Below are 144,179 nucleotides of genomic sequence, written 5' to 3' on the forward strand. Positions count from 1 at the left end.
AAGCTTAACTGAAACATAGATAACTTGTGCAGAGGCAGTTTTGGGGGGCTCTAGAGTGGCCCATATTACACTGCTGTTCTGCGAGCTGCCTGGCTGCCAGTTTTGCTTTCAGGTAGCAATTCAAGCCTCTGTAGCATGGGTCCAGGCTACTTGAAGAATCATTTCACCCCACTGGGACTGGCCTGCTTAAAATGGCACATCAGTTGTCAAAACAAGTATTGTCTGAGCTGATTTGAAGATGTTTGTCTAATTTTCTAATACTGCACTGCTTTATATCTTTTTACATTTACACTGAAATTCTTTGTGTTAGCACAATCTGATCTTGTCCCAAGACTAATAAGGCCCTTGAGGAGAAACATTGTTTATCTTTAATATCCTGCCTCCAGTCAAAATTGCCTTTAAATGTAAGTGGAGCTAACCCCTGCATTCAAAATGTTAACTTTAGCGAGTAGCTTAAACCATTCCCACCCTCCATCTCCTAGTCTCAATTTTTATTAATCCAATTCTTTCTAGAATGCTACATTAGAAACATTATCGGCTCCTGAAATAATTTCTTTAGAAAAGCAGATTCAACTTTCTGTAATTTCTCAAGATGGACACCAGGGTTTAACTAAGATCATAAAGAAGTGCCAACTGTTTGGTTGCAAGTAGTTTTACTGTTACTACCGAGCTGAAATCTGCTTTCTATTGTGGGAAAAAAAGATAAGATCTTTCAGCACTCAAAATAGATAAAATAATACAAATATTTCATTTGACAGAAGACTGAAGTAGAAATCCCAATCTAAATGTAGTCCTCGAATTATGACTGAAATTGGGATTAGAATTTCTGTTGCTAAGTAATGTGGTCATAAACACATGTCCTGGGAATATATCACTTAGCAATGACAGTCTCTGAAGTCCCTGTTGCCAGTAAACATGGGACATGGATTGTGAGGCAAACACCTCTTTGCAACTTCCTGCCAGCTTCCAAGAACCAAAGTCAGTGAGAAAAGTTGCAGGAAATAGGAAGTCACAGCCATCTTGCAAAGCAGGCCAATAGTCAAGTAAGTGGCTGCTCTTGGACTGTAGCAAGTGGTGCATAGCTGACCAGGAAAACACAGCACAAAAATGGTGGGATTTGAAGTGGCTGCCACTGGGTGGGGAAGGGTGGCAGGAGAGGCATAGCACAGTACAAGCAATGCTTAGGATGGCTGCTGCTGGGTGGGGCAGAATGCATGAGTGGCCAGTGCAAGCACAATAACGTTTAAAAAGAGTGCACAAGGGTATTTAAGTGAAGGCTAAGTGTGAAAGCACAGCACAAACAAAAAGGGACTGAGGAAGGATGTGCAAGTGAAGGAAACTTATTCAAACAACTTGCACCTTCTCTGCTGGCTTCCCCCGTTGACTTTGCTTATGAAGGGAAGGTTGCAAATTGATATTGGTTGAATGCAAGATGCTGCAACCATTATAAGTATGAGCCATTTGCCAAGGGTTGCATAATTGTAGGGTGTTGGGACAGATAGAACATCAAGGACCCCAACACCACTTGTTCAGCGCTACTGTTAAGCCCAATGGTAATGAGGACAAAATTATTATATCATTGCATAGGCAAAGACTGGCCTGTTGGTCAATTTTGGTGGGTGATGTTCATCTTTATTAAGGAATTTCATTATATCAATATAATGAAATAAATGTGGAACAAGAATGCATCTGTTTCATTCTTTTTGTGATAAGGACTGGTTCTATATTTTATCCTACCTTTATGCTAGTGGTATTAATGCTTATTTAAGAGTAAACTACTGGTGATCGATAGTATAAAAGTGAAGGTTTCCCTTGTCATTTCTAACTCTAGAGCAAGGATGCATCGTCACAATGGAGTCATGTGACATATTGCAACTTTCCCTTTGTTAAACCGGGTTGGGCGTGGACAGTGTGACGACAGCCCTGCTCTAGAGATGGTGCTCTTTTTTTCTTAGCTGAGGGAGCCAGCACTGTCCGAAGACATTTCTGTGGTCATGTGGCATGACTATATGCCAAGGAGCACAGAACAGTGTTACCTTATCAAAGTGGTACCTATTTGCATGCTTTCAAATTGCTAGGTGAGCAAGAGCTGGGCAAATAATGGGAGCAAACCCCATTGCATGGCTTTGGTCTCAAACTCGGGCTTTCCAGCATGTTTAATCATTGAGACATCATGCCCCCTTTAAAATGATAGAGACCTTTAATTTGTGTTATAGTGTTTCTTATAGTATTGAGTCAGAAGCCTGCTTAAAACCAATGGACATGCCATAAGTGTATTTGTATATTTTTCAATTTGATGTAATAACACTAAGCCTTGCTCTAAAATTCAACATTTTGTTCTAACACCTGACTGCCCAGGAGCTGTAAGACATAGAAGCTGGATGGATGGATGATGGACGGATGGATAAATATTATTTTTCTTGAGTCAGTCCACAAATTTCCAAATATTTATGCCAGGGGAGGCTCAAGATGATAATTTGCTGGATCTTGCTTTTTTGTTTAAGATCCATTATAACCACTTCCCAATCTTTTGGACCATGAGTTTTATCAATATATGTAAAAAGGAAGACTAAAATTGGTATCTACTAATCAATCCTCTAGTGCAGGGTCCCCAACCACTGGATCGTGGTCCACTATTGGGCCTTGACTGTAAGGAATTGGGCTGCGAAAGCGGTGGTTGAGCGTTGCATGGTGCTGCTCTACTTGTGTAAGCAGTGAGTGTGCACGCACAGCTCCATTTGAGCAAGTGACAGACATGTGTACCTGCCACTCATGCAAATAAAGCTGCGCACGCTGGTCCACCGCTCACACATAACCATTCCCTTTCTCTCTCCCCCTACTGCCAGTTCTTAAAGCCAGAAAGGATGGTGGGAGGGTCACTTCTCTAGTTACCTGCTGTATACTATACTATAACTATACTATAACTATATACTGTATAAATCTCCCACTGAGGCTGTTCCGGCTTTTGTGAATTTCTAAAACTGATTGGAGGCTATTCAGGAGCCTTGGTAGAATCTCAAGTTGAAAAAACAGGAATTGTGTCACATAAAAATGATGGAAGTGAATTCTTAAACTATTATTGAGAAGGGGCAGCAAATTATAGTGTACAATATGGAAGTATATTGTAGCATATTGTTACTGGGATGTGGTAGCTACAAGAAGATTGTTAGTCTTGAAGTGACTGAACTTCAAAATTTGGATGAATTTTTGTGTCTCACTGCTGCAAATAACTATTACCAGGTTACTCTTTTCCTTCTGAGCCTTATGCAATCTCAGTGTAACATTTATCTTGATGTAGTTTGTAGGGCATTGTCATTGTATGCATGAGGAGTGCTTGTCCACAAGTATGAATTAAATTTTGATAATGACTGAATATTTTCTTAGTATTCTTAACAATTTTTGAGTGAGCATGAATCAGTTGATGAGTGGCCAGAGTTAGACTCACTTTAAACAAGCGCTTATCACTGCCAGTTTTATATAGAAATGTTGTACAAATCTTTTTTTAAAAAACAAGAAACAGATATAGGCCTAAAGATAAATGATCACTATCACATTTACCACACAACCCATTCTTTCGGAAGGCTAACATGCCCCTTATTTGACCATAGAATAATCTGTGGCTTTTCCTTTTGTTTCCTCCCATATATCATCATCATGTGTTCACAGATGTGATATTAAAGAGATTTGATAGACAGTTTGTGGCTTACCAAGAATGGCAGAAAAAAGGATGGAGAAGCCTTCCCAGTGAATTACTCATACGTTGAAGTACTAATCTATCTAATCTTGTACCCCGCCTTTCTCGTGTATTTCCATTGCCAAAAAGTTTACTGTAATTAAAAAGAACCTTGTAAAAGGAAAAAAATAAAAACAGAAAGTTTCAAAACAAAACATGTCCAAAAATAGAAAGCTGTTATAATCTACCCTGATCTGGATGCAACCCTGTCTTCAAATGTGAGGGTTCATCTCCCAGTATTCTGTAAAGACTACACTTTGTGGTGTGCCAATGCCGGCTGATTTAACAGATATACATTTTCTGCCTGGCAAGAAGAATGTTTGTCAGTCCAGGAAAACTAAATAGGTGTGACCCCCAAGAATGTTCTCATATTTACCCTAACCAATTGTGTCTGAGTTACTATCCTAGTATAGCCTTCAATATAATGCTAATCCATTTTATGTAGGCCAAGGCTGGGAAAATATAATTTGCAGCAATCTCAACCAACACAGACAGTGGTAAGGGATGCTAGGAGCTGTGTTCCAGAGCTCCTAGGTTAGCTATCCCACCTATAAGTAGTCGCAGTGGCTGGTGAACACATTTTGCGAAGCTAACATTAGACATATTATGGTATACTGTAATATTTGAACCAGCAGTATCACTGAAACACAATATGGCAGACATAGCATCAAGTTACTTACCTTTGTGAGTGCAATTCTGGCTTACAAAAAAGCTTTAAGTAGAGTTTCAATTTTATTCCCATACCTGCCACATTACCAATTTTTACTCAGCAGCCACTGCTGTTGTGTATCCAATTAAAATCCTAAGAAATATGTTTTTTGTATACATCAGCTGCTGCTTTATATATATTGTGTAATAGTGGAGAAGCAATCAGTCATATAAATAGACCCTACACTACAAATATTTCAAAATAGTTCATTGACCTAATCATTCATTAAAAGTTTAGATTTAAACAAAAAATAAATCTTGTTATGTTATGTTAATTACCTTACCCAAGTCATGGCAGCATAATTTACTGATCCCTTGTTATACCTTAGGCATACTATATATGGACCACTAACAACTGGCAAACTATTATTAGATGGAGCAAAAAGATAAAGAAAACTAAAATTCAGATTCCAAGTAATGATCATTGGATTTTTGTAGCCTAGTCATTATACACCTAACAATTCACCAAAAGGGAGTGGCATAAAAGTCCTGGGAGAGTCTTGGGAGCTACTGCACACTCCGCTCCAATCTCCATTGGCTGTAGGGCAAACACAGGTAATCCATCCAATGGATTAGTGATTTATTTCTTTTAAACACAAGTAGCAATAAAGCCAAATATATAAGCACTCTTAGCAGAGTCTGTTGAGACTGAAAGAATTTCACACATTCCCCAAAGTAAACAAACAGTAACAATTTAAAGCCAGGGGCTCCCAAGCACTAATGTGATCCAGGTATATGTGAGAATCATAGCTTAATTGGGATGATCACTCCATTTACAGTTCCAAATAGATGAGACAAGGGAAGGCTGCTAGCAACCAGCTTTCCATTAATTTGGCATCTCTTTGGAGCCCTGGTCTTGGAGGTGTTCTTCCATGACTTCCCTACAAGGCAGAGAATTTCTGAACAGAATGAATTATCAAATTCATGAACTCATGAATGCTAAATTATATTACATCATCTGAAATAGGATCTCACCATGAATAATACAACAAAACCTGCAAAAATATAAGATTGATGTTTCACCTGATATCTCCCTGATCAATTGGCAGGATCGGGTCCAGCAGCTGCTTGCTCACCTAGAAAGCCTCATAAACATCACTCCTACCGATGGTGTTGTATGTTTGTACTTGTCTAATATCTCTCTGTGGTATGTTGGGGGGGGGGGGTCCTTGATGCTAATGTCTGTTGTATGTTTCAGTGTACAAAACTTCTCCTTTTAAATCCATCCCACTGCTATCTGTATGACCAATGAAAAGGGACATCATGAAACCATGCTATGATGTGACGAATTCAAATTTGGTAACATCTAAAATAGGGGTGTCAAACTGGTGGCCTGGGACCGGGATGCGTCACATGCAGGCCAAGCCCACCCTAGCTCTGCGAATGGGAAAAATGTCATGAAACATCACATGTTGGCAACATGACGTGGTGAGGTTTCATACCCATGATCTAAAACAAAGCACTTAACATTTGTAAGCGAATAAGATTTTTTTGTAGAAGTTCTTCTAAGCCAATGTTTTGCTGGTGAATTCTGGGAGGTGAAGTCTACACATCTTAATGTTGCCAAATTTAAAAAACACTGTTCTAAATATAGTGAAGTAAGAATAGAGACAGAGAAAGTAAAATTGAAAAGCTGCAGCAAAATATTACAATAAAACAAATTTTAAATTTGGGAGGAATTCAATCTTTCAATCATTTCCATCCAGAAATTCCCCAGCCCCCCTCCAGTACCTTGTTTTTTGCAATGTGTAGTGGTTATAAAGGATTATAGTTAAATTGTAGATTAGAAAAACTATATGGAAAACAGGACAAAGCTCAATCTTTAAGAGCATGCAAACGTGATTTTTCAGATGATAATCCTTCATCACACAATCATTAAATTTTTCAGGAGCATTATCCTATTTTGATTCTGGAAGTTTTACACATTGTTGAAGCTGAAATAGTTTCAGAAGAGGGCCAAAAGAGACATTAAACTAATTACCTTTATTACCTTTAAAATGAAGACTTAGCTACATCCAGACAAAATTCTGTTGCAGTGGTATTTTCTGAATACAATTGGTGATAAGATGGAATTCACTGTTCTTAATCCTTTTCCTCTCATCTAGCCTACTTATAACAGAATGCCATGGGAGCAGATCTATTGCATAAGCTGCCAAGAACAGATTCCAAAGCACCATTTCCTAGCACTCTGTGTTTATTATTTTGCCATAATTCCTAGTCAATTCCTTTGACAAGATAGGATTCATTCAGAAATGAATTTACATTTAAAGGTATGTTAAAAAAAGCAAATAGAATTAAGCATTGCACACTTTTAAAGGACATGCACAATTCATAATCTCAATACAAGATGTTCCTTTTTATTTTCACTCATACCATTTTCTTAGCATTGAAGAGAGAACTACCTAGGAATCCTTTGGCAAAAAAAAGACCAAAAAAATTTCCCCCAAACATTTTCAAAATCTCAGAACCCCAACAAGAAAAATCACAACTGGAATATATTATTTTAACTTTCTTATTATGTTCTTATTCTGATTTTATGTTAGTGTGTGTGTATAAATATATGCATACACAAACATGCACACCCACACATACAAACACAAAATTTAACTCATCATGAAAGAAAGCACGCTGCCAAAGTGGCTGTGGGAGTAGAGTTGAAAAGACCACACACTGATTTCACATGTCTTTGGAACCAGACAGAAAAGGATGTCCGCTTTCTCCATTTAGCCAAACTTCATTTGTAGTTCCATGAGCTATTTCTTCATGTTTCACATATTCAAATAGTAATACAGGCAAAAAAAAAAAAAATCACAAGATGGATAGTCTTTTAAATTATCTTTTAGGCCTATCTAAGTCATCAATTGCTGCTAGTAGTTTCTGCTTAGCTTTTTTGTTGATGTGAGATCCCAGACAAACATTCACCAAATTGGTCAGTTGCTTGGTGGAATATTCCTGTACAAAGGAAACAAATCAGTTTAGTTACCAGCAATATAGGTGCCCGGGGAAAAAAAATGTTATAGCAAAATTTTTCAGCCCAAACTGCCATTTTGGAAGAAATGCTGAACAAGGGCTAAGGTGGGTATTGTTTATGGTACAAACTTCTGAAGAAAATACTGGTACAAGGGTAGCAGCTTAATAGGAGCTGCTTAGAATTTTAGTGAGATGTTGGACAACATGAAATTCTATGAATAGTTTAACATCCCATAGCACTTAAAATTTATTTTCCACTCCTCAGGAAAAAACATGTCAGATTGGCTTAAGATTCAGAGATACTATAAAAACAATGTTTCAAGAAATCTTCTGTTCACATTTCCAATGTAGTTCTGCCAAAGGGACTAGAGAACAAATTATCAATGCTGAATCTGATCAAAAGAAATAGATTCTGATGCGTACAATGAATTATTTCAATCTTATAACCCTTAAATATGTGCCAGGACACAACTACTTATTTAAAGAGCACTGTCTTGCTCTTAAATATTGTCTTAAATATTGCCAGATCATTTGATTATTTGAAGCAGAATTTTTGAGGTACAACAGCAAAGGAAAGCAGTCCATCTACTTATCCCCAAGAAAAGTAAATGTCTAGCTAGACTGAAAACAATCCAGAATTCACACTTGGGTCTGCTCAACTGCAATCATAAGCAGCTGCAACTCTGCTGATAAAAGCAGGTAAGACTTTAACTTTATTGTTTACAAATTCAAGTATGTCAAAATTATTCAAAAACAACAAATGAAAAAGAAGAACAATTTTTAATAGAACTAGTCAAGTTCTGATATATTGATTACTTGTTTGGAAAAAGGCTGAAGGATTTGTGGATAACATGTGGGGGGAAACAAAGCTTCTAAGGGTTTTAAATTGCCAACGTTATCACTAAAATTTAAAGCTTATTTTTTTGCTTAGATGATTAATTGATGTGTGTTTGCACAAAGTTTCCTTTGGATATCTTGTAAATGAGAAAAACAGAATACATTTCTGGCTCAAAGAATGTATTTTGTTTCTAGAACGTCCTAGTTTCATCAACTAATCACCCAGAAACTTTCATAAACTCACAGCTGTAGTGCTCCAGTTTTAGCACATTAAAGCAAGGTTAACATTTCATTTCTTGTGATTATTGTTCATTCTGATGTATCTTTTTACTGGAGTTACTACACTGGAACATTTGTCCTGTCCTGTCCTGTCCTGTCCTGTCTATCTATCTTTCTGTTGACCATATACCAAAATGTGGAGACTACATATTAATGTTTCTAAATGTAAGATCATGCACTTGAGGAAAAAGAATTCTCTGGCAGGGTATGGTATTAAGATACCATGTTAGACAGAACAAGAGAGGAAAAGGGTTTAGTATGTGCTGATAGCAGATGACTGCACAATGAATGTAGCCAGGCAGCTGTGAAGGCAAACAAAATTATGTGACGCATCACTAGAGGAATCATCCACAGGAAAAAGGAGGTTCTAATCATGCTATGTAGGGCTTTAGCCCTCATTTGTAATAATGTCCAATTCTGGAGACTTCACTTAACAAAAGATATTGATACAGTTGAATGAGTTCAGAGACAAGCAATAGAGACAGGTAACAAAGATGGTGCAAAGTGGGAGGGGAACAAAACCTATCAGGAAAGATTGAAGAAACTGATGTACAGCTTGGAAGACAAAAGAGAAATGGAGGACATGACTGAAACCTTTAAATATATTAAGAATGTGAATAAGGTTCTAGAAGGCAGTATTTTCAATATTAAACAAAGATCAAGAACAAGGGGACGTAATCTCAAACTGACAGAAGGAAAGTTCAAAAGTAATGTTAGAAAGTATTTGCTTCACAGAAAGGGTAGTGGAATTTTGGAACCAACTTCCAGAAGAGATAGTAGATCAATCCTCAGCAACTGAATTTAAACTTGGGATAAAGTCATCCCATCACCTGACAAAAATTAAAACATACAATAAAATAAGAAAATAACGTAAGAAAAAAAAAGTTCAGGCTTGATGAACTACTTGGTCTTTTTAAATTAATTTAGCAGCTGTAGAACTTACCTTATGTCCAATAAGTTCAACCCAGAAAATCAAATTGAAAAGGCTGCCAAACAGGCAATGGATGCACCACATCAGTGCAGAGTAGGATTTTTTTTTAGTTTACAAAGTAAAATGAACATGAATATTTAATGAATATTTAAACATTAGCAAATAACCAATTATTTGGGTTCACCAGCAATATATCAATATAAACTCCCCTCTCACTAGATCCAATCCAACAAGAAAACCTAAAAATTAGTTCTTACTCTGTGTTCCTTGATCCAACGTTCCATGTCATTTTCAGTCAAATAATAAGCTTTAATATAGGTCTCCACAAATTCTTTGTCTGGAATAGGCCTAATATCTGTAAGTTTCTCCAGCTTCATTAAAAACTGTTGAAAATCCAATTGCATCAGAGCACGACCTTCATTGCTACACTTCTTGACGTTGGCATAACTAGATACATAAGTAAACAAGAGATAAGAAGTCTGGTTTGGTGCTTTAATTTTCTGAAGACTGTGGTTGAATTTTGAAGTTCTGACAGCTGCCCCCACTTGGAGTCAGGAGATAGCATTTTGGATAGTTGGCAACCAACTTGCACGTGACCACAATTTTTGGCATTTTTCCAGGGCGTACTTCTGATTTCCAGCAAAAAATACCCACTGGGGAAAACGGGTAAACAACTTCCATGTCTTGACAGCCAACAAGGTTATATAATTAGGAATGGTCACACAGTGATCTATGAGCATCGTGACTTATGACCGCATTTCCGGGCTCAGTTACAATGGCAAATCAAGGACTAGTTTACTTGGAATCGCATTGGAATAGGAGCTATTGCTTCTGAACATACACGTAAGGAAGTGATTTTGGAATGCATCTAAACATTTTAATCAACGCGCATTATAAAATATATTATTATTCACTAATAAGTAAAACCCTTACGCTTATATCCAAGTTATATGCTCAGCTGAATCCAGCAATTTAACTTCTCATAAGACAAATGGCAGTCAGTTTACAAGTATATTATAATTTTTAAATGAACAAAATTCTAAGATCTCTTATCTCAAGACTACTAATTAAGTCTGAAATGCCACATTTTTTTTTTATCAAGGATGGGCAATATTAGATAGCTGGGGGTTATGGTTATAAGACTAGAAGAGAAAGAGAAATAGGACTTGGGGGAGGAATATGAATAAAAAACTTTATGAGTCCAACCATGAGTTTAATATTCATTTCAAAAACAACAGCACTTACCCTTCTACAATTGTTCTATTGGCTAGCCGTATGCAGTGTTCCCAAAGAATATTTGAAACTGGCAATGGAATACGAACTCTCTTTGACACTTCATTCATCCGCTTGTTAAACTGTTCAAATTCCTAAATTATATAAAATTTATATAATGAATAAAATTATTAAATGATGAACTATAAATGCCAATAAATATGCAGCTAAGCAGACAACAAGCGAACACACAAATAAAAAATACACAAACTGTCAGACAGTTGGTGAGCATTCCAGAGCAGCTTTTCCCAACTGGCTCCTCTTCTTATTTATTTAGAACTAAAATCTCCTGTATTCCTAACAGCCATACTTTAGACCAGGGGTGACAAACTCAAGGCCTGCAGGCTGTATCCGGCCTGGAAATAGCAAAAGACCAGCCCCAGTGTCCCTACCAGCAAAAACAGGGTGAAGGGGGGCTGCACCCCCCTGTACCGCATGGACGGCCTCCTTTAGCACCCTGCCGGCCAAAACAGCATGTGGGAGGGCCTCACCTTGCTCCATTTTGGCCAGCAAAGTGCTGCAGGAGGTGTCCGTCCTGTCTCCCCCCACCATCAAGCCAGCTTGCAGAGCAGAACTATAACGCTGATCCAGTCCTCGAAGAAATCCACGTTGACACCCCTGCTTTAGATTCAAGAATTGAACTTACAACACATCTCAAGACTAAGTTTGAAAAGGCTGACTCCTACCATCTCTTTGTGTACCACAGTTCTCATTGAATGAATCTGTTTCTAGATAAGAAGGTTAATAAGGGTCATGAAGAAAACCTGTTTTAAGATATATTATCTGCTGATTATTTATGTATGGAAACATTCTGGTCATATAACTGATGAAATTGATTACTGACTGCACCAACTGCATCAAAGCTATTAAGTGCACATTCTACTGACCTAGAGTAGTTTATCTATTTATTTACTACAATGTATAGAGTTTAATCCAACAAGGCCCAAAGCTTCTTGCTGAAGATACAGTATTAAAATATGAATGACAAAAAAATTTCAGCCTGAAAAATACCTAGAACATCCAAGCCTATTGCAGAAGGCTTTGATTATTATAGGACAGATCCTGAAAATTCCAGGATCTAATGGCTTTTGAAGAGACCAATAAGGTAAAATCCAATCTGATCACAAGAAAGCTACTGTTCCATATTAAATTTTACAAAATGTACATTTATATTTGCTAATTATTTTTATATTATAAATAGGAATCCAATAGAATAAAATATTTGTAGTTCAGTGTTGAATTGTGGGGTCCTTGGTTTGATTCTTTTCATGCAGATGTTTTATTACTAAACTAGGTAACATTATCAGTGCTAGTAGGGAGTGGGTTTGTTCTCATTTTGTATTCTAATGGTTTGCCCTGTCAATGTTGGTGGGAGTCATCTTGGTATTTCCTTGATTTGGGTTGTTGTTTACTACTTGTCAGTTCCTTGAATGAAGTATTTTTGTTTGTTGATTATTGGATTAATGTTAACCTTGGTGTTAATCTCTGCTTATCTGAATGTTGATTGCTGATGAGGATCTGTTACAGATTTTTTGTTTCTTTTCTGGCTCTTTTTATTGTTTCTTTTGAATGGTACATAGATGTTTATGTCTATGTGCCTGTTGATGGCCAATTTGTCAGAGTGTCAGGTTTCCAGGAATACTCTAGTGTTTTTGGACTTGGCTTGGTATAAGATGCTCACAATTTCCCAGTTGAAACTATGGTTGAATCTGTTCATATGTTGTAAAATTAAGGCGTTTTCATCAGGTCTTCTGCTAGGCTAAAACATACAACGAACGGTTGCAGGAACTGGGCTTGGCTAGTCTAGTAAAGAGAAGGACCAGGGGAGACATGATGGCACTCTTCCAATATTTGAGGGGCTGCCACAGAGAGGAAGGGGTCAAGCTATTTCTAAAGCACTTGTAGGCCAGACAAGGAATAATGGATGGAAACTGAATAAGGAGAGATTAAACTTTCTGACAGTGAGAACAATCAACCTATGAAACAAAAGTTGCCCTCGGAAGTTGTGGGAGCGCCCTCACTTGAGACTTTCAAGAAGAGATTGGACTACCATTTGTCAGAAATGGTGTAGGGTCTCCCACTTGGGTGGGGGGGTTGGACTAGATGACCTACAAGGTCCCTTCCAACTCTGATTATCTGTTAAATCTGTTAAATCTGTTAGTTGGTATTAAGGGATACGCTCTGCTAGCATTCTGTCTGTTTGCCCTATACAATGGCTATTACAAATGTACACTGTATGTTGTTAGATGATTCCTGTTTTTTCTCTCTGGGGCTAATAGATCTTTGATTTACTTATGAAGGACTTTGGATGGTTTGTATGCTATGGTGCCAGGTGGTTGTAATAGGAATCCAAATAATATTGTAGCTACTCTCACCTGGTGTTTTTTTATTACTATTATTTTTGCTTGGTGTGCAATCCTCCTCAAGGATTTGTCTAAATGCATAGAAGACTTCACACATGATGGAAACTAGACGTGCCTATAACTTTTTTCTCTACTCTCTCCAATCTTTCAGCTGAAAGATTTAAAAGACAGCTGAACCTGTGATTCATACAAGTACATATCCCTAGAATCCTCCTTTATTCATGTTCCAGATTATGTAAAAAAACAGTACTTATATTCATGTTAACGTAGCTACAACTTTCCTTCAAAACTCCAGCTGAATACAGAAGTGAATTAAATACATGCAGCATTCTCCATTCTAGTGTGAAGTGCTCAGAACATTCATGCAAACAGCAATGGTATTTTTTAACCATTAAAATGGGAAACATTCACCGGGAATAAAAGCTTATTTGGTACTATAAATTATGAATGGAGGAACATGTGGCAGACAGAATGACAAGACTTCACTGATTATTTGGCAAATCAAAGTCCATGCCTTTTAGCCAAGCAATGCAAACAGGTACAGAAACACCACAGAACCATGCATATCTATTTTTCAGCAATCAAAATCACCGAGTCTTATTCCAGAATATATTACTCATGATTTCACTCTTAAAGTATTAAGACTTTTAAGTAAGCATGCAAATAATTCTTTAGCAGGCGCATAGAAACCCATGCTGAAATAGACAGGCAAAAAGGAAATTGCAGTAGATTGAACCATGGTGGTAGGTAGAATGCAGTACTGCAGGCTACTTCTGCTGACTGCTGGCTGGCTGCAGTTTGGCAGTTCAAATCTCACCAAGCTCAAGGCTGACTCAGCTTTCCATTCTTCCGAGGTTGGTAAAATGAGGACCCAAATTGTTGGGGGGCAATATGCTGACTCTGTAAACGGCTTAGAGACGGCTGTAAAGCACTGTGAAGCGGCATATAAGTCTAACTGCTATTGTATTGACTTCAGTAGTAATTGGATCTGATCTTCTCAGGACTGATTAAATTATACCTGGTATGGTATGATTTTTTTCTATAAATTATTAAGTGGAACCACATCTTGCTACTTCTAATTAAAAGAATCATTAAGATTCAGACTGAACATTGGTGAGAATCTTTCCTTATGATGGCATATTATTTAAACATGGATAGACAAAAATGAAGCAAACTGAAGGAATCAAATTACTGAAGGAAGAATTTATTGCTTTCAACATGGAACAAAACTTTTATATTAATAAATTACCTCTTAGTTAGGAACATTTAAGTGTGAAACAATTAAAAATAAACTTACTTTTAAGAGTGAATCGACATAAATATTGTGTTGTGACATGATTTCTTTCACATCCCACTTCATATTTGCCATCAGAAGTAACATCTGTTCATAATCAATTGCTTTAGCAGCTACAATCCAGTATATAGGTTTACGTAGTTCACTAGCTGTTGAAACTGTCTGAAACATGAAGTTTTTTCAAATGCTATTGTAATAATTACATTAAGAACCAGAATGTATTAAGTAAATGGCACTAATTATTGTTAGGCATTTGAAGGTGTTTCTTTACAAAAGCAATAAACAACACACTCAAAATTACCATAATAAATAAATAAATGTATTCAGAATCCTGACCTGTGAGTAGAACTGTTGAAGAAAAGGCTTTTTGGCTGGAGGCATTACAGCATCAAGATGGGACTGGAGGAACTCAAATTGTTCAGCCAAAAATACTCTTAAAAACAAAACAGATAGGGTGGGATTTTTAATTGGGATTTATTATTTGATAAGATTTTTGTAAAATGCTGTAAGTCACCTCAAATCACCTATGTGTGAGTTGGGTAGCTGTATAAATGTGTTTAATTAATTAATAAATACAGAAAATTTACTAAGATCAAAATCTGACTGTTTTGCACCTGGCAAAATAATGGGCCTGTTTAAAATGGGTGCTGTATCTGTATCTGCAGTTACTTATTTATTCATAGCATTTATATCAGGGGTCGCCAAGTTTTTGGACCTCAGGGACCACCAAACCCATAATTTTAGATCCCAGGGACCACTAACCAGTTCTGTGGGCATGGCTGAATTTATGGGTGCGGCTTGGTGGTCATGTGACTGGCTGAGCATGGCTTGTATGTAAATATTATAAATATTTATATCGATATTGAATTTTTTATAAAAAAAGAGCAACTTTTACCCAAAATCAGGCAAAGCAGGCAGGCAGATTGAGTTGCTCACAGAATCACAGATTCATTCAGAGATCTATCTATCTGCCATTGGCTAGCTCAGTCTGTTACATAAAATTTGCTAGCAAGCAAACTCACAAATTAACTCACAACACACCATGCATGTAAATATTGATTTTTTTATAAAAAAGAGCAACTTTTACCCCAAATCAGGCAAAGCAGGCAGATTGAGTTGCTCACAGAATCATTCAGTGATCTATCTATCTGCCATCAGCTAGCTCAGTCTCTCATATTTGCTTGACGTGAGTCTGCACTGAATTTGCTTGCAAGCAAACCTTCAGTCCTAAGGGAGGTTTGGCTGTGCTGAGCCGAAGATCTAAAGACTAGCTAGAAAGCTTTCCACGATTATTACCCCCCCCCCCCCACATCACAATCTTGAATCATGTGGGCGGCGCAGCCTTGTATTTCTGCGCAGCCTAGATTAATTGCTTTGTGGGGGTGCTCTAGGGGTGAGATTCTCTGTGGCCCACCAAAATTTTCTCACGGCCCATCTGTGGGCCGCGGCCGACCGGTTGGCGACCGCTGATTTATATGGCTGCCCATCTTAAGCAACTCTGGGCAGTTTACAAAAACCCGAACACCAATAAATAAAACAATCATAAAATCAATAAAGCTAAAAAGAAAAACCCTGTGCTGTACTCATCCCACTTGGGATGTCTCACAGCAGACTCTGCTACCTTCCTTCCAATTCCAGCACCTCAGTAAAAAAAAAGCTACATCTTAACACCCTCTGAAAGGCTAAAAGGGTAGCATCTCTGGCAAAAACAGTGTAGGAGCTGCCATTGAAAAAGCAGATTTCTTAAGCTCACTAGATGGCAAGCCTTCAGGGAGGGGTCCAGGAGCATGCCCATCCTATCTGATCTAGTGGAACTAGTGGATATTCTTAGAGAAAGGCAGTCCTGAAAATAACTGGGTTCCATACCATATAGGCCTTCAAAGGCAATAACCAGCACCTTGAATTCCGCACACTAGAAAACCAGGAACCAGTGAACCTTGCACAACAAAGATTTATCATGGTAAATCTATGCATACCCAATATTTTGTGTGCTATTGTGCTCTGGACCAACTGTAACTTTTAAATAGTGTTGAAGGGTAGTGCCATGCCTTTGTTGGCTATAAGGAGGAAGTGGCTGTATGCTAACATTCCCCATCTCTGGTATCTTTCAGGTTAAGGAACATTTTCTGAGGTGGGCCAGGAAAATGTTGGCAGACTTTTCTTTGTCCTGCCGCAGTTTTACTTATTAATAGATGCCTGTTACTTTATAATATCTCTTGCAGTTGATTTTAAGAAGCAGAAAGAAACACTGTTGAGGATTCTTAACATACAAGGATTCTGTGGCTACCACTCTCTCTGCCAAGCCATAAAGACTGTTGCTGGATGTCAAGACTACAAGATGACTTAGATGTGGCATTGGAACTTTTTCCTTTCTTTCTTCAACAGCAGTCAGTGTTCCAGCAACATCAGAGGACACATCCTACAAAAGAAGTAGGGATAGGAGAGGATGGGAAATAAATTATATTGACTGGAAATATAATCAAACTTAATTAAGGCAATCTATATATATATAAAAGCGAAATATCACTCATGCATCATCACAAAATCTCCAGAATTGTAAAGCCTACAAACTTGAAATTTGGCACATGTGTTCCTCTTGGCTTCTAGGAGCTCATGAAGAAAGGATTTTTCGAAATGACCATCAGACATTACTATTTTGTATATTATTATTAACATGCTCTGATGCTAAGACATTCTACTCCCCCTCCCCAACTAAAAAGAAATCTGTTCCAAATGCAGAACATAAGCAGAGGAGCTTCAGTTTCAGTTTCAGAGCACCAAGCAGCTTTAGTACAGAACAGTTGAGCTAAGCCACGCTCAGGCTCCTTGCTGTCTCCTTCTTGCTCACACAGCAAATACAATTTCATATTCCAAACAGCCCTCAACTCTCACACTGACAGGATGCTAGCCAATGAATGCCGATGGATGCTGGTAGACAGAGGCACAATTCCCCCCCCCTTTATTTTCCTCCCCCCAAATTAAGCCTGATTATATAATTTTGTTGCGAAGCATGGGTATCGAGATAGTATTCAGATAATATGAAGACAATCATCAATTCTCTTCAGAGAAGAGATTAATTAATAATAAACACTGCATTTCCAGGGCATACATTAGCATGTTTATTTCTTTTGACAGAAAGTTCACATTACATACAGTATCTTCGGCTCTGAAAGTTCTTTTATGAATAACAATGATATCTTTTAACCCATGATTCTGATGCATTTTATGAGCATAGTATATAGAAATTTTGTTTCTAGTCTTAACAATCCAGTTTTGTCGAGTAGGACATTCCTATTTCCTCTGAGGCCATACTTCTATTGTATTTCAGTGAGGGTCACGAGAACCTAATTAGAATTTATACATCACGTTCCTTGGGAACTCCTTTATTGCTCTAAAAAATAAATGCACTTTTAGGGATGAATCAATTCCTATGCTCAAATTAAGATTGCACAAAGAAAACCTTCAGGAAAAATAATGATTTCTCATAAAATATTCCAGATAATTGAAAACATAACCTATACTATATGCAATATAGGAAGATTCTGAGAATCATTATATATATTGACAATTAAATGGAAATACAGTTCATATTTAGTACTATGTTAGGCTGCAATAGGAAACTGGTGCACTCTCTTTCACTGAACATGTTTAAATGGAGGCTAGATATTCATCTATGGGAGATATTTAAGTCTGACAGCCTGCAGTGAAGAAGAGATTGGATTTGATGGTCTAAATTACCCTTCTAACTTTACAATTCTGAGGTTTTAATGGTTTTTTTTCCATTGCGCTGTTGGGAAAGCCTCTCTCTCATCTCATTGCATAGAACAAGGGTTGTTTTAAACAAAGTACCTTGGAAGATGGCCAAATTATTAATTGGGTAATTCCTCACTAATGGCATTTATCATTTGGAATTATTTGAAACCATAGACATGCCGTAAATAAACCATTATATACTTTAATTCAAATCACAAGCAGTATAAAATGTTGTAACTCATAGGTTACATGGTAGTTCAGAAGAACTTTCATCCTTTTATCAAAACTGAAACACTCTCCTATGTGCTTGTTTTGTTGTTGTTTGTTTTATAATGTCATTGAAAAAGCCAAAATTGTTCACTTATTTGCAGAGAGGACAATGATTTCTGAACTGGCACCAATTGTCTTCGGGAAAATCATCACAGGCACAAAGATCACTAGTTTGTACTACAACAAAACCATTCCATACTTTGTGATTCATAATCAGTCAAGAATCCTCATGTGACCAATCGAAGAGGGTGAAGCCACAAAATTTGGAAGAAGAAAATTAAGAAGAAATCTGTTATTGGGGCACAAAAAAAGAGAAGGAAAACATCTATCAATAAAAGAAAAATGATCACATCTCAAACTCTTTTTGATCCAACATGCTAGCCGTCAGAAAGTCCTGCATTTGATCCAAATATCTGAGCAGAAGGGTATGTCCTGCCATCCTAGCTATGAAGTTGGAAGTCGGCATAGGGCAGGATACAAATGAAGAAAAGTGAATTAAATGTTCTTGGGTTCCCATCGAAACATGATAATCCTTTGATCTAGCACAAGGGTCGCCAACCTTTTGGACCTCAGGGACCACCAAACTCATAATTTTAAATCCCGCAGACCACTAATATGAATTTTGACTGACAGTGGTTTACTGACGTTGGTGGGAAAGTCAGTCCCATATTCAAGAGCTGCAGTAGTCATAGGACTGGCCCTTTGGTCATCCAAAGCAGCTGCTCCTCCACCCGGGTGCAGCAGCCTGCCATGGTCTGGAGGAGCTGCTCCGAGATGACCAAAGAGCCAGTCTTGTGACTACTGAAGCTTTGGAATATGGGACCGACTTTCCCACCAACATCAGCAAGCCACCCCAGGGCGGATTTCCCTCCCGCGCCGTTGGTGTTATTTTCCAGTTCCAGCCCACGTGGCTCTACTCAAGGTAAGATTTGCGCTTGCCCAAAGGATGGGGGCCAGTGGGTGGGCAAGCCATGTGGGCAGTGCAGCCTTGTGTTCCCACGCAGCCTGGATGGAGTGCTTTGGGGAGGACGTTTCTCTGCGGATCCCCAAAATTTTCTTGGGGATCACCAGTGGTCCCCGGCCCACTGGTTGGTGACCACTGATCTAGCATACTGATCATATCCAACAAACACTTCTGACCCTTGAAGACATTTTGCTTCTTTTAAAGAATTATAGGTCTGTAATTTCCATCTACTGATGAAAGTCTTGTTTAAGATGTTTAAAAAAGTCTTGTTTAAGATTGTTTAAAAAAGCAAGTAGACAAAAAAAAGTCTTAAAGATCAAAAAAGAAACAGATTGTTTTCTGGTTAATTAATCCCTGTATTCAAAAGAGTGAAACTTTTTTCTTGCATTTTCTTCTTATTGCTTAGGGGGGGGGATTTTTCTGAGCTACTGCCAGTGCACATTCACAAAGACGTATCAGTTCTCAACAGATTTTGCACATTAGTGTTTCCTATATTTAGGTTCCTATGTAAGAGGAAGATATCATGGACCATTCTATTAAAACATGCAATCTTTTCTACTGGATCCACAAATGGACTTGTTGAAGAGCTTCTTTTCCTCAAATCTTCAAATTTCTCATGGTCTTAATAGGCGGACATACACATTCACACACAGACACACAGACACACAGACACACCACTGAAAATACAATACGATTCTTTTCTTCAGCAACAAAAGATGAGAGACAAACAAACAGCAGCTTTGCTAAAGTGGTTAAGATACTGGCCCAGAAACCAGGAGACCGAGAATTCTAGTCTCTTCTTACGCATGAAAGCTAGTTAAATTCCTTGGGCCACTTCTCTTAGCCCAACCCACTTAAATGGACTGTTGTTGTGGAAAAAATAGGAGGAAGAAGTATTATGCATGTTGGATTACTTATTAAAAAAAAGTAAAGAAAGATAAACATTTAATAAAATAAATATGCAAATAAATTTATTCCATTCTACTCCTACACCTTAATCTAGCAAAACCTGCCCTTGCAACTTACTGGGCTCACCAAGAGACAGATTATTTTCCTAGTTTTCCATATGGAAAAATTAACCTATTTCACAATATTCCCATTCCTGGAGAGAAAAATCTGTCTTCAAAGGCAAATAACACAAAGGAATTAATATATAATTTGGCCCTCCATTTCTGCAACAATTTAAATTATATAACAGGCCATGGTTCTGGTTTTTACAGGAAGAGGTAACAAGGTATTATAACCTTCTCTAAATCTTTCTGTCAAATATGAAAAGAAGGCAACCCATTACCTTGCAAAATCCTAATTATATTCAATCAAGATATATTCTCAATTCCAACATTTTGTAGAAAATACCTTCTCTTCTCTACACATACAAGACATGATAGGCTGATCAAATACCCTGGACCACAAAGATAGCTTTTCAGATCCAGAAGTACAGTTAAAAAGCTAATACCCAAGAGCAGATTTAATTTCTTTAGCTATCTGTAAAATGCTCACTGATAGATTTATGTGCTTATCCTTATTATTGCCGAGAAGTAAATGCTGAACCTTTCAGCTGCACACATGATCTTCATGTTTGTTTTAATTAATTCTAAAGCAATAATTTTAAAACAATAATATAAAGCAATGTCAAACTCTTAAATTATAACTGAAAAGGGGGAAATATTGTTGTTTGATGCAACTGATTACTTTTTTTTGCTTCTTACACAACGCCTTAAGAACTTGCCTTATTTAAAGCAAAATTACCTACATTAAACTTAATAGAACCATTCAAAGTCAGCACGGTGCAGGAAATCATCTAAAATGCAGTTGGTCAAAAAGGTAACAGCTAGACGTCAATACCAAAGAAAGATTTCTCAGAAATTAAGGAATAGAATGGATAAAGAAGATTGCTTGAAGTCTTAGACCTTTCATATAAACAAATCATCTTTAAAAGCCTGAAAAGTAGTTGAGACTATTTTCTGATTATTAAAACTGCTACAGTACACAGATTAGAAACTGAGAACTCATGTAAACCCTAGCTGATGGTTATTTATTAAAGCTTTTAACAACTTTGGGTGACATTTCTGGATTGTGCTTTGATTTTTTTTGAGATGTACTTCTTTGTGTAGAGTTCTCAGGTGAAAATATGATGAATACAAAAATTATCTCTACGCAACCTTCTTGTAGAGCAGGGATGTCAAACTCAATTTCATTGAGAGTCGCATCAAGGTTGCATTTGACCTTGGGGGGAACATGGCTAGGGGGCAAGGGTAGCTTGACATCACTTGTGTTGGGGGCGCCTGAGCACTCTGCAAGCGAAAACAGAGCACATGGCCCTCCCAAGGTCTGCTTTTGCTGACAGAAGAACCATGGGCTGGTCCTCCACTATTCCCAGGGCTGCTGCGTGGGCCAGATCTAAGCACCCCATGGGGAAGATCTGGCCCATGGGCCTTGGGTTTGATACCCCTGTTGCAGAGTATCTTTTTCAAATAATAAAAAGTTATACATTTTAAGCCTGAATGTGTTAAATTCCTAACAATTACTTGATTCGGTTTAAGTAGGTAAACTTAAATCAGTCCTGGGCAACAATGATTTATATTCACCCATCCATTTACAGGGGTAAGTAACTTGTTTTACAAGGATGAAAGTTGTTCTGCAACCTGTCAACCATGACACTACTTCTGCTCCCTTTTAAACTAAGACTCAAAAGGCCTTTATGCTCAAATGGTTCTATACATAATTATCATCAAAGAATTGTTTCTGAGCTGCTGAAGAAAACTGTTCTCCAATGACACCAGTCCTAATAACCCCACCCAGAAAAAGGAGCAGGGATGAGATCACCAGCTTTCATTCAATGTCCACTAATTCAGGAGATTCTTAAGGGAAGTTATACCTATGGCTATAACAGCAAAGACTTTCCTTCCCAGTAGAGATATAACAGTGCAGATATACAGCTGCAAATTAAAGGTGACTTATGGGATAGTTTTTCACTAATGTAAGTTTATTTAAAGTTTTCTCTACTTTCCGCCCTTCAGAGGTTTTGAAATATAAATTCCAGAATCCTAGACATATGGGCATAATTAAGTTTTCTAGGACCTGTGTCTATACTCAACACATGTAGACTCAAAACAATATAAGATTAGTTTATAAAGGTTAGCATACTAAGGTTAGTATAAAACATTTCCTCTAGATTTTTGCAAAGCATTCAAATTTCTACCTTGTATGAATAATTTTCTCCTGTAAATATAAATGATGTAAGTCCATATTAGTAAGCACAAATTAAATGACAAGAAGATTTTACATCATATGTGTGAAAGCCAGAGCCAATATTTTTTTCTCTTGGGAAGTCTACTTTTCTCTCTTAGCTAGTCCAATTAACTCCTTTCATCTTTATATGGGCTTAGAAATAAACTGTACGTGAGCAGCATGACTTTGTGTATTTAGCACAAACACACTCTGAAAATATCTTATGGAGATTTATCATTTAGATGGCTTTAAAAAAGAAGAGGATATAAAGAATACAAACTTAAGCAGCTTCTGAATGAAACACTGACCAGTTTAAAACGTTAAACTTTCTTTTAGGAAACCTTTCCTAAGGAAAGCAAATAGAGATTTAGAAAGAATTCTACTTCATCTTCCCTGAAAATATTTGTGCAACTAACCTGAGGAAAAGATTGTGATGGTGAACATATATGTTTCTGTGCCGTTTTTGTGACAGCCCAAGGCCTTTAGGCCCTCCGGAAGTCATGCGTGAACGAACTCCAGAGCTTCCAAAAGCATCTGAGAATGGGGCTTGCTTTCCCACTCTTTTTGGAGGCTGCAAGGCCACACAAGAACATTCTCCAAAGTTTCCAGGCCAGAGCTGCTTAGATAGGCATTTTGAAAAATATTTATGTATTTATTAGATAATAAATGTGATTTATTTATTACCATTTGTTATGAATTGTTTTTCGTGTGTTGGGGGAGAGATGGCAGATTTTTTCTTCATTTTTGACATGCCAACTTTAAGAGGTTTACCATTATTATTGGGGGATCTCAGGGAGAAAACAGTCATTCCCTTAGCTAACTCTTTATGAGACCGGGGGGAGGTGGGATTATGCAGGGCTTAATTTTAGTTTGCAAGGAACATGATGGCCTATCCTGCTGCACTCTTCTAATCCTTAACCTAGAATAGCTTAATGAAGAGCAAAGACATGGGGTGTTACCATGTTTTATACTGCAATCTGAAATACGTGGATTTTATAACAGCATATTTTTTGGTCTGTTAGCAATTGCTGTCAAAAGTGTAACATATTTATCTTCTCTAAAATTTTCCTCTGGATTTCAAGTCCAATTTATTTTCAATTGATGTTTATCTACATATATGATTCCAAAAGCTCTCCTGGTTTTGGAGAAAGGAAAAAAGGGGAGACAGTTGTTAATCAATCCTACACAATGGCTACAATCTCAAAACTGCAGTTACATTATCATGGTTGGACTTGAAAGCACACCAGGTGTTTCTCCCTCAGGGATGGGACCTGCAACATTCCCTGGCTCCCCACTCTAATGGGTCAGGTAGATGTGACTGGCAAGAGACATTCCCTCAGATAACCTGGTCCCAAGCCATGAAGGGCTTTAAAGGTGACAATCAGCACCATGAATTGCACCCAGAAGCAAACTGGCAACCAATGCAGCTCCTGCAGGAGAGGTGACACATGTGCACACCGGGGTCTGCACAAAACCATGCGGGCCGCTGCATTTTGTACCAACTGGAGCTTCTGGATGCTCTTTAAGGGCAGCCCCATGTAGAGCGCATTGCAATAATCAAGACGGGAAGTGACCAGGGCATGAGTGACTGTGAGTAGGGACCGTTGGTTCAAGAAAGGGTATAATTGGTGCACAACCCACAGTTGTGCAAAGGCCCTCCTGGCCAAGATCGCCACGTGCTCTTTGAGCAGGAGTCGTGAGTCCAGGAAAACCCCTAGATTATGCACAGAGTCTGTTTAGGGTAGTGTCACCCCATCCAAGACCAAAGGTGGCAATTCTCCCTGAGCCAACGAACCCCAAATCCAGAGCCACTCGGTCTTGCAAAAGTTGTTTCAACCTGTTGCTCCCCATTCAGCCCCTAACAGCCTTCAAGCACTGTGAGAGGGAGGATACAGCAACACTTAACTCACCACGTGCTGAGACATACAGCTGTGTATCATCAGCATATTGGTGATATCTCAGTCCATGGTGACGGATGATCTCACCCAGCGGCTTCATATAAATGTTGAACAGGAGCGGAGAAAATACGAAGCCCTGCAGAACCCCATAACACAGTGGGCAAGGACTGGATCTCTCCCCTCCTATCAACATTGACTGAGAGCGGCTGCAGAGGAAGGAAGTGAAGCAAGACAGCACAAAGCCTCCCACTCCCATCCCCTAAAGCTGCCCCAGGAGAATCCCATGGTCAATGGTATCAAAAGCCGCCGAGAGGTCAAGTAGAGCAAGGATGGATGCACTACCCACATTCCACTCCCGCCTGCCATCTTTGTTACAAGTTTATTTTGTTCATGACAGAGAAAGAATTAAATTAATTCTACTTGACCAAGTAGAATGCAGGGGAAGGTAACATACATTTTCAGCAATCCTTAAAATTGTTCTGATAGATACAAAATACATCTTAAATCCCCATATTTTCTCAAGATAAATTTGAGGATACATCAATCTTCCCATTTTAATCCTCTTGCAAAAATTCTAGCAAAATTCTTTGACTTACCAGATCAATCAAGCTTTCCTGGATTCTATTCAAGGTGGTACGAAGCCTACTGCTGCTAAGTCCAAGTCCTGTTGATTCAAACTAGAAAAGGGAGGGAATTTTAAGCAACAAGCCTTTGGGTGAAAGATAAATAAATACAAGACACTTTACAATTTGTTCATACCTACTGCCACAGACACACACACACATGCTCTTCATAACCACCACCACCCAATGAAATTACAGAAACATAAAATTAATTTATTCACCAATCCTATCCATAAATAAATAGATAAATTAATCTTGGTACTATAAAATATACAATTAATATTGACATAAGAATTATCTACTGATTTGGAAGATAGTAATCGGTGTTGTTTATAATGCTTCAGTATGGTTATACTTTGAGACATAGAAAAACCATGTGAAAACCCAAGTAAATGCAAATCAGAAGGAAGAATTACTACTTAGCAACATCTCGTCATATCTGTGATCACCAACTTTTATAATGCAGATTTTCAAGAGACCTAATGACCACAGCCAACTCTATGCTCTCTGAAGACCATGGAACAAACAAAAAAATATTTTCTCTATAAACTAGAACCATATCACTGAGGTTATATAGCTAGTACCATGAACTTCATGGTATCATATTGAGATAACTGCACAAATAACTACTTTAATAGTAACTACTTTAATCTATTTCCATATGCTAATAATTAAGTCAGACTTTTTTCGGGTGTAATGATCAATATTAGCATAATACAAAGCAGGATCTTCGCAACAAAGTCAGTGACATATGGGAGGGATGAAAATTCAACCTGAAGTTTTCCATCTTTTGACTGAATTTTTCATTATATTTGGAATTGATGAACATGTGACACCATTCACCTCTTATTTTTATTCTTCCAGGAATTTTTTTTTCAAAGCATAACAATATAATATCAATCCCAAATAAAATATTTCCATTGGTGTGAAAGCGTTGCCTTTCATAAGCAATACATTACATTGTATTTATCATTGTCAGTATCTTCCATCATTTTTATTAAGAGGCATCAGGTTTAAAGCTCGTAAGATTTGAAAAATAATTAAACCAAAAATCTATTTCAGAGTACCTTATAATGTCTCTTCTTCATCAATGCTCAAATTACAAAAGCCTTATTTTTTTGATTACATAGACTGCATAGAAACATTTGGGGGAGGGGGAAATACTCTTAACAAGCAAAGTAACAAAAACACTTCCGCGGTCTTTGTAATATTTCACAGGCAATATACCATGCCAGCTACAACTAATTTCATTATTTTCCATTTATATTGAGCTGAAAATTACTAACTGTATATTTATATTTACTTACTGTGTTATTTCGGCCAAAAAATGTATATATTGCATACATATAGTAGTCAAAAAGCTGCGACATAAAGTGAATCACATCAAATGCAATGGGCTTCAAAATATTCATCATTTGCATGTATTTACCTTGGAGAAAAAAACAAAAACAACTCAACTTTCTGACTCAAGAATATCCATATATAATGCCTATCTACAAAATTAAAACCAGATCTTAAACCTTATTATAGTTTTCCCCAAATGAGAATGACAAATGCATCCAGCAGATCTAAGGCAGCCAGTTGGCACCATGGTTAAGGTATTGAATGACAGCATTATAAATTTAACAAATCAAACTAAATAATTATTAAAAATCTTGAATACTAGACATCAATAAAATATCCATAATTTACATGATTGCTGGGCACCATCATATATTCGAAGGTTATATGAATTAAGATCTAGGGTGAACTAAGATCTAGTTAGCTACTAAAATAAGTGAGATAGCAGTTTTACTCAATTGTGCTTTTCCTCTGAAGCCCTCATTTCCATTCAAGTGCGTACATCCAACAGTTTCTCAAACTTCTAGAGTAAGGTTTTTTTTAAGATTCAGAGATTGTAAATGACCCCCAGGAATGGTATAAAAATAATGTTCCCCCTTCTTTTTATGACAGAATAGATCTGATTCTGAATAGTGTACCACATAACTAAAATCCAACACATTCTACTACCTGTGCTAGTAATACTGAATGTAGGATTTTGTTCTTGCTGCAATAATTGAAATGCTCAGGTGATTGTCAGTATTCTTTCAAATATATCTTCATTTTTACTTCTGCTTTACTGAGAAAGGCAACTCTGGAAAGAGATAAGGAGGTCCATGTATAGCATAGGCTATCTATTCATATTTTTCCTAACTATGAGACAAAAGCTATGATGAATGGATTCTTCCCTTTCTTGCCTTCATTAAATTCATTAATTAAATTCTGCATTATTTTTAGCTCTGTGACCTTACTTTTTATGCGACTCCTCCATTTTGATGTCGCCTCTATTCAGACAATATACAACAAACCTTCCAGTTAAGACTATTGGGATGGGTAGGTTTTTGGGGGCAATTACAATAGAATAAATATGTACCAGAAAACAGAAAAGTACACTTTACTTTGCCACACAGAATGAAATAAATCATCTTCTCCTGATGGACTGAGCTATTAAGTTCAAGCTTATTCCCTTATTAAGGTATCATTAAGTTCCCATTTGTGGCGCAAATTATGTAGGATGTAATGCTAGAATTTGGCAGAGATATATATGTCCAATGGGATGTGTTAAAAATGCTGCACAGAAGACATTTTTCCTTTCCAAGATTCCCAAATACATCTTCTATTCTTTATTCAGTGCCATATCTTCTACCACAAATGTCAGCTAATATTTCATGCAAAAAGTGGCTTCTTGGTTAAAAGTAAGTAATTATACAATATGGACATCATAAATCATGGAAATAATCAGGAAATTATAAATTATTTATGCTGAATTTTCCAATGAAAATCATATCTTAAAGAAACATACCATAATTATAAAATATTTTATAGGCCTCAGTGTAAGAGATGCACAGTGTATTTTTTAACTCAAATGAAACCAAGAATAGAACTCTTCAGTCATATGAATGAACACTGATCTCTAAAGCTTCTGGGTGCATTGCAAGGAGTTGTTTATTACTTACAAAACTCTTCATGGCAAAGAGCCAAGCTACTTGCAGGATTGGTTATCTCCAATTCTTTTTGCCTTTTCCTGACAAGAATGGCATATGATGTGTCTTTCTATTAAGCAATCTTATCTAATGAGTCATGCCTTCTAAACCATTGTGCATACTGAGTAGAATAACACACACACCCCAAAAAAATCATTCTGGGCTTCTGTAAAGCATTGAAAATGTGGGTTATACCTATAGGCATTTGACCAGGATACAAGGTAAACCAATTTTTATCAGGACAACTAAAGCCAGACAACTAAAGCTCATATAACTATCACTACTGGGACCAGCAACTCAGTCATTAAGTAAAGTGGTCACTAAATGAACTCTGCTTACAATCTTGCTTTCAACTTGTCTTTGTTTTCATCTTATATGTATTTACACTAACTTGTAAGACACATACAGTATACAAGAGAGTGCACAAGTGAAAATATATAGGTGATACTCAACTTATGACAATATTTAGCAACCATTCAAAGTTACAACAGGCCCTGAAAAAACTACTTATAACCCAGATTCAAAGTTCTAATGCCTGACCCTCTCCCCAACAGTCATGTGAATACATTTTAGGTGCTAGACAACCAGCCTACATTTACAACTGTTTGTGCCACTTCCTGTGGTTGGTCACACGACTATGATTTTGTTGGAAATTGGGTGTTACTTCCAGTTTCCGGCAATAAACTGCTGAAAAAAGGTCATAAAATTGGGTACAGTCATTTGATGACACACTCAACTACTGTCACAATTTACAACCATAATTGCTGGCTCAATTATGGTCATAAATGGAGAACTACCTCTATGTGTATTGCCAGATATTTTTCTTTATCTTTTTCAGGTTGCTTTGATTGTTTAATCAACTTCTTCAAATATTCTATACTTGCTCTGGCTTCGGCTATTCTGTTATACAAACATAAAGAAAGGAAGTAACCATCAGAGAGAAAATAATTCAAGATAAGATTATCCCAAATGGCTTATGAAGAAGCTGTCTGAGATTTGTCCTTTACAGTCTAGCAAGGTGATAGCAGGAAAATATTTTTGAATTATATTTTGAGAAAGAAATTAAGTAGCAGGATATACCATGGGCCATATCATATTATATATATATATGAGATATCTTGTAAATTCATCATGGCTTCAAAAATGTGTGTGAACCTAACTGGTGAAAGCTGAAATTCTAAATAAAAATTAAAAAATCCTAATTTTGGAAGCCTCTGTTCGCACACTTTCCAAGATTCCTTTGGGACATCCCTGCTTTTTACTCTTCCAAGGCTTTCATCAAGCTGTTGATGCTGGAGTTGGTTAATACATGAAAGCACAATTTTGCCGTTTTTCATCTTTATTTGCTTTAGGCTATTACTATGAGAATGAAAACAAAAGTTTCACAAATTCAAATTCAAACACAGTTGCAGGCATGCCAATTAGCAATTTCTGAATACAGAACAGTAAAATCTATCCAGAATGCCACCACAGAAATAATTGATACTACAGGATTAATTGTAATAAACATTCTATTAACCCATATATTCTACTTTGAGAAACGTTTTTTTTTAAATTTCTTCATTAAAATGGGCAAACAACTTTTTCTTAGCTGAATCCCATCTTCAGCCTTTGGTAACATGTTATAAACTGCACTCCAAAATACTGGCAGAGCAAAGACAAAATAGTGGGTACTGCTAGGCTAAATGTGAAATATGATTATTTTTAACTTAATTACATTTATATTAAGAACCAGTTTGGAGTAATAACTAAGGAATCGGGCTACAAACCAGGAGACCCTGCATTCTAGTTTAATCTTAGGCACAAAGCCAGCTTGAACCAGTCACTTTCTTTTAGCCCTAAGAATATGATAATGGAAAACCATTTTTGAAAAAACCTTGCCAAGAAAATTGCAGCAACTTATCCAGGCAGTTTCTGAGAATCAGATACGATTGATTGGAAGAAAAAAGTTAAATTCAGTTCACTGAACTGAATGTCTTTCCTCTCTATGAATTTAATTATTTTCCCCACCGTCAGGTTAAAAGTTACAGTTTGACTACAATTTGAGAAAGGTTCTGGAAGCCTCACACAAAGTCTGGGGAATTACTACCGTGTTTCTCCAACAATACGGCCTCCACCAATAGGAAGGCCCAGCATGTTTTTTGGGCATAAAATCAAATTAAGCCCCTCCCCCAAATTTAGGCCTATCTTAAAATATGCAAAATAAGGGGAAGGGCGGAGACTTGCCGTTAGGAGCGCCCGCGGGCAGGAATTCCTCGCCACCAGCCGCTCCTAACGGGCGATCATGGCGAGCGTGAGAGCTCCCTACTCCCACCAAACACCTTTGCTGCAGACACCTTTGGCACCCGCCGCTGTTGCTTTCCCTTCTGCCCATTCCGCTGCCATGTTTGGAGCTGCCGCTTCCGTGTTTGGAGTGCCGCCGCCATTTGGAGCTCCAACGCGGAAGTGGCAGCTCCAAACATGACGGCGGAGCGATCTTTTATTTTGGTCCACGCGAAGTTCAGAGCGAGCAAGAGAGGAGACTGCGATGCTTCCATCCGAGATGGCAGCCTCACTAGTGGATCACAACGTGGCTGGAAGCCCAGTCGCCGGGATACGATGGCAATCTTTTTGGAGAGAGAGGAAGGGAGAGAAGAGTTGCGAGGAGTAATTTGCAGGAGGAAGTGCTCAGCACGTGAGGAGCGCACGCGGGGGAGAGATGGATGGGATGCTGGACGCGCTGGGTTGAGAGGGCGCGCCCCTCCCCCTCTCCGGAAAGGTGGGATCGTAACTCTCGGGGGAAAAAAAAAAAAACAGTGCACGGGCTCCTGAAGCTGAAAGGCACGATGGGGCATGGCCAGAATCCTCCGGCTCCGGGCAAAGGGTCGGGCAATGAAATGCACGGACGAGTGGAGGAGACGAAGCCATTTCCGGCAAACATCCCCATTGGGAGCGCGCGAAGCTTTGGAAGTTGTGGATTGGTTGGAGCTCATGGCGGGGGCGGGCTCAAAGGAGGTCCGCGGCAGCAGGGTTGCCTCACCCACCCCTCCCTTCCCATGTCAACAAGCGGGCGCCTGTGCCGGGGTTTTGCGCGTCTTTTCCTCTCATGCGCGGTATTTGCTTTCCAGCGACGCCCGGGTTTGGCCTAGAGCCGGTGGTGCGGCGGCGGCGGCGTGATAAAAAGCGGGCGGCCTCTTTCCCCCCTCTCTCTATGTATGAAAGAGCTCGCCTCGCTCAGAGCGTTTGGCGAAGCACACGAGTTTCGCAGTCAGAGAGGGAGGCGGCGGCGAAAAGGACGCGGCGGCAACGGCAGGATGCTGCAAGTCAGGACCTTGCATTGAAGCAGCCCGGGGGCACATAGCCACCTTCCTCCAGCCCACCTTGAGGATTTGCCTTTTGTTGTTGGTATACTTGGCTTCAGGCTCCTGTCGCCGCCTTCCCTTTGCCTTTGAAGGTAAAGTGAATTATTTTAAAACCTCCGCTCATCCCACCAGGGCCGCAGCAGAGCCGTGCGGGCTGGGCAGAACCAGGAAACATCCGCGGCTCGCTTTCCGGCTCTGACCAGCTCGCAAGGCTCCGGCGCGACCCTGATGGGATGAGCGGAGGTTTTTAAATAATTCGCTTTACCTTGAAGGCAAAGGAAGCGCGACAGGAGCGCCTGAAGCGAAAGTGTCTCTCTGGGCTCCGGTTGCAGGGAGGAGCCCTGACTGGCCGCACATGGCTGCGCCAAATGCCGCGGCGTTAGCAGCAGCAAGGGAGAAGGAAAAGCAACGGTGATGGAAGGTCTTCCGAACATCCAAGCTGTCGCCGCCCGCTCACCCGAGGATGCAAGGGGGAATTAAGTCACCCCGAAAAGACGGCCTAGCCGGTTTTTCGGGATCAAAAAAAATAAGGCCCGGCCTTATTATGTGAGAAACACGGTAGTTCAGCCTACCCATGTAACTCCAATAATTCCAATCCTTCCTAAATGGACAGAACTACAGTAATGGAGAATAGTTCAAAAGTCATTCCCTTATAAAGTCTTGCTGAGATTGATTCTCTCCCCTCTGATATCTGTGTAAGCCTGATGAGGGAAGTTACCAACTGTGTTGGGATGAGGCATCATTAGCATACCAAGCTAAATACCATTATGCTGGGCTAGGCTAGGCTGGGCTGGAAATATCATGGAAAACTAGACTCAGAAGCCGGATGAAATAGAACAAGATGAAGCTGAATCCTAATTAAACAGGACTGTTATTGGTTCAAAGACCATCTAATTCTTTGCTGGCTCCAAATATATCTCAGGTTGGGGATATTTCCCACAAAGGAACAAGTTGTATCTCATTTGTACCCCTAGATTCGCAGCTACAGCTGGATACACATATGGAATCTGTGTCTTAAGGACTTTTCCCTAGTTGTGACTCAAGGTACTAGTTGCAGTCCCATCGGGAATAAGGAGTAAGAGTGATTCATGCCGATAGAGGAGAATATTTGTAATGCAGGGTTGAATTGTGGGGTACTTGGTGCTCTGGGCTAACAGTAAACAGGCCAACCAAAGAACCATCAAAACCACTCTCACCAACCCTGACAGAACAAGCCACTAGAATATAAAATGAGAGGAAATCCAATACTCTACCAGGACTGATGATGTCACTTAGTTTGGATAATGAAATGTCTACATGAAAACAACCAAGCTCAGAAAGCATCAAGGACCCCACAGTGATTCTTGCCCTGGTCACCATTAAAGTTTATAGCAATGCTCTCTCTATGGTGTTAACCTCTGAAAATTACCTGGAAACTGCAACTGTAGTTGGCAAGAGAAAACTAACAGCCATTCACTGTATTGTTTCCTTGAGGGATATAATTGATAGTGTGTGTTTAAACTTGAAAGTCCACGATGGCTTGTCTTTTAAGAACCTTAGTCAGGATGAACTGTCCCATCCAATACATTGATCCCAACTGAGGATATCATTTTTTCCCTAGTGCTATGAGGACAAATCACCCAGAGGCACTGATTTTCAATTTCAGTTCCACTTAACAGAATAATCTCTCCCCCTGCATCCCACTCAAAATGAGGTCAGCACCAATTTGGCGTCGTGCTACAAAGCTGTTAGAGCATTCAGTGTAGCTTTTGAATATCAATATCATATAAAGTAGGTGCAATATATAATCCTCATTATAGGGTTATAGGCCCAAAATGAACATACAAAAGTATAAGATGGATTCAAATCTTATATTATTATTCATATAAATCAGGTTTTTTTTTATGATTTCCATATTTCATATCCAATTTTATTCTGGAGAAGGTATCAACATTCATACGTAGCTTTTCAAAAATGATGTGCATCTCTATTTTGTGCTGTGCCTAGATTATTATAGCCCATGATGGGCTATAATCACACCAGATGTGGCATGCAGAGCTCTTTCTCTCTGAGCATGCGAGCCATCGCCCCAGCTCAGTTCTGCGCACATGCACACGTGTTTCCCGCCAGCCAACTGATTTTTGGGTCTCTGCCACGCATGCGCGGGGGCTAGGTGGATACACACTGGGGTCACACATGCATGTGGGGGGAGCACGGGCATGCATGGCAACAGGGCACACATGCAGAAGTTACACGCATATGTGCTTTGGACACTTGATGCCGAAAAGGTTAGCATCACTAATTATAGCCAACTAATATTTAAAAGAAGTGCTGAAAACTTCTGCAACATACTTGCCAGGCTATCTAGTGATACTTTTTTTTTCCAATTTTAATTCTCTGTACCTACGTAGAGATTAATTTATTCTATTCATCTGTTTTGATGATTCAGATATCCATTCATTCTAATTTCCCCTTGCCAAATAGTATGTACATACATACATACATACATACATTCTTAAGTTTTCGCGGGTAGTTACATGTATGGTATTCAGCTTTGTTCGGGTAGACGAACACAATACAGAAGCCTGATGATGGCAGATGAGATTCTGCTGAAACGTTGCTACAACTTTAAAAGCACAACTATAATGACGTGGGAAAATACCCAAACAAAGCTGAATATCATATATATATATATATATATATATACGATAAAAGAGACCCTTGAAATCATCAAAAATAAATACCAACCAGCCAAACACCTCATGGAACTAACAGAACACTGCTTAACCAACACATATTTCATATACAAAGGACAAAGATACAAACAAATAGAAGGAGCCCCCATGGGATCACCACTGTCACCTGTCATTGCTAACCTGTTCATGGAAGAATTCGAATCCAGAGCCCTGGCCAATGCCATCCTCAAACCCAAACTATGGTTAAGATACATCGATGACACATTCGTGATTTGGCCCCATGGACAAGAAAACCTAAACAATTTCCTAACACACCTAAACAGCGCACACCCCAAAATCAAGTTCACCATGGAAACAGAAACAAACAAACAACTACCATTCCTAGATGTACTAATCTACAAAAAAACAGATGGCACACTAGGACACACCATATACCAGAAGAAAACACACACCAACCGCTACCTCAACGCCCAATCCCACCACCACCCAGCACAGATAAACTCCGTGGCTAAAACACTAATTACCAGAACCAAACGCCTGGCAGACAAGACACACATTAAGGCTGAACTATGCACCCTGACTAAAGTACTGACAGCCAACGGCTTCCACAAAAGCAAAATCACCAGCTTGATCCACAAAAACACACTGAAACATAATAGAGACCCAGAAGATGAACAGACCTATGGAACAGCTGTCCTGCCCTACATAAGAGGTACTACAGACAAAATTAGTAAGGTACTACACAGACATCACATCAGGACTGCCTTCAAAACAGACAGAAAAATAGCAGCCATCCTTAGCAACCCCAAAGATAAAATTGACCTGGAAAACCAAGGCGTATCTACGAAGTCCCCTGTGCATCATGCCCGGCCACATACATTGGACAGACCAATAGAAGAATAAGTACCGCCTGGATGAACACAAAAATGCAGTCAAAAAGCTGGAACACACTTCCTCACTAGTCCAACACATGGAAGCTACAGGTCATAGCATCAACTTCAATGGCACCAAAACCCTGGCCACTATGGAAAACCCTAGCCACAGAGTCATCAGAGAAGCCATAGAGATTGAAAAAAGACCAGAAAGCATGAACAGAAGAGATGATTCCACCAGGCTGTCAATCATTTGGAAGCCTGCACTCACAAACAAAAAAATCTCCACACCACAAGCCAGGCAAACACCTGGGCACAAACAGATCCCCCTGATACCTCCAGCTCAAACACACCCCAACCAGGCACCCAGATGAAACCCAGCTTCCTAACTAATGATAGCCGTCCATTTACCCGAAGCCAAGCTGCACTAAAGACCTCCATTAAAGTAACACAATGCTGCCAGCCAAATCAAGATACAAAAAGAGCCAAAAAACAGACAGAAGATATTAGAGACACCAATCAAGCAGAACACAGCAAACTCCGAGACCAATAAACACAGACCAAGACTCCCAACCAATCAGGATGAAGAAAAACCATTCTGGCACAGCAATAGGCTGCCCCAAATTTAAATCTGAAACCACTGTAAAAGTCTGACTCACAGATGAACACTATACAGAAGCCTGATGATGGCAGATGAGATTCTGCTGAAACGTTGCTACAACTTTAAAAGAACTACAATGACGTGGGAAAATACCCAACCAAGCCGAACACCATACATGTAAGTACCGCAAAACTTAAGAAAACATATATATATATATATATATATATATATATATATATATATATATATATATATATATATATATATATATATATATATATATATATATACACACACACACACACACACACACACACACACACACACACACGCACACACTTTATTATTTATTTATTTTTTTAAGTTTTAAAATATTTTATTTACAAGAAAAAATTAAAAACAAACACAAACATACAATTATACAAAAACAAAAAACAAAATACCTTAACAAAAAAATAGAAGATTTGGAAAACAGACAAATGGAAACCCGGGAGATGAGCTAATTAGAAACGAGTTGCCACTAGCTAAGCATGAAATGAACATCTTAGATCAGGAGGAACTAAATGGAAGCTACAATATACAGAACAAAATTATTTTGAACACCCAAATAAGCCTGGTAGGTGGCTAGCGTACAAATTGAAAAAAGAAAACCAAAAAAGAACAATATACCAATTAGAGGATAAAAATGGAATAATAGAGACTGATTTGGAAAAAAAGAAGGTAAGGGAGTACTTTGAGAAACTTATATAAGCAAGATACAGTTGACCTAAATAAAATAGAAGAATATTTGAAAGAAGGAGCTTTATACCCGCTACCAGAAGATAAAAAAAAATTACTAAACAAAGAAATAATTCCAAGTGAATTAAAAGAGGCGATCAAGAAACAAAAAAGCAATAAGGCACCAGGTCCAGATGGATTCCCAAGTGAGCGATACAAAGAGATAGGAGAAATATTAGAAAATGTGTTGCTAGAGATTTGCAATGAGGTATTACTGGAAGCTAAAATTCCAGAATCATGGAAGGAAGCTTATATAACACTGATACCTAAAGAGGGTGCAGATGCCAATCAAATAAAGAATTATAGACCAATATCCCTTCTAAATTCAGATTATAAAATTTTTATGACTATAATGGCAGAAAAATTAAAGTGCTTAATGACAAAATCCACCCTGATCAAAATGGATTCCTTCCTATGAGGCAGATTAGGTATAACACAAAAACGATAATAGATATTCTAGAATTTTATGAATTGGACCCAGGAAACCAAGTGGCCCTTGTTTTCCTGAACGTACAAAAGGCCTTTGATAATCTAAATTGCAATTTTATGAAACATCAGATTAATTTGGTGGAATTTGGTGGTAATTTTGCAAAAATGCTAAATTCAATTTACGCTACACAAAAGACAACTGTATTGATAAATGGAGAAGCCACTAAACCATTCGAGATAAAGAAGGGTGTCAGACAGAGATGACCAATGTCACCCCTGCTTTTTATAACAACCTTAGAAACATTACTGGACAGAATTAGATCGAATAAAGAAATTAAGGGAACAAAAATTAAAAATTAGGAGTATAAATTACAAGCTTTCGCTGACGACATGGTATTTGTCATAGAAGAACCAATAGATTCGGGACCAGTACTATTAAATGAAATAGATAAATTTGGCAAATTGGCAGGATTAAAAATTAATAAGGAAAAGACCAAAATGCTAGTTAAAAACCTAACAAACAGTAAACAAAACAAAAAAAACCTAGAGGAAACAATGGGATTACAAATTGTGAATAAGATTAAATATTTAGGCATTTGGTTAAGACCTAGAACACTAACTTTGAGGGAGGACAACTATACCAAATTATTACAACAAATTGGAAAGGATTTGGAAAACTGGAATAAAATGCAAATTTCACTATTAGGCAGAATAGCAATGATTAATTTCACTATTAGGCAGAATAGCAACGATTAAGATGAATGTCCTACTCAAAATCTTATACTTATTTCAAACAATTCTGGTATCATTAGACAATTTTTTTAAAGAATTAGATAAAATTATTATGCAATTCATTTGGGCAGGGGAAAAAATGAGGATTAAAAAAAAACTATTTACAAGACAATAAAAGCAGGGGTGGCTTTGGACTCCCTGCCTGGGAGACCTATTATAAAGTGTTGGCATTAGTATGGATAAAGGATTGGATTGAATTGAGAAACAAACGAATGTTAACACTTGAGGGCCATGATTTACAGATAGGATGGCACATATTTTTATGGAATTCAAATAATAAAAATCATTCATATTTCTCCAGACACACTTTACGTAAATCTCTGATTAAAGTTTAGACAGATATCAGAAGGAATCATTACACTAAAATTCCAAGGTGGTTCTCAACGATGAAGGCGATGTTCCATACTAACATGATGGATATTAGTAAAAAGCTCAAATACCACCAAATTCTAGATAATGAGGGGAAACTTAAATCGGTTCAGGAATTAGAAACCCAAGAAATAACTATTGACAATTGGTCCTACTTAAAATGAGATACAATAAGGATGTAAAAGAATATGGATTTGAAATAAAAAATACTCAATTAGATGAAATACTCCCGGAAAAAAATATGATATCTAAACTATACAATTACCTATTAGAATACGAATTGGCTGAGGAAATCGTAAAAGGACCAATGCTAGCCTGGGCAAAAAACTTCGGCTATAATATAGATTTGGATGACTGGGAGGAAATCTGGCAAAGAAATCTTACATTAACAAAATCAGTATCATACAAGGAAAATTTATATAAAATGATATATAGATGGCATCTGGCACCCTCTAGATTAGCTAAAATATATCCAACAGCAAATCCAAGCTGTTGGAAATGTAAAGAGAAATTTGGTACTTATTTTCATCTTTGGTGGACATGCCCTGAGATTAAGAAATATTGGACAAGGATAAAAATATGGATAGAAGAAATTACTGAATGCGCACTGGAGTGGAAACCGGAACTGTACCTCCTGGGAATGATTAAAGGGGATTATCCCCCTAAAGTGAGATACCTGACCATCCACCTATTAACAGCAGCGCGAATTTCTTTAGCGCAATATTGGAAAAGGCCTAGCGTACCACCAATACACATTATTATTCAAAAAAGCTATGAATGTGCCAAAATGGAGAGGCTCACACTTAAATTAAATGGGAAGGAAGAATCAGAATATTACTTGGCTTGGGAGAAATGGTACAGTTGGGTAGAACGTAAGAAAAAAAGCGTATAGTATAAATGAATCTAAGAAATACATTGTCTATAGTTGTATATATTTGAATGTATAATAATAGCGATCTCAAGCTTCTCTTCTATTATATAAACACTATGAAGGTTTCATCGATTAAATGATACAGTTATAATCCAATAGGAATAATATAGTGATACTTTTTATACATGTTATAATGCAAATAATTAAAAAATGATTAATTTGTGGGCTGGATTTAGGATTTTTTTCTTATTTTTCTGATTTCAAACTCCTGAATTATTTTATATATAAAATCCACTAAAGTGGAGTGTTTAAACAAGCAAGTATAACAACAGCTTATTAGTCCAAAGATAAATACTAAGAGTTTGGCCATGAGTATTGGCAAAATTTATTAACCTATTATGGCAGAATCCCAGAAGATTCTGAAGAATTACACTCATGCTTTTAGATGAAGCTAAGCAATGTAGATTTTCTCCAAGCATAATGAAATATCAAAAAAGAGCTCAGGGAAAACAGCACTAGAGGCAAAAAATGCATAAAAATAAGGTTCTGTGGAAAACAATTTAATTACATTCCCTTATGTCCATATGATAAAAAATCATTTAAATTATAAACTAATTAGTCAGTAGGATCATTTGATTGGGAATTGTTATGAAAAACCTCCCTAAATACTGAAGCAAATTTTGCTACATTAGGGATTATAAAAACACATATATTGACGCACATCCAGAAGTAGCAAATTCTCCAAGGGCCACCTCTTACATCTTAACAAAGATTAAGTAGCAAGCAGAGAAACCGAACTATTTAAAGCTTCCTTGCAACACATAGCTGTTTAACAGCTCATTGATTCTGTTAAAATATTGCAATAAGATATTGCCATATTAAGCTTCCCTGACCGGAACTCCATGTAGCATAAAATGCAGTTCTAAAACGTTTATAGATATTTTCCTACACGTAAGAATATTCCTTGCAGACAGAAACTATCTGTTGTGAACTTACTTCCAATTCAGCTCTGATACAAATAAGTATTTGTTTGTAAAACAAAAAGAACGGAAAAGAAAATTATGGCTCCTTAACCTTTTATTGATAGCTGTGGAAGATCAAGTACGTTTACTATACATGTATATAGAAATAAGAGCCTTTATTTCTCTTTTGTCTTTAGTCCAAATCATAACATACAAGTTACCCATAGTGATTGTTGGGGGGGGGGGAGCTATTTTGACCATTTACCCAGCAAATGTATATTATATGTGTTCATTCAAAAGAATCCATACATTCTCAAAAACAGACACCCAAAATTCACACAAGGTCAAATAAAGGTGAAAATAACATTTGCCTTTGCATTCAATATTAGGTTCCCTCTGCCCTGGGCATAAGCTGCATAGTACTGCGATGGAGGGGAGGAGAGAGGGGAGTACAGACTGCAACACCACAAACTCAGCCAGGTATATAAAAAGCACAAAAAAGACAGCAGAAACAGGAGTGCTGCAACAGACACCTGACTTGATAATATATTATCACTGCTCTTAGAATTTGTGAGTGGCTACAAGGAGACTTGATTTAGAAATATGCCTGTTCTTCCAAAGCAATAGTGCCATCAGCTGGAAGGTGAGACAGAGGCAAGATTCAATGCCCAGGAAAAGCAGGTAATTTTTTCTCGCCAGTCAGCACTTCCCTTTACTAGCCTGGGTTGAGGGTGAATGTCAGAAGACAGAGTGATTGTTCTGTTTCCTAATTCCCAACTTAAAGCTTCAGAGACCCATAGGAGTCAACAACCACCAAGAGGCTGGCCACACTGTGGCTCTAAAACAATAAAAATTGGGAGTACTTCAAACCTGAGCTTGAAGAACCATGATTTTTTTAAACAAACACACAAACATAATCTTTGTTATGTATGCCAGATATAAACATATACACCTAAAACCTATCAATAAAAATAAGCAAAAACAAAAACAAAAACAGAACAACAATACCAATTACTAAGATTAATCAGTCATAAATGAGACAATAGAAAAAACAGAGGCAGACTCAAGCAGACTGGAATGATACATTGGTGTCCTGATCGCATGGAAGAAGCAACAAATAAGCTTGGAACTGCTGCCAAGTAATTTCCTGAGAACGGGATAGATCACTATATTTCAACCTTGGCAATTTCAAGATATGTGGACTTCCGCTCGCAAAATTTCGCAGATGGAAGACTCCACAGAGCATCCCCACATATACTGATAGATATTTTTATAATGCTACCGTAAGATTGTGGATGGATCATCCCAGGTTGCTTGATTCTGTGCCTCTATTGCATTGTATTCTTGGACTCTGTAAACCGCTTACAGAGGGCTGTATAAAGCACTGTAAAGTGGTAGATAAGTCTAAAAGCTATTGCTATTATATGCTAACTTTTTATTTATATTTATAGATTTTAGATGCATGTGTTTTTCTATATATCTAGTATTCCACATATATCTGGTATGTTTTCAGGCTATAATGCGATAATGAAGATTAAGAAAATACAACACACACACACACAGAAATGTTATATGTGCATACATATCTTTTGTGATTTTATTATACAATTGAAATGAACCATCCTTGTATTTTTGCAGTGTGTGTTCTGTTGCCCAAAAAATACTTGATATATTTTCATGAGAGTATGGAGACCTCTGATAAAACCTGTTTTATAATAAGGCTTAAGTTCCAGTCTTATAGAAATATATAAGATAAATCACACAGTGCACATTTGAAAATAAAAATCCCAAAAATCCACTTACCAACAAGTCTAATTACATTAAGTGTAGTATTGGTTAAAATTGGAGCATTCACCTTGTTGAGGCAATAATCTGATCTCTTCCTGCTCCTCAGAGTTTCTCGAGAAACACTAGGTTAAAGATATTAATTGTTAAGTACACAAATATCCAGAAAAATGGTCAGAAGTGTCAGAAAAACAAATATTCTTTCATTTTATGTCAGCAAACAGTATTATATATGTGTGTGTATGTATATTCTATATCAAACTAGCAACCTGTGACTATATTGGGAACAACTCTCATTATCTCCAATCAGTGTCATGATGCAACTTGCGTATTAAAAAATCTTAAAACAGAGATACCTAATAAATATTGTGTTGAAAAAAAAATTACGTGTGTGTGAAAAGGAAAAACTCCCAAAATATTTTTCTTTTTTCTCATACATTTCAGCAATTCATTTATTTTTTCTTCCTTTTTTTGGTTGTTTTTTTCTTTCTCCTTTCCTTTTTCAATCTGTTTCTATTGCAGGTTAATAAACAGTAGATATTCAAGTTTATTCAAGTTTAAAGTTTTAGTTATTAGTTTTAATTTAGTTTTTATTATTTTAGGTATGTAATTTTCTTAACAGCAGTTAAATGAAATGTAATGTATTGTTCTTTGAATATTATCATTTATATTATTACTTAACTACTTGTATGATTAATTTTACTGGGTTAAAAATTTAATAGTCTTTACAATATAAAATGAAGTTGAAGATGTTATGTTCATATTTTAATATATTTTAATTGGTTTTGTTCTGACATCTTGGAAATTTAATTTCAGTCACTTAATTTTATCAAACATGAGAAAATTGTAAAACGTTCCCCATTTTATTATCACATTCAAATGAAAACAATAGCTGGGTAACAGCAGTTCCTTAAAACTGCTTTTAGAATCTTTTCAATGTCGTCCTCTCTCACTTTACTCTTTGGATTAGAAAATCCAATTGTTATCTGATAACAATTTAATTTTATAGGCAATTTATAGTGTTTTATTATTCTATGTAAATATTATTAGGACTAGAAAGAACAGACTTATTGGTTTTCACAGTAAAGGTTGTGTGTTGACCTTGGGTCCAAATCAATAATGCCTTCGAATTAAAGTATGACTAATTTTGGAAGCAATGAGAAACAAGAAAAATAAATATTTACACAGGGGGGATTGAGTGTTATAGATGCTTAAATAGTTATGTAGCTTCTTTCCAATTATACTACCTAATGCTAAAGTCAAGATATTTTGGCTGCCTAAGACAACACAACATATGCTCATCCTCATTAGAACTCAAGTACCTAAGGATCCAAGGCAGCTTGCAATAATATGGTGATGGCCATTAGTTTTAACAATCCTAAGACAGAAGTCTACTTAACTACGCTCTACCTAACCAGGACCGACTGATTTCAAATAGTTAATCAGACTGGCTTGGATTTGATTTGGGAGATCACAGAAAATCACAGGCTTACAACTCAAAACATATCCCAGGAAATGGCAAAAGCTTGTTGTTGCCAAGAAAACTACATGGATGTGTCCATAATTATAGATGTGTCCATAATCTCAGCAGGGGAACTCAGCACAATTCAAAAAGAGACTTTAAGCAGGTCATGGAAAATAAGTGATCATAATTAATAACCTTGTTATATTATCTCCTGAATCAAAGACAGCATTTCTTAAATAGAATAGTCTTCATTTAGTGATAACAATTGAAACCAACAACTAAGCACTATGGTCACTAAGTGAAAAATTATGTCAGCCCAATGAGTTTATAACTTCACTTCTCTTCTGGTTGTTAAGCAAAGCACTGCAATAGTTAAGTATAACATCACATGACCACACCTTAAAAGTTTCCTTCCGTCTTCTCTATTAACTGCTTATCATAAGCCAGTTAAAAAGCTCAAAAAATGGTGATCATGTGATTGAAGGACCCTGAAACTGTTAGAAATATGAGGTTTGGTTGCATAGCTTTTTTAAAACACTCTGTAATTTAGAACAGTCCCTAAACACAGCAGAAGCAAGGACTACCTGAAATACTATTTGAAGAATAATGGTATAAGGCATGGGTGTCAAACTGGCGGCCCGCGGTCTGGAATTGTCACGCGCAGGCCATGCCCACCCTGTCTCCGCAAAGGCAAAAAACATAACGATATGTTACATGATGCAATCGAGTTTGACACTCATGATATAGGGGTATCATACTCCTGTCCATGTTTATGAACTATAGGAAATACTTACCAGACCACTACATGCCATAAAATTCTAGGCAAGTGAAATCTTTTGACCATTTAGCAGGGATCTTCAGTTACTCTGGCAAATGAACGAAATATCTTAAATAGGCTCCTGCTCTTTCATGCTGGCTCAGCACACTGGGCTTGTCAGCTGGAAAGGTAACAGCCCAGGTTTGAGACCCGAGCATCATGCAACAGGGAAAAAAGTTGTTCTTCCTTTCAGAATTTTAGCAATGTTGAAGTGATTAACAAATTCTCAAGAATAAAACAAATTGTAATTGCAGGAACTGGGCTTGGCTAGTCTAGTAAAGAGAAGGACCAGGGGAGACATGATATCGGTCTTCCAATATTTGAGGGGCTGCCACAGAGAGGAAGGGGTCAAGCTATTTTCTAAAGCTCCTGTAGGCCAGACAAGGAATAATAGAAGGAAACTGAACAAGGAGAGATTTAACCTGGAAACAAGGAGAAACTTTCTGACAGTGAAAACAATCAACCAATGGAACAGCTTGCCCTTGGAAGTTGTGGGAGCGCCATCACTTGAGACTTTCAAAGAAGAGATTGGACTACCATTTGTCAGAAATGGTGTAGGGTCTCCCGCTTGAGCGGGGGGTTGGACTAGATGACCTACAAGGTCCCTTCCAACTCTGATTATCTGTATTATCTGTTTTATCTGTATGCTCAAAGTACCTTTTTACTGGGGCATCTCCAGTCTGTTCATCAACATAGTCCCTTTTCAGTTCTTCAGGAACATCACTATCACTGTCATACTCTTGATAGGCGCTCTTCTCTTGTTCATCCGATTCATACTATCAATGACAGATTGGAAGAGGTTCTTTGTGACAATCAAGAATGCACATTAATCTTTCAGTGGCCCTTAGAATATAAATGTATACACAGGGCAATATTGCCTCAAGTAATATATATTATGGCAACTTATTTTACTGTTTTCTACTATTTTACAGCATTGTATTTATTTTCATTCTTTTTAGAAAATGTATTGTAATTCAGCCGGAATATCCTGTCAAAACAATTTAAAAATTTCAAAAAGAAATAAGGGTTGATTAAAAATCATTTTCTTATTTTAACTCCCACAAATCTGGCTTCCACAACTTCTTTTAACTAGCATTAAATATTACCTTAGGAGAAACTTTATATTGCCATCCAAATTGCAAGAGAGAACAGAATTGCAAACATTATACTCAGCATTTTTTTAAAATAAGTTTCATCGATCTTACATTTGGAATCATACTTATTATTTTAAATCATAATTTTTGACAAATTGTTACCTCATCTTTTGAATGCTGAATGTGAGCTTTTAGGAAAGTGAGAGAAACAATGAATGATAAGCAAAATGGAAAAAGAGCCAAGAGAAGTTCTCACACCCAATATGGGATGTGGCTCATTGCATTTGAAACTTGAGATCTAAATAAGATGAGGTAACAAGTTGTCAAAAATTATGATTTAAAATAATAAGTGCGTTTCCAAATAAATGAATTCCAAATGTAAGATCGATGAAACTTATTTATATTGTAAATTAATAAACATCCAATCAAGTTTAAGAAAAATATGCACACTCATTTTTCCATTTTTATAATTCTTTGCATAACATTGTTTATTGCAAAAGTTAAAGGAAGTCAAAAGATTGTCCATTGGAGACTCCTTCTTGTATCACTCTGAGGATTAACTCATTCTAATTATTTTAAATTGGGAAGCCCTGTAAGCTATAATAAATGCAAAATGTATGTAAAATAGCACACATCTCCATCCAACTATAAGCAATCCAAAATCTGGTTAAAGAAAAACACATTACTGTATGAAATATATGTAATTAATGTACCTCCTAGTGATTGGTTGTTCTGATCTCATATTTAAACAAAAGAAAGATTAACTACAAATATGAATATTATTATCCAAAAATTGTAGGAGCAAAAAAACAGGCTTATATCACGATTAATTTGTTTAAGTTCTCAACAGTTTTGGAAGCATCATATATAAAGCAGGCATGATACCCCTCTGGGTATTTCTACTGTTTTACTTCAATAAACAAATAGGAAGCATAATGGCTCAAATGGTTAGGATGCTGAGATGGAGGTTAGCAAGCAGCGTTCGAGACCCAAATGCTACTGAGAAGGGATGAACATTCATCAATGCTTGCTGGTGCATGAAAGGAGCCCTCTACTGAGTGTGTCCGGGCAACAGTGACGTCACTGGCTAATTCTTTCAACTCCTAAGAGCCTTGGTGCTTCTGACACAAGTGTGATGTGACTTCAACAAATTTAGGCTTTGTTTTTTTACCATATTAAAAGTGAACAATTTGCTATGACATAAACTAGCTTCGAACTTCAAGAGTTAGGATTATAATTTTCCTTAACTAGGATGGCTGGAAATTTTGGAACTTATAGTCCAAACATATTTGGTGACAACTATAAAACGTGTATACAAAATGTTTTATGAGTTGACAATTAATTAATTGGAGTAACTGCCGGAATCCTGACATCTGGAGCATATAGAGAAGACTGGCATAAGCTAACTAAAAGTCAACTGTTATAATGAGTGCATATACTTAGGTGATATAATGTATGTGTGCATTCATATGTGCACTCATGCACATAAAGCAAAAAAAGGCAAATTCAGATCTAGCAAAGAAAGAATTGTATCAAGTGAGGCAGTAGTTTAAAACTTTATTTATATAAATAGCACTATTCACTGAAGCTACAGCGCACTCCAAATCAGCAATCATTAGATGGACAGGTAACATAAAATAAAAAGTATTGAAATATTCCCAAAACAAGAGTAATTTACTTCTCAGAGCGAACTATGGATTCTTTCAATTTGTTATACCCAAGTTAAAAATGTTGCTCACTAATTCCAAGTGGGCAGCTTTGAGTCTTCTTTTAACATTTTTTTATTATAATATAACTTTCAAAATCTAAAGAAATGGTAAATGGTCTCCCATTATTGTTACCAATTATAAAAGTCCAGTTATTTCCCTTTTGTTCTGTATGAAGTTAGTCATCTCTTTGGACGATATATATGGGAGAAGAGTTTGTCAGCAGATGTCTAAGCACAATTTAACATTCTGTCTGGCAAATGAATTCAATTCTTGCTGGTAAGGATAATATTGTCATTTGGCCTTATAACAGCATCAATTGCCAATATGCATGACCAATTACAACCTTGTTAAAAAGTCAAGTTTTGAGATGTAAAAAAATCAGATCAAGATAAAATACATCATAATTTTTTGCATTTTTAATATAACATATAAGCTATACAATGTAACATGAATGTCCAAACAAGCTTCATATCACCCTTTGACTCCTAATTATTTTGCCGTATTTCTTTTGAATATCTATGCACTACAAGTTATAGGATTTTTTTAAACTTACCCCATTAGAAGCCAACACATCTTCTGTCTCATCATCCTTGTTGTTGGCTTGGATTTCAAAGGGATTTCCTCCATTACAATATTGCTCAAAAAGAGTTAGATCTTCTGTTTCTAATGCAGGCTGCTTGCTTGGTGACACAGTAGGGGAACGTGATTGTGCTATGAACTTAAATTCCTATTACCAAAAGAAAATTATTTATACACTGGTTGTGAAGTCTAAATATTTATTAACATTATTACATGTTGATACAACACTTTCTGGACAAATCCTGCAATATTAACTTTTTAGCCAGGAATGCTTCCATTCCTGCATTTTTAAAAACTACATAATTAATGGTTATTCGAATGCCTGTGTAATTTTAACAGATCTGTCAAATTCCTTCACAGGATATATAATACATCTTACAACTGAAAAACTTTTTAAACAGTTTAATTAATGCATTGCAATGAATTATGCAAAGAGAGACTTAACATGTGTACAACTATGAGAATTCAAATGCAGCCTGTAACACTAAGCTGATAATGGAGAAGGTCTATAGCTCTTTTTCCCAGAAGAAATGCCTCATGGGTTCTCCTTCACTCATGGGAGTCTGACAGTATATTTCCTCCTTTTTTCAGAGTTCTTGAAAGTTAGAGCCATCACCAGCTAGGAAGAGTGGGCACCTCCATAGTTCCCTTCAGCAGAAGATACAACCAGTTTGTTAATGCTGAACATGGTTTGGGCTTGGTTAGTTCCACAAACTTTCTCTTAGCTATTTTGGTGAGAATTTAGAGATCCATGGAAACCATTATAGTGATGCCTGAAGAGTTAATGAGTGAAGATGTACATCAAGGGGTCTTCAAACTTGACAGCTTTAAGACTTGTGGACTTCAACTCCCAGAATTCCTCCTCCAGTCATGTTAGCTCTGGAATTCTGGGTATTGAAGTCCACAACTCTTAAGCTTGCCAAGCTTGAAGACCCTTGATGTACATGATACAAGATTTCAGTACTACTATTTAGCAAATTTGATCAAAGCAGCCATCATCCTTCCTGTGTTTGAAATGGTCTAGACTTACATGAAGTTGCAATATGCTGAAACTTGATTTAACAGGACAAAGTTCCCAAGTCTCATTCTCTAAGAACATTCGCAGTTCTTCAAGACGAGTTCTGAAATGAATAATTAGTGTCAGCAAATTTACACAGAGTAGCTTTTTATTTTAAAAAATAGCAAAGACGAAGCAAAGTTTTCACCAGGGCCATATGGTTATTATACATAACATGGGAAAGATGGATGGAGGTTGGTTTCTGTTTTCACTAGGATCATTCAGTGAAACTAACCTATGTAATTTAGATAAAGAAATATTGTTTCATAATGCACATAACATTATTATATAATTTCTAAAACAGGCATCACACCGTGCATACATTCTAACTTCCCAATTAGAAGCACCAAGTCTTTGAATAACACTCACCAGGAAACGAAATGGGAGTAACATTTGATTAGCCTTATCATCTCTCCTAGTTAGCTTTCCTTATAGAATTTTCCCAACAAGTATATGTAAGATTTTCTAAAAACTACAATCTTTACTCCCAAAAAGAAATGCAACAATTTTCTAACTAGAAGACAGCAGAAGCAAAATTATAGAAATATAATTAATGTATGTATCACTCTTAGCATAAAAACAATTAGCAACGGTAAAAAGATATTGGAAAAACTCTATAATGAATAATTATATTATTGTTTATTAAATTAGATGGCATTTTATTTCTTTATGAAAATTTATACAGTGACCCAAATGACTCTCAGTGACTCCAGGTGGCTTACAAAAACATTTACTGAGTTATTTCTTCTTGAGATTGCTCACCAAGATAAAACATACAGTTGAAACACTTTTCAAAATATCCAGCAAATAATGTATTTTTTTTAAATTTCCCTTCAGAAACTATAAAAACTGAATAGTTTTGCCGAATAAAAACTGAACAATTATCTGTAAAAGACTCAGATCAATCAATAACCTAATAACCAGAAATAGTAATGTAAATGAATTTTTAAGCTTAAAGTGAGAGCCAATTTGGTGTTCTGGTTAAAAGTGCCAGATTAGAAACAAAAAAAAATCATGATTTTTAGCTGTCCTAGGCACAAAGCCAACTGTGTAACATTGGATCAGTCACTGTCTCCCCATGACAAACCACTTCCAAAAATCTTGCCAAGAAAACTGCAGGGATTTGTCCAACAGTCATTATTATTAAGGTTGACCTAAAGGTCTGTGCACAAAGTTTAGAGTAAAATGTAGGATTAATGATCCAGTAGTTTAAAACTCTTCGTTGCTAGAAAAAGAAACTTGTTGTTTTGATAGCAAGAACAGTCTATATTGTGGTTATTTTATTTTTGACTTAGTCTAATGTACAAATGGAATTAGGGATTAGACTATGTTCTATGCATTATTGAAATTATGTAGGAATACATTCTTAAATTAGCAGCTAGATAGTCAAAGGTTGTTACTCAAAGTCTATGATTTAGTTTCTGCCATTTATGATGATGGGAAAAAGCTTGGCAAGAATTCCTGAGAGTTACTACTAACTAGATTTGGCAATACTGATCTAGACAAATAAAGAACTTATATTAATAGACATCAGTTCTCATATCTCTTCATTATGGAAAAAAATGACTTCCTTTTTAGAGAAAATTTTATGTTAATTTACATATTTTATATGAAGCATTCACTTTGCTTTTTCTTATTATATGGACACCACATAATGTGGGATGCATGAGCGTGTGCTTTGTAATTTGTTTCCACTATATTATTAAATCTCCACAGCTGAAAATTGTAAAACTTACCTATGATAATTCTTGAAATAATTAACACTTTGTTTTCTAATGGAATCTTGCAACACTTCTGACTTGCTGCCACAAAATTCTTCTCCAACCTGCACCAGCCTAGTACAAATAATATCCCAATTAAACACTACACCATGTAATTGTACATATGATTTTTTAAAACTCTTATCTTTTATGGGTCTCTAATCTCTGCAGATCTAGAACAATCTCTTTAAAGTTTTGAAATAGCTTTCCCAGAAGGCTTCTAATTAAAGGGATACTGCAAAATGTTGCAATATTAACTTGCCTACAACAGCAGCATAGATAAAACTTAATTTAGTGAGAACCTGGATCTGACTTGAATAAAATTTGTAAGAACCTCATTTATAAAACCTGAAAATCAGAATATCTGGACTCACAACAATCTTTTTGGATCATTCATACATTACATCAATGGTGGGCAATAATGACATAGTTGCTGATAGTTTCAATGCTTGATTACTGCAGTACAAAAATTGTAACTAATTGAATTGAACTAATTGGCTGCAGAGGTAGTAAATTGTGTTTCTGGGAGATATCACATCACTTCAAAGTGAAAACAGGTGAACCTATCACCAGTTGTTTCCCAAGCAATTCATTATAGCATATAAAGCTTTATATTTCTTGAATCCAAATTACTAGCAGAATCATCTATGCCTGTGTGCGTCTTCCACATAAGATATCCAAAAGAAAATCTTGCAGACCTACAGTGGATGTACAAACTTTTCTATGGAGCAAGTGGAAACGGAGGCTGGTTCCTATTCACTACACTTAGACTTTATAATTTTTTTGTTTATAATTTATAAAATGTGTTTTGGTCTCATTTTCTTTTGCACATTTTTATAGCTTGAAAATATCGGAACATTACCTAAGGCAGCATATCACATTTATATGAGTCAATTGCTCTTCTTTGCAGGCTAAAGGTTTGTAGCAGAGCAGCAACGTGGAGGAAATTAATCTATTATATAACTAAGAGCTTTGGAAGATAGTCCTATTTAGAGCCAAATGTGCCAAGTAATGAACAGTAATTTTATCTCCTATACAGTATTATATACATAACCTTATCAATTTATTCTGCATAATTGTTGTAATAACATTTCCTTAAAAAAGATGCTATCCAAATTACCTGCTGATAATATCCAGTACAAATATAAAGTCATCATATTTGAAGTTAGACATATCGGTGCCCAGCAAATAGGTCTTCACTTTCAATTGGACATCCTATATAAAAACAAAAAGGCTAGAATACTAGAGAAACAATAATTTACTGTATTAACTATTTATAATTAAGCAATCACAAAGCATAAAGAAGGGAAAATCTTGGGGTGACATCATTGTTTGCCCTTCAAGTAAAATTCATCAAAGATCCCCATATTTGCAGGATAGTTTAGTTAAAATCAGTTTTAAATTTAAAATTAATATTAACATAGTTCATTGTCTGTCCCTTGCTGGTTACTTGTTGAGAAGCATCCAATCTTGCAGGGAGGAATCAAGCATGGAGCTAGCCTGGAATCACTGTGCAATCTCAAAAGTATATAGACAGAACATATTTTTTTTGTTTTATTTATTAAATTTTATCTCGTTCACACCTCACATTACTATTGTATTTTATTCAGAAATTCAAGCAATAAAGTTTTTTTTTAATTTAAAGGTAGGATCAATAACATTGTGGAAATTCAACTTGATTTCAGCAGTTTAGGGCTATTCTGCAGATACTAAATAAATATTTACAACCAACTGTTAGTACAAGGACAGAAGAGATTAAAATAACCAGATGTTAACCATAAAAAATAATGCCCTTTAATGTTATAAATCATAAAAACATCATAGATGCAGTAGATCTTGTGTTTTTTAGCATCTGCTCTTCCCCTTTAGTTGGGGAAAATTGCTATGAGAAAAGACCGTGTTGCTATTGTTCATGAAATGAGAGTTCTGGGAATACTTATGAGTGTACTCTAAGCAATGCAGTGATTATATTTTTCACTACCAAAGCAGTTCCTCCAAATGGAATTCACCACCAGATAATGATCGTTCATGGTGATAGCTGTGTTGACACGAGTTAGTATGCATTGCTGGATCAAAAAATAGAAAATATGGTAAACTGGGAAGAGCTATTTGAGGATCAAGAATTAGGTGGATGACCTATGACAACAAGCAACTAGTTTCATGTGAGAAAGGTTGATGAACTGCTTAAAGACAATAAGTGAATCACCGAAGGGAGATTGCTGTCAAGGTTGGCATTTCACAGGAATGGGTTTCTGCCCTTCAACAATGGAAGATGCGTCCTTTAAATTGCTGGTGGCAGGATGAAAGTTTCAAGAGCTGGAATTTGCTAGCAATTGTTATCAGACTACAAAAATGAAGTTGAGGATTTTTTTTCACAGCAACTTGATGGCCAACAAAATCTAGGGTCACCAGCATGATCTAGAAAGAAGGCCTCAATCTGGGAACTTCAAGACTGCAAAAATCAAAGATTCAAAATCCAAAATTTGGAAGGAAAGCTCATGATTATAGTCTTCAGTGATGTTATTTACATCAATTTCCTTGAATCTGGCACACAGCTCAGGACCACTGCACTGCAATAATTACAATTTCAAAACAACATTAAGTACAGTTTGGATGCATAAGACAAAAATGTTGCTGCAGTATGACGATGCTAGGCCTCACCCTTCACAAAGAATTCAGTATAAAAACAAGATCAAGATTAATCACCTTGCACTCAATACAAAGGCTTGAATATGATCAAAACAACATAAAATACATAGAAAACAAAGCCTTTCAACTGATACTCATTCCCCAGGGAACATCTATCATGTTAAGATAAATCAATAATCCTTTTTCAGTTTTTTAACCATGTCATTTAAAATCATGCACAGAAATTGATCTTATTTTGATGGATCAAATTTCAAACAAACCTGCCATATTCGTGAAAGCCCATGCTCCAATTTTTTTTTCACATAGCTGCGGTCAAAATTTGTTTCCTCGGTATCCAGGATGTTATTTCCATCTAAAATATAATTTAACTGTAATTTCAGGCACCAGTAATGAGGAGAAAATTGAGTTTTACAAAATAGCAAAGATTTCATGCATTGTAGATTCATTTTATTTCTTTTGAATCTTCAACATTTCTAAATAGAAAATAAACGCTATAAACAAAGTCTTGTATTTTATAACATAGAACAGAGAATCTATTAGTAGATACAGCTAGAATACATCTCACATTGTCCTTGACTAATCTGCTGGCTGGCAGTGATGAGTCCTGATGATAAGGAGTCCAACTACAAGTAACAATAAACTAGCTGTTTTAATGAGCTTACAGATCTGTTCCAATATGCTACTGAATGTGGCCCAATGCTCAATGCCTCACTGCTTCACTTAAAAAACAACCAGTCAGTCACACAGATCTAATTTGATAAGGGATGTAATAGAGATGCCCCCAAATCCAATGATTCTGTCAAACTGACAAATTGTACCAAAGCAGCACAGCCTGCATAACAAGAGCATAATGGTCATTTAATCATTTGTCTCCTCTCACTTGTAGAAGTGAAATAAAATACTTTACTATGGTCAACAAAGATAACCTCAGTAAATGTGTTCTAGAGTCTAGACTTCAGCCTTACAGTGTATATGAGACCTGAGATACAACACATTTTCCAGCTAAGGATTACATTTAGCCTATGAAGAGTTGGTGGGACCAGGACAATTAATTAAACTAAATATAACTAATCTCACCTCTCTTCCAGGAACTTATGTGTGATGTACATAGCACCTCCTCCTTAAATTTCACTATTTAAGTAAAGACTTAAGTAAATAGCTCTGTGAGAAAATGAACTGGCTCAAAGCCTTCCAGTGAGTTTATATCAGAGGGTAGATCTGAAGCTCCTAATATTTATATTGCATTTTTGAGTTTGTGAACCCATTTCTTTCAGAGTAGAAGTAGATTCTGGGACCACAAGTTGTGCATTTGTTGCATTAGGCAAGCATGCTAAATATAATTAAGACCCTAAATCTATGACTGAATAAAAGTTCATGGTTTCTAGCAAGTGCTGTAAGAAATGTTTAGATGTTCCAAATAAAATGTTAATTAATCACAAAAGGAGTTGAATATAAAATACAACAACCATTTGGTACATGTTCCTTAAACTAAGACATACAGCATCCCACTGAAACAATGGACACACATTAACCATGTTGTTCAAACAGTTCAGATGGGCTCCATTCCAATTTTTATGCTTGGAAACTGAAAATAGCAAGAGGCATTTCCTACCAGAAGATGAAGGAGATTCCCCATGGTCATATTTTTCATGCCAGTCCATTGTCCGATAATAACTCAGCATCACCTCCCATAGAGCTTTGCACAAATCAGCAAGGCATGGAATGTAACTGTCCGATGTAATGTGCTGTGCAATATACAAAATAGGTCTGTGAAAGTATCTTGCTTTCTTAATTCAAAAATGCCAAAATTTATATAAAAGTTAACTATTAGCACAAAACAACAATTAAAAATGACTGTTTAACTTGTGCATGTTTTAATTTGCATTTTAAATTTTATGTCACTTAGTATGCCTTAATTTTAACTGTGATGCTTCTGAGATGAATAAAACATTAAAAGTGATAAGCTGCATATATACTTCTGTAATTTAATAATATATATGTCTAGCTTATAGATGGAATAGTTAATAATTTTTTCCTAAGAGGGCACTCAACCTCCTCACTTTTTTTTAAACCATGAACATTTTATCTCTTGTTCATAAGGCCTTAAGTTCTAAAATGGACTGTCCCAAAGGTGTTTTTTCAAGAGGCAAATGGACTTTCTTTTTTCTTTTTTTGAAGATGTTTTTGAAGAGCTGAAGAAGCTTCTTGGAGAAGAAGCAAAACATGTTCAAAGAAAAACCAGGAAGTCCATTTGCCTCTTGAAAAAGCACCTTTGGGACATGATCGAAAATCTCCATAGACTTCTAAAATGGATTGCAATTTTTTTTAAAAAAAAAAAAACTTCTTTTCCTATAATAAAACAGGCCATTTTCCACTTAATATAAAATATTTGTAACTCTTGTGCTTACTAGATGGCATAAATTTCCAAAAAACCATTCATGGATTCTTGCTACTGCAGTAATTAGCAGGCTTTAAATATACCATTAGTCCGAAAAGTCAACAGGTACTAGCACTTAAAATCTGAAGGATTCTTCCTACCTTGTCAATTAGCCTGCTTAAATTAAGAACATTGGATATTTATGTGTTCTTTTGAAGAAAAATATATATTTTAAATGCTCCAAACACACTAGGTACAATACATATAATTTTCTCTAGCTTTTCAAAATAAATGCTGTTAAGAATTCAATTCCTAAAAGTCACTTCCCATTAAATCTTAATTGCTTAATTAATTAATTGCTTAATTAAATGAAAAATCCCAGGATCCGTATGCAAACACTTCTAAAATTTAAAGACTACCTGGTATTAAATGTCCCAATGTTGCTTTTTTTTTTTTTTTTTTGGGGTTATTTTTCAGCTTCCCAGTCTAACCTATCGTCTAGAGCAGTGGTTCCCAAAGTGGGTGGTATCACCCCTGGGGGGGCGGTGGGATGTCTTGGGGGACGCTAAGAGGCAAGAGGAATGGCAGAGAAGTGCTGGAGGTGGGCCCCTGGCAGGGCGCAATTAAGGGGTGGGATTCTACCGGTTCATTACCATTCCCGGTAGTTTGGAGAACCAGTAAAACTGGCTGGCCCTGCTCCTTTCCGCCCACTCCTCCATTCCCTGCCCAGGCAGTCCTTATTGTGTATGCGTGACAGTTGCTGACGGCCAAAGTAGCACGTTGGGAAAGCAGAGCAAGCAAAGCCGGAAGTCGGTAATTTTCACTGCAAAAAGCATTCAGCTGCTGTGTCTTTTTTTCAGTGAGGCTGCACTCCAGCCACACCGAAAAAAACATGTGGTGGCTGCAGACTTTTGTGACAAGGGCGATATGGGCTGGCGGGGAGCCCAGTGACAACAATGGCTCAGCCCTGGCTTGCCTTCCCTGGCAGCCAGCCGTGGGAGGAAGGTAAAGTCAGGGTCGTGGGATGACGAAAGAGGCGGTCGTGGGGGAAGGAAACGGGGAGATTAAGGGCTCTGAAAGGGAAAACGGGGTGATGCAGGATTAGCCCAGGCGTTTGACAGATTAGGCCATGCCTGCCTGGGCAAGAAATAAGTAGATAGGTTAAGGAAGGGATAGACAGGGAAAGAGAGACAGGAAAGAGAGACAGGGAAAGAGAGAAGAGAGAGAGAGAGAGAGAGAGAGAGAGAGAGAGAGAGAGAGAGAGAGAGAGAAGGAAGAAAGAGAGAAGGAACAGACAAGAAAGTAAAGAAAGAAAAGGGAGAGAGAAAGGAAGAGAAGGGATGGAAGGAAGGGACAGAAAGAAAGAGAGGGAAAGAGAGAGAGAGAAGGGACAGACAAGAAAGTAAAGAAAGAAAAGGGGAGAAAGGAAGAGAAATGAAGAAAAGGGATAGGGGACAGCAAGAAAGCCAGAGAGAAAGGGAAAGAGAGAGAGAAAGAAAGAGGGAGGGAGGAGAAAGTGAATGGGATATGGAGGGAGGGAGGGAGAAAGAGAAAGAGAAGGGAAAGAGAGAGAGAAGAGACAAAAGAAAGAAAAGGGAAAGGAGAAAGGAAGATAAGGGATAGACAGAGGGGGGATGGAAGGAAGGGACAGAAAGAAAAAGAAAGAAAGAAAGAAAGAAAGAAAGAAAGAAAGAAAGAAAGAAAGAAAGAAAGAAAGAAAGAAAGAAAGAAAGAAAGAAAGAGGGAGGGAGGGGAAAGTGAAGGGGCATTGGTCCTACCTGAATGCTTCTTCTCGGGGAGCCGAACGGAGAATCCAGGATGGGTCGTCTCTAGTCTCCTAGCTCTGCAGACCGAATTGAAAAACTGAGGACACACCCCCTGGTAACAGTCCCCAGTTCTGAACGACGTTTAAGAGAATTCAGCTGCTCCTTGTCTTCAAATAGATAGTTCATTGATACTGCGAAAAAAAGGGACATTTCCTCCCTATTCCGACCAGACAGAATACAGGGTGGGACTGGATTCTCCCTTCGGCTCCCTGAGAAGAAGCATTCAGGTAGGACCAACGCCCCTTCTCCACTGAGCCAAAGGGAGAATCCAGGATGGGACATACCAAAGCTGGCTGATGGCTGTCCTACGGGTGGGAGCTGGATTGGTCAGAGGTCCCCACCACTACATGCACACCCTGCAGGACTCGTCTTCCAAAGGACGCCTCCGCTGAGGCAAAGGAGTCAATTTTGTAATGTCTTATGAATGGGGTCACTGATGACCAGGTCGCAGCTCTACAAATGTCCAGAATCGATGCCTGCGTTGCCCAGGCTGCGGTGGTCGCTGCACTTCTGGTTGAGTGCGCTGTGATCCTCCTGGGCACAGGAAGGCTCTGTAACTCATAGGCCCTTGCAATGCAGGCTTTGAGCCAACGACCTACTGTGGAAGGTGTCACCCTGCGACCTAAAGTTGACGGCTGAAAGGAAACAAACAAGGCTTCCGTCCTTCTAAAAGAAGAAGTTCTTTTAATGTAAATACGGAGGGCCCTCCTAACGTCCAAGGTGTGCCATTTTTTCTCTAGTGCATGGGTAGGCTCAGGGCAGAAATTAGGCAAAATCAACGATGGAATAAGGAGTTCACCTTGGGGAGGAAGGTAGGGTCCAACCGCAGAACCACCTTGTCTGCATGGAATACGCACAGATCCTTCCTGATGGATAAGGCCAACTCCAAAATACGCCTGGCCGAGGTAATGGCCACCAAGAATGACACCTTGCACGTGAGAAGGTGAAGGCAGACTTCACGTAAGGGTTCAAATGGGGGAATAGTTAGTGCCTGCAGGACCTTAGGCAAATCCCAGGTGGGGTAGCAGTAGACCACCGGTGGCCTCAGATTTGTGCCCCCCCCCCCAAGGAAGGCTTTCACCCTAGGATGTTGGGCCAGAGAAGTAGAGCCCTTGACCGAAATCACCAAGGCCAAGGCAGCCACCTGTCTCTTCAAGGTATTGGGGGCGAGACCCTTATCCAACCTGTCCTGCAGGAACTCTTAATCCTTTGCAACAGAAACCCCAGTGTGTTCCAATTGGTGACAAGCGCACCAACTGCAGAAAATCTTCCATGTTGCGTTATATATCCTGGTCATGGAAGGTCTTCTGGCTGCCCTAATGGTCTGAATGACCTTTGTGGAAAACTTCTCCTATTTCAGGATCCCCCGCTCAAGCGCCAGACAGTCAACCTAAACCAGGCTGGATCTGGGTGCTTGATCAGGCCCTGGCTGAGGGAGATCTTGTGCAGGGGAATTCTCCAGGGTCTGGCGACTGACAGGCCCATCAGGTCGGTGAACCAAGGACGCCTGGGCCAGTAAGGGGCTACCAACAGAAGTTCCGCCCTTTCTATCAGTACTTTCCTGATTGTCCCCGGAATCAGGGGAAGGGGGGGAAGGCATACAATAGTCCCTGGCGCCACCTGCAACTGAGAGCATTGACCCCTTCTGCTCCTCGGGCAGGGAATCGAGCAAAGAACCTCGGGAGGTGTGTGTTCTCTGGTGATGCAAAGAGATCCAGAATCGGGTGGCCGAAGCATTCCATCACCTCCTGGAATAGACTGGGATACAGTCGCCATTCTGACTGGTCGACTGTGGCCCTGCTCAACCAGTCTGCCTGCACGTTGGATACTCCCGAGATACGTTCTGCTCGTAGCGACAGCAGGTTTCTCTCCGCCCACCTGCGCAATTGAGTTGCTTCCTGCATTAGAGATATGGAGCATGTGCCCCCCTTGCCAGTTTATGTGGGCCTTGGTAGCCACATTGTCCGTGAGGAGAAGCACATGTCTCCCCACCACCTCTTGCCTTAGATCCTTGAGCGCTAAGCGGACAGCCCTGAGCTCTAGCCAATTTATGTTGTGGGTGAGCTCCTCTCGTGACCACCTCCCCTGGGTGACCTGGGCTCCCAAGCGGGCCTCCCAACCATAGAGACTGGCGTCGGTGGTGATGGTAATCTTCTGGGGTTCCCTGTACAAGCATTCCTGATCCATGGCTCGGGACTGCCACCAATGGAGGGAACGAAGAACTGGCAAGGGGACGTGAACCCTCCTTGGAGAGTCGCCCCTGCTCTCCCTCTGGTAAGGGAGCAGGAACCACTGAAGGGTTCAGGCGTGGAAGCAGGCCCATGGGACAATCCCGATGCACGATATCATCTTGCCGAGAAGTTGAGACAGCAAGATAATAGGTGCCTCTCTGGAAGACAGGATCAGCGACGTGACTTCCCTGATACTGTCTCGACGCTCCTGTGAGAAAAAACCTGTCTGGCCAAGGTGTCTATAATGGCCCCCAAATGCAAGATCCGAGTCGATGGTACTAGATGGCATTTGTCCAGGTTTATCAAAAACCCATGCTCTTGAAGCATCCTGATTGTCAACATCAGATCCTCCTCTGCCTGGGGTCTGGAAGAGGATGCTATCAGGATGTCGTCCAAATAGCATTGGATCCTTATGGGTAAGGTTCTGAGGTGTGCCGCTACCACTGCCAAGAACTTGGTGAAAGTCCGAGGCGCTGATGACAGGCCGAATGGAAGAGCCCTGTATTGAAAATGGCAACCGCCATAGCAAAACCTCAGGAACTGACGGTGGTTGGGGTGTATGGGCACATAGAGGTAGGCCTCCGTCAAGTCTACCGAGGCCAAAAAATCTCCCTCCCGCAGTCTCTCTAGAATGGAGTGGAGGGAGTGCATCTTGAACCTTTGGTAGATTAGATGTCTGTTGAGTCCTTTCAGGTTGAGGATTGCTCCCCCCCCCATCCCCCAAGGCCTTTGGAATCACAAACAACATTGAATAGAAACCCTGTCTCTCCTGGTCCACCGGAACCGGCTGGATGGCCCAAATGTCCAGCAGATGGTGGATCACTGATTCCATGAGATCCCTCTTTGAGGGGTCCCTGGAGATGGTGCAGCACACAAAGGCTCTTGGGGGGGGAGAGAAACTCTAGAGAGAGACCCGACCGTAAGGTTGACAGGATCCAAACGTCCGTTGTGGTCTGTTCCCACCTCTGCCAGAACAGTTCCAGGCGGCCTCCTATGAGGGATGAGGCTCGGGCGTCACTTGTTGCTTCTGAAGTGTCTACTGGAACCCCTAAAGGACCTTCTGCCCTCTTGCCTCTGACACCCTCTGGCAGCAAAGGCCTGTCTATCAGCATGAGAGGAGGATCTCTGGAAAAAGGGCCTACTTTGATGGGGAAAGCCTTCCCCAGCTTCCCCATTTAAAGGAGGGCTTCCTGTAGTAGGGATGAGACCTTTAATCAAAGTGCCTCTCCTGGGAGGGTAGGATCTTTCGCTTGTCCCTGGTTTCTGTCAAAAAGGGATCCAGGGCTTCCCCCAAAAGCTGCTCTCCCTTAAAGGGAGCCGACACCAGTTTCCATTTGGTTCTGACGTCCATCTGTCAATTTCTTAGCCAGAGAAGCCTGTGTGCTCTTATGGAAGAGGCCATGGCTCTGGAATTTGGCTGACCTGAGGGTGGCATCAGCAGTCAATTGAGCTGCAGCTATAATCTTATTCAGGTCCTGATGCACCCTGAGATCCTCAGGTGGGATTCTGTCCGTAGCTGCCTCAGCCACCGCAAAGAGGCCTGAGTAAAAAAAGATGTGGTCGTCGATGCTCTGATGGCCCAGGAGTCGGTTTGATGAGCTCTCCGGAGCGCCATCTCCTCCTTCCGGTCCTCTGTCTTTAGAACATCCTCCACATCAGGTGGGATGACAGATGAGGAAGCTAGGGCTACCACTGGGCCACTTACCTTTGGCACTTCCATAATGTCCAAAAGGTCTTTGTCCACATTAAATAATGTAGACTCAGACCCACTGGGGCAAATGTACATCCCAGGGGATTCCCACTGCTTTTTGATCAGGTTCAGAAACATCTGGGGCACAGGTACAGCGTTCACCACAGATGCTTTCTCAGTGAACAGGAAATCCTCCTGATCCTCTCCCTCAGTTGGAACGTCCTGAGTGACCGTCTCCTTTTTGAGATGAGCCATGCTCTTGGCCTTAACCAGCAGAGTCTTGAAAAGAGCTGGCTGGAAAAAAGGCCCTTAAAGGAGGGGAGACCTGCTGCCTTCGATTCCACATCCGAAAAATCCCTTTCTGGAAGGAGGTCCCTTTCGGAGCCATAAATTTGGCTGCTTTCTGAAAGGGAGGCCGAGCGCTCTCTGAAGTGGACCGGCTGTTCAGCAGAAGCCTGCCCCTGCCCCTGCAGGACTCCTCTGCTAGGTTCCAAATAAGACAGCTGGTGCGGCTGGTTGACCTCTGCCTGCAATTCCTGTCTTATTGTCTGGGAGATCCAGGCTCTCATGAAGGATGGCATTTCTTGCATCTGGGTCTCCTCCGGTCATAAGCCAGCTGCTGTAGATGTAAAGGTGGCTGCAGGCACAGGTCTGGCTCCACTGAAGACTTGGTCTGCAGGTGGCACCATCCCCTGAGGCGGCTCAGAAAAATTGTGAGAGGTCTCAGCCCTGATTTGGAGGTTACCCTGCAAATCATGGGTACTTGAGCCCCCAAGAGACCAGGCCGTCATATACTGCCTATCTGCCAGTCGGTCTGGCTGCCTGTCATCTTGAGGAGGCAAAGTTTGAGGGGTGGCTCTGTATTCAGCCATCCTGGAATCTCTCACTGCCCTGTCAAACTGTTTGTCTATGGCTTTTTGTCTACACCTAGCCTCTAGTCTATCCTCAGCCCTAGAGGATCTCTTAGGGGCTAGAGCCCTGGCTCTAATCCTAGCTCTGCCTCCACACCAGCAGAACTAGGCTTAGGGGATCCCTTTACAGCCTTCTCTCTTCCCTGCTGAGGAACTGACAATTCTTGATCAGCTCCCTTGGCGACCATCTTTGAGCCCACCAAAAATAACTGTCACTTGACAGGGGTAGAGAAAGGGAGAAAGAAGTAAAAAATAAAATAAAATAAAATAAAAAATATTCAGCCTGAGCTGTCAGCTACAGCCACAGTAGCTGTCCACCACTTCAGGAGGCTAGTGCGACCCAAAGTGGTGAGCTCAGCCCAGCTCCGCAATTCAAAAGCCGAGTCAAGGAAAAAAAGTTGAAAAAAACCAAACAGCTGCTTCTTGAATTGCAGCAAGCCCTGACAGGTCAGAGGCTTGCAGAGCCTGGCTCTGGCTGCACAATTATCAGGCAGACTCAAGCGTCTCGCAGCTGCCACGGTGCTCTGGGGACTGGATGGGGGGTCAGGATTTAATCCCGATGGCCAGAACCCCCCCCCAGGTACAATCCTGCAAACTGCAAGATTGTCCCTGAACGAAATAAATGGCCGCTGTCGCCGAAAAGGGACAGAAGCACTTAGCGGCAGCTGCAGCTCGTCCCAGGCACGGGAAAGTGGATTGAGAGGAGGCGAGTTAAATAAGACACTGACTCCCACCCCAGCCCGGGCCACATGGGCTCTCAGGGTCACCTCCTCTCCAGTTTCGACAGAAAACAAAACAAAAACCAGTCCACCAGCAAGGAAAGTCAAAAATTAAAATAACAAGCAAAAAAATGTGAACCGGAAAAAAGGCACGAAAAAATGAAAGTGCTAAACCGGCAAGCCAGCTAGCTGTCAAACCTGATCTAAGCCTCTCTGCAAAAAAAAGCTTAATCCAGGGGGTGAATATTCTTCTACAATCCTAACTACTCAAAGCCCTTAAAGGGTGGTCTGAACACGCTGAGATCGAGTGAAGAACTGGGGACCGTTACCAGGGGGTGTGTCCTCATTTTTTCCACTCGGTCTGCAGAGCTAGGAGACTAGCGACTACCCATCCTGGATTCTCCCTTCGGCTCAGTGGAGAATGAGGTATCTAGTCCAAGCACCTGCTCCAGCAGGGTTAGAAGGGTGTGTGTGTGTGTGTGTGTGTGTGTGTGTGTGTGTGTGTACGCGCGCGCGCATGCGTGCATGCACGCAAGACTGTCAAAACTCCAAAAACAGGTCAAGTAGCTCTGGGGAGGTCAGTCATAAATTAGAACACTTGCTAAGCAATGGCCATTAAGCGAGGACCACTTATATTTGGTTTGCCAGTCACATGGCCACCTGGCCATGACCACCCAGTCACATGACCACCAAACAACACCTACCCAGTCACATGACCAGCAAGCCACACCCAGCCAGCAAGCCACACCCACTGCCACATGACCACCATGCCATACCCACAAATTAGGCCATGCCCACAGAACCAGTTGTTAAGAAATTTGAATCCCACCCCTGGGTGGGGGGCACTGAGGATGAGTTTGTAGCACCAAGGGGGCGGTTGACTGAAAAAGTTTGGGAACCACTGGTCTAGAGATTTCTTAGTAAACTCCATCCAAGGACTTCATTAAGTAATTCTACCATACAAAACAGCTTCTTTGCAGAAATTCTGATAGCCTTGACTTTACTAGCATTCTGATTTTTCTGTGAAGCAGCGAGGCCAGCTGTTACAAGACATTACATGCTTTATGATTTATTATGGGGGAGGTTTTGCTATGGGCCTTATCACTTTATTTTGCATTGCGTTGCACTACATTGTTTTGCACTGTTTTTACTGCATTTTGCTCTATTTTATGTTTTCTATATTGCTAATTCATTAGTTGAGAGGAATGACTTTATAAATTTATAAATATGCTTTTTAATTTACCCATCCATCTTATCATACTTTGCCCTTATGACACATATTTTATCCCAAATATGGACTTAATTTTAAAAGGCTGATTTACCTTTATGACACATATTTGATCCCAAATTAAATATGGATTTAATTTTAAAAGGTTGCTTTTAAAGGCACATCAGCAAATCCAAACATTAAATATTCAAAACCACTATAGAACTACATACTGTGCAAAGATCCTTGTATTGAAGCTTCTGAAATTTGGTGTCGGTGTTTCCTGCACACAATTCAACATATCCTAGAACAACCTGGAATACTGTATTGTGAATTGCCTGAGTAAAGTGCATATGCAGTTGGTCCATGGCTGTCTGGATAGAAATAAAGGAGGATTTAAAAGCATCTTATAATCATTCAGTTCCCTAATTCTATTTGGACACTATGCAACTCCAATATATTGAGCTTATCTACATATCTATAGCTCAGGATTAAACTATGAAGTCCTTGGCACTTTCTGAATTTGGTTTGTTTGCAGATGTTTCATTACCCACCTAAGTAGCAATAGCATAATTAGTCAGACAATTAGGTAGGAAACAATATATTGATCAAGGAATCACTAAGCAGAAAACCATACTGACAGCAAAACCGGCAGGGTAAGATACTCTGTCTGTCTCTCTGTCTCTCTGTCTCTCTCTCTCTCTCTCTCTCTGTGTGTGTGTGTGTGTGTGTGTGTGTTGAACTCATTCACACTGATATTACCAAATTGCACAATGAAACAGCTGGAAACAAAAAACCAAGCTCAGGCAGCACCATGGACTTCATCCATTATAGCAAATTTGGTAATATGTATATCTTTATATTCAAATGAAAATTGATGGTCAAGTATTTCCTTGTTTCTTTTCCTAGGTTTTCTTTCCCAGAAGTGAATAATGACATTCCCAGAATCAGAAATAAGAGTTGATTTTTGGTCCCATCTCAATATAATTAGATTTCAAAATATTCCCATTTTTTTCCATTCATGAATAATATCAGAAATTAGCAACTGAGAGTTTCCCAGCCAAAAGTGTATATTTTTCCTCCAGAGAAATTTATAATTGTAAGATTGATGAACATGAAAGAACACACTATTGAAATAAAGGGAACAAATATATTTTACTATTCTTACACTGACTTTCTGAGGCTATACTTTAATCACTTATTATTCTGATCTAATCTCCAGGGAGCATTAAAGGCAAAGTTAGTTCTTTTAAAAAGAAGTAGGCACTTGATTTAAAATTGATTTTGGGTGCTATGAATGAACATTTTTAAGACTCAATTTTCCTTCAGCTGTGCTCTATATTTCTCTCTCTCTCTCTCCCCATCTGTTTGTCTCTGTCTCTGTCTCTTTCTGTTTCTCACTCCCTCTTCTCTCTACACACACACACACACACACACACACACACACACACACACGTAATCCTTGTTGGTACAACTGAATCCAAAATTTAAATGGCTAAACAAGACAGTTATTAAGAGAGGTGTGCTCCATTTTACCCCCTTTTTTGCCATAGTTGTTAAGCAAATCACTGCAATTAAGTGAATCATGCAGCTGTTAAAAAGATTTGGCTTCCCCATTGACTTTGCTTGTCAGAAGCCAGCTGTAAATGTTACAAATGGTGATCACTGGACACCAGGATATTATAACTGACATAAATGCCTGAATTTTGATCACATGACCATGGGTAAGCTGCAATGGTCATAAGTGTGAAAACATCATAAGACAGGCTAATCCACTGCATATCAGGATAAAAGTTGAACAAGAGAATACTAACCTGTGTTTTTCCAAGCAGTCTGTATGCCTGTTGTACCTTAGTATAATGGTTTATGTCAAAGTTCTTGCATATTTTAGAAAGTGCAACATCTAACTGCTCCTGTAAAGTAAAATAATTCAGCATTTAGTAAAAGGTAATATTAAAAAAGCTACAGTTCAAACACATTTGATACACTTGTTCACAATTAAACAAAACACCTTCAAACAAAGGTATGAGGAACTTACTTTTGGAATATTGAGTAGGCAGAAATCAACTAAATGGTCTATGCAAATTATTAATTCCTCATGAGCTTTACAGCATTAGTGTTTCATTAAAATGTAAGTATGGGTTATGATAAAGGTATGTAAATTTTATAGGTTGTGGAGAAATTGGATATGGAGGTTTCTTCCACTTTCTCAAAAATCTAACTGTACACAATGAATTTAAACTGTGTGTAAAATCCTGGATGGATAGTACATACCAACAATGAAATGATGGAAGTCTTTGCTAAATGTGGTAACAACCACCAAGCTAGAAGGCTTTTAATTGCAATTTAATAAATTTCTGGATCTTAAAGCTATAAATTCAAATGCCTAGGTTGCAGGTTATCTTAGTTCAAAGTCAGCATAAGGAACAATAGTAGGAAAGAACTGTTGACCATGCATCCTGCATCTGATTAAATTCTGTGGGAACAGAATGTTGGAATAGATAGGATTTCAGTCTCGTCTAGTATGATGAAAATACTTTTATCATTTAATGGGTGAAACTACTTACGCTCAACTAAACTCACCTCAATTTGCTCCAAGGTATCTTGTAATTTTGAATTCAATTCACTGTAAAACAAAAAGCAACCATTAGAAGCTACAGTATAACTTTTTATTTTTTATAATTTTTTAAATTATTTTTTTTATTTTAAATATCATTTTATGTTCTGTAAGCCGCCTTGAGTCGCCATGGATGAATAGGTGGCAATATAAATTCAATAAATAAAAAAAATAACATCTTCAAATTTCAGAAGTTAAAAGTTTTTTCAAATTAAGATGAATATTAGTGTCATTTCAGAAACCTTTTTAAGGTCATTCTTCTAAAATATTATGCACAATACATTTTATGCTAAAACATCCAACAATAACCAGATAATCATTTTATCAATTGAAGTAGAAACAGTGTAATTTGCAGAAACCAAACAATAAAATGGGCAGCCACCTAAATAATTTTCAAAATTCAGGAATCTTGTAGCATTGATAAAGGTCTAACATAGCAGGTGACAGCATCTAGCCTAACCTGGTTCATTCCAAAAAGGCTGAGAGTTACACCTATTTAAATGAGAGTCCATCAGAAACCTGGGTTGCAGACCAGACTGGAAAGTAAAAAAAACGAATCAGAAAAGACAATGACCCTCCAATTCCATCCTGCTGATAAGAAAACTACATCGATGTGTCTAGCGAGCCATAGAATTTAAATTAATTCAAGGGATTCTTTCTTTCTCTTACTAAACTGAGATGCATCAAAAGCTAAATAACTTTTTAATTTATAAGAGCATAGAAATGACTTTATAGAAGATGTGTAGAGACCCTTAACAAAATAAACTCAGTCCAGGAAAACAAAGAAATATAAGAAACTTAAAATTGTCAGCTTAATTCTGTGCATGTTGAGATAGTTTACTGAACTTAAATTTTTATTATAATCAAAAACCAGCATGGAACACTACACCTGAAAAATAATATGAGAAAGGAAAAACATATAAAATCAATCATGGTGTAGTTACAGCTATCATAGTATATACTAAATGCAAGAATAATAAGTAGAATCAAAGCAGTACAGTAGAAATATAATATATCCCTGGACACAGGTAGCCTTCAACTTGCAACATTTGTTTAGTGACCAAAGTTACAATAGCATTGAAAAAGATGATTTATGACTGTATTTGACACTTATGACTGTTGCAGCATCCCCATAGTCACTGATCAAAATTTGGACTGTTGGCAACTGGCATATTTATGATGGTTGCAATGTCCCAAGATCATGAGATCACCTTTTGTGACCTTCTGACATGCAGTCAATGGGGAAGCCAGATTCAATTAACAACCATGTCACTAACTTAACAACTGCAGTCTTTCAATTAACAACTGTGGTTGTAAAATGGGGCAAAACTCACTTGACAACTGTCTTGCTTAGCAATGGAAATGTTGGGATGAATTGTGGTCATAAGTTGAGGACTACCTGTAATAGACAAATTAAACCTAACTAGAGGTAAAATAGGCTAAAACTAGAACACCTATAGAATTGCTGCATGTAAAGGGTACTTGTTCCTTAAGCAATATCAAAACCTAAAGCTACTGAAAACAATTGAATATGAAAACATGTTAATAAAAAATGAACTTTAAAAAAAAACTATTATAAAGATTTTTTAAAAAACTGGGAAGAAAGTGTTATTGCTAACATTTTGTCAAAATTATCATCTTCCCTGACTTTATACTACACCACACTGACCTTACTGAGAGACACATTCAGCCTCTGAGACTGGACAGAATCAAAATATAGAAATAAGTATCCATTCATTCATTCAGAAAGGACATTTCTCAACTCTCATGGAAGGGGGACAAATAGGAGCAACCAAAGAAAAAAGCAATGACAAACCATCTTTTTCTTTTTTACAAATTGAGCTTATATTCCATTCTACAGCTAACTGTGTTTGGGTGCCTTTAAAAAAGAAACATCTATATAAACTCTGCCACAAATCCACTATATTCACATCAAAGTTAATTGATGGAAATCTATGGTTTATACCTCATATCCCTAACACGAAACAAATAAGTTACAATTGTTCTCAGAATAATTATTTGGTCTTTCAACAATGTAATTAATTATGCCGAAACTATTCACTTGTGGCATTCATTTATTGAAACAATTAAGGCATGTTAAGACTCCAGTTTATTTTAATCTCTATTTGCTGGAAAATAATCAAAAGAAAACAGCATCATTCCACTGAGAAAAAGAAAGTTGAGACAGAAATTTCGTATGCTAAAGAAAATACACTGCATATAGATAATCCTCGAGTTACGAATGTAATGGAGTCTGCCATTAAAAGAACGTGCCTCATTCCTCCAGTTAATCAAATGTGAAGGTCATTAAAAGCACATGGGATATCTCAGGAGTGGGGAAGACTATGGAAAGCCTACTGCAGGGACAAGACCACAGTGTCCAGCCACCAAAGGCCTCCCCTCATGCATTGAGAGATCCCATGCTCCTCTTCCCATCCCTTGGGGTCCCAAGCTGCTTTGACTTTTCCTCCCCACCCTGTCACTGACTGCTAACTTATCTTTGGCACCATGCTTGAGAGCCCTGCGCTACCCACACGCTCCTCCTGCACAGGCTTGGGTGTCGGAGGCCTTGCCCAGCCACTCTCCGCCAAGCCCAGCCTCTCTCAAAAGTGGGCGTGGTCCTGCTCTGCCACTTGCTGGACCGCTGAAACTGCTCAGATTTCACAAATTGCACCACCATGGAGCTGGAGAGCTTGGTACACCTCACTTGCTAAAAGCACTCTTTTTTCAAATTGCAAGAGGGGCTACTAAATAAACTTGCCTTCCAGCTCCATCACCTTTCTCCCCACAGTTCAAGATGCCCTTCTTTTGCTGAAGAAATGGAAAAAAATGTGTTTCAAAAGGAAGAAAAGCATAGGGAAATCAAAGAAGAATCCTCCAAAGTTGTCATTCTCCCCAATGTGGAGTAGAAGAGACCAAGCAATCCCACAACGCAAATTCATGGGGCTAAAAAAGAAAGTAAAATCAGCCTTTCCAACTTCATAAGATCATTTTTTGTGCGTGAGAAGTTTGAAAGGATGATTTTCCTTTTTTTTTGTTTTAGCACCACAAACTTGTTGCCATTTGGAAAAGGAACACTTCTGGCAAGCGAGGGGAGCAAGGGGGTAGCGCACCAAGCTCTCCAGCTCCAGTGGCAGAGAAATGTGGTGGAGCTGAAAAGCAGGTTTGTTTTAGGAGCCCTCTTGCAATTTGGAAAAGGAACGCTTCTGGCAAGCGAGGGGAGCAAGGGGGTAGCGCGCCAATCTCTCCAGTTCTGCAGCACTACAATTTATAAAATCTGTGTGGGTTTGGCAGTCCAGCAAAAAGTAGGGCAGGGCCGCACCTGGTTGCGAGAGAGGCTGGAGCTCTGTGAGGAAAGGAAGAGTCTAGGCTGGCACTTCTCCATCTGGCTGGACAAGGGCTCCGCCACCCAAGGTCATACAGGAGGTGGACAAGCTTCTCAGGCATGGCACCAAAGGACCACGTTGCAGTGTCTCTGTGGGTGTTTGTAAGGGCAAATGACCGCTGTGGTGCTGCAACAAATATAGCTTTGGGTCTTGGTTGTAAGTACTTTTAGTGGAAGTGTCGTAACTTTGAACATGTGCTAAGTGAATGTTCATACCTGAAGGAATAGGTACCTGTATAGAAGTATTTCTTTGGGAATGCAATGTATTAAAGTGTTTGGACATGATTAATTAAAATGCCTGTATATTCATATAAATTGACTTTTTTTCAAGATAAAGAAAAAGGTGATGAAACACATGGATGAACAGATCAATGTCAGTTTTGCATGTATTCATTCTTAAATCCAATCTACATCAGTATAGTCTTAAAAATTCAGAATATTTCTTATCTTTAATATTTTTCTGTAAAATATATTCCTTCTAAAATACTTATTTCTTGGATTCTACATACCTTTTTATGTAGTTTACAAATATTTAGAAATAGCAATCTTTATTATAATATTCAAGGAATCACAAATTTTGAAAGATTTAGTTAAAAAAGTAATAAGATTGGCTTAACAATACAGATATATAAAATTCTCAAGCACCCTTAGAAAATAAAATATATAAAATACAGTTGGGTGAAATAAGGTCTGTAGAAGAATTGTATCTAATTATTTACATGTACAATCATAAAAATCTTAGACCAATGTTAGTACATGACATTTGCACATTTTATCTATTTGAAATATTAAAATTCCAAAATCACTTAAAGCATTCAGATTACAATATAATATCACCCTTCCTTGAAATAATATTACCATCTAATGGGGCATAGGAAGCATGTCCCTTCTTAGCAGAACCTGCTGCGTGGAACCATCCCTTTCTTAAAAGATGACCAACCTTAAGCCTCCTAAGTTCCTACTTGTCCTGTTGCCAGTCCCAAGGAAATATGAAATATGAAGACGAAATGTGATTGCCTAGTAATAGTTATTTACTGCTTTTTATAGTAGTTTTATTAAAATTACAATTAAAAACATTTATAAAGTTTATAAAAACAAACTTTATAAATTTTATAAATAAGCAAGCAAACAAGTCAGAGACTGGATTTACATAGTAAGTCATGCCAAAAACAAACAAATCACATTTTGGTCTAGCATTATGTACAAAGTAAGTCTAAGCATTTCTACCACGCAGTCCAACTCTATGCATATTAATCTTAAAGTAATGCCCCAGATGTATGCTTAGCATTGCAAATATAGTTTTTATGCAGCAGAGACTTTATAGCCTTCAGTACAAGACAATCAGTTAACTGGAACAGAAATACCATGTTGCATAACAACTAAGCCCCTTAAGACTCAAGTGCACTGTCATAGTTAGTAGCCACCACTTGCATCTCAGAAACTTGATTAAAGTACAATTTAAAAGCATTAAACATATACCTATACCATTCTTTTTATTCTAATTAGAAAATTTATATCTAGAATCAAAGCCAATTAAATTCAAAGTTAACTAACAACTGTCTAAAATGCCGCTTTGCCTCTTCATTCATCCTATTTGATTCCAAGAGAGAATCAGCTTCACAAAATGTCTCTGGCGTTACCTTATGCAACTGTAATGTTTGAAAGTGCTAGCTGCCTTCTGGCATTCCAGGCACAATTGTATAGCCCCTGGATAATCTTCCTCCTGTAAGAAATCAAATATTTATTTTAAAAAAGCAATTGGGCCGAGGCTATGAAAGAGGGCACGGCTGTTATACTTTCAGACTTTTAGCAGTGCAAATCATAAAACATCACTGGCTCATCTGAATGGAGCTGCAGTCTTCAGGCCAATGTAAGATAGATAGATCTTTCTCAACCTCAGCAACTTTTGTGTGGGCAAAAATGTGTAGACTTCAGCTCCCAGAATTCCTCAGCCAGCAATATTGGGGACTTAAAGTCCAGCCAGTGGTGGATTCAATTTTTTTTTACTACCGGTTCTGTGGGTGTGGCTTGGTGGGCATGGCAGGGGAAGGATACTGTAAAATCTCCAGTCAGAAGTGGGATTTGCTGGTTCTCTGAACTACTCAAAATTTCCACTACCGGTTCTCCTGAACTGGTCAGAAGCTGCTGAATACCACCTGTGGATCCAGCCATGTTTGGAGTTGCTGAGTTTGAGAAACATTGATATAAATGCACTTAGGTGAAAAGAAGAGCTCCACGGGGGCAATGTGATTTCCCCATCAAAACAACAATGGAATAAACCTAAACATCCTAAAGAAACCTAAACATCCTAAATAAACCAAAAGCCCCAGAAGCAAAAATAGGAATTACCTACAACATACTGTGTAAATATTACAACAGCCATTACGTAGGATAAACAAAAAGAACTCTAGGAGAGCATGAACAACAACTAGAAGTCAGAAGACATAATGAAAACTTCTTAATTTCACCGCTTAACCGTAGTTTTAACTGGGAAACTATGAGCATCCTAGGCCAAGTCAAGTCCAAAATTGTTAGAAAATTCCTGAAAGCCTGGCACTCAGACAAATCAGTCATCCATAGGCACATAGATATAAACAATATTTACATACCATTCAAAAGAAAAATCAAAAAGGAAACAAAAAGACCTCACCAGAAATCAACACCCAGATGAGCAGAGATTAATGCCAAGATTAACACTAGACCAACAATTAATAAGCAAACAATACTCCAATCAAAAAACTACCAACTCAGACAAACAAGCTAACAATAAACAACAGCCCAATCAAGTCCACTGCCACCAACATTGGCAGGGCAAATCACTAGTATAAAACGAGAACAAAGCCTACTCCTTTACTAGGACTGATGTTACTTTGCTCAGAGACCACCAAGGACTCCACAACGATGCATCAGAATTTGCTTTGACAAAAAACTTTGTCTGAAATTATTCCTGCTAACTGCAACAACCAGAAAAGGCTATTTTAAGTTGTTTCTGTAGGCAAAAGCTTCTCCTGACTTTGGTAAGAACATGCTGTCCAACATTGCTCACTGAAGCTTGGCAATAAGAGCAAACATCTTCCCACAGCTGAAAATAATAGTGTCAAGACATAAGAGTAATAACTCAGACTTTATCTCTCTTCTAAAAGAAGCTACACAACTTTTCAATAGCTTGTATTAGAATGGCCTTATTCTGGCTGTGAACTCTGGGAGATGCAGTCTCAATAAACTTGGACAATATCAAGAATTCTATATCTTTGGGAAATATAGGAGGACAAATCACATTTTCCAACCTCAATTACATCAATTTCTTACCTCCAACATTTCACTCAAACGCACATCAGTCTGTTGCTAAAATTAAAGAAGAAAGGTGTTATTTTTTGTGGCACTAAAATTAAGATATTAATTTGACAATTATACGTTCTGTTCATACCAGGGTTTTTATTGTTCTTAGAGATTTTAGCAACCCAATCAGTAACTGGCGTTTCCGTTGATTTGCAAGAAGACCCAAGCTGGCTTGAGTAAAACCCTCCTTGGCCGTATTCAAATGCCTGCAGAAAACATTTTTTAATGAAATCAAAGCTTTTATCAAGAACGTCAAGTCATATTGCAATAATCTTCAAATATTCAATCTGAGGTTAATGTAGAGTTCAGTCAAATACCATCCAAAAGTTTGGAAAAAAAATTCAGTACAATAATACATTTCCAGACATTTGACAAGTAATACTTTCCTAATTACCTGCAAGCTGCATTTAGATGTCATACTAGGCCCATCAATATGATGGCTTCACATGCTGTGCAAATAACTTCTAACAGAACAAAATTATATATGGAAGGTCAGAGAAGTGATTGTTTAATTATCAGGGGTCTATTTTAACATCCATTCTTTAACATTAAAATGATAGAAAGTTGCTGTGAGAAAAGGCTGTGTTGCTATGTTCACGAAATGGAAGTTTGAAGTGAGTACTTCCCACCATGACTTTTTTGAATGCCAAAGGGGTTGCTTCAATTAAAATCAACACCAAACACAAGTTTTTAATGACGATAATTGTGTTGAATATGCTAAGAAGAAGAATTATTGACATGAGCAGGGTATATTACTGGCCCAAGAAAATACAATGATAGTAAACTGGAAAAAACTGATTTGTATGAACAAGAATGAAATGCATGACCCCTTTTCTTGAACCTGACACTATTAACAGGGAGCTATGATGCAATATTCAACATTTTCGAATGATTAAGCAGAAGAAAATGCTGCTAAATGGTAATGCTAAGCATATACTTCATAAGCCACTAAAATGGAGTTATGAAATTGGATTTCCCTTTCTTACCCCATCTGCCATGGAGAAATGTCAATTTGATGTTCCAACTTTTGCTTTTTCCCAAAATTGAAAGACTACTTTCACAAGGCATCTGTCTGACTCAAATGAAAATGTAGAAAGGACTGTCAGAACTTGCATGAAGAGACAAAATATAATGTTTCTTCATGATGCCTTTAGGAATCTTGTCTATTAACAATTTTTAAGTAGATTTAGTTGTTTAACAAGTTTGAAATTCTTTTGGCCTATTACAGAAGGGGGGGGAGGAACCAACATTGCTATATTATACTAATCAGCATTCACCTAGGGAGGACATTAGGTGTATATATGTTAGTTTATTTAAGACACTTTTAAAATGTCTTTTTGTTGTATATTTTTCTGTTCGTTTTAAAAAAATATTTTGGTGTTTTGTATTTTAATCTTTTTTGAATAAACTAAAATTTTGTATTAAAATATATCGTCTATTATGGCAAAAATTCGTTGTAAATGATGGTGGTTATATATAGAAATGAATACCAGTGACAAAAAGAGATCATTTTGAGAATTATTTTCCTGTTTCATTCATTAAACCAGGTGTCTCCAACTGTGGCAACTTTAAGACTTGTGGACTTCATCTCCCAGAATTCCTCAGCCAGCTTGCTAGCTGGGGAATTTTGGGATATGAAGTCCACAAGTCTTAAAGTTGCCAAGGTTGGAGACCCCTGCATTAAACTATCCCAATAAAAATTAAACATATGAGAGTAGGGGCATTACTTTTCATTCAATGATCATATTCATACTTAATATGATGAATTGGACTACCAGAGATATAAGCCAGCAATGTCTTATAGCCCAGGATATCTTTATATGTTTTGTACTTATATAAATGAGAGAAAACAAAACAATAAAGTAATTATGAAGCTTTTTTACTATATTATTTTCTAAAGCAATTAAACTTTATTCAAAAATATATCATACCGTCTTCCATTTGTACAAATAACAGCAGCTAATTGAAGGCTTGTTTGCAATGAAGTAACTCGTTCAAGTTCCTACGGAAATGTAATAAAGTCCATTTAGTTTTCCAGGGAAATAGAGCCACTGATCAAAATGCAATGCTCTCATACAAACATTTTATCTAAAAAGAACAATTAAACATTCAAGTAAACCATAATGATGATCTAATGAAGACAATGTAGGAATTCATCACTTACACAAAGATAATTCACACTAGAAATGCATTAGATCCTGACACCTAATTGTAATTTTGGATGAATTGTAGAATTGAAAATTGTTTCTCTGAACAAAATTCTTCAATGCATAGATTTGCCATTAAGGAAATTACATGTAAATCAGAATGGCAAGACTCTAAAGGATGCAGCAAATATTCAAGTAAGAGTAATATGCAGTTTGTGTTATGTGGAGCTGGATAGAAAGGAAGAAACGTGGAATAAAATGCACAATGTCCCCAAACAATCAGCATCATTTGTCATTGAGGTTTATGGTCACTAGCTGCTTCTGGTCTGGTTCAAGAATTCAATTAAATATATCCCCACTGCTGAACATAAAATATGCAATTTTTCAACACTGATATAGTTTTTCCAGCTGCAATCAAACTGTTTTTTTGCCTTTCAAATGAACTTAGGATATGATATAAAAATAATCATGGGAATAATTCATTGGAAAATAAAAATGCTTCTAAATGTTCACAAGAAGTAATGTCCACTCAAGCAAATCTCAATCCTTTATCTAAACTTCTTTCTTTCAAATGAAAGCTAGTGAATTGCTTTAATAGCAAGCTATGAAACAGCCAAAAAGGACTTAAAAAAACAACAAGGGTTAAATAATGTGGTACCTACAATCACAAGTGCCTTCATAAACTTCCTTAGTTCTAATCAGGCTCCCAATTCCATCTTAATTTATTTTTAGAGTTTCTTAATTAAAGAAAACCAAATGGGAAGTTGGAAAATGCTATGCAACAAAGCCAACTACCAGTCTTCAGAATGACCTAAAGTTTCTTAGAAAGTAAGCATGAAGTGTAGCTGCAGGATACTCCTCATAAAAACAACAAAAAATGCTGCTGAAGTGATAAAGAATATCCTAAATGGCTATATGCAATATGGAGAACCACCTCACTATTTGCATTTCAGCAGCAGAGAACTCTGCGTATATTACTATATTCTATACCAGGACTCTGATATATCAATCCCATCAATTGTAAAGCTTACACATAGACAACCTGACATATTTATTAGAGGTTTTTCACTAATTTTCTTCAGTTTTCTTTCTGCAGTAAACATCTGAGGCTCAAAGTAAAATATTTAGTTTTATAAATTATAAGTTTTATTACTTTGCTTATATTACCTTACCTTGACATATGCAGTCTGTTTCTCAAGGATCAAGTCTGCAACTTTTTTGGATACCTGTAGATGAAACATTGAAGGCTAAAGTTCTATGTACTTGTATTAAACTGAATCTAAATCATATACATCAAAGATCTTCAGCAATTTGGAATAATACATCTTAAATATTTTATTCCACTTTATTTTATTCCATTTTTAAATAAATGGAGATAGAAGTAATTAACACTCCTCTAGATTGCCATGCTTCACAGAATAAACAAAAAAATGGTTTTACAATGCAAGAAAAGAGGAGTGGTTTTATATATTAAAGAGACCATTCCAGCGAAATTGATTTATACTGATGACGACGGAAGACTACTAATGGTGGAAATAATGGATAATAATACGAAAACACTCCTGATTGCAATCTATGCCCCGAATGACAAACAAGAAGAATTTTATAAAAAAATTACATATCAAAATAATTGAACTGGACTATGCTAATATAGTTATGATGGGAGATTTTAATGGAACTGTAGACAACAAACTGGACTATACAGCACAGAAAATAATAAAGCAAAACAGAAAGACTCTCCCTAAATCTTTTTTTAATATGGTAGATGAAATAAACTTAAAAGATACATGGAGAAAAAGAAATGCTAAAACTAAACAATACACCTTCTACTCAAATAGACACTTATCATGATCCAGAATAGATATGATATGGATGTCAACAGAATTGTTAACTAATATTCAAGAAATAAATATTGAAAGAAGTACTTGGGCAGATCACAATTCAATGGCAATTAAATGGAAAGGACAAAGAAGAAGATCTAGATGGACGCTAAATAATACTATTTTAAAGGAAAAAGACTTCACACAGTGGATGGAGAAAGAACTGGCTTTTTTCTTTAGAGAAAATGAAAGAGAAGACACATCAATCCAGAATGTATGGGATACAATGAAGGCATATGCCAGAGGCTTAATAGATTATACAAGGAAAAGAAATACCATGAAAAGACTAGCCTCTAAGGCATTAGAGGATGAGTATAAAGGACTTGAAAAAGAACTACAGAAAATGCCACAGAAAAAGGACATTAAGTTAAAAATTGATATAATCAAACATAAAATTTGTCTAATAGAAAAAGAAGAACTAGCACAGAAAATCAGAGGTGCTAAACAGAATTACTTTGAAGATGCAAATAAACCAGGTAGATGGTTAGCATATAAATTGAGAAAGGAGAAAGAATCAAGGAAAATATTGCAATTAATAGATGATCAAGGCCAAGTTTGCTATGGTAGTAAAGAGAAGAAGGAAATCATTCAAGACTATTATGGGAAACTATACACACAAGAGAGTATTGATGAGGAAAGAGTCAAACAGTACCTACAGAATGCTAAGTTACCCCAGATACCTAAAGAGATTGAAACAATGTTAGAAAGCAATATAACGATGATGGAGTTAACTGAAGCACTCAAGAAGCAAAATAATGGAAAGGCACCAGGCCCAGATGGACTTCCAGCAGAATTTTATAAAACACTACAAGAATCGTTGAACCTTCCATTACTAGAAGTTATGAATGAAGTTACGTTAAAGAAGAAGATACCTAAATCATGGTCAGAAGCTTATATTACACTTGTCCCAAAAGAGGAGGCCGATCCATTACAAATCAAGAACTATAGACCTATTTCCCTACTAAACGCAGATTATAAAATTTTTGCTTCAATATTAGCAGAAAGACTTAAAAAATACTTAAATAATTATGTCCATCCTTATCAAAATGGATTTCTGCCAAAGAGACAAATTAAAGACAATATGAGAGTAACCTTGGACACTTTGGAATACTACGAGGCACATCCTGAAAAACAAATGGCTTTGATATTTCTAGATACACAGAAGGCATTTGATAATGTGAATTGGCGATTCATGTTATTACTGCTGGAACAGATGGGCTTTGCTAAAAATTTATTCAAGCAATAGAAGCTATATATCATAAGCAAACGGCAAAGGGAATGATAGAGGGAGAACTGACAGACTCTACTGATATAAGAAAAGGAACAAGACAAGGGTGCCCACTATCACCTTTGTTGTTTGTGTTAACTTTGGAAGTGCTAAATAGAAATGTTAGAGATGAAAAGAATATAAAAAGGATGAAAATTAAACAGAATTTAAGTTGCAAGCATTCACAGATGATCTGCTTTTCATTTTAGAAGACCCACTAGAAACAGCATCAAAATTGATAGAGGAGATAGAGGCATATGGAAAAGTGGCTGGTTTGAAAATAAACAAAGATAAGACAAAGATCTTGACAAAGAATATGCTATCAAGACAAAAGGAAGAACTGGCAGATCTATTGAAAATTCAGGTCAGGAATAAGATTAAGTACTTGGGGATACATTTGACAGCAAGATGCAGTACAATAAAAGAGAATAATTATATCAAACTTAAGCAGCAGATAGCGTTAAGATTTGGCAAAATGGGAAAATGTCATTAATAGGGAGAATATCAACAATCAAGATGAATATACTACCCAGAATTTTATATTTGTTCCAAACAATTCCAATTAGGCTTGGAAAAGACTACTTTGAAGATTTAAATAAAATTGCGTTGAAATATATATGGCAAGGAAAGAAAGCGAGAATAAAGCTAAAGCTTTTGCCAGATGCTAGAATAAGAGGAGGATTTGGTTTGCCTAATTGGGAGTTGTATTACCAAGCTACAAATTTGATGTGGGTTAAGGAATGGATAACATTAAGAAACACTAGATTGTTGACATCAGAAGGACATGATCTGTTGTTGGGGTGGCATACTTTTCTATGGTATAAAGGAACTAAATTACAGGGGTATTTTAGAAGACATTATATATGGGAGTCTCTGTGGTTAAACTGGGAGAAGATTAAAAGACAATGTTATTTGAAAATTCCAGTCTGGCTATTGACTATTGAAGCATTTTCTTATCCTATAATATATAAAAAGGAACAAACATATATGGTGAAATATTGAATGAAAAGGGTGAACTTAAATCTATACAAAAACTAGAGGAACAAGGTATAAAGATGAATTGGTTTTCATATGCGCAAATACATTCAAGGTATGATAAAGATTCTAAAACAGAAGGTTTCTATGATAAATTGACTGATTTAGATAAGATTTTGACAGGTACTGATGAAAAGGTGATTAAAAATTGTATGGATATTTACTAGAAATTAAACTAGAAGAACAAGTTAAAGAAACTGATTGCTTGGGGGAAGAATTTTGGATATGGGATTGATCTAGAGAAATGGCAAAAATTGTGGTCTCAAAATTATAAAATGACAATGTCAACAGCATATAAAGAAAATTTGTGTAAGATGTTTTACAGGTGGCATTTTCCCTCAACAAGAATAGCAAGAATGTTCAAGAATAAATCCGAAAAATGTTGGAAATGTCACCAGACACCTGGCTCATATTACCATATGTGGTGGACTTGTGCGGATGCTAAAAAATATTGGACTAAAATCCACACATGGTTGGAAAAAATGACAAAAAAACATATAGATTTGAAACCAGACATATTTTTATTGGGAATTTTACCTGAAATATATAGTAAAGACTTGAAATACCTGATTGTAAATGTATTAACAGCAGCTAGGATTGTATTTGCTATAAACTGGAAAAATGAGAAAATACCATCACAGGAGGAAATTATTAAGAAAATATTGGAATGTGCCGAAATGAGCAGATTGACATTTGAAATTAGAGAACAGGATGATAAACAATTTTATAAAGTTTGGGATCTATTCTATCAATGGTTAGACAATAAAGTATAGTAAGTAACGAAATATATAGACTTTTAGAAAATACTAAATATATAAAGATGTATTATTTTCTTATTATACCTACAAAATGATTTTAGGATAGATTTGGGGTGATAATATGAATTGTCACAAAACAAATTAAGTAAAATATGATTATTTCCTAAAGCATGAATGAATAAAAGTATAGTCAAATGATTAATAATGATACTAATGTATTTAGTATTGGATTGAAAATACGAGATCATATACAATGTAATTGTAATTGAAGACTACGAAATGGAAGCACAAAACAATTTGTAAACCAACCAGCACACTGTATGTACATATATGGAAGATGGCCTGATGTTTTTATGTTTTGTTTGTGTATGTTTGTTTTAAAAACCAATAAAAATTTATTTTAAAAAATGGTTTTCATCCAAAATCCGAAGTACAAATGAAATTGGACCTTCCACCCAATGCAAACTGAAGAACATACGTGAATAAAAATTAAGGTGCTACATAGTACAAAAAGCCAAATGTAGAGCATGTAGTATGTTATAATTATGATTCATCTATAAAGAGTGAAAGAAATCTGCATTTTTAAACAATATATTCTCTGAATATATTCTCTAAAGGGCAAGGTTATAGAATGCAGTATTACTCCAGTTAAGTTAAAAATAATAATTGTTTTCCTGTTTAATAAATTCTTTTTCCCATTCTGAATTCCAGTATATGAAAATTGCATTTTGCAAGAAATGAACAAGACAAGCATCTTTTATTTATTATTCAATTATAGCTGGTTTTCTGGAGGGACAGGGAAATAATCATGTTATACTGATTCCTTCAAAGCATTAACTTTTCTTTATTTGTCTATATCATTCAAATTATAATACACTTCCTAAAGAAAGCAAGATTCCCAACATCTAATTCCTACATGCAGAGGGTAGCAGCCACAAATCATCCTTTGTAAGCAGGTGAAAAAGATGACAAATTAAATGATCACTCCCCATCTCTCCCTTTGATGTGCAGAAAATTTGAAAGCCTCCTAAGAAGCTAAATTATTTTTGAATCTCTGCTAATTATGTCAACTTCTTCACAACCACCAGACTGGATTTATACACTATGTTAAGTTATGCTATTTCTTTTGTTCGGGTTTATGGTGTGGTGGTACATTAACTCAGACAGATTGTATATCCAAACTGTAGTTAACAGGCTTAGTATTGTTTAGTAGATTTCAGAGAACCGCAAAAATAATGCTTGACTAGAAATTATTGTAAACTCGTTTTCAAAACTCAAAGTAGAGTTTAGAGACCAGCATAATTAAATTGCTGTTACCGTATTTGCCGGCGTATAAGATGACTTTTTTGCCCTGAAAAACATGCCTCCAAGTGGGGGTCGTCTTATATGCCGGCAAATATGTTGTCACTCGCGTGCAAGAGCGACGGGGGCGGAGCTCCAGCAACTGCATGAAGCCCCTTCAAGCCCAGCCGGAGTCTCTCTTCCTCCTCCTCCCCCCACCCCCCCCCAGTGGCAGAAACTTCGCTGCACGTGGGGACGAATGGAGGGGTGGGAGAGCAGCGACGCCGCTCAAAGCTGAAAGCGCCATCCTTGCTTTTTGCGCTTCAGGAAGAGTTCGTGTTTTTTTTTTTTGTTTTTCTCCCAGGAATGGGATGCTGCTCGTGCGATTTTCTTTGGGAAGTTTTCTCTTCCCAGTTTCAGCCTTTGCTCGAATCCTCCCCCCCGCCACCCCCAGATTCACTTCTGGAAAGGATGCTTGTGTAACTCTTTTCCTAAGCGTTGCTGGGGTGGGGGGCAGTGTGCAGCGTGAGCGAGAGGCTCCTTTCCTTTCTCCCTGAGCGCAAAACCGCCTGCTTTCTTCTCTCTCTTGGACGGACCGAGCAAGGCTAATAAGATAATAATAAGATAATAAGATAAGATCCTAAGCGCGTTGTGGAAACAGATCTGGATCTCGTTGGAGCAAGGTAGCAAATGAATGAACTGGACTTTTGGCAAATCTCGGGTAGGAACTCGACGCTTTCTGGAAAGTTAGTGAGCAGGAAAATAGACATCCTTTCCGCTTTCTCCTAGCGTGGGTATCTCATTATCCCCTCCCTGTAAGAAGTAACAACCACAAAGCCAAGGGAAAAAAGGACCAGTTTCTTGTGCCTGATCAGTGGCGGCCCTTTCGCACTCAGAACTCTCTCCTTTGCGCTCGTCCACGGTCCAGTGACCGAGCCTCCCCGCGTGGAAATAAGGAGGCCTTCTCCCCCCCCACGCCCCCAGCCCCCAACAGTGAGCTGCACATGCGCCAGACTGCTCCGGCAAGCTCGCCATCCGAGTGCAGCCAGAACGATGCGCAGGAAAAAGCCACAGTAGGAAGTAAAGATTTCTCCCCCCCACCCCCTCTCTCTGAAATAATTAATATCGCAATCAGTGTGGTGCACCCTTGGAGACAAATTGGTTGGCGAGGTGGAAAGATATTAAGAAACAACTCGACTGTTTTTCGTCCAGTTTTATTTTTATTTATTTATTTTCCCCTGAAAAAAGCAGATCGCTCAACGGTGTCACAAAGAAAGGGAGAGGAATTGAGTGCCAGCCTGAGAAAGGCGAAGCTGCCTCTCTAAAGCATTTTGGTGGCTTTGTAAGTTTGGGGGAAAGGGGCGGGGGTGTCAATCAAGAATTATATCCAGAATACCCCAAGTGTTACAACTTACCGTATTTGCCGGCGTATAAGATGACTTTTTTGCCCTGAAAACATGCCTCCAAGTGGGGTTGCCTTATACGGCGCAGTATATAACAAACTCTATATTTTGAGTGGAAATGTTGGGGGCTCGTCTTATACGCCCAGTCGTCTTATATGCCGGCAAATACGGTAATTAATATCAATTACTCAGCAAGCAAACCAAGTCAGCCATGGGCAACTTTTGGAGGTTTCCGTACAATTAGGAGGCCTATTAGTGTATTTAGCATAAGTAAAAATATTCCAACATCTTGGTCTTGAATAACTGATATCTCTCAAATGCTTTCAACTGGATATGCCAAGAATTGAACTCTAACATTTAAAGGCAAGTTCTATATTGTCCCACGGAGTTATAAGAAGGTTAAGAAGTCTGCTATTATCCAAGTATTTTGAACTTTAATAGCCCCATCAGTCCAACTTAACCATGACCAATGGCAAAAGGCTGGAATGTTATAGCTCATGACATTAAAGCAATATATAAATAAAACAGCAGAAAGTAAAATGTGATCATCTTAATTATAATTTCTGACTCACTTCAATCTGTTTTCAAGGTCATATAATCAGTGGTGGGCTTCTACCGGTTTCACAAAGGATTTGGTGAAACACATTACAAAACCACCATTTTACAGCTTTAAAACTTACTTTCTGCTGCAACACCGGTGAGTAAAACAACTGAGGAGCGGTAATCTGCTGTGCCACGCCTCAGCTGAACTTCAAAACTAGAGAAATAAAGGACAGACTAAAGCAGGGGCTGGTGGGTGGGCCCAACCAATCGCCAGAGCACAGGGTTCGCCCGAACCCATGCAAACCGTTGAGCAGCCCACCCCTGCATATATAACTGTTCTGAGAAGTAATGAGATTTATGGAAATCAATAAAACAAGCAGGGAAGAACAAGAAAGAACTTTCTACTTACAGCTGCTTGCTGCTGCTTTAGTTTGTCTCTATACTCTTCCAGTTCCTGAAGACTAAGAACAGTTGGCAGCTTCTACAGATAAGCACAATCAAAATCCATTTTAAAAACAGACACAAGATCCATCTAGGGGGCAAAATTCTTGAAAAATGTGACTTGACTCAGGTAAAGTAAAATAAGAAAAAACATGGCTGCTATATTTATTTTGTAGATTTTTAAAAAAAATATTTTCTGATTTTAGAATTGTAAGCCACTCAGAGTAATTTAATTAAATTGAGCAAGCTATAGAAATTGATTGAATGAATAAAAATTGTTCTCTTTTAATGGCAGTGACAGAGCAATGAAGATCAAAGTATATTATCAAGAGAGAGAAAATACACTGTTATTCCAATTCAGTGTTCTTACCTCTAACTCATACTTAACAATATCAAAGGAATCATTGGAAAAATAGATTTCTTCAATGCTGTTAATTATTTCCTGCTGGGCCTGAGGATCAGTTGGTTGCTCCCGGAGTTCTCTAAGTTCTTCCTTCAATATATGACAGAAAATGATGTATCACCAATTTATTTTTAAAAAGCATATAAAAGGCAAGCCATAGGAGTTTCATATATATATTGCAAAAGACATTTGCCTCTGAATAAATTCGTTTACTCAATAAATCATGATTAAAATGTAACTCTGTAGACTTGAACATTGAAACTTATTAGTTCAATCCAGCTGGACTCCAAGTAGAATACAATCCATAAAATATAGTTAATAGTAATGTAGTAATATATATCCAATATCCAATTATAATGTATATAATTATAATTATCAAAGTAGCAAGCCGTTCTAGTTGTTCCTCTCAATTTTGCAGCAAAAATTAGAAATAATTGCAGTTAAAAATGGACCCCAATAAAATTTTACATTTTATAATTTTAATTGCAAGATAGCTCTAGTAGGATAAGGTACACATTTGATTAAACAGGCCCTGAAATCCTTATGTGGATTCCAACTATATGCAACTTACACATATATCCACAATTTTCAACATATAAATACATCTGAAACAATGCATTTACTGAGCTAATATATTTACAAGACAGATGTTTCATTTTTCACTCTTAAAATTTACAAAACTGTAACATTTTGGAAAATACAGTAACAGTTCTACTTCTTGTATTTAGTTAACTGTACTTGAATATTAAATATGCTTTTGATAAAAGTATGGTTTAATTATTACAATACATTTGCATAAAACTCTGCCTAGATCGGGGGTGTCATACTCGATTTCATTGAGGGCTGAATCAGGGTTGTGTTTGATCTCGGGGGGCTGGGATGGGCTTGGCCATCTCAATGTCACTCGTGTGATCAAATGCCACTTTTGCTAGTAGTTTGTTTTGCTAGCACTCTGCCAGTGAGTGGGTACTGCCCTCACGAACTCCATTTTTGCTGGCAGAGTCACCACAGGCTGTTCCTTTGCTGTTTCCAGGGCAGCCCCGCAGGCCTGATTCAACCCATGGGTCTTGAATTTGACACCCCTGGCCGAGATTGTTCTAAAAGCTATTGCATTTGTTCTTTGAATTGCTTCCTACTTCCATAACTAAGCATATCCAAAGAGAAACTAATCAGAGACAAACTGAAATCAGCAATCATATAATGAAACCTCAGAGTGTGGAACAAAAATAAAACATGACAGAGTTGCCACTGGGAAGCTGGAAGGGAACCTAGCAATCAATTTCACATAGGCTTTAGCTTTCCCTGCTGTATTCTAACATATAGAAATGAGACAGTATATCTTATGTGGGGAAATAACTGAAAAATGGACATTCCACCTTGAAAACATGAGTTAGAGTCTTAGCCTTATGAATAAATTACATGTTTTGTTAGCAACTCAAAAGATATTTTGCAAAAAGAATCCCCCAAAATTTTGAAAGAGGGGTTTAATGGAATCACATGGAATAATTTCTGATCCAACTACACCACATAGGATGAAAAGAAAACATGTTCACTGAAAAAAATGCCAGTCAGATCATGCACTAACTAATTCTTTCTTTTAGCAAAACTGTACTTTTAGAATTACACAGAAGTTCTCCATCAAGTTCCCTCTGCATGTTTTCACCATCCTCTTAAGTTTTATTAAAATGCCATCTTGAGGAATCTCTTTGAAATTGCAGTTTTAATAATATGCTATGATTCTAAAATCCAAATATATAGCTATGATTCTAAAATCCAAATACTAAGAGCTGCAGTGTTGCAGTTGAATATTTTTAGAAAGTTCAATTTCAAACAACTTTTGAGATATTAAGAAAAGTTCTATGAGAAGGGAAGTCCACACGATAAACTAGTTTTAGAATTATTACACCTGCCCAATATTTTAATAGTGATAAAGAAACTGCATCCCATTAGCAGTTATTTGTCACTTTTAAATTAGTTGACATATCATAAATAACCATATTGTTTTAATCAACATATTCATTATATACATGTATCCATGATTGGAATAGTTGGAAATATTTTTTAAATGATTTATTCTAGGTTGCATGTAGTAGTATACTAGAATAACAATGGTGTTGGCTATATTTCTACTATATCACCACCCAGTCACTTGGTTGAGTTGGGCAGCTGTAGAAATTGAACAAACAAATAAACAAGCTCATATGTGTACCAACTGAGCAATTTTGCTGAAGAACTTTTATGTGAAAGCCTCCTCAGACAAACTATGCTAGTCAGTAAGAATCAATAGTAATGGGAGCTTTCTATTAATGACCAGGGTGCATGAAGAGTGCATCCTGAGAGTCCAGCAGCATACAAATTTAATAAAGACAGATAGAAATAAAATATATTTGTAAAACTAAAAGAAAGGGAAAAGATGGAATAGATGTGAATAAAAGTGAATTAATCTTATGTGGAGACGAATATGAGCATGGAATTAAAGGTGTGCATTTGTCATGAATATATGACAAAACACATGGATTGGTCTAAATTGTTGTGAATGCATATGAAATTAGCAAGTCATCAACTGGTAGTCATTTTACATTATATTTCAGTGAATTGCAATAGTGTGTCCTGATTATTGCTGGCATATTGCATGAACCTCCAAGTTAGTGGGGTTCAAGCAACTTTAATTCAAACCAGGATAATGGCTGTGTTGCCTCCTGGTCTATTTATGCTGAACTAAAAAAAACATTGTAAGCCCACTGAATTTTATATGGGAATCTCAGCATACAAATAAGATAGTAATTCATTATTTAGCTTTCTAACTAGCATGTTCCTACTCAGCATATCATCATCCTCACAGAAGCAACCCAATAAAACCATTATGATTTAATGTTACTTCTAATTTTGCTGAGATTAACAAATCTGTTAACTAGCAGGCTCCAGAATTCTTACCAACATAGGTTCCCCACTGACAGACTGCTGGAAAAATTAACAATTCCTTTTAGTTTTAGGTATTAAGGACAAGCAGACAACAAAATCATTAGTAGATTGTACTGACAAATATTTGTTAATGCATCCAATCTAAGATAGTAGCAGAAATGTGCAAAAAATTAAAGCTGAAACAGACTTGGAATCATCTCATTCCAACCTTACCAAAAATGGACTGGCCTGAAATATTGAGGCTGTGAAAAAGAAGAATTTATTTCTATAAGGTTCTATATTGACAATCACCAGGGGTGGAATGCTACCAGTTCTGCCCGGCTCTATAGAACTGGTAGCTCTGGCTTCCGGTTTTGCGTGGCTTCGGCGGCAGCAGGAATTCGCGACTGCCTGCGATTCCTGCTGCGCTTGCCGCCAAGGTGCCCCCGATCCAAATGGGTCAGGGGGATATGGCTGCCCTGTAAAGGCAGCCGAAGAGAGAGGGATCCGGACAGGGGTTTGGGGTGTCGCAGACCCTCCTCAGCCGGAAAACCCTTTTTCCCAAGGTGGTGGAGCGGTGGTCAGTAATGGCCGCCACAAAGAAGCCTGCAGCCGGGTAAGATTTGTGCTGGAGGAAGCAGGAGAAGTGAAAGTGCTGGCTGAGCCGGGACAATAACAACTCTTAAACATCCTGGAAACTGAATTGCTTTAATTGCCTGAAAGATACATTGTATCCCTAAGAAGATTGGAAAGCGGCGGAGAAAGCTGTCAAGGGAAAGGTTTTTTTTCTTCACTCTCCCACCCCATAGAAATAGCAGACGGAGATCTGGAAAATCTATTTGGGCACCGAAGGTAACTCAATTTGAAAGTTAAAGCCAAGGGATAAATGATTCCTGGACATTGGATTTAACAACTTAAGAAATCGGAAAACCCGCATTGGAGGTATGGATTTCTGAACATTTAAAGGAAAATTGTTGTTGTAAGTGGGAAGGGAGAGGGGAAAAAAATGGAGCAGAATTTGAAAAAGGAGGAGATTGCCTAGAACTTTAAAGAAAGACATATCTTAATTGGAACTCTTTGATTAAACAGTAACCCCAGAAAGAGAAATAGAAGAAAGAAAAAAAGTATTAAAATAAATAGTTTATTTGGATTCTTTGGTGACTTTAGAACTTTTTGGAATTATTCTTGATTAAAAATACTTGGGTGGTTGTTTTGGAAAAAATTCTCTCTTCACGATGGCATTGCTCGTGGATGAACTAAAATTGAATATCAAAAATATAAAAAGAAGAACAAGATGGAAAAGATACTTTGGGCACTCTTTTTCAATTTCTAGAAATGGCGGTATGCACTTATGAAAAATTGACTACGCAGCAGGACGACTGGGACAAAGAAGAAGAAGAAGAAGCCATCTTTGATGAACAATTGGTTCTTTTTGGGGAGGAGGAGAAAGAGGAAAAGAAAAAGGGGATTTTAAGGCTTGAAAAAACAACCAAAAAAAGAGAAAAATGAGATGAAAGGTGGATACAAGGTTAGAAAACAACAGAAAGGGGGAAAGCAGAAGAAGAAAATGGAGGAGGAGAGACAAAGGGGTAAAAAGGGCAAGGAGAAGAATAAGCAAGAGAGAAAGGAGGGGATAAGAAGCCTTAATGGTGGGAAGCAAGATTTAAAGAAACAAAACTTATTTAGAGACAATGGGTAAATTTACTTGAAAAAGGGATTCTGGAAGGTACATAAGATTGTGTTTTTATATGTGTATTTAGAATAAAATGTTTAAGATATAAATGAGTATTAATATATATGATTAGCTTTTTAATGGTATTGATAGTGGTCTTATATGCTTTTATTTTGTTATTGTTGTGTTTTCGCCCTTCTCATAAAATTTATTGTGTAACTTTAGAATGTACTAAACAGAATCCCAATATAAATTAAGTATAAATTAAGTATTATTAAGCTAGGGGAAAGAGTCAAAGGCGTCACTCCAATCAGTGTACAGGAGAAATATATTTAAAGAGAAAAGATGAATGGATAGCTGGAAATAGAACAGACAAAGAATGATAAGTATTATGAATTGAATTGAGATGAGATAAATAAAATAAAACTAAGAAAGATAAAAAGAGGGAAGAAGCTATATAGAAAATTGAAAATGGTAATAAGATATGGAATGATATATAAAATGAATATGATTTTTGAATTTGTGTCTGTGCGAAGAGTTTTAACCGGGATCAAGCAGCTTTCAGAAAAGATGTCTTATGTTTTTTATGTTTTATGTTTTGTTTGTTTGTGTATTGTTTTTGAAAGGCAATAAAATTTTAATTAGCAAGAAATATAATTTGGATAATAGAATGAAAAGGAGAAGTTGGGATAAGATACGAAGTTGAACAGATAACGTAAATATATATATTATAATTTGGAACTATTTTGTATGTTCTATTGGTTTTCTTAGAAAAGATCTTTTATGTTATTATGCCTTGATTGTTTGTGTATTGTTTTGTAAAACTAATAAAATTTGTCTTTAAAAAAAAGAACTGGTAGCTCTGAAGAGCAGCAGACACTGAACCGGTTCTGTGTTTGCTGCTGTTTGGCCCACCCACCTGCTCGGGCTCTTACCTGTCCTTTATTTCCTGCTTTTTCAAACTCAGCTGCTTTGCGCGGCACAGCTGAGGTTGAAAAAGCAGGAAAAAAGTCACTTTTACAAATGCTGCGCACCTGCACGCAGTGCTTTTCAGCTGTCCAGGTGGCACAGCTGAAGGTTTTTACACACACACACACACAGCGCATCAGGTGCTAAACAAACTGGTAGTAACACGGTTGAATCCCGCTCCTGACAATCACCATCCCAATATAATCATTAATCATCTTTAAACTGCCTTTTTTGACATATCTATAGCTATGTCAAAAAAGGCAGTTTAAATATGATTTCATTCATATGTTTTCATGACTTCATGTATCTGCATTTCATGACATAAATACATTTTTGCAATAATCCACAAAAATAGATGAATTTAGAGGAGCTATTTGAGAGTTAAATGTTTTAACCTTCTTCAATAACATGCATACCTCAAGAAAGGTTAAAATATGAGAGGATTTTTTGGTATGGCTGCAAAAAACTAATAAGACAACAGAAATATGCAAACATATGAAAAGAAAATGGAGGATTACAAATATCTTCTAAAAATTCTTGTGAACACAGAAGTTGCAACAGATTTCACAACTGCTCAGCAACTCTACATCATTCCCTTCCCCAACTTAAATTCATCCTTCATTCCAATTTAACATATGCAGAATGAGTTACTATGAAATCAGCTGCAACTGATGCATCAACCAGAATAGCCAGATTCTAATAAAGTGGAAACTCTGACATCAATGGCAGTGAGAGTCATAAAATATATAAGGTATCCTCAAATAGTTGCTGGAAATATAAAATTCAAATATGAACTGTTAAGGTATAGATATTTAAGAGCAGATCAGCAGCTGTAAAGCTGATGCCATGTAAAGCTGATGCAATGAAGATGAATCAGCATAGCATGGGTATTGCTCTTTTAAGACAAAGAATGGATCCACAGAAGTGTTACCTCTTTTAAGAGGTGTCTATTTAAAGACAGCCATTAGAGGGCGAGTTCTCTCTCCTTTGTGTCCTATCTTCATTGCAGTGTAGAGTTAAGAAGATGCTTGTCAGGTATTTGCCTACCAAGTATATGTGTGATATATAAACCACTGTTAAATGTCCAAGTTTCTGTGTGTTGTGCTTTCTTCTGGGTTGTCTCACAATAGTAATCATACTGCAAACACTCTGACATGAACCTTTTATTACATTTGGGGTTCTTGCAAATGAGCTAAGCAATATTTGTGGGAAATTAATAATGTAATAAAAATATTGAAAATTAATGTATAATTCAGACTGGAAACTTTTTTTGTTATACTTTATGGATAAAACTTTAGAAATATCACAGGGTATTTTTATGATTATATATGGTAACAGCAGCATGACATCTATATGCTCAGCATTGGAAAGATTCTATGATACCCACAAAAGAAGAATGGTTAATAAAGATGACACTGGCAACAAGGCCTAACTTAATGTCCTTTATGAGAGAAAAATCACTGAATAAATTCATCTATAATTGAAAGTGTTTTGTGGACATTTTTCAGGAGATTAAAAAAAATCTTATTTTGACATAAGGCTTTGATGAATGTTAAAATTTAAAATGAAAAAAAATTTCTTTCTTACCCCTTCTTTTGGGGAAAATGGACATTTTATCACACTATTAAACTAAGAGTCAAATATAAATGTTTCTTTTTGTATTTTTTTTACCCTTATCTTTTCTCTTGATTTTCTATATTACTCTATATTGTTTTATGTGTATGTTTTGTAAAATGTAATTAAATTATGTGATGCCAAATAGCAATAAGATTCATAACACATATGGGAATTGCCTGAAGTACTTTTATAAATTAAAGCTGCCATAGAATCCTAACAGAAAATATTAAACAATAACAAACAAGCAGAGATACATCCAATTATTAGAACAGGAAAGTGACTACCACAAAATTCACATCCTATCCAGTACTATTGCAGAATAGAAAGGACAAGGCTGACATATTGCTAAAGATCTCATCTGTCCTGACGCTAATGTCATTAACCCAATTTGATAAGGATGCTGACTTCTTTGCCCTGCCACAGCAGCTGTATGGAATACAAATAGATGCTACAGAAAACAAATTTAAAACAGAAATTGAAATTTTTTTTAACATACATATTCAGTCCTACCTTGCTTGGAATTCTGAAGTTCTCAGGGGGGCTCAAATCATGAATACTCTCCTGAGGACTTTTAAGACCCTTAATGGGGGGGAAAACAAATATGTCACTTTCTGCAGTCACAATAATTAAACAACAGATTAAGGAATACATGAGTGCTTCAACTAGTGCTTCAGACAGCACATATATTTGAAAAGCAAACCTTGGCAAACTCGAGCTATTCTCATGAACAAGGCTTTCCAGCTACAAATAGCTGAAAAACCTGTACAACAAAAGAACCTATATAATATAAGGATGGACTTCTTCTCAGGATAATACTTTACTACAATCTATGGAATGGAACTAATGGATGTTATAACCCAAACATTCTGAAAAACTCTTTATTTGCTCAATCTTAAGACTTATATCAGAGAAAAATTGCAAAAATGCTCGTTGAATAGCACAGAAAAATGAAGTGAGCTTTGAAACAAAATGTCCAATATTATTTTCTTAAAAACACTAAATATGAGATTTATGATCAAATCACAATTTTGAAATATTGTTCTTTTTTTTTTCAATTGTTCTCATCAAAAAAGCAGAATATATTGTATTAAGTCTCTCAAATTTTATCTGGCCCATTTTTGACCAAGAGTCCTGATGACTCATGTATTAAATTAGTAATCCCAACTGCCACCCTTGTGATGTTACCCTCAAATCTACAACCTTTGCATTTATCAATTGCTCCTAGCGTCCATCTATCTATTTAAATACCTTTTGTTATCAAATAGTATGAGAAAAGGTTCCAAGTTTAACTGATCATTACATTCTGAAATCATTTCCTCACAGAGAATTTAAACTGGGAAAACAAGCTCAACCTGAACAGCCACAATTCAATCTATTTATTAATTTGATTTGTCAATCACAAGATAAAAGGGTATAAGTATAAACATGAGTAAGAATACAGGAAATAGATACGAATAAATGGGGATAATAGGACAGGGACGGTAGGCATGATTGTGCACATGCTACAATGAATCTGGAGTCCTTACGCTGAATAAATAATCAGTGAAATAAATTACGTGACAACCCTGGAAACCTTCGTATACCTCGTTTATTCAGGCATCAGACCTCCCTCCCCAAATAATAGTAATAAACTATAAGCTTAAATCCTGTGCGCATTTACAAATATGCAAGTCCTATTTAACTGAACTCCTTTTTTAAAAAACCCACGCCAAACTGTATATTATCTATGTCAGAACGCATTTGGCCTTTTTAAAAAAGTAAATATAAGAGATTATCGTGGTTTTTCGTCTCGTTCAAAATCCCCCCTTTTAATTATAGGAACTCCGGCCTTGCGAAACACACACACCCTGACTCTCTTACTGCCTATGCCCTCTTCTGCAGAAATTGTCTCAGTTACATCCTTCTTAAACTCGCTTTATCAAACGTAGGCTTTCCGGCCTTCCCACCCAGCTACCTGTCGGGTCATCAGAGACTTTATTTTCTGCATGGTGACACAATTGCTGCCGGCAGGTCACTTGTTTCGCAAACTCCCTTCGACCATCGAACGCAGCTGCCTCTAACACACCGAAGCCATTTTGGGCATCACATGACCCGCCTTGTTTTCCTTCTGAATCATGGGATTTAGTGTTTGCAAGGGGAGCTTTGCTTCCGGATTTTGAACGCCGGCAGGCAGCTGAGAGAAATACAACTCCCACAAAGCTCAGCAGAATATGTTTCCTGTCTTTCCAGCTAGCGATTTTTCAGGAGGAAATATTCCTTTTAGCGATTTTTTAAAAAAACGAATTTAAAGGAACCATCTGATGCTTGGATGCGGTATTTGGTTATTTCCAGAAATGTATTTTTGCTTCTAATGGAATAATTGCGTGATCCAGGATACTAGCATCGATATGACTAGATGAGTTTGTAAACACCGAAACATCGCTGTGTAAATGCCAAGAGAATACGATGCTTCAAGACTGAGTTAACTTTATGAGCTGAAGAAAATGATTTGCAAGTTCTAATTGCACTCAAAATCAAAGTGGCAACCAAAACAACTCCCATAATATTGGTTTTATATGGCAATCCCACATTAATCAAGTTAAGGTGGAGGCTGCTGCATTTTGTTCTAGTTGCAGTTTCAGTGTGGTTTGCAAAGGCAATCCCATATATGGCAGATTACAACAGTTTATTGTGGGATAACTAAGGACCCTGCGCGGGAACAACGCCAGGAATATAATTATGAGGTATCGAGGTCATAATTGACTCCCCATGAAGACACACCCAGCGCCTTGCCGGTGCAGTGTCTACTGTTGATCGCTGATTGGCTGAAAGTAAGACTCCCTCGCTCTTTCATCAGCTGAGAACGAAGGACCACCCCTGGAGTGCATTCTATATTTTTCCATAGGAGTAAAAATTATACCTAGAGACCCTAGAGCTAAAGTTGCTATTGCTTCAGAGTTAGTCAGTTTTAAAAACTTGCAAAAATTCTATCATGCTGGGTTGAATCAAACTGTTTCTCCTCATCAAAATCCTTATGGTCTCAGGAATAGATTGAAAATTGCATAGTCTCATATAGAACTTCATCCTAATAAAGGCATTGTCTAACTTTTGCTTTTGCTATTTGGTTATCTATTGGCATGATTTATACTTTAGTGTGAATCTATGAAAAGCTATTTTTTTAGCTCCTAAAGTAATTATTGGAAGAATAGAAAGGAGAACCTACACACAGCGGAGCGAGCATAAAAAACATTACTTATTTCTTTATAACTGGGTACAATTAATAATATTTGTAAGCCAGTATTAGAAAATATAAAGGGCTTTACTTTTTTCTAAACTCCCTTGACTGGTCACTAAGATATTGGTACAGTTAATACCAGGGAGGGACTAGCTAGGGGCTGTATTTTCCATAATCCACTTGAAGCCACAATTTTGCAAACTCATTTTAGCTTATATTAATATATATTATATGTAGTGGGCTCATGCAGTTATTTTTATAATTAAATGAAAATGAGCTAAATAAAATCCAGTTAAGGTAAATATTGATAATCATGCTGTATGGACATAGCCAAGTGATTAGTTTTCTACATTGCTAACCCACAATGCAAGTTTAGTTTTGACTTAATGTGTTGAATGAACTCAACTATTATGGCTAATTCAACAAACCATGCTGAAGCAAACATGGTTTAAATTATGTAAAACAAGTTTTAACAAATTTTAATCTGAATTTCACAAGTGAAAATTAACTCTCTTAATATTGTTCTCATTACATTCTGAACCACAAACTGAATTTCAGTCTAGGCTGTGTTATTCAGCCAGTTTATAATCCAGAAAGTCTAGGAATAGCATAAATATTTTGGTTACCATTTAAGTGCAAAACACAGGCTGAATAATATTGCTGTTTATTTCATCCTGATTTCTTTTTCAATTCTGTTGATTCACATGGGTTTGGGAAACTAAGGTTAACAATGGGTACCCCTTTATAATTCTGGTCAGGTAGATAGCTAGAATGGAAACCACAAAGTCTTACAAATCTATTGTTAGTCCACATTGCCACCATTTTCATATTGCCTGGATTACTGAAGCCCACCTGTGGGAATTTGCAGCCTTTCTCTTTTAAGGGGTCTGCCCATTACCTTCAAAATTCTCTGTAGTGCTCTGCTTAGTCATATATATTTTAAGGGTTTTTAAAATCTGCATTTTTATCATATTTGCATGCTGCTGAATCTTGCAATTCAAAGCAGTTTTCCAGTATTCTCAATGTTGCTATTCTTGAAAGCAATTTTGTACGTATTTATTTAAAAGTATTAGGATTAATTTCATCTAATCCAAAAGACATAATATAAACTACCAAAAATCATCATTGGCAATCCTCAGAGCTTGTGCAAGTTTGTGTTTTGCTTCATGGAGCTATTTAACTTTATGCTCTCAACAGATTAATATAACCTTCATATGGTCTTTAAGCTCATTTATTTTTTATCAGTGTTGAGTGATTCATACTGTATGCCCAATTTATCATGTTCTGTATTTGCTGTGAACATACCAGAATGGGGAATTATGATAGGGCTATAGGCAATGAAGATGTTGAATACTAATCTAACAGGTGTTCTACTCCCTGTGTCGTTTATACACATAGTCAAATCACCTGAAGCAAGACAAGGCAGTGACTCGTAACTCACACCTGATTTCCCTAACAAATAAACTCCACAGCTGCTGGACCAAGGTTCAGTCTATGCACTGAAAGAAGATGGCCTTCACACAAAACAAGCTACTTTTCAACACCATGCTTTGTGGCTTGCAAATATATGTGCTCTACCAACTTTTAGGTAAGATTCTGCATGATTTTCTGTCCTTTTCTGAAACTTTATCCAAGGCTTTAGAGAATACATAAATAACTTAGCTTTATGGATATAAAATTGGTAGTGTTAATATTATTTGCATCACAGAATAAAATACCACCATGGGGTTTGTATAAATGAAAACTGCAATTAATGTAACTGCTTGTGTGGATTCTTGGTGAATAAACTGTAAGACTTTCTTCAGAGTAGACGAGATTATTCTATAGTTCACACATTATGTAATATTCTATTTTTTAGGAAGGTTGAATCAACACACACTGTACACATTAAGGACAGCAACTATTCTTGTGTATCATTGAATATAACCAGTGCATTTTTAAAAAAAAATTGTGGTGCCATATGTGGTAATTGAATATATTCCTTAAATTTATTTATATTTTCCATAAATAGTAAATATTTAGCAATAGAAATTAAAAAGTAGATTTTTTTGTAATAGTATTTCAGGAGAAGGGTGATTATGGCTCTCCCAAAACTGCTAAAATGCTACTCTCAGCAGCAATAGCCCATGTGATCAAAGGTGAAAGATATTAGGAACTGTAGTTCAGCAATGTCTGGAGGGCTGCTGGTTCCCTATTTCTGCATTATTGTTCCCAGGTTTATTACACATACAGGAGATATAAAAATTTTCACATTACTTTAGAGTAACAGGTTTGTAACAGATTTTATTTCATTCCTATGCAAACTGGGTTTAAAATTAGCATTTGGCTCCAATATCATTATTCTCTTCATTGTGGGACTATTCACTGGGTTTTATACATTATGTTAAACCTTGGTGTACTTTGCCTAATAATTTCACAATTAAATGGATTTGGACAAATGGCTGTCATAAATCCCAGTGTTAAAAATCAAACAGACTACCTTATGTCCTACTATAGTACAATAAAAAATTAAACTAAGTTAATTTCAAAATGATACTATCATTGATAGTGAAAAGTCCTTTAAATAAAATTAAAATCCTCCCCATTGAATGTCAGTTTATGTATGAAGCTCAAAATATTATGTCATCTTTTTTATTTCAGTAAAAACGTTGAAGGATGTTTCTAGTCAACAAGGGTGGTGTTGTGCTTACTAATACTTTAAGACTAATGTAAAAGCCAAATGCAGCCTAGGCAAAAGTTGGAGGTCACTTTGGGAATATCTAATTTGTTTATACTGAATACAAAGAAAGAAAGCACAAGCAGACAGCAGAAGCCAAGAAAGTGCATTATTTGCTTCAGAAGCTTATTTTATGTTTCAGATTCTTACAAATTGGTAAATTATATTTGGAGTTTGTTATCTGTGTATCAACCATTCCTAAACTTGTTTTTAATAAAAGAAAAATCTGTATACCAAAGCAAAAATGGAACACAGGAAAAGAATTTTCTTAGGTTTAGTGAGATAAAGGTTCCCCTCCCACATATGTGCTAGTCATTTCTGGCTCTAAGGGGCAGTGCTCATCTCCGTTACAAAGCCAAAGAGCCAGTGCTGTCTGAAGACATCTCCATGGTCATGTGGCCAGCATGACTACACACCAAAGGCACATGGAATGCTGTTACCTTCCCACCAAAGTGGTCCCTATTTTTCTACATTTTTACATGCTTTTGAACTGCTAAGTTGGCAGAAACTGGGACAAGTAACAGGAGTTCACTCTGTTATGTGTTGGTAGGAATTCGAACCACCAAACTATCGACGTTTCTGATCAACAAGCTCAGTGTCTTAGCCACTGAACCATACTAGAATAAAATTTTACATATCTTTATATAATATCCGTATGATAAATTAATTTCAGTTCTGGCATTACCATATGCTGAAAAGCAATGGTTCTGCTAGAAAACACAGAGATTGAATGTCTCACTATACTATTGCTGCAAATATAGTGGAAGGGAATAATTGTATTAAGTAATTAGCAAATTAGGTATTCCCAATATTGTATTCAATTTATAACTCTGAAATACAAGTTCCAAATCACTAAACAAATGGTTCTAAGTCAAGGGCCATCTCTAATGCCTGGGTTCATAAATCATACTAGGCCATGGTTTATTTAATTGTGGTTTATTTCATTTTTATTTGCCATAATCAAAAGATCAGTGATATGTTTGAATTATCCCAATAGAAATAATCATAAAAATCACAAAAGTTAAAAGTATTAAATAGGAATCCTAACATCACCAAATCAAGTAACAAGGTGGCCACGTATTAAGAACAAATGCCTTCTTGTTATAAGTAATTTTTCTGAAGCTAGTAAGTCAAGTGCCGATCAAATATCACACATCATAATACTTGTCCTGTAATGGAAAACCAACATATGTAGGCCTCCATTCTCCTTTTTAAATGGAAGTTGGGAACTGTTACTAGATTCTTCCATGAGTTCTGCATTGGAAATTTTGAAATTGAACAAAGAAGTCTCCAGAGATATCTTAAAGGCAAGTCATGTACAGGTTAAGGTTAAAAATTTAAAGTTAAAAGAGACTGGACAGTTACTTGTTTGAAATGGTATAGGATGACGAAATTTTAGAGACCAAGTGCCCAAACTGCAACCCAAAACCCATTTATTTATCACAAAGTGCCAACATGGCATTTTAACCTGAGTACTGAGGTTTTACTACCTAAAATAATGATAAACAAGGCAGAGTTCAGCTAATTGTTCTAAGAAAAATGTGCTAAATGCACTTTTATGCCCCTTCATTTTTTTCTGCTTATGTTTAGCAACAATAAAAAAGAAAAATGTTTGTAATATCCCTTTCCCTTCCTCCCTCTCTTTTCCCCTCCATCTCTCTCTCTGCCTCTCTTTCTGTGTCTCTGTGTCCTTCCCTCTCTCTCCCTCCTTCTCTCTCTTTCTTTCTCTCTATCTCTCTGCCTCTGTCTCTTTCCCTCCTCCTCTCTCTCTCTCTCTCTCTCTCTCTCCCCCGCCCCCCAGGGAGAGGAGAAGGAACTCCTGAACTGGTGCTGGGTGGTGAGAGTCCCAGGAGCAGCACACCAAGCCGAACATCGGCAGGGAGGTGGGACATTATAGCATGGGCAGCTCTGCAGGAAAAGCAACTGACATCTGGGAGGCACAAGCGAGCCCATGATGATGCAGGGTCATATTGTGACTCTGCATCGTAATGGGCTCTAGGTGGAAAGGACCCCGTCTTCCCCATTGGTGAGAAGCGCAATGGAGCTGGGCTGGGGCAACAGCATGCGTGCCCACAGAACGGGCTCTGAGTGTCACCTCTGGTATACTTGCTATAGGTTCACCACTACTGGTATAGGATCTCCTGCTTGAATGGGGGCTGGACTAGAAGACCTCCAAGGTACAGCTCTGATTCTGATTTAAATTGCACATAGAAACTGATAGGAAACAAAGCCTATTCAAAGCCAGAAGCATAGATGTGATGAACTTTTGATAGTGACCATCTGCCAAAATCTGAGCCACTGCATTCTGATCTAATTCTGATGGGGGTGTGGCCAACTCAACCTCACTCACTCCAACCCAGTCACATGACACACACACCCAGCCATGCCTACCCAGGTTTTGTGGCTCCGGTATTTTCTTTTCTTTTGGAAACAGGTATCTCTGTCTTTCTCTCTCTCTCTCTCTCTCTCTCATCTCTCTCTTGCTCTCATCTTGCTCTTGCTCTCATCTTTCTTTTTCCCCTCTCTATCTTTCTTTCTCTCATCTCTCTCTCTTTCTCTGTCATTCTTTTTCTGTCTCTCTTTCTCCCTCTCTCATCTCTCTCTCCCTCTTTCTCTTTCTCTCTCATCTCTCTCTCTTCCTCCTTCCCTCTCATCTCTCTCTCCCTCACATCTCTCCCTCTCTTTTCTCTCCCTCCCTCCCTCTCATATCCCCCTCTCTTCTCTCTCATGTGTGTGTGTGTGTGTGTGTGTGTGTGTGTGTGTGTGTGTGTGTGTGTGTGTGTTCCCTCTTGAATATTTCCAAAAACAGATGAGTTTTGTGGGGGTTTTTGCTGATGTTCTTTCTTCTTCTTTGGGAGCTTTTTACCATATTATTTAAATCAAGAATCAATTCAGGTTCCCTGATAAATGAAGCTGTTTTGTCCGCCTGCTGTGGCTTCCCGTTGGCTGAATCTACTAGTGGCTGGCCCCACCCCTCACCCTCCCCTCCCAGTCACTCCTTGCCTGCCCTGGGATTTGCTCCATATTCCATAGCAGGAGCGAAGCGCCCCTCTGCTTGCCTCTTCTTCTGGCCATTGTTGGTGCTGCGTGCACCTCAGTGCACCTCAGTCGTTTGGGGAGACACGCAACTTCCTCTCCATCCGAGACACTAGCTGGCCCAGCTGCGGCTGACACCTCTGCTCTCACCACCTCCATGGCATTCTCGCAGCGCCTTGCACAGCACACTTAAATTTAGCGTGCTTTACAATGGGGGAGATGGCATCCCCTCCTCCTCCTGGAGCCCATTATGATGCAGAGCATCGGCTGCAGCCGGGCCTGGCCAGTGTCTAGGGGCGGAGAGAAAGTTTCGCATCTCCCCGAGTGGTCAAGGTACGCGCAGCACCAACAATGGCCAGAAGAAGAGGCAAGTAGAGGGGTGCTTCGCTCCCGCTCTGGAATATCAAGCGAGTCTCCATCCATCACCATCACCCTTCTCTTTTCAGGGCAGGTGAGGAGTGACTGGGAGGGCAGGGCGAGGAGTGGGACCAGCCCTGCTGGGTTCAGCTGACAGGAAGGAGGGAGAGAGAGAGAGAGATGAGAGAAAGACAAAGAGAGAGGGGGAAAGATGAAAGAGGATGAGAGAAAGAGAGAGATGAGAGAGAAGGAGACAGAGAGATGAGAGAGGGGGAGAAAGATGAGAGGGAGAGAGAGATATGAGAAAGAGGGAGAAAGAGATGAGAGAGGGTGAGAGAAAGAGAGATGAGAGGGAAAGAGAGAGATACCTGTTTCCAAGAGAAAAGAAATTACCAGCAGCCACAAAACCTGGCTAGGTATGGCTGGGGGTGTGTGTCATGTGACTGGGTTGGAGTGATGTTGAGATGGCCATGCCCACTCAGGTTTTGTGGCTCTTGGTGTTTTCTGTGGGAAACGGATCCAAATGGCTCTTTTGAGTATTTAAGTTTGCAGGTCCCTGTTTTAGTGCCACTGTAACCTTGAACAGTCACTAAATGAAATATTTTAAGATGAGTACCTGTAGTTAGTTCAATAAACTACTAAAGTATAGTAGTGTACACTACATGGGTCTACCTCTGCAAACCAAATGGTAGTTACAGCATAATTAGACCAGAATGTCGGTGCTGTGCGCAGCTCAGCCGCTCAGGAAGATGCGCAACCGGCTGCAGCCAATGGTCCACATCATAATGGCTCCAGGAAGAGGAGGGGATGCCTTCTCCCCCATTGTGAAGCATGCTAAATTTAAGTGCTGCACAAGGCGCTGCAAGAGCAGCGAGCGCATCATGGAGACAGTGAGAGTGGTGGCGTCAGCCATACCAAGCCAGCCAGTGTCTCAGATGGGGAGGAAGTCGTGTGTTTCCCCGAATGATCAAGGTGTGTGCTGCACCAACAATGGCCTGAAGAAGAGGCACGTAAGAGGGGCGATTCACTCCCGCTCTGGAATATGGAGCAAATCTCCATCCGCCACCATCACCCTTCCTTTCTCAGGGAAGGTGAGGAGTGAATGAGAGGGGAGGGACCAGCCAGTGATGGGATAGGGAGCCGTAGCAGAGGGCCCTAAGAGCCGCATGTGTCTCTGGAGCCATGGGTTGTCAACAGCTGCACTAAAGTGATTTACAACCATTTTTTCACAGTTACAAGTTTTGAAGCATCCCCACAGTCATTTGATTAAAATTCAGATGTTTGGCAACTGCTACCATGCTACCACATCACCATAGTTGACTATGGTCTCATGATTGTCATTTCCAATACTCCTGGCCAGTTTCCCACAAATAAATGAGGCAGCCGGCATGAAGTATAAACTTGATCGTGGTTGCTGGCATTCCCTGCCAGCTTCCTTCAAGCAAAGTCTTTTGCTTATGGGAAGCTTACAGGGAGTGTTTAAAATTAGAAAGCCGACAGGGAAGGTCACAAATTCTTTAGGTAAGACTCTCCCACCCACCCTACCTCTCCAGCTGTTCTGAATTTGAGCCATGTCACCCATTCACACATTCTATATACCCTGCTGGATTCACATAGCACCCATTATTCACCCTGCAGAGTTTCCTGACATATGCCACAACACCATGCATCCCCATGCATTCCCAACCAACACCTCTTGTGTACCTCTGTGCACTCTCCCCAACCACCGTGTTACCTCTTGCACGCTCTTTTGAATCCATGTTATACCCCCTTGTGCCTCCCCTAGCCATTCAAATCAATCAAGAAGCAATATTGTTTGCTCTGGATTAGTCAACCAATAATAGCAAGAAAATATTAAAGGAAAAATGAATATTCTATGGTTGTAATCAGCAGAGGTTAAAAAAGACCTAGGTCTTCACTTAATGTGTCCAAAGAAGAACAATTTTAGCCGGGTCTTTTGTGCATCAAATGAAAACTTCAGGTTGATTTGTTTAATGGTCCATCAGTTTAGTTTCTTGGCTATCCACAGTATTTTAAAGAGTTTTCCAAACACACATTTCAAATGCATTAATATTATTCCTATCCTGCTTATTTCACTTCTATGGCATGTCACAAAGAATCCCATGGCTTGCATGACTCTGGTTTGTGTAGGTATAGACACATCTTGGCATTTGAATATCTTTTTTTTTTTTTGCCTTGGTTTTTTTTAAAAAAACAAACAAACATACACATACAAAACATAAAAACATAAAACCATCTTCCATTTTATATACATACAGTGTGTCAGTTGGTTACAAATCTTTTGTGCTATCCTTTTATAGTCATTTACTCACAGTTTATATTTATTTTCACATTGTCAAACTAACATATGCTTATATATTTATCGGTTATTAATCATCCATGACTAAACTATTTATTCCATCATTTTATATGAGATATTCCAAATTTTATCTTAAAATTGATACTTTCAAACCAATGGTTATATAAGTCTTGCATCTGAATATCTTTTCCAAGGTCTTCATGTCTTCTCTACTGAATACCCGTCTGCAATATTTTTTGGCTGTTTGTTCCTTCACTGTTTATGGTTAACCTGAACAGTTAATTATTATTATTTTGTCCATTCTGTTCAGAGAGATGTGTGTAATGTTTATATCCAACACAATATGAATAAAAATTTAATCACGTAAAGAAATATATGGCATTATAGATGAGGACCAAAATGGTCATAGCATGAATTTACACATGTGATATATAACAAGTGATGATTAGTTTTGAAATAATTTAAGATATATTACAATAGAACTGAAGCAAGTACTGTGTATTTTTCCACTTCTAATATACATAATCTTTCTGCTGCAGGCATTTCTTCTCCATTAAAAATGACAATTCCCTCATACACAGTCAATGGCATTGAAGGACAGCCACTCAGACTTGAGGTTGCTTATAGTATCAACTTTACTATTTCTGACATCCAGATAATATGGCTGTTTGAAAAACCACCAACAAACCCTAAATATCTGGTTATTTCTGTCAATCAATCGGTTGTTCCAGACTTAGAATATAGGCAGAAATTTACACTTTCGCCTCCAAATGCATCTTTACTGATAAACTCTTTACACAGAAGTGATGAAGGAAATTATATTGTAAAAATTAATATCCGTGGCAAAGGGACAAAATCAGTAAGTGAAAAGATTAAGGTTACTGTTGATGGTAAGTAATTTGAAACGCTGGGATATATGTCTGTCTACCAATATTTACCATATGGGCTGTGACTGTTGGGAATTGGAGTTCATCTAAAGGTCATAGGTTCTCCATTCCTTATTTATCTGTGACATTTTCTGGGCTTTCCCCAAAGCCACAATCTGTCCTGCTGAACATTCAGTGTAGTGAAGTAATGCTGCTGAGAGAACTTCCTGGCAGCAGTGTGCTGTCCAGATAGTTTATAGTTAATGGGAATCAGTATAGTTAGTTAGTAATTGGGAGCTGTCCCCTTAAGGGAATGCATCAGGGTAAATGTAGTTAAGGTATCCTGGGAAATGTAGTCCATGTCATGTGGCCACATCAATAATCCTGATTGGTCACTGAATTGACCCTTGGTGGGTTGGGGGAGGTTTCTTCACTCTTGCCTGAACCCAACCTCGTGCTAGCATCTTTATACCTGCTCCTATGATATGGGATGAAAGGGATAAAAGTTTACCATCTTTTTACACCATAAAGTGCAGCTATGCAGAAAATTGGACATTGAGAAGAATCTCGTCATAACCAGGGGTAGGATTCTACCAGTTCACACCTGTTCGCTAGAACAGGTTGTTAACATTCTAAGCAGTTTGGAGAACCGGTTGTTAGAAGAAATTACTGGCCTAATCCTGCAAGGAAGGCAGGAAGGAAACATTCTGGTGTTGCTTACAGAAACTTCCTCTCCATTAACCGTTATTACATTCTTGGCAGGACTAGACTTCCTGTCTCAGGAACCTCTCTGGAGTTTTTTCCCCCCTCCTTTGCTGGTACTTTGCTTGTGTGGAGTGACCATTCAAAGTTACAATGGCACTGAAAAAAGTGACTTATGACCATTTTTCACACTTACGACTGTTGCAGCATCCCCACAGTCATGAGAGGTCAGGGGAGGAGATGCGTGCCTCGATGTGAGTGATATTGAGTTGGCCACACCCAGCCAATAACATGACCACCAAGCCATGTCCACCCAGTCACATGACCACCAAGCCACACACACCACCTAAGCCATGCCCACAGAATTGGTTGTTAAAAATTTGAATCCCACCCCTGGTCATAACTCTGAGTTATTTGAGGATGCCTGATGAACCAAAAAAAAGACTTTGAGAGAAAAATCTAATGGGGGAATAATCAAAATCCAGCATTATTGCAGGAAAGGCACAAGCTTAGCATATATTCTGCAAATTCTTAAAAATTAAAATACATTTCATAAGGTGATATTCACAGTTGTATGACATACTGTTGTCTATTGCACACATCAGGATGTTTCAGAATATTTGACTGAATATTTAACAAAGCTGATCATCTTTGTGGAATACATTTGGGATTAAAAAGACAATTTGTTTTTTTAAGAAAGTTTTTGGGTTGAGGGCCCACCTCTTGCAGAGGTCCCAAATGCAACCAGTGACAGTTCTCACCCTCTTCTATTAGCACAAATGTAGGCTGTACGGATGCTGTATGACTCAAGGGTCTTCAAACCTGGCAGGTTTAAAACTTATGGACCTCAAGTCCCAGAATTCCTGAGCTAACATGACTGGAGGAAGAATTCTGGGAGTTGAAGTCCACAAGTCTTAAAGCTGTCAAGTTTGAAGACCCCTGTATGTAAATAACAGAAATGACATCATCATAACTTCCAATGTCGTTTCCATTGCAGTGCCTCTCACCAAGCCTGTCATATATATGGAACCCTCATCTGGAGTTGTAGAAAAAAAAGGAAACATCACTTTGAAATGTATGGTGGAAGAAGGCACAAGGGTGGTTTATCAATGGATGAAAAATGAAAATCCAATTGAAGATAGCAGCAATGGCTCCATGATTATAAAGAAAGATACACTTTCCATTGCCCCCGTTCTTAAAGAAGCTATTGGGAACTACAGCTGTTTAGTAACCAACCCTATCGGTGCCATGATGAGTGATATGATCATGCCAACAATATATTGTAAGTAGATGGTGGGTGGGTGGGTGGAAGGAAGGAAAGAAGGAAGGAAGGAAAGAAAGAAAGAAAAATGAAATGCCTGCAGACATTCCATTCTACAGTAATAGTAGGTATTTGTTGATTTGAAAGAGGAACTCGTTACACTGTCATTTGTGATAGTGTATATAGTCATGGTAAAAAAAAACGAAGAAAAAAATGATTCAACATTTTCCTGAACTCTAACGTAGGTCCTTTAAATTACTGTATTATGTTTATGAGTTATGCAAGGTGTTGTTGTTTTTCAGGGGATGGAAGATTTTTCAGCATTTTCTTTATGTTGGTACTGTGAATTGAGAGTCTAGGATCCCAAAGTTAACCTAGTTAAATTTCTATATATCCAACATTTAGAATTGGCCAATGCCTGGAAGATAGACAATTTGAATACTGTGTATTCCACTTTGAATTCTATGATTGTATATGGAATTAAAATGGAGTACTTATTAACTTTTACTTAAACCATAGTCTCCGTCTTCAGTATGCATGTCAGAGCACTGCTGAAATGGACAGAAAAATCAAAACCTGTTCTTGGAAACCTTGTTGTACAAAGCTGTTAGACTCCTAAAGCCTTTCCAGCAAAAATGTATTATAAATATTATAAATTTTAGTGAAGATTACCACAAGAACAGAAAATTCTTTTTCAACTTAAGTATCTGATAAAGAGCTGGAAAGTCATAAAATGTCTCTTATCCAATTATCATACTTCTTTGGCTGTTCCTGATGATAGGAGAAATCCACCCATGAAGGCTGGGAAAAGAAAGAGGGGAGATAGAAATTTCCAACACTGTATTTTCCCCTCCTCTCTTAAGGCTCACTTTTAGGCCTCTCACTGCCATTATGTTTAATTTTTCAGAAGAAGTTCCTGTTTTGCTTCATGGTGGAATGTTAGAGAAAAAAAATCCAAATCCAAATCCCTAGTCAGGTCTAGACAAGCAAGAACAATTAAACCGTAAAGTCCATATCATTAACATTCTTAATTTAGGTGCAAAATCAATATAGGACACTGGATATATTTACTTAAGCTGACACCTGTGAAACAATATACAATTGAAAATGATATCATGATCTATGGCAATTGCTCATTAGCCTATTAGTTTGAAACTTTATGTCATCTTATTCAGATCATTTCAATATGGTTTGTTTTAGAAAAATATTTGTATAAATTGCAATATAAAATGCAACATAAAACAGTAGCACAAAATATTTAAGACAGTAAGCATTAAGAAGTGTATAATAAAAATAATCCAGATTGGTTACATGCATTAGCTCCATGCAGTATGTTGGAGGCAGATGGGATTTGACCAGTAGGAAAAAAGGCTTAGAAAAATATCTTTACAAAGCTGTAAGCCAACCAGTTCACTTGATCTCCTCCTCCAAATGCTTCCAACGTTTTTGTTGACTCTAAAGCATATTCCATTAAAGCAACATGATAAAAAGTAAATGGAATTTAGTCAAATAGAGAAGATGGAAAGGAAATTAGGAAAGTTTTTTTAAAAAACAAATGTTAAAAAGCTGTAATGCATAGAATAGATATGAGTTCAAATAGGGAAGTTTCACTTGAAGATAGATAAACCCAATCAATTTAATGGAGTATGCCCATTTGTTTTCTTACTGTTTCTCATTCTCTTCCTTCTGTTAGCTATATGAATTGCTGGACCTAAATTCGTCTTTGGTATTGGGCATGCTAACTAGCGTAGCTTTCAACAGAAGCCATAATGACAGAGTGTATATTTTATTTATTAGATTTATATATTTCCCATCTCACTATCAAGTTACCCGGTTAGCTTGCAATACCTTATCATGTAATGTGATTTATATAATTTGCACAATGATATTATGATTGTGATATCATTTGCTCCTTCTTTGGTTGCCCATGCTGGTTAAACCTGATGGACCTACTGCTCCGTAATTTCCAGATAAGCCACATATTGTTCCCAGATTAAAATCCGTATCTCTAATTCAGAACCACCAAGGAGGCAGTCCTCACTTACTTGCACTGATGATGTTACCTAGTTGGGTAAATGAAATGTCTGCAAGCAACCAACTAGCTCAGAGAGGGCTCTCTGAACTCCACTGTTCAAGCCCGAACAATAGATTTTCCACTGAGTTCAGTCTTATTCTAAGGTAGTTAGAGATAAAGCTGTCATTCTACTGTGAATTCATGAAGGAAGTAATGAATAAAAACCACAAATAATCCTTTGCTTAATGACCACAATTAAGCCCAAAATTTTTGTTGCTAAGTGAGAGAGTTATTAAGTAAGTTTTGCCCCATTTTATGACTTTTCTTGCCACAATTGTTAAATGAATCATTGGAGTTCTTAAGTTAGTAACAAGGTTGTTAAGTGAATCCAGCTTCCCTTTGACTTTGCTTGTCAGAAGGTCATCAAAAGTCATCACAAGACTCCAGGACACTGCAACCATAATAAATATGAGTCAATTGCCAAGCATCTGAATTTTGACCATGGAGATGTTGCAATGGTTGTTAGTGTGAAAAATGGTTATAAATCACTTTTTTTCAGTGCCATTTAACTTCAAATAGTCACTAAATGAATTGTTGTAAATTGAGGACTACCTGTATAACAATTCCATAAACAAATGTATTTGAATATTATGAGAATTAGGCAGCATGACCGTCTTGCCTTGTCATTTTACTGTGGCAAATAGCTTGATGTAGAGAGAGTATACAGTAAAGTATGAATTATTATTTAGCACTGGTAAGATTAAATATACTACCGCAAATATAAATGTGAATGTCACACCTTGGGCATCTCCAGCACCTTGTAATGCAGAACAACATACATAGATGTGTTTCCATTCCATTTCAGTGCTAAAGGTACTAGCCTTCAGAAAATCACATGCACATTACATGCTTATCTGGACACTAATGTAGGCAATTCACTTTTTATATATATATATAGTACAGACTTTTATTCAGGATGCCTTGTTCTTTCAGATATATTAGCATAATAGCTTGCAAAACGCTTAATATTCTTACCAGACTGGGAAGCTCATTCTACAGAGAGGGAGAGGGAGAGAGAGAGATTTGAACAATCACAAATTAAAAGAGATCAGTTTGTTCTAATGATTAAGTCAGCAGGCTAGGAGTAGAAGACCATGAGTTCAAGTCCACTTTAGCTATAAAAGCCAGGTGGGGGACCTTATGCCAGTCAGTCTCACTAACTCCAAAAGTTTGTTGCCGTAGGGAAAATAGGAGGAAGTTGTGTTGGATATGGTTGCCACCTTGAATTATTTGTAAAAATAATGAAGGCAGAGAATGAATGAATAAATGAATGAATGAAAGAAAGAAAGAATGATAAATAAATAAATAAATAAATAAATAAATAAATAAATAAATAATAAATAAATAAATAAATAAATAAATAAATAAATAAATTCCCTGAAAGGCTGGTTGAGTTGTCCCATCTAGTGAAATGGCTAGAATGCTACATTACTGCTACAAACATTAATCAACGCGAATAGAGGTTATTTCTCAATACAGCTGAGAACTAATATTATAAATCTAAGTAACATTAATACAGAATTTAATTCACGATAGCTGATTTTATGTATCAGGTTTACCCATTGCTTACCTAAACCATGATTCGTTGAATAGACTTATGGACTGGCTGGGCTCATTAAACATTAGTTAAGATTATCATCTGCCTCAAGACAAACAAGAGTAAACTGATTGTGTAAACTAGGCTTTCTTTAAAATAAAATTAATTAAGCCATAACAAGCTAATTTGTATATAATATTGCAGTGGTATGTTCATTTGTTTGATTGGTGTGCCCCCATCTCATCTAGAGGTGACTAGGTAGCTTACAAACATTAGGGTACGGGATATTCTGTGGATTGATTCCTTGTTCATATTTAAACAAATATTACAATCTTGTTTCTTTTTACCAAAGAGGATTTGCATGAAACTTTAAGAACTTGTAAGCCATCATGGCCCCGCCCCCCCCCCCCAAAAAAACAGAGAAGCCCAATATCCACCATGACTTTTTCCATCAAATATTGCTTTCAAGTTACATAATTAAAATACACTTGTAAGTGGTATTTTAAAATTCTGTCTATTGGCTGTCAATTTTCTCAATAACAACCAAGTAATAGCTCTACAAGCTACAAAGACCATATGCCATTGCTGCCTGGGGAATTAGGGTAATAGTAAAGGTCACTCACAATAAATACCATCTGTTCAAAAACAAGATGGATTACAGTTTCCTGGTGACAGATACATTTGCTTATGTTCTAGTGAGAAGTAAATTGTTGCTAAGAAGTTATGATTTATTGTTTTACAAGTCATTTAGTAAATAGATTTTACTGTGGCAAAAGGTCTCCTTTGCTCAGAATATCGAAAAAAAGGTACTGGCCTACTAGAGATCTTTAGTTACAAATAGTCTTAAAACCTCAATGTATTTTATTTAAACATGTAAAATATTAATTTTACTTTACTAATAAAAGAATTTTCCACGAGGACCATTCACATACCATTAAATCCTAGTGACTTCCAGCTTCTAGGGAGCATCACAGAAATACAAGGCTTGCCATCATGCAGCATTTCTGCTGCCACAGGTATAAAAAATAGTGGATGATTCCAGAAGACAAAAGCCAGTAGTGGAAATCCTGCCACAGTTCATTTTTTATTTGTATAAAAATAAAAATGGTGAAACAAGTTTATTAAACACCTGATTTATATTGAAATACATCAGTGCAGAACAAAATGAGTAATGGTTGTCATCTTTTCAATTGTATTTTTTCTTCCACTATCCCATTTGTACACAGTTGTATTTATGGTAATCTTCACCACCAAAAGCTCTTCAACACACTCAGGAAAGGGGGACAGAGAATTAAGTATACATGTTTGAGCAAGTTACTAGCTACTTTTATAGGCAGAATAAGATAGTGATTCTATATTGCCCCAGTATCAGATCTAGAAAATGACATCCTTAGGGAGACATCAAGGCTCCAGTTCCTTAACAGAACCCACAACTTATAGAGGGTTCTAATATTTTGTGTCAGTACTCCAATCTAAGTATTTTGAGTTGGCAATACATGTAGTAACAAGTAAATGGATTTAATAACAATTTTATTTTAAACTACGGTGGTATCCCTGACCAAGGACTATCAGGGAGCATTATGGGAATTTACATTTGATTAAACTCACCCAATCTGCATAATTGGATCACTATCAGCACAAAATCCTAGTTTGTGCCAATTAGAGCAGCCAACCATGGGACTTGAGGTTTTACAGAGCTTTGGATTCTTTAGGTAGAAATATGATAAATTATCTAGTGCATTAAATTCCCACACAGTTCAGTTGATCCCATATTCAAGAATAAATTTCCCAAAATTATAGGAGTGACCAATATCAAAATCCTACATAGAATGCTTTAATGGAACACTTATTATTTCAAGTCTCATATCTAGAAATGTAAAGACAGTCCAAAATGCATCCATGAAAGCCTGTGAACATGGGCATCATTATGTGAGCCACAGATACTGTCTTATCATGCTTTGTTTTATTGATGTAGAATTACACCCCTTATCACAATGTGAAACTGCAGCGATGGAAACCATAAAGTCACAATACTTCATAAGAGAATAAATATCCTTTTGTTATGACAGATGTTAGATATAAAGTGGCCAAAGATAATCCTAAGAAAAGGAAGCAGAAAGGTCGGCAGTAGCAATCAGGAGAGAGTATAATTTTGTTTTGTTACTATATTCCTATTGCAAACTGGTCAATCAAAGCTAATTCACATCAAAAGCAATGAGCAAACTGCACTATACTTCATGTTCCTTAGCAGTGCCAGAGAGTCATAATAAAGAACAGAAATTGGAAAAATACAAAAAATGAGAAAAGGAGAAGTAATTTTTTTTAACAGCACACAACATGGTAGAACAAATCCTACTCCACTACTTCCTTCAAGCTGTTCCTGAGGCAATATCATTTATTGCATGCTATTCTCAAACTAATGATTTTCAATATGTATTTATAGCACTTCCTCCATATTTGTACCAGCATTTATAAGTCTCGTAGCTTCCTGATTTTGCTAGTTCTGCATGTCCCTAATTCTCTGCTAAGCAATGACATGGTTTGTTTAATTTTATGTTAGCACAGTGTATAAAATCAAATTTTGCAGTTTGTAAATTGGAATTTAGTATAAATCTAAAGAATTGTATTTTTTAGTAAACTTGATTTTTAAAAAGTGAAGTGTGTAGTGTGGACCCAGTCTATGGCTTCCTAAGAAAACCTTAGTTAAAATAAACTCTAGTTTGCCACAAAATGGAAATAATACAACTTTAGTCAACCATTCTCTGGTTTCCTGAGCATATGTAATCTCATACATATGCTTGCTTGTATTAGGTAATGGTTCTCATAAACATTAAATTACACTTGCTTGTAGTTTTGTAAGTCCAAACTGTGATTTGTAAACTTACCCATCTGGCACCTTCTCTATATGCCGGAAGTAGTACTCCTCAAATACTTTGTTAAACAGACTTCCTGAGAATTCTAGAAATTGTGATAGAGGGAGAATATCACATTGAGGAAAGCTTGTGTCAAAGTGCTATATGAAATCCAAACAACTGAACAAACCATGTTTAGGCAAACCATGGCTTTTCCTATTCAATATGCCCAAGCATAGCCTTCTCTCAAAGTTCTCAGTGATCAGGTGAAGAATACTTTTTAGGAACCTTAGACAGAGGTATACACAGTATTATCAACAAACGAAGGCTTATATCAACAACAACCATAGGTTTCTAGGTCTAGTGGCTGAAACTGACATTAATCAAACAGCAAAGGAAAGATGCCATGATGCTAGTAGTACCTGCCAGATGGTTAGTAGACTAAGAAGATCTCACCTCCACCTCATTGATACGGTGGTTCCTGCTTTACTCGAGTTTTGTTAATTTCAATGTTTAATATTTTTAAATTTTGCTTTATAATGTTGTAAGCTACCCAGAGCTCCTTGAAAGTGAATTGCAAGATAAAACATTGTGTATGCCTTTTCTTTCTATATTTCAATGGTGTTCTGAATCTGAATGTGTGCATTCCTTCATCCAAGAGTCCCAGTTTTGTAATGGACAAGAAAAGACAGGCAGAGGTTTTCTTTGCAGGAGGCTGGGGATGGGTTGAAGTTATCCTTATCAAGCAGTTAGTGGAAGTATGTTGCAATGGATTAAGCAGAATATATGCATGTCCCATCTGTTGAATCTATTTTCTTTCTCTCTGTGTCACTGTGATGTTTACCAAGATGGACCCTATGGACTTACCATAAATACTGCTAAAGGCCAGAAAGTAGGAAAAGTGTTTACACTTGATAAAGGTGATGCTGTTCAGCTGTACTGCTCAGCAGATTCCAATCCACCAAACATTTATTCATGGATCCTGAAAGCAAACAACTCCATATATCCAGTACAATATGGAAGATTTCTGGAAATTGCATCTGAGAAGGTGACACAGAAAACAGAATATATATGCACTGCTTACAACAACATGACTGAAACCCACGTTGAAACCCACACTCTGGTGATAGTAATACCAAAAGGTAAGAATGAATGAATGAATGAATGAATGAATGAATGAATGAATGAATGTTATGCAGTAGATATAAAGCACAGAGAATATCAATTTGGGGAATGAAATGAATTGCATCTGCAAAGAAACATCCTGATCCTACATGATCCCACAGGATACATATTGTTATATGTGGAGTGTTCAAATTCTCTTTTCAGTGCGTATGTAAAAGTTACTGTCATTTAAGACATTTCTTACTCTTGGATGTGTTAAGACATTTTCCTAGGAATGAACAGTAAACAGAGGTTAACAAACATATTTCTTGCATGTCCCACATCTCAATATTATTATTTTTATGTTATAGTATGTTTGCATATTCCCCTTTAGCATCACACTGTATAATGTAATTATTTGATGATGTTTGTGCCAGCATATCAAGATTTAGGATTTATCCATTTGTATTTCAAAAGTTCAAAATGGATCAGCAATGATAAAACAATTGTATATTGCTTTATGATACATTATTATATAGAGTAGTTCAAAACCTGCAAATCTCCATTCTTCGATATCTACAGCTGTCAGTCTCAGTGTTGCCAATAATTAAAAATGGTCATTTCTAAATAGTCAGAGATTCCCTACCCTTCATCTCTAGGCTTATCTAAAGGCAACGGCATCTAAAAGAAAGAAATAGACTAGGTCCCTCCCTAAAAAGCATTTGATTTCATTTTAAATCATATTTATGAAATACAATTGATATGATTGTTTCTAACTATTATTTATTAAAATGATTGCAATTTTGTGACACTTTTAAAAAATATCTAATGGCCCCATCCAAGGCTTTGGAAATAGATACCTAGGGCATCTACAGATTGTATTGTCTCCCCCCCCATAACAACACACACACACACACACACACACACACACACACACACACAAAATTAAATAGACAGAACATACAGCCTTCCTTTTCCTTCTCTCAGTCTGTTCAATTAATACATCAGTAAACTTTGGTAGAATTATGATAGAGGTTCATCATCTTATCCCACCTACTGTGGCATAAACACACCCTGTTAACTATTTTTTAAGGGGAAGGTCCTTATGTTCATCTGATCTCATACCATCGCAGAAGCAACCTTTAGTCTGTCTTTAGTCCTTTTGATAGTAAAATTCCAATCCTGAAGTTATTCTGTTAATTAGCATGATGCCTTACAGCACATTTCCCAAGCTTATTTGTGTCCTGCATCACAAAGCTCCGTGCCATTTGTGAATAGCAGCTGCCTATTATATACAGGGATTTAGTGTAATAGTGCATGAAAATTTTATTTCAAACAAGTTAAAGGAATAACAGAACTGTATAGCGAAACCAATATCACGTTGAAGAAGTATATACAGACAGACAAATTGGTATCTCAGAGTAAAAATGAAGTGACCAAAAATAAGCTTGGCATTGATAGAACATTTAGCATTTTTAATCATGAGTCTTTATCATTAGGCAGACTGACTTGTCAGAAAAGGAAGCATATTGTTAGTTATTACACATGGGATATTATTTTGCTATGTGATTGGAGATAGAGGAACCAGTATTTTCTGTGGTATGAAAAACCCAGGAAAAAGATGGAACCCGGATTTAACTGGCAAGGAAGCCTTGGGTGGTAATTGGGTGGTCTTTTTCGGTGCTCTCATTCTTTCTTGCAAGAAAACAACCAAGTTCAGAAAGCATCAAGGACCTCTCATTTCAGCCCTGAGATACAAATATTGTCCTTTATTCGTAAGCAAGGTCTTCTTATAAGAAAAGCTGACTTTATTAAAGACTATGAACAGCTGACATAGCTTTGTTTTTGTTGACATCAACTTTATTTTTAAAAAAACAAGGATTATGTAACTTGAGGAAAACTGAACCACACATCATTCTTAATCTAATGTCAAACATCTTTTGCATGACAGTTCAAATTTCTAGCATTATTCCTTTTTTTTTTCTCGTCAGTGTAAAGGGAAAATGTGACCAAAATGTATTTTAGAAAAAGCAAAAAACAAAAAACCCAACCCACCCTAAATATTTCAGTTTAAAATCCCCTTTTACCTTAGAAAATACTCTTCTATTTTAAGTGAAATTGATCTATTCTGCTCAAAGTTTTAACCTAAAAAAAAAAACCTGAAATAGTGAATGTGATTCTTCTAACTGATGACCTTTAAATGTTTACAAATTATGGCTAACTACATGATTGATTTTTCTGTTGTCAATATTAGCAAACTTATAAGAAGTTGTTTATTTTGCATTGTGAAACCTGAGATGCCAGAAACAGATCAGTCATAAATAATTGGCATTTTGTAGTATCGAGGATACTTCAACAGTAATTTGTGCATCTATGCAGAAAATACCTAGACTATGTCTTTTTAAAGTAATTTTATTAAACATTATAAAAAGAAAGATAAAAAATTAATTCAAACTAGCATAAAGCAAGGAAGGAAAAAAAAACAAAGACAAAGCTAAGAAGTGCAAGAAAGAAAGAAAAGGTCAAAGAAAAATAGAAAACGAAAAGAGATACAAAGAAATGACTTCCAATCTTCTCTTTCTCATCATGCTTCTTTCTATAATCTATCCTGCCTAGTCACCAAAATCATTAATCAAATGTTCACTTTTCTGTTTTATGCAATTCATCTGTTAGGGGCTTCCAGTCAGTAATAAATGTAGATACTGTAAAATTATCTGAATCAGTGTATATAGGAATCAGTTATAGACTTGATTAGGTATTGCAGAGAGGGAAGGAGGGAGAGAAAGATTGAGACTGAGACTGAGACTGGAGTTGATATAAGAGAAACAAGTACTGGTAATTGGGCTAGAAAGGAAGCCAGTTGAGGTAAAGGTAGTCTTTTACATATGACCACACTTGGAATTGCAACTTCCATTGCAATACAATTGTTAACTAAATTAGACCCAAGTTTAACAATCTTCTAGCCATGGTCATTAAGTGAATTTGGCTTTTATTGGCTGTTCTTGTTTGAAGCTTGTTGGGAAGGTCGCAAATGGTGATTAGAACATTGCAATCATTTTAAATACATGCTTGTTGCCAAATGACCAAATTTTGATTATGTGGTTGCAAGGACGTGCAATGATCATAAGTGTGAGGACCAATCATAAGTCACTTTTTCCAGCACTGTTGTAACTTTGAATGGTGGTTAAAGGAATGGATGTAAATCAAGGATTACCTGTGGTACCTAAGGCACTGAGCTACAAATTGGGAGACTGTGAATTCTAGTCCTGCCCTAGGCACCACGTTAGCTGGGAGACCTTGGGCCAGCCGCTTTCTATCAACTTTAAGAAGAAGGCAGGGTTAGGACATTTCTTAAATCTTTCCAAGAAAATTGCAGTATTTGTCTTGGCAGTCACCAGAAATCCACACTGACCCAAAAGCATACATATACAAACTGGGCTATATTAGGAAAAAATATTGAATCATTAACCCTGTTTATACACTCAAAGGAACAAATTATGCCCCTATTCTTTCATATCTGTTATCCCTCAAATTTAAATGCTCTTAACAGGAATTGAGAGGAATACAGAAGGTGCTGTTATAAACTGCTCCATTTTTCTGTATACTGTATATTTGGTCTAGTGGTTAAGGCATTGGGCTAGAAAGCAAGAGACCATGAGTTCAAGTCCAACCTTTGCCATGAAAACCAGCTGGGTGACCTTGGATGAATCAGTTTTAGCCTAACTCGCCTCACTGGGTTATTCTTGTAGAGAAAAGAAGGATAGTAAAGGGGAATCTGCTATTATCTCATATTTTGAACTCTTTAATAGATTCAGGTGTTCAAAAATAGAAAATACAGGTATGTAATGGGGTAAAGAGGTATGTAATACAGAAAATACAGGTATGTAAAGGTATGTAAAGAGTTGGAAGGGATCTTTGCTCAAGCAGGAAACCCTATACCATTTCAGTCAAATGATTGTGCAAGCTCTTCTTAAAACTTCCAGTGTTGCAGCATTCACAACTTCTGGAGGCAGTTTGTGCCACTGATAAATTGTTCTAACTATCAGGAAATGTCTCCTTATTTCTAGGTTGCTTCTGTCCTTGATTAGTTTCCATCCAATGTTTCTTGTCTTGCCTTCTAGTGTTTTGGAGAATAGGAGTCCCTTAGATATTGGTACACTGCTATCATGTCACCCCTAGTCCTTCTTTTAATTAAACTAGATATCCAATCCTGTAACTGTTCATATGTTTTAGTGTCCAATCCCCTTATCATTTTTGTTGCTCTTTTCTGCACTCTTTCTAGCATCTCAACATCTTTTTTATACCAAAACTGGTTTTAGTATTCCAAGTGTGTTTATATAAAGGCATTATAAAGTGATATTAACATTTTGTGTGATCTTGATTCTATCCCTCTGGCTTTTTTGGCACTTGCAACACACTGCTGGCTCATATTTAAGTGTCATATCTTGTTGTTCGGTCCAGGACAGCTGTTTCCTCCTCATAGATTCATAAAGTTGAAAGGCCCTGTTTAGCCCATTAACTCCAACCCCTTGCCCAATGCAGGTACTATTATTAAAAAATAACCCTTCAGCAGAAGATTATCTAGCCTTTGAACAAAATCAGTGAAGGAAAGCCCATCATCTCTCCAATCTCACTGTCAAATTCCTTCACACTGATAGAATTTTAAAAAATAATTTATGCTTGGAATCTGTTCTCCAATGTGCTCCCTCACTTTCAGGGATTTGTACTCTCATGAGATCATTTTCCCATAGCTTCTTTTTACTGTGCATTCCTTGTTTTAACTGCTCTGAATTTAAAACATCCCTTTTTGGCATTTATTGAACTAACTTCAGTTTAGTATGTCTTCTAATCAAAAGCTCCAATTTAATATGATTACTTATAGCAATAGCAATAACACTTAGAATTATATACCACTTTATAGTGCTTTACAGCCCTCTCTAAGCGGTTTACAAAGTCAGCATTATTGCCCTCAACAATTTGGGTCCTCATTTTACCCACCTCAGAAGGATGGAAGGCTGAGACCCTTCTATTTAGTTTTTCTAGTTCCACTTCCTTGACCAAAACTTCCTAACCAGTTAATAACAAGTCAGTCAAACCTAGCTGATTCTTCGTTGCATTCTTCCTCCTCTATTCAAAAAAGAAGTCAGTAACATCAGTCAGGAATTTCTACTTGGTGTTGCTTAAGAGTGGCTTCACTCTAGAGGGCACTCTCCTCTTTTTCAATATCTGGAACTGCTGAGTGAGGTTATCCTCCAGTTTGGGGTTCAGTATGATCAGTATCTTGTCCCTTTGAAAACAACTGTCTCTGACTACTTGCTCCTTCTCAGTACCAGATAAAAAGTGAACTGAGCATCACTTCTCTCTCTGAAGCTTTCCCCTCTCCAGACTGACACTTATTTATAAAGAGTAAGGGATCAGTACATTTTTTTTCCTGCATGCCATAAAGCAGGATGGGAAGTATAAAAAAATGTGTCAAGAGATATGAATTAAACACTTGCCTGGTGACACCTGAAGTGATAAATTATTATATTTCTTTCAAATAGATTAATTATTTTTGCTAATCTGGCACCTCTACTAAATGTTTTTCCTCTCAATCCTATTCAATTAGTGCGAAAATAATATCTCTGAACAAATTGCATATTCACTTTGGAAGCTTCTGTAGAATTGTGAGAAGTTTCTAAACTTGATTAGCAAAACCAAAACTGAAGGCACTGGACTTTATCTCCAGCACACAGATGCCTTATCAGTGAAATAAGCAAATTTGTGAAACCATGGCTACATCTTATCTCTTTCATATTTACATTTACTAAATTAGGGGATTAAATATATTTAACTAAAGATAGGCATTTTAGGAGATGAATATAATTTATTCTGGCACCAGGCAAATTGTTCACCATGAAAGAAAATATGTACATAAGAGGCACCATAAATTAACTCTTGGAAGTAAAAGCACACACAAAAATCAGTTGCTCTATTATGAATGCACTTTCACCATGTTGTTTTACCAGATATATCTATTCTTCTCCAGGAAAACCAGATCATCAGCAAGACAGCAGAATATGATTACTCAGCTGCTACAACAGCTATGTTTTCTTTCCCTCTTTAAGCAATATTTTTTATATTTAATTTTTAATGTTATTCAGACCTTAAACTAAATCTACCAGGCTCATGTGCACAACCATAGTTTATTTAATAAACCATAAGTGGCAAGGTTCACAACATGATGCTAAGCTATGATTCATAAATCACAATAGTAATGAATACTGGATTAGAAAATCTGATTTGGAAATTCCTTTCAGCCATGAAACCTTGATTATTTTAAGGCATCTTAATTTAATGAACATACCTGATTCATGCTAAAACTAAGCTTTACTTAAATGTGACTTATTAACAAACTGAATGCATTGATGTATTCCACTAAACAACGAACCACAAGAGGCACTTTGCACAAAAGATAGCCAAAACCCAGCTGCAGTTCTCTTGCATAAATAAAGTAGAAGAGGTTGAAGAACTATAAATATTTCATTGGTTTCTTTGAAAGATAAGCCACAGTTTATGTAAAGCCAATTTTATGTAATTAGTAAATTATACTTAATGTGCTATGTGAACAGAACAGCAACAGAACCAAATCAAGTATAATGCAATTCAATGACTCATCCCTAGTGATGTGTTAAACTGTATCCAGTTTTATATGGATACAACTATTGTATCTAATGATACATTTACAACAAATGGGACATTTAAAAATGCTTTTGGGTCCAGCAAACTGAGCTGTTGCTGGAACTAAAGTACATTATAACCTCTGATGAATTCTATTTTGCTCTCCCACACTTGAATTAAAATTCTTATCAGGATAGTCTAAAGTTTAAAATCCTTCCTATTTACTGCCATTTATCTCCAGTGATCAGTGAAGAAGTTGCAATTACTTTACAATTATTGAAACATTTATTTTGGGAATAAACTACTGTGGATTTTTGTTTTTATTTTACTTTGTTCCTTCAAAAGCCCAGCAATAGAAATACATAGTTTCATATCTCATGCCCTTAACATTGCTAAGGAAATAATATCTGGGCTGCAATAATCTCAACAATTATTAGTAGAAATCTCTGACTTCTTCTCTGAATTTCAATTTCCTTTTTGATGCGGGAACCATATTTTTTTTTCCTTCTGGCTCCTTTTTCCTGTTGTGCTATTTTTGTTGTATTTTTCTGTTTGCCTCTAAAGTCTAAAGAGGGTAAGTCTAAAAAAAGACATCCTGCAAGAGGAGATGGCAGCAGTAAACTGACAAGGCAGTATGCATTCTGGAGGTAACTTATATATTGGGTTTGGTTTATGATGCTGTATGGAGCTGGCCAGAATGGCAAGGAACAAACCTAGTTATCTTGTCAGGAATAAAAGCAGCAAATTTTATAAACAATGTCACAACATGGTGAATAAGTTCTTCAGCAACCCAATATACTCATACATTAATAGTGTTAACCTTAACTCCTCTCTGTCTGCTATTGCAGTTTTCCTAAATAGTAGTCTACTTCAATATTTCTTAACCTTAGCAACTTTAAGATGTATGGACTTCAATTCCATAAATCTCCAGCCAATCAGGGATTTTTGTACTGACTTGAGATCAAACATTTCATATTAGGGAGACATATACCTTATCAGAGAAAAAGCAACCCATATTATGATACAATCAGATTAAGTGTGAAGCCTACTGAGTGATAAGACTATTTTCTTCATAGTCAAACTATGGCTGCCTATTTAGGCTACAGCTAATTTTTTAATAATGTTCCAGTGCTTGTTTTTCATTCCTATAGATTTTAAAAGAGATTTTTTTTTTATGTTCTCCAAGCTGTTAGAAGTAGGGATGAAGTGTGAGCATCCCCTAATGGCCACCTGTGAGTACAACAAATGCTGTTAAGAAATGATTCAATAAATTACCCTTACCACTTTTATCTGCAAAAATGAGAACAGAGAATTTTCTGAAAATAACAATTTCAAATACTTAAGCTGGGTAAATGAAGTGGTTTTCCTGTTCAAGGAGAAGGAGCAATTAGATATTTCTTTGCATGCATGTTCTTTGTCACCTCAGCGAAAGGGTAGAGCAGAATATATCTTTTTTTGAAACCCAGAGATAAGTATCATTTAAGGCAATATTTAATGTAAGCAATTCTTATGAGAGATGGCTACAGAAAGAATTAATATGACTTTGGATTCCCATTGTTGGAGAATAACTGCCTTCAACAGTTGACATTGTCTATTTATATTAAGAATGATAGAACATGTAATCCAGCAATATCTGAATGTCTAACATTGGGGGAAGATGCCGTGTGTGTGTGTGTGTGTGTAATTTAAAAAAAAATATATGTGAATTTTAAACTATATGCCTAACTAGGATTATTTCAAAATTAACAATCAAAGATTAATTTCTGTACTTCTCTGTTATAGGACTGGATCAGGTAGCTCAGAAAGAGAACTATTTCTCCCCTCTGGCAATAATAACTGGAATTTCATTATTTTTGATAGTATCAATATGTATTTTTACATTATGGAAACTATTTCAGCCACATAAAGGTATGTTAAATAAAGACCTATTATCTTCAAAGTTTCTATAAATTGTATTTTTTAAAAACAATTTTTATTTTCTTTCTTTTTTGCAGTAATACAGCAGAAATTGAACAGGTAGAAAACTAAATTATTCTTTTTATATGAACTCTACATAAACTTTTACTTTTTAAAAATTAATACTTCTCCTGTATATTGATACTACATGAAATTTAAAATATTTCCATTTTTTAGAAAAGCCCCCAGGTTTAAAGGACGTTACCAAAGAGGACAAACTATATCAGGTAATACAAGCAATAAAATTTATTTATTTATTTATTTATTTGTTTATTTGTCAAGCAATTATAAGATAACAGGTATAAGTATAAATATAGTTATGAATACATGAAATAGATACATATAAGAAAAATAAAAAAAACAATAGGACAGGGACGGTAGGCACGTTGGTGCGCTTATGCACTCCCCCTACAGACCTCTTAGGAAAGGGGTTAGGTCATATAAAATGGAGACATATCCATCATAAACTCTATACATACATACATACATATACATATACATATACATATACATATACATATACATATACATATACATTACATATACATATACATATACATATACATATACATATACATATACATATACATATACATATACATATACATATACATATACATATACATATATATATATATATGTATATATATATATATATATGTATACACATGTAGACAGATAGACGGACAACAGACAGATGGATAGAATGGGCTGTTGATCACTTTACAATATAAGGCTAGGGATGCCAGCTTAGTGACAAAATTTTCTTTTCTTTATACTTTGGGGAGGAGGGCAGATTAATATACTTAGGAACAAAGGTCTGGGTTATAACTGTTCATATTTTTTTAATTAAAAAACACCTTTTTGAACCAGAGATATGCTTGGAATTATGGAGACTAGTGTTTTATTTTGCAGCATGCGTGATTCCTGTTTTTTAAATTAATATGTAAAAAGTCAGATAGACGAGTCAGGCAACTTGGAGGATAACAAGGAAAGTAAATACAGGGATATGGACACACACATATGAACACACATGCACAATTTCTTACAGATATGGGGACAAAATTTGTGATGGTCGGGCATTACTTTTTCTTTTGAAATCTGAAAATATGAAGTTTCTATGTATGTCATTTACTTTGGAACAAAATTGATGTTTGTGGACAAGGATGAATTTTCTTCACTTTTATATATTTACTCTGTGGGGAAAGTATGAACTTCTTTTCTGAACTTCTGTTTTCTTACAATGTTTTGTTTGGAACATCTTGAACAGCCATTATGGTCTCTTACCTCTATTCTCTTACTCAAATGTTCCAGCAATCAACTTTTTCTTAATATTTTATTTCATCAACCTGAAGTGTAATATAGTACAACTCATCACAATTCATGTTTAAACACCTATATTTTAAGGACATGAAAATGCAGGGGATGATTTTGGAGCATATGAATTTATTGACTATCCAGTTCCTGCAGGAATCCCACAGGTAAGTGTTTGTATAATGAAATAGACATATTTGAAGAATCAGTACTGTCTGTAAAACAGGATTATAAAATAATTTAGATTTCCCAAACTAGAATTCTTATAAATGTTTTGAAAGCTTAAATTTATTTTCGACTTGTATATTCTTTCCCCTGCAAGATCACAGGAGTTAAAGCGTTCTCAAACTTGTGATGGTGTTGAAAGTGTACTACTTATGACTGGTCTTTAAAAGTTCCAACTGTTGCAGCATTCTCATGTTACATGATTGCAATCCAAATGCTCAGCAATCTGCCCAGATTTCTGACTGTCACAGTTCCAGCTGGTGAAATGATTGTGATTTTCAACCTTCCCTGTCAGTTTCCAACAAGCAGAGTCAATATGGAACCAGCAGGAAATTGGAAACTGTGGTCATGTGAGGTCTTTGCTTAATTTTGGTATCTAGGGACTGCTGGAACTGTCATCACTAGTGGGGTGATCATATGACATTATACTTTATAATTGCAGTTTTTAGCAATGGAAATTCCATTTCCAATTACCATTGTTAAATGAGGACTATCTGTAATTTCTATGTTTCCCAATTTATCTTTATATCAACAAACTTATGTATTTTAGGCTGGAAAAGGGACTGACCTAAACATCTCATTGAGATTCATGGAGTTTAAGAAATAGTCTCCTCTGCCCTGATCCATCACTTTTACCACTTTCCAAAAGTGATGGCTTTCCATCACTTTTACCACTTTCCACATTACTTTATTTATTTTGTGGATGTTTGTATAGCTTTAATATTTTTTTAATTGTTTTATCATTTTATTATTGTAAGCTACCCAGAATTATTTGATTAAATTGGGCAACTCTAGACATCGGATGGATGGATAGATGGGTGGGCTTCTTCTGTGATCTTGCTTATTTATTTAAATAAAATTGTAATCTGCTTCTTTCAGACACCAAGACGGCATGTTACTGGCTCTAATGTTACTAACCTTGATGCTGGCCAAAGTCAGAATATTAATGTTACAGTTTATGATGTTGTTCAACATGTTCCTGAACAAAATGAAGAATAACAAAAGTAAATTCATAGTGCTAATATGTTAAGAAAAGTATTTGTTTTGGCCCTACAGATCTTCCAATAGTGATATCTTATCTTTTTTTTTTAAATCAAATCCATCAACCTTGTTGTTGATAGTCCTCATCTCTTGCATTCACCTTTTCCTATATGAAAGACATAATAATATTTTTTAAATATCATAAGGACTGCCACAAAGTGAATGCTTATTCTCTGTTAACATAGGAGAATGATTAAATGTAGTGGGTTTAAGTAATAAGAGGATAGTGTTCAGCTGAATAATTTATAACGACAACATTGTCTGAGAGTATTGCTAATTACGTAGAACTAGGAATTGACTTTCCCATCTTGAAATTTTTTTAATTTATATAATTATATATATATATATATATATATATATATATATATATATATATATATATATATATATGGATCTTTGGTTATTCGGGTTTTCTCCCGTAGATTCAAAGTATCTAGGCAAGCGTTTGGCGAGGTCCCACTCGCCATCTTCAGGCTGGTGCTTTCGGCTTAGTGCCAGTGCAAGCAGGTGTGGCACTGCTTGCACTGGCACTAAGCAAGCACCAGCCTGAAGATGGCGAGTGGGACCTCGCCAACGTTGCCTAGATACTTTGAATCTTACGCGGAGAAACCGAATAACCAAAGATCCACATACAAATACCATGAGAACCTCCAGAAAACATATATATATATATATATATATATATATATATATATATATATATATATATATATATATATATATATATATATATATATATATATATATATATATATATATATATATATATATATATATATATATATATATATATATATATTGTTCTTTTAAAGTTGTAGCAACGTTTCAGCAGAATCTCATCTGCCATCATCAGGCTTCTGTATAGTGTTCGTCTGTGAGTCAGACTTTTACAGTGGTTTCAGATTTAAATTTGGCGCAGCCTATTGCTGTGCCAGAATGTTTTTTTCTTCATCCTGATTGGTTGGGAGTCTTGGTCTGTGTTTATTGGTCTCGAGTTTGCTGTGTTCTGCTTGGTTGGTGTCTCTAATATCTTCTGTCTGTTTTTTGGCTCTTTTTGTATCTTGATTGGCTGGCAGCATTGTGTTACTTTATTGGAGGTCTTTAGTGCAGCTTGGCTTCGGGTAAATGGACGGCTATCATTAGTTAGGAAGCTGGGTTTCATCTGGGTGCCTGGTTGGGGTGTGTTTGAGCTGGAGGTATCAGGGGGGATCTGTTTGTGCCCAGGTGTTTGCCTGGCTTGTGGTGTGGAGATTTTTTTGTTTGTGAGTGCAGGCTTCCAAATGATTGACAGCCTGGTGGAATCATCTCTTCTATTCTTGCTTTCTGGTCTTTTTTCAATCTCTATGGCTTCTCTGATGATTCTGTGGCTAGGGTTTTCTTCAATTTGTTTGTATCTTTGTCCTTTGTATATGAAATATGTGTTGGTTAAGCAGTGTTCTGTTAGTTCCATGAGGTTGTTTAGCTGGTTGGTATTTATTTTTGATGATTTCAAGGGTCTCTTTTATCGGGACTTTTATAGAGACCCTTGAAATACAAACAAAGATACAAACAAATTGAAGGAGCCCCTATGGGATCACCACTGTCACCCGTCATTGCAAACCTGTTCATGGAAGAATTCGAATCCAGAGCCCTGGCCAATGCCATCCACAAACCCAAACTATGGTTAAGATACATCGATGACACATTTGTGATTTGGCCCCATGGAAAAGAAAACCTAAACAATTTCCTAACACACCTAAACAGCACACACCCCAAAATCAAGTTCACCATGGAAACGAAACAAACAAACAACTACCATTCCTAGATGTACTAATCTACAAAAAAACAGATGGCACACTAGGACGCACCGTATACCAGAAGAAAACACACACTAACCGCTACCTCAACGCCCAATCCCACCACCACCCAGCACAGATAAACTCCGTGGCTAAAACACTAATTACCAGAACCAAACGCCTGGCAGACAAGACACACATTAAGACTGAACTATGCACCCTGACTAAAGTACTGACAGCCAACGGCTTCCACAAAAGCAAAATCACCAGCTTGATCCACAAAAACACACTGAAACATAATAGAGATCCAGAAGATGAACAGACCTATGGAACAGCTGTCCTGCCCTACATAAGAGGTACTACAGACAAAGTGAGTAAGGTACTACACAGACATCACATCAAGACTGCCTTCAAAACAGACAGAAAAATAGCAGCCATCCTTAGCAACCCCAAAGATAAAATTGACCTGGAAAACCAAGGCATATACGAAGTCCCCTGTGCATCATGCCCAGCCACATACATTGGACAGACCAATAGAAGAATAAGTACCCGCCTGGATGAACACAAAAATGCAGTCAAAAAGCTGGAACACACTTCCTCACTAGTCCAACACATGGAAGCCACAGGTCATAGCATCAACTTCAATGGCACCAAAACCCTAGCCACTATAGAAAACCCTAGCCACAGAATCATCAGAGAAGCCATAGAGATTGAAAAAAGACCAGAAAGCATGAATAGAAGAGATGATTCCACCAGGCTGTCAATCATTTGGAAGCCTGCACTCACAAACAAAAAATCTCCACACCACAACCCAGGCAAATACCTGGGCACAAACAGATCCCCCTGATACCTCCAGCTCAAACACACCCCAACCAGGCACCCAGATGAAACCCAGCTTCCTAACTAATGATAGCCGTCCATTTACCCGAAGCCAAGCTGCACTAAAGACCTCCAATAAAGTAACACAATGCTGCCAGCCAATCAAGATACAAAAAGAGCCAAAAAACAGACAGAAGATATTAGAGACACCAACCAAGCAGAACACAGCAAACTCCGAGACCAATAAACACAGACCAAGACTCCCAACCAATCAGGATGAAGAAAAAACCATTCTGGCACAGCAATAAGCTGCCCCAAATTTAAATCTGAAACCACTGTAAAAGTCTGACTCACAGGCGAACACTATACAGAAGCCTGATGATGGCAGATGAGATTCTGCTGAAACGTTGCTACAACTTTAAAAGAACAACTACAATGACGTGGGAAAATACCCGAACAAAGCCGAAGGCCATACATGTAAGTACCCGCGAAAACTTAAGAAAACAAATATATATATATATATATGTATGTATGTATGTATGTATGTATGTATGTATGTATGTATGTATGTATGTAAATTTTATTTGAGTTTTCACAAAAAGAAAAGAAATACAATTAAAAAATCTTTTTTGAAAGCAGCATAATCCCAGGTTACATTTCTTCGTACAGACGCAAATTCAAGTTCATGCTCATTTTTATATTCTATTCCATATCTTATTACTATTTTACATTTTCTACATAGCTTCTCCCCTCTTTTAATTTCCTCAATTTTATTTTATTTATTTCATCTCAATTCAAATCATTATATTTATATTTTTTGTCTGTCCTGTTTTAATTGTCTATTATCTTTTCTCATTAAACAAAATTTATCCTGTAGTTACTGATTGGAGTATGACGCCTTTATATCTTTTCCCTAAAGTTATAACACTCAATATAATACATAACTTCCATTCGGATTCTGCTTGGTACATTCTTAAACTACACACAGTATTCTTAAGAAAAAAAAATTATAAATGTATATAATTAAAACAACATTCCATTCCAATTCAATTCTATCATTAATATTAATATTCATTAAAGTCTTAACATTTTTCACGTTACTTTTCAATTAAATATCATACTTCTATGGGAACAATTATAAACTTTCCATAGTCAATTCCCCCCCTCTTCACTTATATTTTATAAAAAATTGACTAATTAAAATGTTCCCATTCCTTCCTAATTCAATTTTCTCATTTATTTTATTTCATTTACTTTATTCACAAACATTTCACTAAATTACACTAATCATTCTATCCCTCATTCTAATCATATGTTATTTCCAATTTTCTAAAGTTATTTCTATTACAAATATAACAACACAATCTCATATACCTTTACAGAATCCCCCTTTCAGTTAGATTTTCACCCATTATCTCTAAATAGGTCCTGTTTCTTTATATCTTGCTCCGGACCTTTGTGACTTCTTTTCCTTTCCTTCTTCCCTCTCTTCTTCTCTTTCCCCTTTTTACCCCTTTGTCTCTCTACCTCTATTTCCCTCTTCTGTATTCCCCTTTTCTGTTGCTTTCCAGTATTATACTTATTTTTCGAATTATTTTTCTTTTCTTTGGTTGTTTAAGTCTTAAATTCTCCATCCTCTTTCCCTCCTTTCCTTTTTCTTCCCCACATTGAGTTACTTGTTCATTAAAGATGGCTTCTTCTTTATCCTAGTCTTCTTGTTTTGCAGTCTTTTCTTGTTTCTCATAGTTCCAAATCTCTATTTCTAAGAATTGGAAAATGAAGCCAAAAGAACCCTTCCCTTCTTGTGCATTTTCTTTGTACTTTTTAAGTTCCATTTTCAATTCATCCAAAAGTGATGCCATTGTAGAAATTTTTAAACAACCACCCGATTGATTTTAGTCATTCAAATATAATAACCAAAAATCCAAAAGTCACCAAGTAATCCAAATACACACAAGAGGTTTCTTTTTTCTCTCCCCCCCCCCACTTTCTCTTCCTGGGGTTACTATTTAGTTGCAAAGTTTCAGTTAAAATGTATCTTTTAGAAGTCTTATTGAAATTTTACTTTAGATTCTTTTAAAATCCAGGCAGTCTCCTCCCTCTTCCAGATCCTGCCCTTATTCTTTTTCTCTCCCTTCCTGCTTATAGAAGAAAAAGTTTTTAATGTCCAGAAATCTTTATTGTCCCTTTGGCATTTAGTTATATTTTCAGCTTAATTCCCTATTGATGCCAAAGCGGATTTTTCCAATTTCTTATTCTTAATTGTCAATATAAGGAAGGAGAGAGAAGAAAACAAAAAGCCAAACCTTTCCCTTTTCACTTTCTTTCACTGCTTCCGACTCTTCTTTGGGAGCGATGTTATTTCTTGTAAAATTTAAATTCCAGGGTACCTTAGTTATTGCTTTTTCAGCTTAGCCTGGTCAGCCAAAACTTTCACTTCTTATCTTCCTGCATGTTCTTTTCCGGTTGAGTTCTTCTTTGAGGTGGCCATTTATGACCACCGCTCCTACCGCCTTCGGGAAAGGGAGTAATGGCCAGCTGAGGAGGAGAGATGCGGCTCTCCTCGACCCTGCTGGTGGTCTCCCCCCTCTTCACCACCTCTACGGGGTGGCTTAGCCCCGAAACCAGCCGGTTCGGGGCGCTCCAGCGGCGAGCCCAGGCAGAAACCACGCACAATCGCGGATTCCTGTCTGTCGCCGAAGCCCTTCAAACCAGAAGTCCAAAATGTTTGAATTCTATATTGTCTATGTCAAACAGGGAATGAATTAAATAGCCTTCAAGTTCTCTTTTTCCCCCAAATACTCCCCTTCTCCCCAAAGTTTTTTGAGATTTACAATATAATCTCTATGCATGTTTCCTAATTACACTGAATTGATTGAAATTTTCTGCCAAGTTCAATTATATTGGGGAAGGAGTAAACCGTGGAATTTTTTTTTTTTTTTTTTGTTATCAAACAACTCTGGTAGACACCGCATATTTCTATACATAGCCCTGGAATAAAATAATTCTGACCTCAAAAAGTCAAGCTATATTTATAAATCACCTAAACATGTTGTTTTGTTCTCATGATGACATCTTAAGCTGTATATTTGTTAAACATGGTTTATGGCTTAGTATTATGTTTGAGGCCACTCCATCTCATTCAATCTATGATTTAGATTATAACATATAAACATACATATTTTGTATCAAACTCTAATTTTGATTCTAATCAAAACCAAAGTAAAACATATAAGCCAGAAGCCTGATTATCACAAAAATATTAGTAATAGTATATTATATTATATATTATATTATATATTATATATTATAGTATATTATATATTAGTATAGTATATTATAAAAGTACCGTATTTGCCGGCGTATAAGACGACTTTTTTGCCCTGAAAAACATGCCTCCAAGTGGGGGTCGTCTTATACGCCGGGAGGACTCCGACTCCCACTTGAGCTTGAGTTGCAGCCGGGAGGGAGGCTGGGGGGAGCGGTGTGTGTGTGTGTGTGTGTGTGTGTGTGTGTGTGTCACTCGCCATGCGCTGCGCAACCTTTCCCCCTCTTCCTTCCTTAGCGGTGTGGGGAGGAGAGGATTCAAGATCCTCACGTGCGGCGTACTTTTCTTTTTCTTTTTTCTTTTTGCACGCAGGTTTTGCATGCGGGCGGCTGTAGGTTAAGGATGGGGGAGCCCCGGGTGGGTTATCAGGTTTTACGGTGCTTCCAACATGTGCGAACGGTGGGAGAGCGGAGAAGAGAGCGAGCGAGCGCCCGCTGTGTGAAATCCTGCCGTCAAAGCAACACTGGGGGAGGCAGGGTATAAATTTACCAGGTTAATGTAGCAATGGTGATTAATGCCCAGAACATTGTTTGCAGGTATTGGGGTGTGTGTGTGTGTGTGGTGGTGGTGAGGAGAGGTTGTCCTTTGAATGCGGAAAAGTAGGTGTGACCTTGTGTAGGAAAATAAAGAGATCCTTTTAGCGTGTTTGGCTTCTTTGCCTCCCCTCCTTCGCTTTTGACATGGAGATAATGGCCTTGGGCGCGGAGGGGAAGAAAACGGTAGCTGGATCATTTCAAATTTCACTTACTCTCCTGCCTCACTTCAATATGTCTGAGCGACTCCAGATACTGGAAGACTTTTTGAATGAAAGTGTTACCTCCATTTTTTTTTTTTTAAAGAGGGCCACTTGGGGAAAAAAAAAGATTCTAAGGAATTCCTTGTTTCTTGATTAAAGAGAAGGCATTGAATATACTGTTCCTTGGCAGCCTTTTCCGTGTCCGGGTTTTTGGTGTGTGTGTGTGTGAGAGAGAGAGAGAGAGAGAGAGAGAGAGATCAGCTGTATTGAGAAGAGAACGTTTCCTGTGTTCTCATTTTATTTACAACATATTTTACGCTTAATGGTAAGCAATGAAAAATATTTTTAAAACTCATTTCTAAACTCCATAGCTATTTGCATATTCTTGGTTCAAAATTGGATTAGCTCATTTCAAAATTGTCCAAAGCAGAAAAGTGCGTCAAAAAAAAAAAGTGCAAAAGTGGAAGGTGTGTGGAAGAGGGGTAGTCTTATACGGCGAGTATATAACAAACTCTATATTTTGAGTGGAAATGTTGGGGGTCGTCTTATACGCCCAGTCGTCTTATACGCCGGCAAATACGGTATATTAGTAATAGTATATTACTAAATTACAATAGTAATAGAATAGTAATAGTAATTCAGGAAGATTATTGTCTGAGATGGTATGAGGTTATAGAACAGCAGATGAAGTACATGGATCCCTCAAATTTAATATAAAATGTGCATTTTCATACAAGATTATAGAAGATTTCAGAGTAAAATTGTCCCAAATCGCTCTATGTAATATGTGATTGTGCAGAAATACACTGTCCTTGGAACAACTTCAGACTTGTTATTGTTTGCACACACACACACACAGTATATTCATATTCATTCCTGAGTTTGAAAGGGAAGGTAATAATCTTTCTTATGTTCTTAAGGCTGTGATTAAATAATATTCTTTTTCATTTTAGTGATACATGAAAAGAAAAATGGAAGCCAAATTACTACATCTGTTTCCGTAGAAAACCAACAATTGCCTGCAGGAAAAAATTCTGCCATATAATACAAATGCCATCTCAAAGTTAAAAAGCAAAACGTTTTTTTATGAACTGCATTTCTAACAGAAATAGCTTATGATTACCGGTTAGACTGTTAAAGTTTTTGCTCCAAAGCTAGAGCAAAATGTTAACATGTGATGTGGTGTTCATCTATTTTATTTTAGAATGGGGGGTTGCCCATTTTGCCTGAAGAGATTGGCAGTTTTATTATTTGTTTAATGCACTAAATGTGCCTTATTGTTTTTATATAAGTCTATACTGCCTAAAAAGGAAAAACAGTGGTATGTTAGCAAATACTAAGTGCAGTATTTTTTTTTAAATATCTGCCCTTTTTTTTAAACACCAGCACCAACTAAGGATTTATCTACAATTAAAATAATACCCAGAACTTCAATAGTTCATACTGTAAATAGTATACTTTTCTATATGTAGGCATTTAGTGCATGGAGGATAAAATATAGTACTACCAGCAGTGACTAGAGTCAACATAAAATATGAAGAGGAAAGTTATTATGATCATCATTCTCAAATTTCCTCCAATCCCAGCTAACGTGTTTTCCCAAAAATAAGACCTAGCTTGATTTGTACATGTGTGCCCAATATAAGCCCTATCCCAAAATTAAGCCCTAGTTACAACCTCGCCCACTCGGGTACACAGGTGGGGCAAGGCACATGGGTAAAAATCAAGGTGGGGGGATGGGGGTGGAGCTGTTCTACCTACCTTCAGATAGTTGAAACCAGGCCTTGTACACCCTGACATCTGCCTCGCCTTGCCAGCCCACTTCTGTAGCCGCTTGCCACCGCTCGTGCACGTCGCCCTTGGTTTCCATTTCATTGTCAGAGGCTTCAGGAAACGCCTCCGCAACTGAGAAATGGTCTTTGGATTGAAGTGTATGGCGTCCCCAGCCTCATTTTGCTCTCAGAGGTCTTCTGCCACTGAGGCCTCTGATGCCAAAATGGAAGCCAGGTCGCTGCGTGTGTCAATCTGAAATTCGTTTCTCAGCTGCAGAGACCTTTCCTGAAGGCCTCTGACGGCAAAATGGAGGCCGGGAGCAATGCACACAAGTGGTGGCAAGCAACCACAGAAGTAGGCCAGTAGCGGGCTCCTGCTGGACAGGGCTGTCAGTACCGCCATCGCAAGGTGAGTCAGTGCAAGACGTCCCCCAGGTGCCTTTTTTGATGGCAAAAAAAATAAGGCCAAGTTTCTTTTCGGGATATCTAAAATTGTAATCAGCAGAGAGGGAATAAGGATGGAGGAGCTATTTAATTTAATTCACTGTTATTAATTGTCTTAGAAATTTCAAGTCTGTTTGGGCCCTAAATTAACACAGTTGATCCACATTCTAAATATCTGATTGGTTTTCATTCATATGTTTACTTTGAAACATTCAATATCCTTTAAAAAAATTATATACAGCTGTCTTAAAACAACTGTATTGTGTGTTTGTGTTTATTGTGTGTGTGTTTTGCCAACATCTAACTTTATTTCAGGCCTGCCCAATAAATGAAGGCCTGTGTTTTTGGAAGTTAGGTTTAAACAAGTAAAAACCTCGGGTATATATTTAAAGGTTTAGGTTTAAACCTTTCAAAAAACCTTGGGTATATATTTTTGTGCACATCCTGCTCCAGCACTCTGGGCCCTGGGGTTTAAATGGCAATTTCTGAGCATCAGGGTGGCATTTGTAATCATGAAAGCACATCCTGGGAACTTTTACAAAACACCAGCCTTAATGAAAAGCTTGACCATTTCCACAATGGATTCTTATGGTGGCCACACCTACCAGAAGGTGTGAACAAACTACTGAACAGAATAGTTCCTCTCAATTCCTAGTCCCCCTAAATGTTATCACACAAATTTACCTTTAATATCTACCGCACACACATACCCGGAGGAGGTACATTTCCAAATCAAAGCACTGAATTATAGCCAGACATCATTCCTAAAATATCTATGCCTAGAGTATTTTTTGTAAATAAAAATTGGATATTTTACTTGGAATGCTAGTTTCTAATGATAATAATAAATAAAGCATCTTCTTAAAAATCCAGGTAGCTTAGGAAAACTTGCTGGGAAAAGGAATATTATTATGTAGTCTCATGCTGCCTACTTCTTACTTTCGTGCCCTCTTGAGCATAATTAAAAGAGAATTTCGATAAAGATCATTATGTTTATTATGATAACATCCATTTTATTTTATATGCATCAAAAATAAAATTATTTATCAGAGTTTGGGTCAAATAATTTGTCCCAAAGTAATAATGCCTATATACATACATATGTTACATAGTTTTTTATGTAACAAATTAACACTCTGATTATTAAAGAGTGAAAAAATGTGGAAATATGTCTTTATGCAATAGCATATTTAACATTACTGTAGGTTTATTTATCTGCATTGTAATATATAATATGATTTAATCAAAACCAAAGTATTATAGTTTTTATTTATATCATTGTCAGGATGATGGATTATATATATATATATATATATATATATGTTTTCTTAAGTTTTCGCGGTACTTACATGTATGGTGTTCGGCTTGGTTGGGTATTTTCCACGTCATTGTAGTTCTTTTAAAGTTGTAGCAACATTTCAGCAGAATCTCATCTGCCTGATGATGGCAGATGAGCCTGATGATGGCAGATGAGATTCTGCTGAAACGTTGCTACAACTTTAAAAGAACTACAATGACGTGGGAAAATACCTGAACCAAGCCGAACACCCATACATACATATATATATATATATATATATATATATATATATATATATATATATATATATATATATATATATATATATTTGCTGAGTTATAAATTTCTGTTATCCATTTGATAAGATTTTGAATATAAAAAATAAAAGTCTATAAATATACAACAATGTATGTTGATTTTTTTTTCTTCTGGAAAAAGGGGTTTTGTTCAATTTTGTATTAAAACATTTTAATCCAGTAAAGTAATTTATTTCAAAATAAATTGATTTTCAGATGCCATAAAATTCTTCAGTTTTTTTACCTCAACAAATTAACATAATCTGGAAAAAATTAATGTGGCATTCTTGACAGGCAGAAAGACAAGATACAGGTCAATAAGCACACTGACAATAAATTTTATATCACATCCAACACATTCTGAAAAGGCCTTTAACGCCTTTGTGGTTTTTAAAAATTAGACATTACAAGGCACTCTGGGAATTTATTTCAATATTAAAGGATTTGTGGAATAAGTCTTAAAATGATAAATTATGTGCCTTCAAATCATTTTTGACTCCTACCGACTACTTAGATCTATTACCTGGCTTTCAAGAAATGTAATTATTGCCATTGTAACAATGTACAACCACATAGCTACTCTTCTCTTTTCTCCCATCTTTCCCAGCATTAGAACATTTTCCAGAGAGCTGAGTCACATAATGAGTCAAATGAGAACTTTAGGCTGATTTATTTGATCCATCAGTTTGTTTTCTTGGCTGTCCACAATATTCTCAGGATTTTTCTTCAACACCAAAATTCAAAGGCATCAATATCCTTCCTATCCTGCTTCTTTAAAGTCCAACTTTCCCTTCCATATGATATGTAATCCCATGGCTTATATGGTAAATAGCTGGAGCCTGTTCAGATCAGGAATGCAATATATGTGTTTATGTTTCAGTGGGGGACATGATTAATATTTCATATCAGCCCATAATGCCAGTGTTTTCTTTCATTTACTTTTAAAAATTGGCTACTATCCTTCAAAATTAAATTAACCAAGATAATAGAAATGAGACTTAACAATAATGACACATGGGATTTAATTAATGGTGGCAACAGATTGCCAGAATTGCTGTCCCTAAGTAGGACAGTCTTATATTTCACTAAACAACCGGATGACTTAGTGGTGATTACCTGTAACTGCTTCTTGGAAAGAAAATAATGAATTTATGATTTAATCAATCATAAATTATGTGGCAACTAGTAGTAATACTGCAGTTGACTTAAACATTTGAAAGGATATCTTGAACATAGATATTTTTCTCTTTAAAGGATTGAATTATATTTTTATAATAATATATTGGACTCTATTCATCAATTTATCAGGATACTATTTAGATTGATTTTTCATATTTATTAACATGCAAGAGCCAGCTTAAGGTAGTGGTTAGGACGTCAGAATAGAACTTGGGAAATTCTAGTCCTGAATTTGGCATAGAGCCAGAAACGGAGAAAAGGACTTGGCCCAGTTCTTTTCGCTTAGCCCTAGGAAGGAGGCAATAGCAAATCACTTCTGAAAAACCTTGCCAAGAAAACTATAGGAGTTACTACAGGCAGTATCTGAAAATTGACAACAACTGAACAGGAGAAGAAATATTATTAGCATGCAGTATATATTGGTACTGTGTATCAACAAGTACTATATGTTGACTACTGTATAATTTTCTATTCTTTTATTTGATAATTTTAAATTTTATCTTCTCTTTTTTTTAAAGGTGAGATAAGAGATCATCTACTTCAAAAAAACATATCAAACTATGGTTGCCCAATGTACACCTACTTCAAAAAAACATATCAAACTATGGTTGCCCAATGTACTTAAAACACAAGGAAAAATGTAACAATATTTTCCATCAAGATGCAACAGGCTTTACTTTTGAAGATGTTTTCAAAATAACTTTTTATAGCAATGGGGATAACTCATGATCCAGAAATACAGATGAAGATTTGGATTTATCTGCAAGCTTCCAGCACAGGGCTCCCTAAAGTTAAATCTTGCAGCAAAAATAAAAGTGGAGGAGAAATTAAAGAAATTAGCTAAGGAGAATTAGCTGAAACCTACATACAAGGTGTTTGTAAGATCTGAATGCATGGAGCTATCATAGCCTGTTCTTTTAAACTCCCAAAGTCCTTATCAGAAAACCAAACATTTAACTGCATCCTTTTGACATGTTTGCCATAGCCATTCAGCAGTATTCTGTATATTATTCTTCATATTATTAAAATAGGGCCACTGAATTTATTGATCTAATCCAGTGCTTCCTAAACTTTTTCAGTCCACCCCCCCCCTAGTGCTACAAACTCATCCTTGGTGACCCCCACCCAGGTGTGGGATTCAAATGTCTGTGGGTGTGGCCTAATTTGAGGGTGTGGCTTGCTGGTCATGTGACTGGGTAGGTGTGGCTTTCTGGTCACGTGACTGGCTGGCGTGGCTTGCTGGCTGGGCATGGCTTGCTGGTCACATGACGGGGTAGGTGTGGTTTGGTGGTCATGTGACTGGGTGGGCGTGGCCAGGCGACTGACAAACAAGTGGTCCTCACTTAATGGCTGGTTGTTTAGCAAGTGTTCTAATTTATGACTGGCCTCCCCAGAGATACTTGACCCGTTTTTGGAGTATTGACAGCCATGCACACACATACACACACACTCCCTTCTAACCCTGCTGGAGCAGGTCATTGGACTACAATCGGCAAAGGATCTCTGATTAGATTCTAGCAGTGAATAAAATCTAATCAGAGATGCTTTGCCGATTCTTGTTGATTTGTTTTATTTGTATCTCATTATTTTATGTTGCTGAATTGCATTGACATGTGTGTCCCTTCTTGTGCACAACCCACAAAGCTTTTGTGATTCTTTGCAGCAAAAATTACCGACCTCTGGCTTTGCTCTACTTTTCAAACATGCCACCACTGCCGCATTCTAGGTGCTGGCCCCGCAGGTCCACCCCATTGAGCCCACTGCACTGAAGGGACTTGCCCAAGCAAGTCAAGTCAATTGGGTGAGCCTGAGAGAGGGAAAGAGAGGAGAGAGAGAGAGAGAGAGACCAGCTCAAGGTCATCCAGCTAGCTTTGTGCCTAAGAAAAGAAAGAGAAAAGGGAAAGAAAGAAAAAGGGACAAAGAAAAAGGGAGGAGATGGAAGGAAGGGACAGAAAGAAAATAATAAAGGAGGGAGGGAAGGAGGAGAAAGATAATGAGATATCTATTCTAATCCAATCACCTGCTCCAACAGGGTTGGAAGGGAGGGAGTGTGTGTGTGTGTGTGTGTGTGTGTTCTTGTAATTTACCAGGTGTTCTCCTTGTAATTTACCAGCGCATTTTGGTTTTGCCTTCTTCAGAATTGGCACTGTAATACATTGGGGAAAAGTAATTTTTAGGGTGGAGATCTGTCCAATGGATCCTGTTTAAAGCCTCAACAAAATGTGAGAGCTTCCTGATAGTCTTGACCATGTTTCGTCCACAAAACTTTTAATAGAAGCCAAAGATGTTTCAATGTGCTGGCAAAGATGTTTCAATGTGGAAAAGGGCCTCAGTCTAAACTAGGCCTCATTCAATCTGATGCATCAGCTCTCTCTCGCTCTCGCTCTCTCCTCCCTCCCTCCCTCCCTCCCAGACTGGCTTTGCTCTACTTTCCCGATGTGCCTGCAGGGCTGTCACTTCAAACATGGATGGATGGATGGGTGGATGGATTGGTGGAAAGATGGATGGATGGATGGATAGATAGATAGATAGAAAGAGAAAGAGAGACAGGTAGGTAGGTAGATAGGTAGGCAGGCAGGCAGGCAGAACTTTTGGATGAATGTATGGATAGGTTGGTAGATAGGTAGATAGATAGATAGGCAGTTAGGTAGAGATAGATAGATAGATAGATGATAGATAGATAGATAGATAGATAGATAGATAGATAGATAGATAGATAGATAGATAGATAGATAGATAGATAGATAGATAGATAGATCTATATTGGTAGGTAGGTAGGTAGAAAGACAGGCTGGCTGGCTGGCTGGCTGGCTGGCTGGATGGATGGATAGACAGACAGACAGACAGACAGACAGACAGACAGACAGACAGATACAGACAGAATGAATGAATGAATGAATGAATGAATGAATGAATGAATGAATGAATGAACGAATGAATGCGACAGCAGTGGCATTTTGGGAAAGTAGAGCAAAGCCAAAGTGGGAATTGAAGTCCACACAAGTCGCCAAGGTTGAGAAATACTGGCTGAATATATCAACCCAGCCATTCTGGTTAGAGTTTAGCATGCTGTTTGATTCTGGCTTAGTCAATAAACCATGGCTAAGATCTTCCTGCTCCTTAATGCAGCTGCCCCTCTGCCCCTTCTCCAGCCCCCTGCCCCAGTTCGTTCTTTGACATCCAATTTTGCAATGCTCCGCCCAGGAGGAGGAAGGTGTGCGGAAGCAGCCCAGACAGGCGGAGGTGGAGGGAACGATCGCTTGGAAAGTAAGCAAGAAAGCAAGCACAGGGCTCAGTCAGAAGAACTGGGCTGTAGAGGGAGGCTAGGTTCTAGGTCTGGGCCAGCCATGTAGAGCTGAACCGAACTGAGCCACGCGCCTTGGAGAGCTGCAGCTGCACCCACCCGCATCCTGCGCACAAGCCCAGCTGGCTGAAGAGGCGGAGGCTGGGCGTGTGCTATGCGCTCCCTTGTTCCCCTCTGGGGAAGGGGTCCTAACACCAGACCACCCACCCCTTCCACTGCGCACTTTGGGAGGGTTTTGCTTTCAGGCCTTCTGGCATGCCTCTGCCGCTTCCACAGGAGAGGGCAGCCTGCAAGCTAAGGCGTCCCCTTTCCACCACCTCCCACCTCTCCCCCCTGGCTTAGCAAGGCTCACTGCGCGCAGGTTCCGCATTCAAGGCGCTGGCTACAGAGCAATGAAACAATCAATGGGCTGCAGGGCCAGCAGTCAGTGAGCCTGCGGGGCCGGCGCCTCGAATTTTCACATTTGTTGCATTATGTATGACCTCTCATACTAATGGTAGTTATTCAGGTAGTTATATGGGATAATCTTCATGAAAAAATTGAAAAATAAAAATAAGTTAATGATTTTGACATAATGATATAGCAACATTTTGGAAATTTTGTCAGTATTGCAAAAGTTTGCATTAGGAAACCTAGATTTGTGGAAGTATTTCAGTAAAAAGTCTTGCCTCAGAAATATTTATTATTGAAATTGGCAATTCCAAAATACTTGACAATCTAAGTATTTCCTTATAAATACATATATCTATCAAACTATAATATAGGAGCAATACTTATCAAAACTACTAGTGAAGCTTCACCAGAAACATCCAAAGTCTGTAACAAAATATACAGGTAGTTCTCAACTTACAACAGTTCATTTGGTTACTGGTCAAAGTTACAACAACAATGAAAAAATGACTTACGATTGTTTTTCACAACCATTGCAAAATTCAGATTCTTGGCAATGGGTTCATATTTATGACAGTTGAAGGGTCCTGGGTTCATGTGGTCAGCTTTTGCGACCTTCTGACAATCAAAGTCAATGGGGAAGCCAGATTCACTTAACAACCGTGTAACTTACAAAATGCAATGATTCACTTAGCAACTGTGGCAAGAAAAGTCATAAAATAGGGCAAAACTCACTTAACAAATGTTTCACTTAGCAACATAAATTTTCAGCTCAATTGTAGTGGTGACTCGAGGACTACCTGTACATATTTATATCTAATTTCAAGAAATTAACACATGATAAGAATCTGAAGAAATAAAATTTAGAAAGCTGGAGAGAAAAGGAGCAAGAAAGATGAAGATTATAAATTGATGAGCTGTCTTATAGATAACAAAGATTTGGTAGATCAGTCTCATTGCAATTAATAAAGTATAATCACAAATACCATTCATACAGCATATAGCTTTCTTGTAGAAAATACGGAGTTTGATCTAGAGTCTGTTTGATGTGATCAAAGAATTCACTAGATCATGTGCTCATTTCCTAAACCCATATCAGAAATCTGAAATTCGGACTTCCGGTTTGCAAGCTTTCGGCGGCGGCAGGGATTCGCGACGCGTGATCCCTGCTGCGTTCGCCGCCAAGGTTCCCCCGATCCATTTGGATCTGGGGGATATAGCTGCCTCGTAGAGGCAGCTGAAGACAGGGGGATCCGGCAAGGGGTTTGGGGTGCCGCAAACCCCTCCCCAGCCGGCTAAACCCCTTTTCCCGAGGCGGAGGAACGGCGGTCAGCAATGGCCGCCATGAAGAAAGCTGCAGCCGGACAAGCAGGTGCAGGAAGGAGAAAGCTGGAAGAAAAGTGAAAGTTGCTTCTAACCGGGACAAGACGGGAGAAAGTGACCTGGAACCTTGAAGGCTGCTAAGTATATATTGTTCCTTGTGAGAGTTACAAGCTGCGAATACTCTAAAGGGAAAAAATTTTCTTTGTTCTACTCTCCTTCCTAAAGTGACAGCGGGAAAAAAAAACTTTTTGGCTGTGAGTGGGAAGGGAGAGTGAAAAAATTAGAGCAAAATTTGAAAATAAGAAGATTGCCTAGAATTGCAAAGAGTTGTTAAACATTAAAAAACTTCCAAAAATATATTTGAAAAGGATTTGTGATTACTTTAACCCCAGAAAGAGAAAGTGAAGAAGAAGAAGGTATCTAAAAGAAATAGTCTGTTTGGATTGTTTGGTGATTTTGGAACCTTTGGAAATTACTTCTGATTAAAACATCTGGGAGGTTGTTTGGAAAAACTTTTTCTCTACACAATGGCATCATCTATGGATGGATTGAAACTTATATATCAAAAATATGAAAGAGAAAAACAAGGAGGGAAAGATGGTCTTGGCACTATTTTTCAATACTTAGAAATGGCGGTTTATACTTATGTGAAGCAGAATGAGGATGATGGGGACAAAGAAGAAGAAGAAGCCATCTTTGATGAACAAATGACTTTGATTGGAAAAGGGAAAAAGCAAGAGAAAAAGGAAAAAGGGTCTTTAAGATCTGGAAAAACAGCCCAAAAAGAGAAGAATAAGGTGAAATGTTAAGAAACAACAGAAAGGGGGAAAGCAGAATAAAAGGGAGGTGGAGAGACAAGGGGTTAAAGAGGCCAAGGAGAAGAAGAAGCAAGAGAGAAAGGAAGGGATGAGAAGCCCTAATGGTGGGGAGCAAGATGTTAAGAAGCAAAAGTTTTTTAGAGATAATGGATAAATCTTATTGTTAAAGGGATTCTAGAAAGGTACATAAGACTGCATTTTTATACCTGTATTTAGAAATAATCATAGAAAATTAGAAATAATATGTAACTTAAAATGTGATAAAATATTTAACATAAATTAGTGAAATTTTTGGTTAAGAAAAAGGGAGTGCTGTAATGAAATATGATTCAAGATTGTGATGGGGGGGTAATAATCTTTGGAAAGCAGAAGTGTTCCCACAAAGGCATGATATTTAATTGAAATGGATAAAATGTTTAAGATATAAATGATTGTTAATATTAATGATTAGAATATGGTATATTAGTGAAATTTTTTGTGAAATGAGATTTAGAAGTAGAAGGAGGAGGAACATTTTAATGAAATATTGAGCTATAATATGTGATGTGGGGGGGGGAATAATTATGGAAAATAGGGCTCCCATAAAAGTATGTGATTTAATTGAAAAGCAATGAGTTAAACTTTTAAGATATGAATAAATATCAATACTAATAAATAGATTTGTATTATTTTTGATAATATAGTATAATTTTAGAATGTACCAGACAGAATCCCAATGTATGTCATGTGTTTTGTATTAAGTATTATAAATATAGGGGAAAGAGATAAAGGCATCATACTCCATATAGTGTACAGGAGAAGTCTTTCTTCTTTTTTTAAAGAAGAAAAATAAATGGTTGGCTGGAATAGAACAGACAAAGAATAATAAATATTATGATACAAATTGAGAGGAGATAAATAAAATAAAATAAAATTGAGAAAATTTAAAGGAGAGGAGAAGTCATATAGAAAATTGAAAATGTTAATAAGATATGAAATGGTATATTAAATGAATATGAATTTGAATTTGTGTCTGTACCAAGAGTTTTAACCCGGGACTAAGCAACTTTCAGAAAAGAGATTTTTTATGCTTTTATGTTTTGTGTTTATGTGTATTTATGTATTGTTTGTCTTGAAAATAAAATTTGTTTAAAAAAAAAAAAGAAATCTGAAATTCAATTTGTGAAATTAATAACAATGATAAAAACCCAAATCATTATCTGCAATCAAGCTATATTTTCCGCGATGGCAGAACTGATATGTACTGATATTTCACAAACTAATGGCTTTTTTCTACAGTTCTTCACTCAAAAGAAAAAGTCTCCATGCTTCTACTGGAAATCGTTCATTGAATATTAAGAAATTAAAACAATAAAGAACTATTTCTTTATTAAAAGAATTTTTAAAAAAACAAGAACAGCATTTTTGTCATGATGGGAAAGTACATTGGTGGATTTTTTTTTCTCTTCTGAAAATTGTACCTCACCTTGCATTAAATGAATGCATGAGAAAACTGAACATCTGACTGAATCAGAATATTAGGCTTCTGAACAATCCTCCATAAAAATAATGAACCTTTATCATCATCTAGGCCAGGGGTTTCAAACTTGCACTATCACATCATTGTCACGTGATGTATCATGACTTTTTCCCCCTTTGCTAAACCAGAGTGGATGGGCGTGGCCAGCACATGATGAATCCAGCCCCCTGATCTAGGCCAATGATGGTAAACCTATGACACATGTCAAAGGTAACACATCACAACATTTTAGGTGAATTACCAACATTTACCAACACCTGACAACAACTATTCTTGAAAGCCCTCCCCATTCGTGTGCGGGGGGTGGGTTGAGGCTATGCATGAGGACAATGAGAGAGGTCTCCAGAGCCTCCAAAAATCATGCAAGAAAGGGGCATGCTTTCATATGGCCTTTGGAGGCTGCAGTGGCCACGGAAGAGAATCCTCCAAAGCTGCATCAAGAACAAAGGCCTCATGATGTTGGAAGAAATAGCCAGGTCTAGGTCCAATCCAGGAAAAAGGCACTTGTTCTGTCGCCAGTAAAGAGACTTTTTATAGCGGCTGCTCCGCGGCTCGCAACCAATGACATT

The 144,179-nt window shown here is 37.3% G+C and overlaps 2 protein-coding genes across 3 annotated transcripts; one reads left to right on the forward strand and one right to left on the reverse strand.

Moving 5' to 3' along the window:
• Positions 1–6,617: 6,617 nt before the first annotated feature.
• Positions 6,618–93,480, reverse strand: VPS50 (VPS50 subunit of EARP/GARPII complex). 2 transcript variants are annotated; one of them, XM_026675681.2, is made up of 28 exons: positions 93,327–93,480; positions 91,883–91,951; positions 84,181–84,303; positions 83,779–83,850; positions 76,375–76,428; positions 74,987–75,057; positions 73,144–73,261; positions 73,026–73,061; positions 71,357–71,439; positions 66,298–66,340; positions 65,529–65,627; positions 63,948–64,088; positions 54,366–54,498; positions 53,014–53,105; positions 51,225–51,319; positions 50,081–50,179; positions 48,318–48,408; positions 47,262–47,435; positions 44,563–44,681; positions 41,642–41,748; positions 26,434–26,555; positions 25,100–25,180; positions 16,658–16,806; positions 14,724–14,820; positions 14,391–14,549; positions 10,704–10,825; positions 9,716–9,905; positions 6,618–7,393 (listed from the first exon to the last, which is right to left on the reverse strand). In XM_026675681.2, the coding sequence occupies exons 1-28, from the start codon at positions 93,357–93,359 to the stop codon at positions 7,274–7,276; spliced, it is 2,892 nt and encodes a 963-aa protein (XP_026531466.1). In that variant the 5' UTR covers positions 93,360–93,480; the 3' UTR covers positions 6,618–7,273. The 2 variants fall into 2 exon arrangements, with proteins under 2 accessions (XP_026531466.1, XP_087802490.1); XM_087946364.1 differs by lacking the exon at positions 9,716–9,905 and having other exon boundaries at positions 93,327–93,472.
• A 2,610-nt stretch (positions 93,481–96,090) lies between these two features.
• HEPACAM2 (HEPACAM family member 2) lies at positions 96,091–132,523 on the forward strand. The gene is made up of 10 exons (XM_087948407.1): positions 96,091–96,174; positions 103,555–103,905; positions 105,581–105,865; positions 113,156–113,449; positions 121,854–121,979; positions 122,066–122,087; positions 122,217–122,254; positions 123,435–123,508; positions 124,446–124,570; positions 132,219–132,523. Exons 1-9 carry the CDS (start codon positions 96,096–96,098, stop codon positions 124,563–124,565), a joined length of 1,389 nt encoding a protein of 462 aa, XP_087804533.1. The 5' UTR covers positions 96,091–96,095; the 3' UTR covers positions 124,566–124,570; positions 132,219–132,523.
• Positions 132,524–144,179: the final 11,656 nt, after the last annotated feature.

The sequence above is a fragment of the Notechis scutatus genome, chromosome Z (assembly GCF_049901735.1).
Source record: "Notechis scutatus isolate UNSWTSFEM ecotype Mainland chromosome Z, rNotScu1.2, whole genome shotgun sequence".
In the NCBI taxonomy this organism is placed as follows: domain Eukaryota; kingdom Metazoa; phylum Chordata; class Lepidosauria; order Squamata; family Elapidae; genus Notechis; species Notechis scutatus.

What these genes read in the sequence shown, in the direction of transcription:
- HEPACAM2 (XM_087948407.1), top strand. Translation starts at nt 96,096, where the DNA reads ATGGCCTTCACACAAAACAAGCTACTTTTCAACACCATGCTTTGTGGC. An exon ending in GGTGATAGTAATACCAAAAG is followed by an intron (nt 113,450 to 121,853) that starts GTAAGAATGAAT and finishes TCTCTGTTATAG; the next exon opens with GACTGGATCAGGTAGCTCAG. An exon ending in AAGAGGACAAACTATATCAG is followed by an intron (nt 122,255 to 123,434) that starts GTAATACAAGCA and finishes CTATATTTTAAG; the next exon opens with GACATGAAAATGCAGGGGAT.
- VPS50 (XM_026675681.2), bottom strand. Translation starts at nt 93,359, where the DNA reads ATGCAGAAAATAAAGTCTCTGATGACCCGACAG. An exon ending in GGAGATGCCCCAGTAAAAAG is followed by an intron (nt 41,749 to 44,562) that starts GTACTTTGAGCA and finishes TCTTTAACCTAG; the next exon opens with TGTTTCTCGAGAAACTCTGA. An exon ending in TAATGTAATTAGACTTGTTG is followed by an intron (nt 26,556 to 41,641) that starts GTAAGTGGATTT and finishes TTTTTCTCCAAG; the next exon opens with GTAAATACATGCAAATGATG.